The sequence below is a fragment of the Tiliqua scincoides genome, chromosome 1 (genome assembly GCF_035046505.1).
Source record: "Tiliqua scincoides isolate rTilSci1 chromosome 1, rTilSci1.hap2, whole genome shotgun sequence".
Taxonomy (NCBI): domain Eukaryota; kingdom Metazoa; phylum Chordata; class Lepidosauria; order Squamata; family Scincidae; genus Tiliqua; species Tiliqua scincoides.
The window spans coordinates 37987509-38131687 of NC_089821.1; the positions used below are offsets into that span (position 1 = coordinate 37987509).

A 144179-nucleotide genomic window follows, 5' to 3' on the forward strand; every position below is an offset into this window, starting at 1 on the left:
GCTCTGGCTTTTCTTGCCCACTGGCGCCTGAATAGTATTGTTAAGACGTTCTGCTTGATGAATCTTCAGTTGCTAATGAGACATGGTAGGAGGAAGGTAACTGGTTTCTCAGGCACTCTGAGTCCATGTGATTTGAGCTTTTATTCAAGAGCAGTGCTTTGAAGTCAGTGGCGCCCACCACAGCCTGGTGGTGATTTGGTTCACACAAGATAATTATGACTCATGTTCTCCAGTCCCTCCTTTCATGTTTTCAATTCTTCTATATTGTGGTGTGAATATAAATTTCCTGATTCACTTATATAACAGAGATATTTCTGTAGAAAGGCAATGCAAGCTCATACATTATTAATCTGCTTGGCAAAGGATTCCCCTGCCACAGAAAATGCTTTCACATTTTTTCTGCTGGAGTGACTTAAGTGTGGGTGAGCCACTAAATGGTAACATGGACCTACATGGAGAATAGAGAAAACTTTGCAAGGCTAGAAGTGATTCGTGATAGTCTTAGGGATGGTGTACACAATGAATATGTGTTACATTATTCTTTCAATAAAGTCACTGTCATATGTCAGCAAAGTTGCAAAGATGTCATTTCTTCTGGAGAGTTGCCTTGTTACTATCCCTTGTAGTTTATCACACTGAGGGCCCAATCCTATTGAGTGTGTGCAGGCTCACCACCGGCACACACTGTGGCAAATGTGCTGTGAGGCATGTTTGCGGGCATTACCACTGACAGAGCGCTGGAGATGGCCCAGTGCAAGCCCTCACTGGAACAGTGTCAGTCAGAGACTGGTGATCTGCCACCAGGTGCTCTGTATGAAGCGCGTGGTGGTGGAGAGGTAAGACAGGGTATGGGGGAGGTGGGGAAGAGGTGTTCCAGGCTGGGCAGAGAGCAGGGGAAGGAGTATCAGGGGAGTGAGTGGGGTGGGACCAGTGGAGCTTAGCTCTGCCAGATTCAGAGCCCTGGATCAGGCTGTGTGGCTCGACACGAGGCATCCTGATTCTGCTAAAGAGCTGCCACAGAGTCAAGTAGCCTTACTCAGGGGAAGAGGACAAACGTCCCCTTCTCCTGAGAAGCCACCACGGCTGCCCATTATGCACAGGATACAGTGGCAGCCATTTTTGGCACTGCAGCAGCCCCATGTGCCAGGCAGCTCAAGATTGGGCTGTTAGAGCCCAATCCTAAGCATCCCAGCACAAACAGCTCCAGCAGAGCCAAAATGGTGACTGCCGGATCTAATGGGTGCCAGGCTAGCACCAGGAGTCTTCTCAGGGCAAGGGAGTGTTTGCTCTCCTCCATCCTGCTTCACCCACTTCCAACCTCCTCCCACCCAGAAATATTCACCACTGGCTGGTGCTACAGGAGTGCTGTCTGTCAATCCTTGTGGCACTGAGAATCAGCGCCAACCGGCGCTGGCCCAGCACCAGCAGCCCCTCATCTCTGGGTGCTGTGAACGTGCTTTACGGCACATACGTGACACCCAGCACCAGTGCTGAGCAGCAGTGCTGGTGCTCTGAGCCCTCAGGATTGGGCTCTTAAGAAGAGGATAGAATGGACTTGCATGGCTGAAACTGTCTTTCACTGAATCAGACCACTTATCCATCTCCTTCCGTATTGTTGTTGTCACTTGTTATTGAGGGTTTCAGGTAAGGGTCTTTCTCTGTCCTGCCTGGGAATACTAGGGATTGAACCTGTGACCTTCTGAATACAAAGCATGTACTACAACACTGAGCTAGAGCCCTTCTTCTCAAAAAGCAGGCCTAACTCAGATGCTGCTGCTTGCTTCAGATACTCAAGATCCAGTGTCTCTTGTTTTTGAGACCCTTGATCTGGCTACTGTATCTTTTGGCTAAGCATCTGTCTTGCTAGCAAATTAAATCCACAAACACCAAATAGCCTGGCTATTGTAATAATGTGCACATTTGCTTGGCAATATGCATGAATAGGACGTACTTATACCTAATCATGGATAGGTTGGGCTGGACATCCCATGGTAGTGGCTTCAGTGGTGAGTCTGACGAGCTGCTTGCCCCATAGGAATTGTTGTTCATGCTAAGTGAATGGCTTGGTGCAAAACTTTGAAAAAAATTTTTTTCTTTTGCTTCAAAAATAAAAATCCATAACGTAATCCGTCAAAAGCAATAGATGCATAGATCTTATGGGAACAGAACATCAGCATTAATTATTTGGTGTATTAGCAGAACTCTGCAATTTATGTTTCCACTTTTTCCAGGCTGAGAAGAGTCTCATGTGGCTGAGTGGTGCTGCTTGCACCCTGTTGTCACTTGGCAATTGCACAGGCCATGCTGGTGCCTGCAAAGAAACCTAGAAAGGCAGGCAGTGTCATATCTTGCTGGCTCCGTGTGTAATGCCATCTGCGCAGGGCCATGTAACATGTTAGATTATTAGTGTCTGATCCTGATGCAAGCGGACAGATTATGCTGCTTTTGGACCCTGCGCATGGTCTGGGACAACATCCAGGTCCCTGTCTTGGCTGACTCTTTAAGATTAAGCAACATTCTCCTTTAATTTAGAGTGGCATGTGGTCTCTCACGCCCCCTCCATCCTCCACCAAGTACTCCAGGGAGAAGTTGGTTTGCTCATCTGCCATTTACTGGGAGATATACAAGCTCCTTCTGTGATCCTGATTTTAGAATTAGGAGAATACTTGTGGGGTAGACAGTGAAGGCACATCTCTTTATCCCTATAGCAGCAAGGAAGCAGATAAAACTTTCTGTTGTTTACAGTTGTTACGTGCCTGGATTGCTACTCCTGTTTTTTCTGATTCTCTTGAGAAGTTGGACACAAGGCTTTTATCCTCCCTCTTAGCCCTGGGTTCCACATCTGATCCCTTGGCCCACGATCATATCTAGTTCACATTGACTAGCTCACTGAGCCCAGAAGTATTCTAATGCTTCCCCCCATTCCTTTCTCTTCTCCCCCACTCTCGAAGGATGTAGTGCATGATGGTGCATAATGTTGCTAACCATGCAGCTTCCTCCACTTGGTGGCTGAAGTGGCTGGGTCATTGTCACTGAGAGTGTGGCTGAAGGGGGGAGAGAGAGAGAGAGAGAGAGATGGCAAGTAGCCCCATAGCTGCAAATATTGCAGGTATTTTGCAAATAGTTTTCTCTGATTAGAAACATTCTTAGAGTTGTGTACAGAATATATATTGTATATATTGTATGTATGTATTGTTTTCTGTCATTAACCTGCTTTGGGTCACTATAAGAACACGGGCACAATCCTACCCTGTGCTGGAGCAGGCAAGCCAAGAGGCTTACGCTGTATCCAGCGCAGGATAGGGGCCCAAGGGGAAACTTTCCCCCTTATCTCCGGGTAAAGCACCTTTGCCCCAATGGGTCTCCTTGGACATGCGCCACCTCCTGAGGTGGCGCAAGTCTGAGGAAAGCAGACAGACTTCACGCCGCTCCAGACTCCCTGGGAACGAGGGTTAAGATCCAGCATAAGTGCCGTGCCTGCCCGGGCAAATAAATAAATAAATCACCACTGTCCAGAACATGATAGAAATGATAAGGTTCCTTCTCAAACTAAAGCAAAGTAGCAACCGTGGTTTGCCTGTTGTACATCTGGAAATTCTAACCATGGTTTGGGAGTGTAACTATGTCTAGGAAAAACCAAGGTTTCTCATGATGTCTGAACCCAGTCAATGGTCTAGGCCAGCCATTTTCAACCACTGTGCCATGGCACACTGGTGTACAGCAGATGGTCTGCAGGTGTGCTGCAAGAGTTTCGGGAAGGGTCATTTGTTAGAAGGGCCACCTGGGGATGTGAGCCCCTACTGTCAATGGGTGTGACTTGTCAGTTGTCAAAAAACCGATGGTGTGCGCTAATACGTTTAGCGCCTTGTCCATGTGCCGTGAGATGAAAAAGGTTGAAAATCACTGATCTAGGCTGTTATGGTGCATCCGCCTTGGGCCCACCTCAGACGGCCGACCCTTGAAACCGCAGTACTGGTGGCAGCGGTGGCACCTGATGTACAATCAAGGGGGGCACCACGAGGGGCTGAATACAGAGCTTTGCCCCAAGGACCCCAGCAACCTGGCCCTAGCAGTGTGGGTTCACTCAGTAACAGCTCAGTCCTAACTAAATCCCCCCCCCGTGGGTGTAGCCCTGCCAATGGAGTTCATATGTATCTTGTGAGGGGAGAGAGATCTGGAGGTCTCCTTGAGAACAAACCTCTGTGGCCCTAATAGGTCTCCTTGGATTTGCACTAGCTATTTTGTAAGCAAAAGTCCAAAGAGAATAAGGGAGAGGAAAGGGGATAGGGAACAGAGTTAGGATCTGGCACACACTGGTGCCACCAAGATCCACCCCCTCTCTCCAGTTCCTCCTCCTGTCCATCTTCTGCCCTGCCCAGAAACTCCCCTGTTCTTCCCCTGCCCTCTTCTACCCACCCCTTGCCACTTCCCATTACCAGCTTACCTTTGCTGCCTGAGGTGGCTGGTAGCAGCAGTGGTCCTCTGGCATTGCTTGTCATTGGTGGTGGCAAACCCAAAATGACTGCCATCAGTACACTGTGCATGCCACCATATAGCCATTTACAACAGCAGAACTGTTCCACTGTTGTAGAGGGCAGCCCAGTCCTACTTGGATTGGGTGCATGTTTTTATGGTTCACTTTCTCTAATGGTTGGCAACCTTCAGTCTCGAAAGACTGTGGTATAAGCCTACAGCACCTGGTATTCCCAGGCGGTCTCCCATCCAAGTACTGACCAGGCCTGACCCTGCTTAGCTTCCAAGATCAGACAAGATCAGGGATGTGCAGGCTATAGTATGTATATATGTGTCAGATACCCCCACCTGAAGCTGTTGCCTGCCAGTTTCCTTATACAACATTGGCTCCAGACAAAAAAGGGCAGTTCTGTCAGGGTCTTACTGTTGCTACTGGTTGCTAAGAGTTCATTAAGGCCTGATTGCAGGTTGCTATGTAGAAAATTGGTCACTTTTGCAGGACGGTCCCGCCAGAATGTTCCATAAAGTACTGGGAATAGAGCAGGGGCGGACCAAGCGGATCAAAATATCTTTATGCAGTTCAGTTTACCTCTTTGTCTAATCACCTTTTTAATTTGAATTTCTAATCCCTGCTTGCAGAAATGTTTGACAACATGTGTGCAAGGGTGAGTACAAACACATTCATGTACTGTGTGTCCCTAAATCTCATCAGCAAAACACTCCATTTTACAAATAAACACGTGGTTGTCATCATGTATGTTGTTTTTACGGAGTTGATCTCTGTCTGGCATTTTAAAAATACCCTTCAATCATATTAAATCTGAATCAGCATCAGCTAAAACTAATAAGAATGCAAACCTTTGTGCAAACTGCTAAGTTTACTTTTCTTTTACTTCACAAAACAGGTAGCACCAGTGGTTAAAGCATGTGCACCGCCCTGAGCCCAAAGGCCCGAGGCCCTGGGCTCTCTGACATGCACCAGTATAGCCAGTGGCTGGCCAGCAGACATGAGGCAAATTTGTTACCAATGAAAGAGGATTTGGCTCTTTGGCTGACAAACCTGCTGGGTAAGTATTTTTCAACACTCAAATTATTGGTGGATCTGTGTCCAAAAATTAAAAAAAATAAATCTGGTTTTGGTTCTTGAAACGTAAGAGGAAAGTTCTGCTCCAATTATATTGTTAATCATTTTGATTCCTTCTTCTCCCCTCCTATTCAATATGGCCACTTCCTGAGCTCATTGTGGAACATAACAAAAGCCCTGCTGGACCATGCCAACGGCCCATCTAGTCCAGCATTCTTGTTTCCTCCAATAGCCCACTAGCTGATTCTAGGAAACCCAAAACCTGGGAAAAGCAGACTTCTCTCCTACTACTGCTCCCCCTGTAACTGATACTTAGAGGCATACTACTGTTGCACCCAGAGATCGCGTATAGCCATCATGACTAGTATTCATTGGTAGGTCTGCCGTCTGTGAATTTTGACCAGACCTTTGTGAGCTGTGGAACTGCTTGGTAAAATCAGTTTCCCAGTCTGCATACTTACAGAAAAATATACTCCTGCTATACTTCAGGAATGATAGCAAATATGTTTGGTTTTTTTTGCTTTCTGGACCTCATGGAGATAATGCACTTGTGTGGTGGTGACTGTGGAGAGTGCAGTTTGCTGCTCAGCTGTCTTCACAATGCAGCTTCCCATGTACTGCATTGCAGTATTTGCTCTGGGCATACTCAGTTATCATCTTCTGCTGCTGCTGCCACCTGCGGCATACTTACTTTGTAACCTATAGTACTAGAGTTTAAAACCTTATTATACAACCAGCAAGTATAATGCTCCCCTTTTGCTTACACAGATAAAAGTATCTGAATGGATGCTGTGATATAGCCTTCATCGTCCAGACATCTGTAAGATCTTGAAATTGAAGACATTTTAAAACTCAGTGCACTTTATTGAAACTGAAATCTCTTTGATAGGCAGAATTATAAGCAGAGCATGCAAATCCAATCTCTTTCTGTCAGTGTCAAGGTGTAGCTGTGTGTTCTACTGTTTTACAGCCCAGTCCCGAGCTGCCCAGCACCCAGAAGAGCAGCAGCACCAAAATGGTGACTGCTGTATCCTGAGCGCTCCAGGCAGCCACCGGCAGCTCCTCAAAGGAAGGGAACATTCATCCCCCTCCCCTGGGTAAGGGAGCAGGCCTCTCAATGGGGCCGGTACGCAAGTCTGTGCCGGCTGTTCAACTGGTGCAGAGTTGAGAGGCCCTGAGTTGGGCCAGGAGGCCTGATGCAGGGTTCTGGATCTGGCGGAGCAGAGTGTGCCTTATGGTATGTTTGTGACACTCAGCACCGGCAGAGGGTTGGCTCTATTCAGGATCAGGCCCTTAAAATGGCATACAATGTGAAAGTCTATGAAGTGTCCAGCTTGCTAAATATTTTTTCTGCCTTATGGCCAGATGGAACCTGAATGATATGATGACAGAAATGTAGCAAGGCCCTTCCCATGAACTCCTGCTTGTCTGCCACCTGTGGGGAGAATAGAAGATTATCAGGTTTTCATCTGGTCTTTCCTGACACTGGTTCCTTCCCTGGTCAAACCCATTCCCTTTGAGATACCTACTCCCTACATTCTATTCAAGATGCAGTTGTTCTCTGAAGTGGAAAGGATGTGCTTAGACCCTGATACTTCCCACCTTCCCTGGTATCTATTCCACAAGTCACCTTCTACAGATGTCTGCATTTCTCAGAAGCTATAATAACCTGAGAAAAAACATGACATCTGAGACCTCATAAGTCAAAATGCAAGATGAAATCTTGACAGTTATCTTAGTGCAGTGTTTTTCAAATTTTCACCTGCTGCACAGTGACTTATTTGATGAGGAATCTCTGCATGTCTGCTATGGAAACCCTATATGGTGCAGGGCATCTCAGGGCTTTTTTGAGGGTACACTCTGCAAACTAAACTAAATGTGATATGAGAACTATGACTTTAGTGCTCCTGATGTCTTTTTCTTTCTTAAAAAGCAGGTGTAAGCTAATTTTGATCTGGACTGTAATGCCAGCTGATGGGATCTTCCCTGGTATCTATCCCACGACAATCGTTCCCAAACTGTGTGCCATGGTGCCATAGGGCTCCTAAATCTCTCATGTTCCAAGATGGCAGCACTGTGATATACTTCGTCACACTCCCAGGGTTTTGGGGTGCTCAGAGGTGTTGGTTCTGAACCCTAGAGCCCTCAAAGATCCCTGTTCGGTAGTACTGCCACCACCCTGTAAGAGCCAGTGTCTCTGTCCAGGGATACTGAGACCCTCTAGGCTTAACTATATCCCTTGTAGGCACTGAGCACTTTCTTTACTTAAAGTCTCAGTTCTCAAGTTACTAGTCCACAATGAGGATTTTTGGTAGCTTGCTGAACGGCTAGGCAGGATTCTGAACCTTTGTCCCCAACAGACAATGAACCAACATGGTAAAAAGATTTTTTTACTTTATTAAGTACATAGGGTTACAAAAAGTTACAAAAGGCAGCAAATGCTAGAGGTATAAAAACTTCTAGGAAACATATCAGCATAAAGCTAACTGGCTATCTCTATTATTTCCTAACTCACACCTGGGTCAGCGTCTTTTGTCAGCTCCAGTTACCTATGGGCCACATGGTCCTGGCGGGGCAGGATGTGCACCCACCACCTATCTCACCCAGAGACAAAGACCAAAGACGAAGACAAAGACACCCCTTTGGGCTTTGTTCTTATACCTCTCATGCCAAGAGGATGGTGTGACTCTCTACTCATTTCAAACTACCCAATCAGAACTCTTGGGGACAGAATCTTCTCGAAGTGGGGCTGGATGCTAGTCCTCCTAGTTCTCCCCCTCCCCACTGGAGACTCATGGCGCCTCTCTGTCTGCTGAGGTGCTACACCATCACCTTCCATGGAGTTGTAAATTCCTTTCAGCTAGGATTCAAGCCACTTCTATGTTACTGGGTTACTTTGGTTCAGGCTTTGCAATGCTACTAGGCCCAAACTGCACATATTCATGACGAGCACCCAGAAAGTGCTTGCAAGTTTTGGGTGCTGCCATCTTGGTTCTTGCAAGATTTTGCACAATCCAAGATGGCAGCACCCAGCTGTGCCATTACCCTGGGAAGTTTGGGGACCACTGGTATAGGGGTAAATTTTGAAATGTAGGAAATCATCATTATACTCCCATTGCGATGCTCCACCATGAGTATACATACAAACAAAAAAATCAACTTTCTTTATTAGACTATTTTCTTCTCCTGCTTCTCATTTCTACTTTGGAACATATTTAGCAATATTTTAAAATGAAGTATATTTTATCCTAAATCCTTGGAGAATTGAGTTTAAAACAAATGAATAAAAAATGAAAAGTGGGATACAAATATCCCAAAAAACAAAGTAAATTTGAGTGTAATCCTATGCATGTTTTCAGAAATAAGTTTTGCTTATTTACAGTATCTACGACTCTTAGGTCTCTCAACCAATAAAATAAGTAAACAAGCCAAACTTCCCTTTCCTGGGATGCATAACCTTCTCCCCTCCCTCCCTCACCCACTTCTCTCCTTTCTATCCAATCATCTGCCACCTATCATGACCTCCTATCATGACCATCAGCTATCAATATATAGGGAGAAGTAAACTGGTATTTATGTCCTGAGGCAAATTTCTCATTTTGCTTCCTATTATGTCCAATGCTTCTTCTCAACTCAGGTCCTTTTGAAAATCTTTCAAAGGTAGGACCTAAGCACTCTTGCTGATGACTGTCATTGCCACTCCCATACGAAAAGTCCCAGAACTTTGCTTCTTGCTTTTGACTATACCCCCAGTGCAGGGGGAGAGTTTTTCATCATTTCCTGCTGAACTGTTACCCCAATTCAAATTGCCCCTGTGATGCTGGTGTTAGCTGCAGTTAACTGTATTCATAGGTTTTCACCTCCATGACTGAAAGAAGCTTTGGGGAAGGTGATTTAAGCGGAGAATTGGCATGAGGTGGAAAATTTACATCCATATTACAGCCACAATCCAAATTGGGCCCACCTGCAGTTGTTTTTTCATAAAGAAAAAGAGCCCAGGAGGTCCAACCTCAGAGCTCCTACACGGTGATTAGTTTGGCTGTTAGCTCCTTGCTGGATTTCTTCCCCTTGCATCATGCAAAAATGAAACCATGCCCTAGACTAGAGCGCACCCAACACTTCCTGTAGGTGCATTGAAGAAAGATGGCTTGTCCACCATTACTGGTCTGTTGCTGAAGCTCCTTATGGATTTCTGTGAAAGTAGTTTGAGCAAGGTTGGTGGTTTCTGAAACTTCTCCCCAGGGGTGTGTGCCCAACAGCCTCCCTGTATAACCTCTGCTGGGCAATGAAGTCAATTTATATGGAAGATCTTTTGCAGGCATTGTCTGACTCATTCATTAAATGTTGATCATGCTTATGAGAAATTCAAGATTCCCAAGAATACAGCCAAAGACAACCATTATGGGAAATAGAGAGATATTTGTGAGTGACTGTACTCCTATGCAGTAATGACCCATTAAATGTGCATGGTACATTTCCTGCAAGTATTTTTATAAACATCATCTTATTTAATACTTCTCAAACACTCCTTCGTCACACATTCTACAAGGTATTAAAGTACTGCATTATGTGCTGGAAAATGAGACTAAAAGTTAAGCCATTTGATTTATCAAAGCCCCCAAATGATAACCTAATGCAACTGGAACTCCCCTTAAAATTTGGGAGTAGTAGCTTGAGCTTTAATGGTAAGTGCAGATGACGAGATGAGAAGCCAAATATTTTCTCACAGAGAGTTCTCTTCCATGTTATGATTTAAAGACAGAGGATGACTCCCATGAATGACTGTTGTGGGTTGACGAGTGTGCAAACACTTTATTAGAATGTGTTGGCATGGGAAAATTCTAGGAAGAGTTTGGTAAGATTCTGTGGGGTGAAGACTTACTGAAACCCTTGCTTGGCCTTTAGCTTTATGTTCTTTGGTCCCACAATTTGTTTTTGGTTCACATTCATACCCTGCCTTGCTGAGAGTAGATTATTAATCTGCTGGTGCTTCATGATGAATGATTGGCAACCTTCAGTTTCGAAAGACTATGGTATAAGCCTACAGCACCTGGTATTCCCAGGCGGTCTCCTATCCAAGTACTAACCAGGCCTGACCCTGCTTAGCTTCCAAGATCAAACCATTCTGCAATGGTTTGCTCATTCTGCAATGAGCCAAGCAACATCATCCCTATTCCAGCCTCCATTTCAGAACCACTATACCAGCCAGCACCCCGGACACTAACACCCCACAATCCTCTTTCTTTCCTGGTTTTTGTCCCTGAGCAGTACTGATTTGCTGAAGCTGGTGTGGGCTGGTCAACCAACCTTCTCAGGCAACTTCTTTATCACATTTCTCTCTTCTGGGAAGAAAGGTAGCATGATTCCCTTGCCCTGCTCCCTTCAAGGCCACTGCCTCTCATCCATGTTAAGGGCTTGCTTCATAGCCCTTTCAGTCTTTGAAACTCCCTTTTGTCCAGGGAGATTCATGTCCTGGACCTCTTGCCACTACAAGCCCAGCAGTGCATTGCTGTCAAGCTTTGCAGAACAGGAGTGGTAACCTTGGTCTGTAGTGCAACCTTCTCAAGGGCTCACCAAATCCCCACTATCCTTTCTTATTTTCATGTGCAAAGTCAAATTGACTGCATGCTTTGTGATTGTGCCCAGGCCATAATGGCGGGGAAGGGGGGTGTCAGTGGGGCCAGATGGCATGGACCTACGATTTTGAGGAGGCTTACAAGAAAGTTAAGCACTAAATATTAAAATTTGAAAGAAGATTAATACCGATAAATTTCAAACTTGATGTTGTGTCACTGAAATTTCAGATATTGTGTCACTGAAAGTTCAGATATTGAACTTGAGATTGAGCAGTGTTTTTCCAAATATTGTAATTGCATTACTGGTTTTTCTGTCATTACCAGAAACTATGGCCTCTAATGAGAGGAGTGTTCTAGCCGAATCCTGAGCTGCTGAGCTGAGGCACTGTTGGCGGATCCTCGGGAGAAGAGGACTTTCGTCCCCTTCCCCTGGATAAGCCGAGTAGCCCTGCAAAAGCTACTCCCAAAGAAAAGCATGTAAACCATTTCTAAATGTGAAGAAGTGATTTCCGTTTCTGATCTGATATTTTCAATACAGAATGTATTTGGTTCCTCCCGTTACAGTACTGTACTTTTAGTAGCTGGAATCTGCAAACTGATCCCAGGGTTTAAGAGGGTGATATTTAAGCATTTTGGGGCTGGCATTTTGGCAAAATAATTTACTTCCAAGTTAGTCTTTAAATTTTTGACATTGTGTTTGTATTTGGGTTTCTTGGATCATATATTGTAAGAATAAATTGTTTAATTTCTTGTAAGTGGTCATGATTTTGTGCCAAACGAGCAGCTCCTTAGCCATTACAGTTCTATTTTGTTTATTCTGTACTATTACTTGTAAGTATATCATACACCACATGTACATGTATATACCCATACATAAATCCTATGTATATTGCATTTATTACAAAAGTACTTTAAGTACAGTTTGAAATGGGGCCTACATTTGCCATCTGGCCCAGGCCTATGTCTAACTCTGCTTGATTGTGCCTGTCTTTTCTGTGTTTGTGTTGTAGTGACCATGTAAGGACTTTTTGCCTTTTATCAGCCTCCATCCACACATCCCCTTAGCTGATCCCTCAGGTTCTTCAGGAGTAGAGGTTTTGGATCTCTCCCAGAGGACGGTCCATTGGAGCTCTCCCACTGCAAGTGGGTGAAGTGCTTTCATGGCCTGCTCTTAGGTTCACCCCTTGCCTGTACCCTCAATACGGACCACAGAGAGCCTTTCCCATCCCCAGTCTTTGCTGCAGTCTGAACATCTTCACTCACCTCCTCCCTGTTAATCTCTCTTTTTCCCCACTTCTCTCCTGACACCCCAAAACCTTCCCTTTCTTCTCTCAGTGGGAGGTATGAGGGGATGGAGGGAGGGGCAGGACACGATGGACCTGGCTGCGATGGTGCTTGCCAGATCCAATCCCCCATTTTCACTGCTTCTGTCACCCTTTCTCTCCTCAGACTTGCTCTAGCAAAATTGCTAGTGCAGGTCCAAGGAGACCCATTGCTTGTTAGGAGGCTTACACAGGGGTAAGGGGATTTAAATCCCCTTTCCCTGCTGAAGCCTCCCAGCCTGCCTCCCTGGATACAGCACACCACTTTTTGGTGTGTCTGCATCAGCGAGGGGAAAGGATAGGATTGGGCTCTAGGTCTGTGTTTATAGGAACCGATCATGATGATATTCTATTTCTGTACATTTTGCGTCAATAAATGGTGACAAACTACAGGCTAACAGGTGCAAGGCATTCAAATGCATGGCTCCTCAGCAGGACGGTCCAACTTTGGGCAGCTGGAAGACCACAAGACCCTTGTGTGGCCCCTGGTTGTCCTGACCGGGAAGTAAATGCCAGTGACATGATAATATCACTGTCAAGTACTTCCACATTCTGAACCACTGAAGTCATTCAGCAGCCTCAGGAGGCAAGCAGTGGAGGTGGTGGCAGGTGAGGCAGGGCTTTTCAATCTCCCTACTACACCGTTCTCCTTCTCTAGAACAGAGCTGGAATGGTGCAGCAGGGAGACAAAGAAGCCACTGATGCAGAAAGTGGGGAGCTGTTGCTAGGCTTTGCGGGCTGCAAAAAAGGACCTCGTGGGCCACATATGGCTTGCAGACTGCTTGTTGGACCACCATGTTCTACAGGAATCACTGCAAATTGCTCTCAAGTGAATGTGTTTAGTGAATGTGTGTATAACCTGATATATTTCAAGGTGTTTGTTTTTTGGGGGGAAGGGTGTGAAATTAATGCTGCCTTTTGGAGCCACAGCCTAATGAAGGATGACGTCTGCAACATATTTTTCATTAAATACAGATGTCGAATGCAAAACTCATTCATTTTGGATTTAAGTAGTTCATCTTGATCTACAAAATGCAATAATCAAACCATTATTGTGTGTCAGCCTTCAAAATAATATACACAGTCCTTAGATGGTGATATAGATGTATATCTCCCTGCATCAGATTAGCTTGTTTTTTTAAACAGATTGCTCTCTCTAGGTTCATAAAATCAGCCAATAAGGTAAGACAGAAGTATAAATCATGAGACTGGATATTAATTTAGAATTATGACCATTTCACTCATGCTTGAAATTTCTACTAAATGAAATGTCATTTGTGACTATTAGACCATGTTATACCATTGATCTGTTGTAAATGTATTAATGCGAACAGATCTAGATTCTATTGAAATGTTCAATATGGTTGAAAAAAAATGAAACAATTTTTTTAGCAATTATTAGCAATTTTACCCTTGCTAATTGGGTAAGAGGCACTTTTTCAAGTGGGTGCTCCTCTTTTACTTAGCAGGGGGAGAGTAACTGGCCCTCCTCACCCCAGCAGTGTCTTTTCTAGTGGCTGTCTGCTGGTGTTGCATCTTTTTAGACTGTGAGCCCTTTTGGGACAGGGAGCCGTTAGTTGTTTGTTTGATTTTCTCTGTAAACCGCTTTGTGAACTTTTGTTGAAAAGAGGTATATAAATACTGTTAATAATGATAATTACAATAATTATAATAATAATTATAAAACAGACAATTTTTGTAAAGTAAGGAGTGTCATGAAAGTAACTTTTCATGCTTGTGCCGCGTGCATGCTTAACTGGCATGTCTGAGGATTTGGCAAAGTGTTGACCTTCAGAATGCAGTCTTGTAGCTTTTCTTACACAACTCCTCCTATGAAGATTGCCTTCACTTGGGTCCCATGCCCACTATCAAATATGGCTCATATCATATACTCTCTATGCAGGGAATCTGTATGCTTACTGTAGCATCAAGTTTTCATATATCCACTATGTATACATTTATCCTATGTTAGGGGACAGCAGTTCTTAAACTGTGGGTCTTGGACCCACCAGTGGGTCGTGACCCAGTTTTTGGTGGTTCGCAAAACTTACACGGCATATTAGGCTATCTGCATCAAGGGTTAAACAAGCTGCTACTTGGGGGAGAGCGCTGCTACCCAATCACCATTATAGCCATACCCTGTGGCAGCAGCCTCTAGGGCAGTGATTTTCAATCTTTTTCATCTCATGGCACTCTGACAAGGCACTAAAATGGTCAAGGCACACCATCAGGTTTTTGACAATTGACAAGGCACACCATGCTGTCAGTGGGGGGCTCACATCCCCCATTGGCCCTACTAATAAATGACCTTCACCCAAATTCCTGTGTCATACCTGTGGACCGCTCACAGCACACCAGTTTGCCACAGCCATGATTGAAAATGGCTGTTCTAGAGCCTCTAAAACGTTTGAGAACCACTGTATATAGGGTATATGTGTGGACTTCGGAGTGTGCATGCACTTGATCTCTATGATCTTCTCAACTTAAAAAAAGAGGGTAGAAGGATTGCAAGGAATCAGACAAACAATGTGCACACATAAATTGCAACAAACATCTGTTTGTGTATACCCTGTGTATATCGAATATCTCACAAATGCAGCACATTCAACCCTGTAGCAATCATAGTTGGTGACCAGTGCATGATGGCATTGCCAACATTTGCCATGGATACTGTATAGATTCACTTTCAAAACAGCCAGCTGAACCTGAGAATAGGACTTAACTTTCACCACAGACTGTTGTTTTGATCCATTATAAACATATGAAGCTGCCTTATAGCAAGATAGACCCCTGGTCTGTCCAGCTCAGTACTGTGCTGGAGCAGTTGCTCTTCAGAGTTCCAAATGAATATTTTTCAGCCTTTCCCAGCAATGCCTGGGATTGAACCTGGGACTATCTGCACACAGGTCAGGTGCTCTGCCACTGAGCCATGCGTGGCCCAATGCACACCATAACAGAATGAGGTTCAAGGCAGTTTGTGACTGCTTGGTGGAAGAGGGCTGTTGCCATTTCCTGCAATGTTTGGGTAACATCTGCTCACACTGACATTAGATCTGATGTAGAGTATGCTCTCGAAGGTGTACCTGTGATTTGAGAGACAACTTTTCCAGGAAGTAGTTTAGGAGGAAAAAAAGAGAGGAACAATCTGAAAGTGAAACAGTCTCAAACAGTGTTGAAAAATCCATTAGGGAGGATATCTGCAAAAACTTTGGAGAGCCTACTTTTTAAAAAATGATGAATGATTTGTATTCTGTATCAATCCAAATGGTTATTACTATGCAAGAAAGTGTGCATTTCTTCTGTCATGTTTCTTTGCTTATTTGTGATGTCCACCTTTCAACTGGCAAAAAACAAGAAATTGTCGAGCCTAATAAAGAAAAGCTTGGTAAATCTTTTCTTTTTCTAAAAAATTTGTTACATAAACTCACAACTGGGGCAGGAGGAACAGATTAAGAGAACCTGTTTGCATAGTTATGGGATGCATTTTCTTGTTGGGGTTAGGCTTGGGGGAAGTTCCAGTATGAAACCACAAAATTACATCACAATCTATCAATGAGAGAATGAAACCCAAGAAAACAGACAGCGGCGTTTCATCGAAAGCAGTATGGAAAGCTGAAGTGTGGCCACCAACACCGAGCCAGAACAAAATGCTCTTAAAAGCATCCCAAAGAGACTTGTGCTGAGGTTTTGGCGCATGTCCAGAGAAAGGGCATTCCATCGCTGTCAGGCACCTGGTAAAGATTCCTGATTAAGGGCCAAATTACATGTGAAGTTAAAGTTTGGTGACTGGAATTTCCAGTGTAATTTTGCTATAGTAGAAGGAGCCATGGGACAGACCGCTATTTAGTTTGGGGCCCTGGCTAGTGGGGAGGGGAGTCCATCTCTTTCTTCTTATTCCATATATGATATACCCCCCCCCCAACCTGCTCTTAGATGGAGTGGGAAAAGGTTATGGACCCAGCTTGGTACACAGAAAGCACAATCCTGTCTCCTCTGCTTATGAACAGGAGAGTGGTGTGGACACACTGCAGAATGTTCTGTAATCCTCTCACCCTTATACAAGGGGCACTGCTGACCCCTGGCTTTTGCTGGCAAATCGAGGTCCTCTTCACCCAGCAGGTTGCTGAGAGTTAGCCTCATAGTTTACTTCCTATGAGGAAGCATTTGCCTCTGTTTTGCTCTCACCTCCTGGAATGGCTCCAAGAGGGAGGGGCTGCTTGCACCCTGCAGTGAGGCTCTTAGTGCTTTGCACCCCCTCTAGCTATGCCACTGATGGTGTGGATGGAAGAGGCATTTTCACACCATCTACCATTGAAACATACTGTGAGAAATTGGGGCATTCTGTGTTGTGTTGCCACAATCAGTTCAGACAAAGTTCATCCTGGCCCATGTCCTGCCCTTCCTATTTCTGGAGAGGTTTTTTGTTTTTTTTACATTTGTATTTTTTACATGTTTTGTGCTTATCCACTCATTTACTGTATCAATGTTAAAACTAAACAAAACATCACCACTATAGACATATTCTTCATTTCTACTGCAACTGGTTTGTGGGAAAGAGAAAAGGGGACTTATTTCTGACTGCTACAACTTTTATTCCATTCCAGGCAAGGAAATAACAGCTGAAACCTTCATGGAGAAGTTGGATAATGGTGCTTTGCTCTGTCGGCTTGCGGAGACTTTACAGGAGAAATTTAAAGAAAACTGCATTGAGACCAACAAGCTCGGAAAGGTATGTGCTGGACAATTCACAAGGCTGCAGTAATGAATGGTTACCAATCTGTTTTTTTTTGAAGGGTGACCTTCAGTTATTTCAGTTTCCATGATTCACTTTTATATTAACTCTCTTTTTCTCTGCTTCTCATTCTCTTTGCCTGCTGCCCCAAATGTACGATCTACCTTAAATCAGGTCTCTGACATTTTCAGGAGTGTTAATTAAAAGCAAAAACAAAAGCCTTTTCCCTTTTGGCAATTGGGTGGCACTTCTGAAAATTTTCATAAAATTCAATAGGTTACATCGCAATATTGCATCATGAATGCATGTGAAGGGACCTTAATAGCAAGTCAAGCTGTTGGCACAATTTACTCAGCGTTGCCTGCCCTGATTGGCAACAGATCTTCAGGGTTTTTTGACCCAATTCTAATGAGGACCAGTGCCAGCAGAACATGCATTCTGTTGGCATGTACTGTTGGAAAAGTGCCAGAGTGCTTTGCGACAGCTCAAGGCCCAGGAGTGCCAACGGGAATGTTGGAGCATTCGCACGAGCACCAGCAGTTGTCAGGATGCCAACCAGAGCAAATAAGTCCAGCGCGGGGGGGGGGGAGAGGAGGAAGGTGGGGAGGAAGTTGACTGGAGTGGGGGGGGCTTGAATGGGGCAGTGATGGGGGCCAGGAGTGAGTGAATTGGGTCTGGGAGGGAGCAGGATTACTGGCAGCAGTGCACACCATATTCAAATCCCCTTCCTGGGCCTGATCTGCCTGCATGGTTCAGTGCGGATTTGCACCAGTGATATTGTTGATGAAGGTCCAAGTTGACCCATTGTGGCTTCTGGGGCTTACCCAGCGGCAAGGGGGCAAATGTTCCCTTACCCTGAGGAGACCTCCAGCAGCCAAAAATCCTCTGTGGGGTGCAGCGTAGCCCACACTGGTGCTGCTGTATTGCTGTGCAAGGATTTACACTGGATTGGACAGAGATCTTTTCAGCTGCACTAACCTAACCCCCATTTAAGAGGAGAAGTTGGGCAATGAACCTATGGAGCATCTCATGAAAAACTCTGATATGGAGTGGTAACACAGGTCTGCCAAAAAAAATTTTTGGACAGCTGTTTTGGTTTTGTTGACTGATTCTTATGTTTTTTGGTGTGCTGAATCCAAAAACGATAGCAGTTTTGTCCTGGGACGTCAGGTTTTCGAACAAACGGGTGGTCATCGTTTTAAAAAACCTCTTAACGCAAATATTTTATTTACATGAAAATATTAACTCATTTGCACAGGTGACACCAAAATGAACACCACACTCAAGTAGATTGCTTGTGAAATCGTCTTTTTTTAAACTCTAAACTTCTTTTTGAGCTTTTCCTTTTGTAGGTGGCTTCCGGAAGATCCCTATACAACATCCAGCAGTAGTCAGCCATCATCGTTACACTCCATTTCCCTTGATACCTTCTTTCCATTTCTTTTATATCTTGATGGAAACGTTCTCCCTACTCTTCACTCACTGCTCCCAGATTTTCAGGAAAATAGTCAAGGTGTGAGTTGAGAAAATGGACTTTTAAGCTCATGGAGCAACCAAGCTTGTGGAACGCTTTCAACATTGTTTCCACCATTTCCTTGTAATTTGGGTCCTTTTGGTTTCCCAAGAAGTTATTTATGACCACAGTAAAGGCAACCCACGCTTCTTTTTGAGTTGGAGTCATTGAACTGATGAAGTCTTTGTCAGATATGAGTTTTCTAATATCTGGGCCAACAAAAACCCCCTCTTTCAGTTTTGCCTCCGTTAAACCTGGAAACTTGGATCCCAAGTACTTGAAGCAGTTGCTGTCTTTGGGAAGTGCCTTAACAAATTGCTTCATTAATCCTAATTTTATATGGAGTGGTGGTAATAAAACCTTCTCAGGGGGTACCAATGTATCTCTGAGAACATTCTTTTCACCAACAACTAGACTTCTTGGTGGCCAATTTTTTTGCTTCCAGTGATTTTGTCGGTCTCTACTGTCCCATAAACATAGAAAACAAGGGTATTTGGTGTACCCAGCCTGTACCCAGTAGCATACACAATACTTTTAAATCCCCACATACCAACCAGTTTTGGTTTTGGTAACCCACTTTCTTGAGTACCAACTCCAAGTTCTCATAAGTCTCCTTCAGGTACACCGAATGAGCAACATTCGGACGCATAACGGACGCATAACGGCTACCATTGTGAAGTAAAACTGCTTTTAAGCTTCTTTTGGAAGAGTCAATGAAAAGCCTCCATTCAGAAGAATCATACTGAATGTGGAACTGAACCATCAACCCCTCTAAATCAGGGCAAAACACCAAATTGCCCTCATGAAAAAAGTAAGACAGAAAGTCTTTTTCCCGATGTCTGTACCATGGAAAAGATGTACCTTCCATCAACAAATTTTTGCTTTTAAGTCTAGAACATGTATTTTCATGTTTTTGGGAGCACTGGCAGTGAAAATAAATTTGTTTTTCCATGTTCAGCTTTTTCCCCCCAAGTATGATGAATTTGAAATTTAGCAATTTCCAGCTACCTGTTTGACCAAGGCACATTTCGATTGTGAAAAAACCTGACGTCCCAGGAAAAAACAGTGATCATTTTCAAATTCAGCGCACCAAAAAACATAAGAATCAGATAAAATTATGAAAACAGCTTTTTGGTTGCAGACCTGTGTAATCATCTCAGTCATGACTAGTTGGCAACCTTCAGTCTCGAAAGACTATGGTATCGCGCTCTGAAAGGTGGTTCTGGAACAGCGTCTAGTGTGGCTGAAAAGGCCGATTCGGGAGTGACAATCCCTGTTCTCAGTCATGAACAGTCCTGAATTTGGTACAATACAGCTAGACCAGGGTGAAGAAGCCTGGTGCTGAGAAAGTGGTGCAGAGGCAGCAGCAATCTGATTAAACCAGGGTTGTAAATGGGCTCAAAACAGCATATATTCATGTAACTGAAATGGGGTAAAATGTCTGCCTTACTGAAGTTGTTGGCTTCAAAACTGAAACTGGACAATATTTGATGCAGCTATAACAATGATAGCATAGCCAGCTTGTTGTGTTAATTCTGATAAACCCTGAGGTCATAGAATATAAATCAGCAAATGGAGTGAGTTGTTGGGTTGTACAGGCAAGCCCTCTGTGGTTAAATGACTTCATCGTGCCCTCTTGGGTCTGGCTATTACGACATGATAATATGACATGTAACGATGATAGGTTTGCATTCTCCCCTTTCCTTTTCTCTCTTTTTACTGGAATTATATGGGTTTCAAGAGGCCATTTCTCTTTCGGAGTTCTGCGTAGGAGTCATGTGAATGAGATTAGGAAAACCTCACTTGAAAGCTATGCAGTGTGTGTGTATATTATTTCACATGCTGCAGCGCAAGAATGCATAGAAATGGCAGCGTGAAGACTTTGTGCCACTGCCAATGGTAAGGGAGGCATTTTTCCTTTCACGTTGTAATTCCCTGTATAGCAGTCTCCGGGAGTGGAGTCCAGAACTGGAAAATGTGAGCCTGGATGCCAAGGAAAGTTAGATGAGAATGCTGGTGCATGAAATCTAGCATAGTAAGGATTCCATAACACTCCTCTGAACCATTACCCTCTGTAGTATTCCGAATGCATACACCACCCTGGAGCGATGAGGCCCTGGAATCAAGGCACAGAGTGTGCCTTTCCCCACCAGCTGCTGCCTTGAAGATGGCTATTGTGGCAGGCACCTGGGCCTCTTCAACACCTCTGCTATTATATGAAGAGAGATAAAGTACTCTGGATTCATATACGTGTGTGTAGGTGCTGGCTGATAAAAAGGCGAAGCAGCTGCCAGAGGAGAACTGCTGGAGACAACAGCCAGGCTGCAGCTGAATGAGGGGGAGGCAGACAGTGTAGGAGGAGGTCAGAGAGAAAGGAGAGAGAGAATGGAAAAACTGGCCAGCCAGGTACTGTCAGAAACCGAAGGCGTATGGATCACTTTTGCATACTTCCACAGGGCAGATTTCTCTCTTGGAATACACATGGTTAGTCACTGGCTGTATTTCATGTCCACAATCAAATTAAAGCATTACCATCATACCGCCTAAATGCATTTCTGAAAGTAATTGGAGCTTTCAGGGTTTGGGTTGGTGCCAAAGTGCACAACTTGGGATGCATATTCAGAATTTATCATGTGCCCAGTGAACCTCTGATGGGAATCCACTCTTTATTGATGACCGAGCGAAGGAACTGACTCCTATGGAGGTAGCTCTTAATTATTTGGGGGCAGGAAATATAGAACAAGTTTTGTTTGAACAACTAGGGTGAATCAAGGTGGCAGCTTGCTGTACTGCTAGTGATGTGACTTTATAATGAACCCAAGGAAGGCTCACATTGGCCCAACAGAGAGAGTGATCAAGCCCCTTCCTAATGGTCCACTGTGAACCATTGGAGTTGGCCATCACTGGAGTTGATCTCAGGTTCCTGGTGTGCTGTTCTTTCAAAAGCAGAAAGGGCAGAGGAGGGGGGGAAGAAGTGGGGAGAGGAGCTGAGACTATTGGCCTAGAGTAGCTTTCCTTCCCACTTGCCCCCCTTCTCTCTTTGCATTTTGAAGGGGTGGTAGATTGGAGAGGAGGCAGAAGGGGAGATATGATTTATGTTATCCTTGCTTTCTCCCTTAGCTCTCAGCCCATGAGGGGAAGGGAGTGGGAAGAGGAGCTGCTTAGACTACTACCCTAGGTTCCACTCCCCACTTCCTCTCTAATCCCCTTCTCTTTCTGCCTTTTGAATGTCACTGAGAACCTTGAGTGTGGTGGTGGCCTCAAGAGAAGGTGGTAGAAAAGGAAGAAGGAGACCAGCAGGTGTGAGGGAGGGGGACTTGGGTGGGCATACACTGAAAGTATGAGAAGCTGAATTTGAAATTTGCAAAAGGAGACACAAGAGAACACTTGGTTGCTGTCTCTCTGATTTGGACTCTGCTCTTCAGTTTGTCGCTTCAACTGCTGGAGATCAGCACAGTCCCCTTGTGGCCAGAGGTATCTGTTACACCAAATCAAGGCACCTGAGGGCAACAGAACAATTCAAATGTGATTTTAGCAGTACAACATGTTCCTCATGTGGATAGTGGCTATCAAATATGATGGCCCATCACTGCACCTGACATCTGAAAAATCCTCCATTTGGAAGCGAGGCAAGGATGATTCAAAGCTTACATCAGTTGTGGAGCTGCTGCCAAGGACAACTTCTGAATGCCTGAGGCTCCATACAGCTGCAGGAATGTTTGCACTGCCCTCTGAGGTAGGTAGGTTGTATCATATGGTAAGTACCTCTGCCAGTGCTATGCTTCCCTGGAGGGTGGCATTGCTGGCAGGGTACTTACTATAGCTGCTTACTTTTTTAAATATTAGAAGCAAGCTACAGAAACCTCTGAAGGGGCAAAGCAGAGAAGAAAATGGGACTATACCTATGGAAGGGAATTATATTACCTTGAAAATGAACAAAAATAATAATTTTTAGCAAAACTTTAGTTGGCACTTTTTAAAAAGAGTGTTAACCTTGCCAGCAAAATAAATTGTGGCAGCCCAAGCAACATCGACAATTAGCTTTATAAGAGTGCGCATTGAGATTTATTTGGTTATTTATTTATAAAACTTTCAGATGGCCTTTCATCTTGGGCAGTGGTTTTCAAACTCTCAGGGAGAGTTTGAGCCGCTCTAAGTTCTTGCGGGGGCGGGGGGAAGGCAGCGGCACGATCCTCAGGATCACACCGCTCAGGGGGGCTGCAGGGGCTTGATTCCACTTACCCGAGCCTCCTGCAGCCTCCCGGGGGTGCAGGGAGCCTTGCATGACCTTCTGCAGGGCTCCCCGCAGCTTTGAAAGCAAAAGCGGAGCGATCGCACCCTGCCTCCGCTAAAGCGGAAGTGGAGCGCAGTTGCTCCACTTTCACTTCTGAAGCTGCAGGGAGCCCTGCAGAAGGTTGCGCAGGGCTTTCCGCACCCCCGGGAGGCTGCAGGAGGCTCGGGTAAGTGGGCTCAAGCCCCCCTGAGCAGTGCGATCCTGGGGATTGCGCCACTGCCTCCTCCCTGCCTCCTGGCTGCCCCCGCCACTTAAGAGGAAACAGCCAGGGCCCACAGGCTGGGGTGTTGCAACGCCCCAGTTTGAAAAGTCCTGATCTTGAGGATCCCCAAGCTGATTTGCCACATAAAAAATGTAATCAAAATTTAACTTTGGAAACAGTGAATAGTGAACAAAAACAGAATGATAAAATACAACCTTCAGCCAATAAGAGGAGGACCACCACTGTGCCCTTCACCCTCCAAAGACCTGCAGAAGAAGGGTGGACTTAAGTAGCCTTTAAAAACCCAGGAGGCTGGGGGCAGAATGGACCTCCCTTGGGAGAGACTTCCACAGTCTGGGTCTACCACCAAAAAGACCCTAATCTGTGTGCATAACAACTGGTGCTTCCTCCGGTGGTGGCAAGGGGAGCAGAGTCTCCCCAGGTGATCTTGTTTGATAGATAAACTTGCATAGATGCAGGAAGTCCTTCAGATACCTCCAACCCAAGCCACTTAGGGCTCTGAAGGTATTGCCCAGGACCTTGAATTGCACTTGGAAGCAAATTGGGAGCCAATGCAGCTCTTTCTAGACCAGGGGGATAAGGTCACTCCAGGCTGCTCCCCATAGCAGTCTGGCACCAGCATTCAGCACCAACTGCAGCATCTGATAATGTTTCAAAGGCAGCTCCGCACAGGGTGCATTGCAGTAGTCCAAATGCAGTGTATCCAAGGCTTGGGTAACAGCAGCTTGCTTGAGAAGGCTTCATGAGGCTTCCTCTTGAAGGTATTGCTTAGGAGGTCAGTGGGCTTGAACAACATGTTCTGTCTCTCAATTTGTAGAGAGGTTTGATGATACTTGTATTCATTTGTGGTCAGCTCATTCAGAATGGCTATGTGGTGTCAGCATCCATAAGATGAGCACCACTTATTGTGATCATGTATAGTTTGTATCTGATCGTATGGGAAAGAAAGAGGTCGGAGCATTAGTCTTCCTTCGAATCTTCCCTCTCTTGCTGACAAACTTCTGGAGGCTGTAGCAGCAGAAGCGTACATCATTAGCCCCTTTTCAAACTGTTGAAATGCAAGCATGTATACTGACCCTGTCAAAATCAATCTGAACACTGCTGTCTCTGTATTATAAAGCACGGTAAGGGTTCCCAAAGAAGCTGGGAAATGCACAGTTCCTGAAAACAAGACTGTATTGTGAACAATCTGAGATAGCAACTGGGGAGTTTGTAAGAGGGGTGTGTGAAATTAGCACAGGTCAGGTGGCGTACATTTCGTTTTGCCTGCAGAACTGCCTGGAGCTGCTTCTCTCGATGACCTTTCTGGAACCCTTTGTGCGGAGAACAAAAGACGAATGCAGGGCAATCCTATGCCTGCTCCTCAGAAGTAAGCTGTATGGAGTTCAGTGGGACTTACTCCCACATAAGTGTGTATAGGATTGCAGCCTTAGAAAGAATCTGAACTGTGCATAGACCTGCCATTAATGGTTTGTCAAGTTTTATACAAGACACATTGATAACTTTTTTTGTCTTAATTGGCAGTTTGCTTCTTGTTTCCATCTCCTCGGTAACTACTTAAATAATGGCTTTACTACTTTAAGTAATGGCTACTTAAAACATTTTCATCACACAGATTTAACATGGTTCTCAGGCTTTGGAAATGCTGGTATGTCCCATTGTTTTATCACAGCCTTATGCCTATGCTGCTGTCTATATAGTTGGTCCAGTTTGCAGATTACAATTGCCATAGACCATCTTGATGATGATGAAGCTGTTTGGGTGCAACTGTTCATTCTGTTAGGGCGTAATCCTTACCAGCTTTCCAGCACTGGCATAGCTGTGCCAGTGGGGCATGTGCTGCATCCTGCAGTTGGGGGGCAATCATTGAGGCCTCCTCAAGGTAAAGCAATGTTTTTTCCCTTACCTTGGAGTTGCATTGCCATTACCTTGGTGTTGGAAAATTGGTTAGGACTGCACATTTACTTACTTAAGGTGCAATCCTGAGCCACCCTTGGGCTGGCACAAGTCCCTTGTGCCGGCCCAGGAGGGTCACAAACTTGCCATAAGGCATGTTTACACCTCCTTGTGAGTCGGCTAGGCCAGGGCGCCTCTGCGGCTTACATGGCGGCTTACAAAAAACCAATGTAAAAATATGAGCATACTGCACTGTATGTTATGTGTTGATAATGGCAGAGCCAACCTTAGGACAATGTGGCCTCTGTCGTGACTTTAGGCCCAGCTCTCTGGGAGGACAGCTCTGGGGCAGCAGGCAAATCTCCCACTGCTGCAGCCAAGATCCGGCAGCCGGGGGGGAGGGCAGCATGGTGAACTGAGTGTGGGTTTGCTTGCCCTCCTTTCAGACCGTTTGGCCTGAAATGGGCTTCCCAGAAGTACCAGAAGTTGAAACCTTAGAGAGATTTCCTACATGCCACCCTTTCTTTTTGAGTAATTTTGCAGTGGCTTTGAAAATTGCTAAACAATGTGGAGAGTTAATCCCTCCCCAAAATGTGAGAACAGTCACCAAATTCGGTGGACAACAGCCATGTCCACAGAGTGGTTGTAATGTGCAGACTGAGCTGTAGGCCCTTGGTGGTTCACTATTTCAAAAAACTATAATACTTAAGGGAGAAATAGATGTTAAAAGACTGCCACAAAAAACGGCAGTGTTATGTCAAGTTTCTCCCTTTCCCGCTGTCTTAATGAACTTACCCCATGCCCTAATATCATTATGCGGTACCTTTCCCTGCCCCCATTCTGCATTGTTGGTTGCTGCTGGTGGGGCAGGAAATTCATAATGTGAAGACATTAAGACATGGGGCAATTTATACTAGTAATTTCAGAGAGGGGAACCAGACAAGGGGCTCTTCTCCTAGCAGGAGCTATGTGTGTTTAGGTGTGCCCTAAGCCCATTCTTTTTGGTAAGCAAGTTCCACTGAAAACAAGGAGACAGTCTTAACTAAAGTGGATTCAGGACTGCAGATGTGTGAATGTGGGCTGTCATATTGGCTTGCTGTTGAAGGTCTGGCTGAGTTAAGGACTGAAGAAAAAGGTGCGAAGTTATCTTTCACTTTCTTTGTTCATTTAATTAAATTTTGATTCACCTGTTCAACCCTTAAAGGGTTCTCAAAACAGCTCATGCAAGTAACTTCAGTACAGCCCACGGAAGCAGTGCATTCTGAGTAGTGCTGAGCCAGGCTGCAATCCTATGCACACTTTCCTGGGAGTAGGCCCCATTGAACACAGTGGGATTTACTTCTGAGTTGACCTGCATAGGATTGGGCTGCTAGTCAGCACCAGTTTTCCTGCCTCATAGGGTACAATCCCTCTGATAGTGCTCTTTTGTGCAGCACTTGACGTTGGGGGGAATGTATCCTCCACGCTATTGGAGGCCAGTATTGTATTGGCAACCTTCAGTCTCGAAAGACTATGGTATCGTGCTCTGAAAGGTGGTTCTGGCACAGCGTCTAGTGTGGCTGAAGAGGCCAATCCGGGAGTGACAAGACTGTACGACTAAGGAGCATCCTCTATCCTGTGACCAGCGCTGCTGCTGCTTATGGATTTGCAGCCATAAATAGCCTCGAGAAAATGCAATGATTAAAACCTGGAGGAGGATTGAACTACCAAATGGATACAGTGATCATTCCTGTAGGGCGTGATTCCATTTCTCTGCCGGAGAACCTACCTGTGGGACACCGTGTGGTATTTGCATTATGAGTAAATTTATATTCCAGCAGATTTAAGAGACAGGGAGAGTCAGTGACAGTTATGTTAATAAATGCTGGGGATTTGTATAGTAGTAAATGGCTGGAACTATCCATGTTACAGCTAATGACCTACTGGCCCCCAAACTGCAGGTTTATTATTATAGCAAGTGTGACTCTGTAAAAAAAAGTGATTCATATTGCAGGAGTCCATTCTGTAATTTTCTCCCAGCGGTTTGGATTTCATCTCCTTGCTCTCCAGGCCATATTTTACTTCTTCTGACAGATAGTTAATTTGAGAATTTCGCAGCTGTACAAACAAATTTAAGGCTCTGAGGCATGTGTGGTATGCGCAGAGCCCACGTTCACTTGGAATTATTAAAGGGACTTTTTTCAGTTGAAAGTAAACTCAAAGAACATGTGTGTTAATAGTTATCAGGATAATATTTAGGGCGTTAGTCCAACTCTACCTGAAGATGGATTCCCTTGGTGCCGTTATTAGGAATGCATTCTACTAAGGCTTGAATAGTAGGCTCCCAAGTGAAGAGGCATACAAAACAGAGGGTGGAATGACTCTCAGAATGGGTGCCTATGACTGGGGCCCTGTGCATATTTTCCTTGGGAGCAAGTCTCTTGAATGCTGTGCAGCAGGTACCATTGCCTTCTGACAGCACAACTTCACAACCTCAAAACCTGGCCAAATAGCTGCATCTGAAACGTCTTCTTAAGAGCTTCTTAAGTACTCTCCAAGGCAGGACATTTTACATCCCAGGGATGGGAGGGGGGTTACCATGAAGAAGGCTCCGTTCATTAGAGAGCAGCTACTGATAGTGTCCCTTTAAAGGCTTTCTCAGAGGCGCAACACACTGTCTGGTGCCCAGGAGAGTGACTTCACAACATCAAGCGACATCATGTGACATAGTGTCACAGTGTGTCACATGATGTCACTCTCGGGTTCCCCTCAGAGGAGGGACCGCTGCAGTTGCTTTGCTGGGCTGTCCCTTGTAGAGGTGCCTCCACAGGAGAAGGAAAAGGGGGCACAAACCCACCAGTGCCTCCTTTGCAACTAGGGCAGAGCCTGAGGGGCAGTCATGTTCCACCCTTGGTGTAGTGCCCAGGGCAGGTGCCCCTCAGACTCTGCCCTAGTTATGGCTCTGGCCCTCCCCAGCCTTCCCGCTGGTGCACCTGGGCCTTGTGCCATCACCAAGCACTTTTATGACAGCATGTGCCAGCAGAACAAGCATTTTGCTGGCACAGGCCCTCAATGGGTAGAATTGGGCTGTTAGCCTTGTTAGATGGTGGTCACAATGGGCAAAACATCTCTTGGCTGCAATCTGTACCTTTTACCAGTTCTCTGTGTTTTCCAGTGTTAATTATTTCCAGGCTCTCGTGACTCTCCTAGAAATGCCTAAGCAATATCACTCTATGAAATACTAGAATGGCTTAGATTTCTCCTTGATTTATCACTGCTTCATCCCAAACCCTTACGGAGTGGAATGACCTGGTCTATATTAAGATGGAAAGGAAGATATATTGTTTTAATTGTTGATAGAAGCAGTTTGTGTTCCCATTTGTGCCGGAGACATGATAATACATCACTGTCATATTATTTCTTAAGTACTTTAAAATCACTCAGATAGCTTTATAACTGCTCAGTGCATTGTAATGTGAAACCACATGTGAGAAGGGTGTCTACATTATTGGATGATGCCTCAGCTTCTGGGCATAAGTGAATGAACATGGTGTGGTGTGTGGAAATTCCTGGGAAATTAAGTTTAAAACTCAACAGTGGATTCATAGGTCTTTGAAATGCATGGAGCCTAAAGACATCTGCTTTAATGAGTTAGTAGGTTTTTGTGCTGTACGTATTTTAATTAGAGCACCAGAGACTGGAGAAGATGGAACTGTATCTCAGTGAAAGATGGAATTTCTGCTTCCCTGTCAAGGGATGAGGCTGTGTAGGTCAATGTAGAATCACATGTTTTGCATACAGAAGGTCTCAGGTTCAATCCCTGGCATCTCTAGGAAGGACTGAGAATGACTCTTGTCTAGAATCTTGGAAACTTCAGCAAGTCAGAGCAGACAATACTGAGCTAGATTTTCAACAGCTTATAATGCAGTTTTCTGAGTTTCTAGAAGTTCTTCACATTTCTTCCTGATGAGTCTCACTGTCCAGTCTTTGGTTGTACTCCCAGAGGTATAGTAAAAGAGGGTGTTACATTGTTGTTTAGATCAGATTGTATGTTGGCTTTGCGATTTCATAATCTTCCTCACTTGCCTGAGTTGATCAGTTAGTCCTTTCCTATAGTACATCACATGCTTTACAAACTGAGCTTTAGTTTACCTTCTCATCAATCCTATGGGGCAGTATTACTTGGCTACTGAACCTGAGGGAACCAGAACCTGAGAGACAGCAAATTGCCCAGGGTCACGCATCAAATTCATAGTGACAGCCATACAAACCCTCTTCTCCCTGATCTAAGCTAACATGTTACCACTGGTCCATATCTTCACTGATTTGGTTTGGCATATTCTCAAACTGGCAGGTTTGTGTATTTTATTCAGTGTTGCTGTTGGCTTATTATAATCTGAAAAAAAAAAGTGTTAGTCTGTTAGTTATTCAGAGGAATTGTAGAGGTGGTCCAAACTAACAGGATATCAGGAGTTATGTGATCAGATTTCTTGTGGTTTTTAATAATAGCGCTCTCTCTCTCTGTGTGTGTGTGTGTGTGTAGGTGAATGGGTAGAAGGGATGATTGAATCTGATCAGGACCACAGTATTTGGGGTGGGGGTGGGGACAGATTCACCCTTCCCTTTTGTGCTATTTGCATTCTTGACCTGAGAGGAGAGCCGTTTTCATTGAAAAACAGAAGAAAAGATACATTCCTCCCCCAGAACCATGGTTCTCCGCTGTCGGTTTCAGGTCTTCCCCTCCCTTATGCCACTGCTGCCTAGACCACAGGTGTACACATGTGGTCCCTGCTGCGTATATGCAACATTGGGAAGAAATGGCTTAAAGTGATGACAAGGGAAATTCAGTTACAGACTTCCCAATGTCATATATAGTTGTGCCATATTCCTCTGTATAGAGAACTGACTAGATGACTACAGGGGTAAATATTTTTTTAATAATTTTTAATATTTTTAAAAATATCTTTAATAATTTTGTGCATGAAAACAAGGTTTATTTAGGCAAAAAAGTAAAAGAGTCATGTTGGTGTTCAAAAATGTTCTGTGTTTTGGCATATTACGTATTTCAGAATTACAGATAAGGGGTGCTCAACCTATGCTTACAAAATAGCAGAAGAGAGGCATTTGTCATGCGAATGAACATTTTGAACAGCACAGATTTTGCATTCTCATTAACAGGGATGGGCACTCGACTCAGGGTGGCTCAGCTTGAGTTGCGCTTTTTCTGATGACTTGAGTTGTGGCTGTCACTGACTCCGATTTGACTTGCAGCTCAAGTGCAATGACTCAAAAAGTGACTATGGACTTGAAATGGCTCTGAGTCCCAATATTTTTAGTGTGTGCGTGTGTGTATTTTCTTGCTTATTTTTTTTCCACTCCATCTAAATATAGACCCAGTAGGTGAATCAGCCAGTATTCAGAAGGATGGTAGAAACAGATGTGGTGGGTGTTGGAGGATTCTTAAAAAATTGGTTTCCTCTTTAGGGGGGAAGCAGAGTAGCTTCAGCAGCAGACCCCCCCTCTTGCTGGGAATCAACCCCAGGGAGCCTCCCACACCCGGCTGACTGCTAATCAAGAAAGACAAACTACAATGGCTGGTTGAAGTTGCAAAAGAAAGTCATTTACTCACGGTTCCATAGAAGCATATGTTACAGCATCTGATTATGATCAGAGGTTATACTAAACTTAAGATAACAAGGCCCTGGAGCTGCCTCGTCCTACATGCCATGTGGTCAAGATGGTGTCACCAGCAGAGCCCTGCTGTGACCCGTCTTGTCAGGTCAGTGTTCAGTGAGGAAGAGAGGAAGAGAGGGCGTGCACGGAGCAGAAGGGAAGGTTATAATGTCTGGGCCATACCCCCACATAGGTCATCCAAAGGGGACAGGTAAAGTGTAGGGTCACTGGGCCATGGCTTAACCCTTTCAGGACAGTATCCTGCCACCTCTGGACAGCAGATGGAGTTGCACCAAACTCCAACAGTGGGTGGGTAGGTTTGGTTCTAGGAGATGGTGGCTGGTGAGGGGTTGAGGGGAGGAAGAAGGCATAAGGTTTTTCGTTTTTTGGCTGCATGAGGCTAGGGGAAAAACCAGAAGGTCCGGGCAGCCAGGACACAGGGGAAGGGGGCTCTTTTACATATAGGAACCAAGGGCTTAATTTTTTTCTGGACGAAGGAGGGAGGAGATGGAAGCATCCAAAGGATGCGGAAAGGGGTTTTTTGCAATAGGAACAAATTGCTTCATTTTTTTCCTGCACAAGCCATGGAGGGGCGAAAGGAGATGGGCAAATGGGGACCAAGGTGGTTCTTTGCACATAGCTGACTGGAAAACAGGTGGGATGAGAACATCAGGGGATGTGCCCACACACCCCACCACCACCTTTTTTCCTATGCATTTTTGCTCAGGGACTTGTGATTTGATACTTACTTGTGACTTGAAGGGCTTGAAACTCTTTCAAGTCAAGTTGCAACTGGAGCATTCTATGACTTGTGAGTCAAGTCGATTCGTGGGGTCAGCAACTCGCAACTCAGCTCACAGCTTAAGCTTAGTGACTTGGGGACATCCCTTCTCATTACAACCTGATTGAAGCAAACAAACACACACATACACTCACTCTCTCGAGTGACTAAGATGATTACTGGGCTGGGGCACTTTCCTTATGAGGAAAGGCTACGGCGTTTGGGCCTCTTCAGCCTAGAAAAGAGACGCCTGAGGGGGACATAATTGAGACATACAAAATTATGCATGGGAAGGATAAAGTGGATAGAGAGATGCTCTTTACACTCTCACATAACACTAGAACCAGGGGACATCCACTAAAATTTAGTGTTGGGAGGGTTAGAACAGACAAAAGAAAATATTTCTTTACTCAGCATGTGGTCGGTCTGTGGAACTCCTTGCTGCAGGATGTGGTGACGGCATCTGGCCTGGATGCCTTTAAAAGGGGATTGGACAAGTTTCTGGAGGAAAAATCCATTATGGGTTACAAGCCATGATGTGCATGTGCAACCTCCTGATTTTAGAAATGGGCTATGTCAGAATGCCAGTGCAAGGGAGGGCATCAGGATGAGGTCTCTTGTTATCTGGTGTGCTCCCTGGGGCATTTGGTGGGCCGCTGTGAGACACAGGAAGCTGGACTAGATGGGCCTATGGCCTGATCCAGTGGGGCTGTTCTTATGTTCTCAGGCTTCATGTGTGAAACTGACCTTAGTTGTGATCAATTTTTGCTGGGCTGTGTCTTCAGACTGCAGATGTAAATGTTTCTCACTGCCATGCGTGGAAGTGAAAAACAAAAACTATGTGGTGCCCTCACTCTAGCACTTTCCTCTAGTTCAGTTTGGACTCAGTGTGTTCCTTTTTTGTTACAAACATATGGAAACCCATACATACAGTCCTCCAGGATTGTGGTTATAGGAATTTGTATCAGAATGGATGTGAACTGCAGGCAAAGGCAGTGATGCCCAAATTGTGTGCCATTGTGCCTCAGGGTGCCATGGTGCACTGACAAGGGTGCCATGCGGCCTCTTCTTCCCGGTTTGCTGGCCAAGATCACATGAGATGTTTTGTGATTCTCACACAATTGCACAAAATTCCACACAACGGCACAACCATGTTGTGGATGTGCAGCAGCGGTAAGTTTCAGATCTGCTGGGCAAGGGGGAGGTGGATAAAGACTGTGTTTGCATCTGTGTGCATGTATTTGTGTCTGTAAGATCACAGTCTGCTAGGCAAATGAGTATAGAAAACCTGAGCTTTAGAATTTCAGGCACTGAGTTAAGGCTGATTTGGAAATTTGGCTCTGTCCATTGACATTCCAACATGTTTTTCAAATCATGGAGTCATTAAACACACGCACACGTGCACACACACACACACACACACACACACACACACACTATCCAGCTCTGAATTCCCCAAATCTCAGCAGCTTCTTTGTGGTTTCTTATTGGAAGAGTCATAGAAAATTAGAAGCTTTATCATGGAAGCAAAAATGAAACATTTTTAGAGGAGCGTCAAACTCAACTTCGGAAAAGTCATGAATGAAATCCCCTGTGAATATTTTGGGTGACAGCATCAACATCTCTGAGCATCTGTCAGTCTGAAAAATGACAGCAAAGGCAACAAGAAGAAGAAAAAAAAGGAAATTCTCCCTTTATATTATCTTAATTGCTGTCCTGGGGTATTTCCTTGACACTTGGCTCATAAAAGGTAAAGCACCATTTGGAATTAATTTTGCAGAAGAGTTGGGGGAAAGTGGTATATTTTGGAGAATTGCATAGCATGAGAGTGTCCATTAAGAAACAGGGAGAAGCAAAAGGAGAGAAGATAAGTTGAAATTGACAATCCACATTCCACGTGGTCCTGGCTGCTCCTTGGAATGTGCACGGATTTTTACCTTTATTACTCATATTGCCAGATGGGGCTGTCTGCAGTTTCAAAAATGAGGGCCAAATGTTGACTCTTCATCATGTCCATCTGAAGTTGCCTTATATTGTCTGTCCATTGGTTTATCTAGGTCAGTATTACCTACACTGTCTGGCATTATAGGGTTTCAGACATGGGTCTTTGCCAACCCTTCTAGGTGATGCCCAGAATTAAATATATGACCTTCTTCATGCAAAACATGCACTTTACTACTGCATTAACATCCCCTTCTCATATGTAGCATCACTGCCAGCTGTCTTCCACCATCAGCATTAGAATAGTCCTTTTCAAGTTAATAAGATCAATCTGTAATGGTTGTCCATCCTTTTGGGGACTTAAGACCCATTAACCCTAGCCTGCAACTTGAGCTCCACTTCTAATTTCTTTTTTATCATTGATCTTTTCTATCTTTCTGATACTCTTTGTTCTTTTCCCTACACTCAAACATTTTAAAACAAAAACAATAAAAAGAAAGTAGTGGTGCTATCTCTGATGCGATCCTCAGTCAAGTAGGAAGTGACCCACTTGTGAGTGACGAGCTACCAGTTGAAGGCCAGTGGACCCCACTAACTGTTTTCAGGATCCTTGAATTTTCAGGATCATAGGCCCTTGAATTTTCAGGATCATTGGCCCTTGTACAGTTTACGTACAAAGGCTGCCCTGATTGATAGAGAGCATGTTGCCTCTGTCTCAATGTGATGAACCTTTTGTGGTAGAAAACCATTTAGTTCTCTTTAAAGGAGCTTGCTCTTTGCCTTGCTGAAGAACTCCAGTGAGGAGGCAGTACTTACCAAATAGTTATTTTGAGTGAGTATCCACTGTGCAGTAGCAACAACTGCTTGCAGTTGCAGACCCTTCTGTGCTAGGGGTTTCCAAGCAGGGGCATCAGCAGCAAGATCAAGCACCTTATCCTGTGTGCCACCATGGCCTGCTTGTTGCTGGATGCCATGCCACCTACTGCAGGGATTCAGTGGATGAGGTTGTAGTTATGTAGGGTGCCCCATTTAGACAAGAGACGGAGTGAGGTGGTAAAGTCCTGGACTCTACTACTTGCAGTCTGAGGTGCTCCAATTAATGATTTCACGACTATAGCTTCCCAGCTATATAATAAGACAGCTTCAATGTCAGTACGTGTAAAGTCATGCACATTGGGGCAAAAAAATCAAAACTTTAGATATAGGCTGATGGGTTCTGAGCTGTCTGTGACAGATCAGGAGAGAGATCTTGGGATGGTGGTGGACAGGTCGATGAAAGTGTCGACCCAATGTGCGGCGGCAGTGAAGAAGGCCAATTCTATGCTTGGGATCATTAGGAAAGGTATTGAGAACAAAACAGCTAATATTATAATGCTGTTGTACAAATCGATGGCAAGGCCACACCTGGAGTATTGTGTCCAGTTCTGGTCGTCGCATCTCAAAAAAGACATAGTGGAAATGGAAAAGGTGCAAAAGAGAGTGACTAAGATGATTACTGGGCTGGGGCACCTTCCTTAGGAGGAAAGGCTACGGCGTTTGGGCCTCTTCAGCCTAGAAAAGAGACGCCTGAGGGGGGACATGATTGAGACATACAAAATTATGCAGGGGATGGACAGAGTGGATAGGGAGATGCTCTTTACACTCTCACATAACACCAGAACCAGGGGACATCCACTAAAATTGAGTGTTGGGAGAGTTAGAATAGACAAAAGAAAATATTTCTTTACTCAGCGTGTGGTTGGTCTGTGGAACTCCTTGCTACAGGATGTGGTGATGGCAACTGGCCAGGGCGCTTTTAAAAGGGGATTGGACAAGTTTCTGGAGGAAAAATCCATTACGGGGTACAAGCCATGATGTGTATGCGCAACCTCCTGATTTTAGAAATGGGTTATGTCAGAATGCCAGATGCAAGGGAGGGCACCAGGATGAGGTCTCTTGTTATCTGGTGTGCTCCCTGGGGCATTTGGTGGGCCGCTGTGAGATACAAGAAGCTGGACTAGATGGGCCTATGGCCTGATCCAGTGGGGCTGTTCTTATGTTCTTACAGGCAGAGCCATCTGATGCAAGGGGCCAATAAGGTTCCCTGTCTTATGAAGATAATGTCCCTGGCTTGATTCCTCAGACTGAGTAGTTTGTAACTTAAGCTGCTGTACTGCTCATCCCTGGTCCATCAGCCCTGGTCCCTTCTGGTTTTGTCTGCATGTGTTCTTTTAATTATCCTGAGACCACCTGTTCCTTCTTTCCTGTACACAAGCATATACCTCTCACTGGATTTAAAAATTGATTTAAAAATCAATTGATAAATAAGCAGCAACTTGCAAATATGGTATAAGCATGAATTATATGAGTTGGTACTGTTATTCTTGTAGTATTATGATTATAGGAATAATTGGATTTGTTTATAGTTGTGATTTTTACTTGTGTTTGTTTTTTTTTACACACTTTCCAGGGTGTTGTAATAACAAAATTAATAAGTAGAATAGGTATGCTGCACCAACACTATTGCTTTTCCTATTTGTGATACAAAGATAGGACATTATTTACCTTATCATCCTTGAAAAGGAACATAATCACTGAAGGTGAATGCAGTTGGGATGTGTCTTGGCAGTTACAAGAAGAATGGCGGGTTCATGAAGAAGATTTAAGCATTTTACAGATAAAGCAGAATTTCAAGAAAAGTCCCAGGAGAAGAGGTACACCATAACTAAGGGCCCAATCCTATCCGACTTTCCAGCTCTGAAGCAGCTGTGCCAATGGGATGTGTGCTGCATTCTGTGGTGGAGGGGAAATCACAGAGGCCTTCTTGGGGGAAGGGAACATTTGTTCCCTGACCTTGGGGCTGCATTGCATCCGCACTGGAAAGAGAATTAGTCCTAAGAAATTGAGCTCTAAGAGAATACAAGAAGATTCCTGCTGGATCAGGCCCAGGGGTCCATCTTGTCACTGCTGGGCCAACTGTGAAGCCACCTGATGTAGCTTGCATCAGGGCAGGTGACTGCAGGAGCAGCAGATTGGAGTGCCTTCCACCTTGAGTCTATTGCTGCCTCCTTCCAGCTTGCCGCAGTCACAAGCCACATTTATTCTTTCCCTGAAGCAGTTCATCCACCTCCTTCCTGTGCTCTGTTGAGTAGATTTTTCAAACTCAGAAATGTGCAATTTCCAGTTTTATTTACAGGGGCTGCAAGAAAGAAGGCGCTTTTAAGGGGCTTCTCTCTCCTGTATCTCCCTCCAGAGTGTTGTGGCAAAAGCAGCAATGGTGGTGGGTGGTGTGGAACATTGTATCACCCCTGCATCTAGTGCAGCATCCTTTTAGCTATTGCAACCTATCAGATGCCTCTGGGAAATACACGAGTGGGAGATGGAGGAAGTATAGAGCCATCTTGATGACTAGTAGCCATTGATAGCCTTGTCTGGTGAATTTGAATAGAAATTAAACTTTTCTGGAATCTTAGAAATAGATTTCCCAGGAAAAAAGCACTGGTAAAAAAAAGGCCGAGATACTGAAGCTGATGTAAATGCTTACTGCAACACCAAAAAGAGATTAACTACCATATTTTAATAACTTAGGTGATTCAGTTCAGAAGAGTACTCTTCCTAAGAGCTCCCACAGTTCTGAGGCTTACTTATTCACAGGAATTTGCAGAGAAATAACGAAAGGATAATTTCACTCTGAAAGATATTTTAAAATATGCTTTGAGTCTCCCCAAAGCAAACATTTTAAAACAAAATAATGGAACGTCTTTTGGAAAAAATTATATCAAGATATTTCTTTTTCCATGTGATTTCATAGGACCAGAGTCCCTGTTGGGGTGCAGAAACGAACCTGACCACATTTTTCCAGGCTGACATCATCTGTTTCACTCACACTTTCACATCCTGCATTAAACCTCCTGCATGCACATCAACAAGACAGGATTGTAAAAGGAGTGTAACTGGGGACCTGTTTTTTTTGTGATATTTGATAGGCGCAATTGTATGCACTGCTGCTTTAGAGTAACTGTAGCTATACTCGACTATGTCAACAAAAGTCACTTTGGCCATATGGAAACCTAATTATGTCAGGATGATCTGTTCCAAAACACTTTGGAGAAATTTGAGTCAATTAAAGAAATCAGGGTTTTTTCTGTGAGTGGGCTTTTTTTTAAAGGCATTTGAGAATCAAACCTTTCTTAAGTAACAGTGTTCATATTTCAGAGTTAGAACTCACAGTTAACAGATTTGAGAATAATAAAACTGACTTTTTCGTTATTTTTAGGTGGTTGGGAATTTATTAGGTGTGAAGAAAATATAGATATTTCCCTGCAGAACTTCAGTATAAGTTTAATCTTACTTTCATTTCAGGGACTGAGTAAAATTCTGGCTCAGCCGAAATGAAGGACAAAATGTCATTTTTTCCTTTCAGTGCAAAGAGATGTTTTTTTGGGGGAAAATTGTATTGCTGTAGTGTTTGGGTCTTGAGCACATTTGGCACCATTAATGGGAACTGTTCTTCTGCAGGCACCACTTTTCCCTTTAGAGAACACTTTCGCATTGAGTTGTGTACCGAGGGACCCTTGCCATCTGTCACAGAAGCTATGAGAACATTCCAGAGAATGCTGGGCCATGTTTTAGTCAGCACTCAGTTTTCTTACAGCACTGGCTGTATCTCAGAGAAGCATGTCCTCCATTGCTCATTGTGGCTGCAATGCTATCTAACTTTTCAGTGCCGATGCAGCTGTGCCAGTGGGGTGTGCACTACACCCTGCAGTGGGAAGTACCCACAGAGGCCTCCTCAGATAAGACAGTGGCTCCCAAACTCTCTGAGAGAGTTTGGGCTGCTGTAAGGTCTTGCAGGTGAGGGGGAGGGTTGGCACTGAAAACCAGAGGTGGGTCACAATTGCATTTTGGACCTGTTCTGAGGCTTAAAAAGAGGCTTACAGTGGGGGTTGCAGGCTCCCCACACCCTCCAGAGGGCCAAAGCAACTGTTTTTCCCCTGGTGGTGGCACAATTGCGGGAGCGCTGTTGCCACCATCACCCTGTTCCTTAAGGGGGCAGCGACAGGGCTTCCCTGGCTGGGGCATTGCAATGCCTTAGTATGGTAACCTCTAAGGTAAGGGAACATTTGTTCCCTTACTTGGGACTGCATAGCAGCTGCATCAGAGCTGGAAAGTTGAACAGAATTGGGCCCAGAGTCAAGTAACGATAAACTAATGAACTTCCAAAGAACTCCAGGGTTCCTTGGACATGGTTTGAAACCCATGTTGCATGTGCTTGGCATACATTGAAAAACACTGGTTCCTATATTAGACCTAAGTCAAAAACACAAGACAAAAAGGAAATGAGAGCTCCCAGCCCCTTCCAGACTACTTCTCACTATATAGTTGTCATGTGGTAGTTAACGTACAACTTCTATAGCACCGTGGCTGCTCCAAGCACTGGGTAATTTATGGTGCTTGGCCCTCACTATGTGGTTTGTCTACAGTCCATTATCTGGAGTGTTTGGTGGTGGTGGAATAAAAACAGAATTTGCGGAGAGAGGGGGCCTGAGTCACTGCAATCTGGCACACACATACACACAATGGCACACTATGTGGTTTGTTAGTAAGGTGGCACGGCAGCAATTTGCTTAGCTTACCTCTTAGCATCCTTCAGTCTCGGAAGACTATGGTATCATGCTCTGAATGGTGGTTCTGGAACAGAGTGTCCTCTCCAGTGCGCAAAGCCTGGGTAAAGTAGATTGATAGCTACATAGAGTCACTTCTAGTCTGCTTCCCAAACAGTTGCATAGCTACAAACTGGATGGTACGTCAGCTGTAATTAGTTTGCCAGTATCTGGGGGTCAGGTGAAACCTGTTCGATTCCATGTTGTTTTGTTCTCTTTTACTCTCTTCAGTGTTTTGTGATGCTTCCAAGAATTATTTGGAGCAGGTTTTTATTTTTTTTATTTTTCACAAGCAGTCTATGTCTGGACATAAAGCTGGAAGCATTTGCAGACATCATTTGTGCTTCCCCAAGTGCTTGGCTTACAAAATCTTGAATTTAATAACCAGCTCCAGAACAGAAGCAGGTACTCCATAAATCACTTTAATGGCCAAACTGCACATTATAGCCATTTATTTTTAGTCTGACTTGCTCAGGGATGAGAAAACTTTGAATCTCTACAGCATCCTTACCCTGATCTGCATATGAATCTGTGCAAGTTCTAGAGGAGTCTATTTCCTGCACCTTAAAAGTTGATGCTGTACAAAATCTGCTGATGTTGGTCATTCATCAAGGAAGGCTAATGATGCATTTTAATATGTATTCCTTTTAAAAACCTTCATTCCTTTCAGGCTAGATTGGGGAAAGGGTAGTTTAAACTCTCAGCTCCCAGCATATATACTTGAAAATTTGAACTGTATTTCGCCATTTTAAGTTGCTTATTTTTTGAGTATATTGTTTGCTTGTTTCCCTGTTACCTTTCCTCTTCATTTTTAAAAAGAATTTTAAACTGTCCTGTTTTAGAAAGTGACCTTTCTCTTTATCTGTAAAGTGCTTCCTGTACTGAACAAATAATCATATCTGTGGCAATCATAGTTCAGTGGAAGAGTGCATATTTTGCTTTTTTGTATAAGGTCCCAGGTATGGTCCTTGTTGTCTTCTGCTGAAGGAACCCCAAGTAAGCAGGGTCAAGACAAACCATGCTAGTGATCTTTGTCACTTTGGGTATGTCGTACAGGGCTCACTAGACCAATGGTAAAAGGCATACGTTCGCTCAATCACAGGCAATGGTATTAATGTCTAATAAATTACTGTGCACTATCCAATTTGCATTTACAATGACAGGGGCTTTTTGTTTGCCTTTTATAGATCATGCCAGTGAGGAAGATTCCATGCAAAGCCAATGCACCATCTGGATCTTTTTTTGCACGGGACAATACAGCAAATTTCTTATCCTGGTGCAGAGATGTGGGAGTGGACGATACTTGTCTATTTGAGTCTGAAGGCTTGGGTATGTATCAGTTCTTACACATTGCAGTTTTCAGTATATTATACTGAAGTCATTTGTTCTTCTAGTAATTTTAATGGATGAAGAATCAAATCGAGAGCAAACCCTCTTTTTTCTAAAAAAGAGCCTGAACATAATTGGTTATGGGATGATTCTTTCACTTTTTGCAGATTGCACTCATTCACAACTGGTTTCCTTTTAGAACAATGTGCACCTGTAAAATGCAGTGTTGTTACTTTTGAGTTTGGAAGAACACAACAGGAAAGGATGTTTCAACAGACATTCATATGAAAAGACTTGACTGCATGGATTTACGTTTGATTTCATTGAGGACCAAACTGATACATGCACAGAAAAAATGCATAACGCAGGGCGCAATCCTAACCAACTTTCTGGCCCTGACATAGCTGTGCCACTGGGGCATGTGCTTCATCCTGCAGTTGGAGGGCAGTCATGGAGGCCTCCTCAAGGTAAGGCAATGTTTATTTCCTTACCTCAAGAGTTGCATTGCTCTTAAGTCAGTGCTGGAAAGTTGGTTAGGATTGCGGCCACAGTTTTCTTCAAAATGCAGGGGTTGAATTGCAGGACTGAATACCTTTTCATTTTATTAAAACCTCTTCCTATGGAAAAGTAATGTGCCAGGGAAAAATGTTCTAACAGGGCCTTGTCATTCACCTGCTAGTTATCTACAAACAGTAGACCTTTTATTAACATGGAAAAGCATACAAACATGTGAGTCGTCTGAGTCGGTGTAACATAGGACTAAATAGTAGGTATATTAGTTAAGAAAATTGAAAAGATCACATAGTTACAGTAGTTAAGAAATTCGAAAAAGATCACAATGATTTTCCCTGACCTACAGTGACCTTTTCCCAACTGATTGATCCACATAAGGAGGCAGAGCAGAGCATGAGAGTGACATTTGCAAAGAACTCAGCACCAAGTAGCAGCTATTTCAGCCAAGTAATGGTTTCCATAATATTATATTTTCCCCTTCATAACTTATAACAGATCGCTTTTGATACAAAATTTAGGACAACTTTTTGCCTCAAGGTTGCATTTCAGCTGAAGATGAAGAGAATCAATTGTTTATTTGGGATTGAATTCAGATAAAAGTGAAAAGCTGTTGTGATGGAAGACAAGACTGTTTGTATAGAGCAATAAATGGAACCACTGTACTGTCATCAAGAGACTTCTGTTTTCCACTGCTCAAAGGGTTTTTGAATGTGTGTAGTTCTTATCTTGGTTGCAATGGATCTGTTCGTCTTCTATTTCAGCATTCTTTTTTGTCTCCCTGCATTTTTTCTTCTGAGAAGACCCTTGAGTCCTTGTTCTAGCCTTTGCTTCTGCCATTACTGATCATTTTCTTTAATAATGATAATGATAATAAATGAATCGCTATAGTTATAGACACAGGAACACTTATCAATGAATGTGTTGAATTGACTTATGCTATGCTCACATGAACTTGTAAAGAAGTTTTTCCATAAATATATTAACTGTACCATAGCATGACTAAGGGCCTGATCCAGAGCAGTGCATGCTGGCTCCCTGCCGGCACACATGTTTACAGGCATTACTGCCGGCCAAGCTCCAGAGCTGGCCCAGTGTGAGTGGACGCCAGCGATCCACCACTGGGCGCTTTGTGCTAAGTGCCTGGTGGTGGAGAGGTAAGTCGGGGTGTGGGGGAAGGCGAGGACGAGGCATTCCTGGGGCAGGCATAGGGCGGGGGAAGGTGTGGCAGGGGTGGTAGGGGGGCAGGACCAGTGGAGCTTAGTTCTACTAGATCCAGAGCTCCATGTTGGGCTGTGTGAACACAAGCCTTCTTGATTCTACACTGGCCAAAGAGCCACAGCAGAGTAGCCCCGTTGTGGGGCTATTTTTCTAACTCGGGGGAAGGGGATGAATCTCTCCTTCTTCCAAGGAGCTGCCAGAGGCTGCCTGGGGCACACAGGATACCGCGTCAGCCATTTTTGGTGCAACCCCACATGCCAGCAGCCTCATGCGCCAGGCAGCTCAGGATTGGGCTGTAAAAGGTTCTTTATGATTCCCCTCTGAGGAAGCAGGAAATAATTTTGTAGAAAGACAGAAAACTTGCAAGCTGCAAAATCCTGAGCATCTTCTAAAAACTAGAGAAATCAATACAAATGGCGGAGATGGCTGAAATAGATATCTATCACTATGAGTGCCATGCAGTGAGACGATGCCATTGAATCACGCATACCATCTGTGATGTTGTCTCTTGATTTGTGTGTGATTGTACTGCCCTTATCTAAGCACTGTATGGAATGCATAAGCAACACAGTCTCAATTCTTAGTTGGCTTGCAAACATAATTAGAAATAAGAAAACTGGTCATTTTCCTTTCTTCTGCTTTTCCCACCACAAAAGGGGCAAGTGCAGAAGCAACACTGATGATTACTGAATTTTGGAACTGTGGTTAAGCAATGAAGAGTGGGCTGGGAGGAATTTGCTTTTAATCTTCCCCTTTTTGACAGGATGCCTAGATTTTCAAAACCAAAAACTGGGACACAGAAAATCATGAGCATGGATGGTCTACTCGGACGCATGCCTCTTTGAGTTCAATAAAAGTTACTGCCAGATAACTGCTTATATTATTGCAGCCTCTATTCAAGATACAACTTGTTAAGTATTGAGTTATTGGTCAGGGGCAGGGAGAAGAGGTAGTCCAAGGGGGAACTCAGGACACTGAGAGAACTCCATAGTAGAGCCAGATGACCAATGCTGCCCAGTCCTTTCCCTTTCCCAGTTTCTGCCAGCTCACTCACTCAGAACAGCTCAAGGTGGAGGATGGAGATGGCACTCTTAGATCTTTTTTTGTACGTTACAGGAAGTGGTGAAAGTGAAAGTACAGTGACTCACAATTCTTTTTCCTGCTCTTCTGCTGTAAATTTCCAGGAGTGAAGTCATAATCTCTCCCCTTGGGTTATTCTTCATGAACTATTTCTACACCTGAAACTCATGTCCAGCACCAAGTCTTATATCCAGCTACCTTTTTTCCCCTGTCCTGCAGTACTTCTTAGTCAGGGAAGAAAAACAGCAATGACTGCTTGGTCCACTACAAAAGGTATCAAAGACTGTTTTCCCTGTGGGAATTTTGTAGCAGAAGCTCAGTTGAATTCCAGTGCAACAATCTGTCTGCAAAAAGTAAATGGCCAGATGGAATTTAGCATTAATATCTTCCATAATTGTCCTGGGTCTTCAGCACCACAAAGATAGGTGAGAACATATCTTAACCTCTAGTACTATAGAAGCATGTACTTGTATTGCAAGTCAGAAAAGCATGGGGCGAGAAACTATTTGACATTGATTTCCTGAAAATAAATGGGAAATCCAATCCTAACCTGCACTGGAGCAGGCAGGCCGGCTGGTCTGTGCTGTATCCAGTGCAGGATTGGAGGTGACTGTGGCACAACTTGGGACAAGGGGATATTTTTCCCTTTACCCCAAGCACTGCTCCAGCCAGTGCAATGGGGCTGCGTAGATCGTGCCAACTAAATTGCTGGTACAGATCTGAGCAGCCCAGAATTCGTCTGGGCTGCTTGGGAGGGGGGTTAGAATCTGGCATAAGTGCCATAGACACTTCCTGGCCTGCCCACCGGTCCGCCTAACACCTACTCCGAAATTTCCACCACCCATCCTCCCAAAACCCCTGTGCCAGCAGCCCATGAGTGGCATGAACTCAATTTCTCCAGTTTGCTCAGGCTGGAGAGGCCGGTATGTGTTCTTGTGCCAGCCTCCCTGACTCAAAAGGAGGCACAGACGTGCCTTACAACATGATTGTGGCACTCCTAGGCCAGTGTAAGGGACTTATGTCAGCCCTGCGCAATCTCAGGGTTGTTCTCTTATTCCCTGACTATATATCTTCAGAAAAGAAGTTTCAAGAGCCTGCAGTTTCCTTCCATTTTTTCCATCCTTGTCTTCAAACAGTTGTCAAAATGAGACCTCTCCCTTTTAGGTGCTAATGCTATTTAAACTAAGATAAACACCAGTAATTGTCATTTGAAAACTTTACATCTCCCTCAGTTTGAAGAAGACGTGTGCTTCCCAACTAAATAACAAATAAAAGCCTGTGAAGGTCAAAAAACATGAAAAGTTTCATTCAGTTGTGCCATGAAATAAAGCTGTGGGCAACATACTGTACTTGAAATACTCATGTTTGCAATGCTTTAAGAAGGACCTCTGTATCTTCGTGACTGCATAGTTCTGACAATATGGCGGTTGCCAAGACAACTTGCCTTTTTCATGAATAGTAAGACAAATAGGTATGAAAAACCTGTGTAAATTGTCGGGAGTACTGTAAATGTTTGTTGTCTTTCCCCCTTCAGCCTCCTGTTTTAGCTCAGCACCTTGACCTACCTGATTTTCAATGCTTGTTTTCTCTAAGTTCTATTTTTCTTACTGTTTTCAACAATATCCTGCCCCTGATGTTTTGGAAACAACTCACTTCGAATATTCCTTTTTTCCCCCTCTCTTGATTTCTGAAAAGAACTTTTAGCCTCCTCCTCTGATCAGTTGTCTGAAGACATAGGCATGAGCTTATGCTTTTCACCACATGGTAGGACAATTTTCAGGACATGCGAGGCTGCTGTGGTGCCAAAATGGCTATCATGGCATCCAATGCATGCTGGGCAGCCCGTGGTGGCTCCACATTCGTCCCCTTCCCCCAGGTAAGGGAAGTAGTCCCACAATGGGGCTACTCAATTCTCAAGCAGCTCTTGAGCTGGCGCAGAATCAATGAGTACTGTTCTCAGTACTCTGATTCGGTGGAGCTGAGTTCCGCTGGTCCAGCCCCCTCCCGCTCCTCCTCTCCCCCACCGGGCCCTTATTAATTTATTTATTATTTATTTCACATTTTTATGCCACTCTTCCTCCAGGGAAGGGAGTGAGGCAGAGAGTTAGTGACTGGTCCAAGGTCACCCAGAAGCTTCATGGCCGAGTGAGGATTTCAACCTGGATCTTCCAGGTCTAAGTCCAACTCCTGAAACAATACACCCTCCTGGCTCTCCGGATGACAGTGACTGTCACTGCAATAGCAGTAACTGGCCTTGCACAAAAAAGCACTCTTGGCATCCATGGGGCTGGTGAGGAAATTTGAACTGAGGGTACATCCAATCTAGTACCGTAAAGTCCTTTCTTACTTAGTGCTTGACATTAGCAATAACAGGCCTATGTGCCAAGCCTCGGACGTCATGAACATGTGAACATAAGAACAGCCCCACTGGATCAGGCCATAGGCCCATCTAGTCCAGCTTCCTGTATCTCACAGTGGCCCACCAAATGCCTCAGGGAGCACACAAGACAACAAGAGACCCGTATCCCAGTGCTAGCCCTTGCATCTGGTATTCTGAGGTAGCTGTGATGAAACAAGCCACAGTTTCTACTACTCTGGTGACACCGAATCCAGTTGCTTGAAGGTTTTATGAATAACTTTTTAAAAAATGATTGTTTGAAATACCTGTTTCTTAAGAAAGAGTAAGCAATTATGTATGAAGATTGGGTCATAATAAAAGTGTTCAAATGATTGGGTCAAAATAAAAGTATGTTTTTTCATTTGCACAGAAAGCAGTCACTATTAATTACTTGATGGTTTTTTCTTTATTAATGTGGATTATCCAAATCCAGCCTATTGCTTTCAGGAAATGCATTCTGCTCTTGTTTAGCAACGTAGCTCCCCATAGCTATTTTTCCTTGAGATCAGCTGTACCAGGAGGTGTAACTGGGGTTCTAGGCTTGTTTACATGATCAGGGATATCAAAATTGCTTTCCACATAGTTCCTTTGGAGATTGTTACTATGTATTTATTTTCACTGGCAGGTGGTATTTTAGATATACTCCTTTGCTCCGTAAATGGGGTTATTGTCAGGTCACACGAGGAAGTCTGGCTATTGTGTGATGAATCAGAGATGAAGCAGGAGTTCCTTTTTTATCCAGGGTGCGTTTTAATTTGACTTGTACCTTGATTTCTTTTACACACTCAAGGTTGAAGCAAGTTCAGGAGGTATCTGGGGAGGAGTGATCATATAAACAAGAGCTGTGAACAGAGCCAATATTCTTGCAGGTGTCGTAAATGTGCTGTTTTCAGGGTTCTGACTTGACCAGGCCCCACTGCACTTGATTCTCATTAATCTAAAAATGCAATTTGGGTTCTTATTATTTTGAGACATTATGACAAACTCCAATGAGGTTTCTGATTGTTTTTCCTTTCAAAGAGCAGCCCTCTCTGCCTTTGAAATTCTACTCTGTTTTAAGGGAGGTTTGCCATTCTTTTTGGGCAGCTGTTTGCGAAATTCCAGTTCCAAGCCACTTTGGACACAGGGATTTTGTTGCACAGCTCTTTGGATCCTACCCCTCATTTTGCCAAAGCTACAGGAAAAACATAGGTTTCTCAGATGAAGGATAGTACTTCAGTTCTGAGTCTTGTGACAATTAGTTTATTGCATACATAAATTATAGCTTTTTATAGTTCTATACTGGGTGTAGGACACATTTGACTTGGCACATGGAATGCCTGTAGACATTTTGTGTAATTTGCCCAGTACAAATTTTAATGTATATTTAACTAGAAATAACCCAGAGTTTAACTAAATGCAATGCCTATTTGAGTTTTTGTCTATAGTGAAACCCACAAAAATGTAGGGGATAGCTAGACCCATGATAACGTGGGATTAAAACACAGCTGTTAAAAAAATCCAAAAAGGAAAGGAAACAGCTGTCTGGGTTGTTCTTTTCTCAGTCTGTTCGCTGCAGCTATGAAGAATTTCTAAGCAGTTTTTTTTCTAGGCAATAAATGCAAAAAAAAGTTTACCTTGAAAGATATTCTGAAACATATTGGGAATAAAGATCAATCTATAAAGCTGGTTTCTTTTTAGTTAGGCTTGCTAATCTCCCTCACCTGTTTGCATTCTCAAAATATATTGCAGGATGATTTTGCAGATTCAACAACAGCAGATTCAACACTAATAGTTGTTTGTACTACACCAAACTCAGTCACAAAATCTGCCCTGTATGTTGGGGCACTTGGTGCTCAAGTTCTTCTAGGCTCATGTTCTGTCAGTTGAGGTATGAGTGGAGTAGGTGGACAAAGTCCACCAAGATTGGTTATTGTCCACCAAAACCAAGCCAAAGGTTATTGTCCAAAGGACTGAGGTAAATGTTGTAACCAACAGCTGAGGCAGGTAAAGAAGGGAGCAGTAGTATGACTGGCAAATATGGCCGCAGAGAAATGGGTAGAGAAGCAGTCTAGTAAGCACAGAGAAGTTATCCAGTGGATTCCCTCAGTTGTCTAAACTGAGGACATGTCTCAGACCATGAAGCAACACCGGAGAAAGTAGAATCTAATTGGCTGGCATCCTTTGTTTCATGGTCTGAACTCCTGAAATTTCCTCTTATGAGTGGTCTTGATGGCACAGAAAATAGGAAAACAGTGCCAGGATTAACGGGCACCCAGCTGAAACAGTGTGATGCATGGTATCATCCCCGTGCAAAAGAGGGTCTGAAACCTTCCGTTATTCACAACCTTTACAATCCCTTATGGAAAACGTGGAAGCAGATTTGAGGAAAATTAGAGCCACATGGGCTACCTGAAGAAATGTATCACCTATTCGTGAAGAATATTTTGGTCTCTGAACCTGTCCTGGGTACCTGCCTAGATGGCAAATTCTATCTTGCATTGGAAAGGCTGGGTTGCAATGGGTGAAAGGCTTCCCACCCTTCGTAGGCCACAAACCAGACAGAGACCAGTTGGTAGGCCAGCTTGGGCATTGGCAGTCCATCTCTGTGTGAGAAACATTACCTCCATTTTCTGTCAGATGACAGAAGGCATACTATGTTGGAAGCCTGGTACATCCAAGCGGCAGAAGATGCGGTGGCTTTTTTGTCTATTCTGATCCAAAATTGGGCCATCTGAGGAGATCGAAAGGTCTTAATGGAGATTCATAATGCATATTTATTGTTAATACATGGATACTGATGCAGCCTATATTTTGAGACATATGCTCCCATCGCTTCTGTTCCCTCTCATTCATTCCCCTAAATGTGAGTGAAGCATTTGAACCAGAGGTTTTTTGTGCCTGTAAATATTAATGCAAAATGGTAATGGCAGTCTGTGTGCTGAAATGAGCCTTATCGTAATACTGTATAGTTCTCAGTGTGCCACTGCATTCAGTCCAAAACGTCAGGGGAAGTTTTGACAAAATAAATGGGTCTTTGGCTAGCTTGCTCTGTATATGTCTCTGAGTGCTTGGAGCTGTTCATTTGCAATGACTATGCTATATTATTGAATGGTTGTAGGATCTGGAGGGAAAGAACACACTTCATCTCTTTCTTCAGTGAATCTACTCAACAAGAAAAGGGTTTGCCATCAGTTATGCCAGCATGCTAAATATGTGTGATTTTAGTTTTTGGAGTGTTTGATAATATATTTTTTTCCCCTTTGGTGCTCGTGACACTGTTTTGCACCTGTGCATTTGTATGGCATATATGTGTGTGGTACAGACTTATTTTGATGCAACACATATAAATCCCTGCTCTGATCCTCCCCCTCTCTGCCCCAATACTTTCTCTTTCCATCTACAGCAAGGCATAAGGGGTATAGGATATCAGTGCTGCTGCTGCCAACAATACAAGCTTCCTGCCCACTCCCTGCATATATCTTGTTGGCCCCAATCCTTGGCTCAATCCTCCCCCCCCTTTGCCCCAATCCTTCCCCTTCCTGTCCATAGCCCACACCCATGCTGACTCACCTCCTTTGGTGGTGGCTGGGTGACCCAGTGGCATATGTGTACAGTCACGCTAGTGGCCCTACTGCATGCATTGTTGGATTGCCTTCCTCTGATGGAATGCTCATTCCATCAGCAAAAGGCACCCATAGAACTGGGTTGTAAATCTCATTATTTTTATGACTCAGTTGAAATGAGGCCAAAACTACATATGAAAGAAGTCAGGAATAGTAGTTTGACTGTGGCCCAAATCCTAACCCACTTTCTAGCACTGGCATAGCCATGCCAATGGGATGTTTGCTGCATCCTGCTGTTGAGGGGCACTCACGGAGGCATCCTCAAAGTAAGGGAATGTTTGTTTCCTTACCTAGGAGCTGCATTGCCCTTTTGTCAGTGCAGGAAAATGGTTTGGGATTGCTCCCTTTATTGCATTGTCACTTCTCTGTTGCATCAGGAAAAGTTTTTTTTAATTGTCTGTCTTTCTCACCGCTTGTTTAAATTACACGCATCTGTGTGTGTGACATGTCACTTTGAGGAACATAGAAGTATCTATATATGTCACTGCACAAATAATTAATTTTTGATAATATAGTTCAGATGACTGATAATTCACCCTATGCTTATTCCTACATCTAGAGAAAACCAAAGATTCCATGTTATTCAGACATCTGTCCTTGGTATATCTCACTAGATCAGCTTCCTCCAACTACAACTCATGTAAAATTTGCCAATGTTAAAGTTAAAAAGTAGTTAAATAGTGCTATAAGAGCCAAAATGATGTAAGATGACGGTTTGTAATTGAGTGGATGTTTGCTGCAGCAATGACAGCAATGAAGGCAGCTGTGAAATGTTACCAAGGATGGAAATTGGAATCCAATACATGGAACCCAGTGCATGGAACCCAGACAAAAGTGTTTACAGTAACTCCAGTAACATAATTTCCATATAAGTAATGTGGGCAATATAAGGGAGGTTCCCACCTATGTCAATGAGGATTTGAAAAATGGGTTTAGGGTAGAAAACTGCATCTCCTTGAAGTCAGATCCCTGTATTCCACTTCCATTTCCTTATATGATGCTTCTTAAACTTGGAACAACCTCTTTACTTCCCATGCTGCCCAATATGCCAGCTCCTTCTCCCATTCCTCCATCCAAACCTGAATCACTCCCATCCAACTTTACCTTCACCTGGACTGCCACCCTGCTGTCTCTGAATGCATCCCAGCCTCTCTTCTCCCATCCTGCTCAACCTCACTTAAAAGCTTTATGGTGTCTAATGAGGGCCAGAAGTGATGACATTAAACAGGAAGTGATGTCATTAAGCAGGTCATGACCAAAAATAAGCACTTTTTTCTCATTAGCTGCTAATGACAGAAGATGACACAAGTCTTGATCATATTTTCAAGATATGGGAGATCCCAATTGTCATGCGGTCTGTCCTTCAGCAGTGACACCTCAGCACGGCTCAGCAGCTGAGAGCAGCTGATGGTGGTGCTGGGAGATCCCAAGAGCCAGATAAAGAGCTTCCTTGGGCCTTATGTTTGGACATCCCTGACCTAGAATGTTGCAATAATACAGATCTAATGCAGTTTGGGCAAGAAATGAATCACATCCATTTTCCATGGTGTATAAATAAAAGGGCAGCAGAAGCAGTTGAAACAGCAGTAAGTAATCATCACCAATATATCTATAGAAAGTACACCTGGATCATATTTACGAGGGACCATATTTGTGATCACGATTGTCCCAGAGGTTCAGTATAAATGCATTTCACATAAGATGCCTAAGAGGTGATTTTAGGAGTAAAAAACCTACATGGATGGAGTTTGTAATGTGCATATGGAGTTCAACTATGTGTAATGTATATTCTGGTGCATGTACTGTATCTGATTGCCGTGCAATCACTGTAAGGAGTGTGATTTGTAGATAAAATACTCAAGCCTATTGATGGTAATGTGTGCTCTATATCTGGAGTGGTCAAACTGAATTGATCTGTGCTGCTGGATTGGGCCTGGGAAAGGGGTTAGGATGTGGCATGCACTGGTGCAGCTGATTCCCCCCCTCTCCTAGACCCAATCCACCCAACCCTAGCCCCCATCTCTTTCCCACCTCCCCCACCCCTGTGTTGGACTTACCTGGTTCAGCAGGTGTCCTGTTGGCCACTGACATGTGTGGGAAGGCTCTGTTCTTTGTGCTGGCTCTCTGCACTGTCAGAAAGCAAATTATGGTGCTTTTGTGACTGTGTGTGCCAGTGGAACACACGTTCCGGTGGTGCAGCACTTGATTAGGATAAGACCATCCGTTGCACCAGCCTGCGTGTCAGGGGACAAACAACCGTTTGTCTGATTCAGGGTGCAATCCTAACCCCTTATGTCAGTGCTTTCCAGCACTGACTTAAGGGCAATGCAGCTCTGAGGTAAGGGAATAAACATTCCCTTACTTTGAGGAGGCCTCCGTGAGTGACACCCAACTGCAGGATGCAGCACATGTCCCATTGGTAATGTATGCCAGTGTCTCATTGGCACCACTATGCTAGTGCTGGAAAGCACTGACATTTGGGGTTAGGATTCCGCCCTCAGACTCCAGGAGCCTTGCAAAGCTATGGCTAAGCATCCTTTATGCCAAGGAGCTAAGAACACTGTCATGCTTTTGTGATAGTTTTGGCAATTCTGTTTACAAAAAAAAATCTTATTATAATGTTCAGCACATCCTGCAGAAAGTTTTTATTTATTGTCTGATATTCACAAGAATGCATGCTAGTGCTGGTATAGTCCTCAGGAACACTGGCAGTTTTGCTTTCGTTGCATAGTCCTATCATATCACCAGATGCTCATTTTTTATGGTTGGCTGGTGCCTGTGCTTTCTGTCATGCTCTAACAAATATTTTTCTGGTTTTCATTGTTCTCTGTGAAATGCATGAAACTTATCTGGTGATGATGAACCAATGGAGAGAAGCATATTTGTTCATCTGAGAAGGAAAATTCTGACAGAAACTTTCTCTTGCTTGTTCAAATTGTCTTCTTATCACTTTATACTCTATCAGCCTTTAAAAGTGTGCATCCTCCTCAAAATTAATGCAGCATGCCTGAACATCCCACAAAAACTGATTTCTCTAGACTACTTTTTAAGAGCATTTCTGTATTTGTTAATTTATATTTTCTATGTAGGAGAATCTCCACCCACACCATTTTTTGATGCTGCGTAGGCCTGATTCTCTGGTGTTATTCCTACCGTAAATCATGTACTTGGGGAACCAAGTATGCAGATTGGCTTCTCCATGGGATCAAGTGACTTTCATCATGTGACTAGAACCACTAAGGAAATGATGTAATAATGGCATGAAAGAGTGTTGTCTGGTGCCACACTATGAGAGTTCTATCTGTAAAAGATAACATGGCTTGTGCAAATTGTGTGGGTCTTTCTCACACCAGTGCTGTCCTTCCCAGGGGCCCAGCAACCTATGAGACTTAACTATAAATTTACAGACAGTTGTATAACAGCCTAATCCTGTGCATATTTTCTCAAAGTAGTTGCTAAGCAGGGTCAGGCCTGGTTAGTACTTGAATGGGAGACCTCCTGGGAATACCGGGTGCTGTAGGCTTATATCATAGTCTTTCGAGACTGAAGGTTGCCAACTACTAAAGTTTGTACTGAATTTGGTTGGGCTTACTATCTGTATGTATACTTACTAAGTATACGAACAGTTGTACCCTAAAATAAAGAACTGGATCTTGCATTCAGGCCAGGTGAGATCACTCACTGACAGCCCAATCCTATGCAGTTTTCCAGCACTGATGCAACCATACCAACAGTTTGTGAACTGCATCCTGTGGTTGGGGGACAGACATGGAGGTCTCCTCAAGGCAAAGGGACATTTGTTCCCTTTCCGTGGGGCTGCATTCCGGCTGCATTGGCACTAGAATGTCGGATAGGATTGGATAGGATAGCCTGAATATTCTACAGCTGGCCCTCGGAATCCTTGGGGGATCAGTTTCAGGATCCCCGGCTGATACAGAATTCTACGGATAATGAAATCCTTGGGGGTGGGGATTTGCTAGCAAACCAGAAGTGCTTTTCAGAAGCATCCGAGAGCCCTTCTGAGGCAGGGGAGGGCTGCGGACCACCTCCCTGTTACTCAGAAGACCTCCCAGATGCGACTGGAAGGCACTCCTGGTCACATTCGGAAGGTCCTCTGAGGTCCTCCAGCCATGAGCTCAACTTCTACTGATATTCAGATCCGCAGATGCTGAGCTTGCGGATAAGAAGGTCCTAGCAGAAACACTGCACTGTAATGTATGGACTTGGCAATTCATGGATTTCATTGCATTGCATTATATTCATTACATCGCAGCCTTATTTAATCAGTCTAATTGATTCTCTATTAAACACAGCAGTCATACTTTGTTTGATAGTGTGTCCATGTCAGGAGTTCAGGGACAGCTTGTCCATGTCTTCAGGTTAAGGACTTGAACTGGGATTGCTACATCACTCAGATACTTCATATGCCATGGTTGTAAATACTTTCTGTCTCTGTTTTTGGTTTGCAGTCCTCCACAAGCAGCCCCGAGAAGTGTGCCTTTGCTTGCTTGAACTTGGAAGGATTGCTGCAAGGTAGGCAAAAATATTTAAGGAACTGAGATATATTTGCACTTCTGACAGCAGCAGCTTTTGAGAGAAGGGCTGGTTCAGTGCATCTTCATGCTAACATTTACACTAGCCAGGGTCAAGGCAAAAGCCCAACTGTGCCTAGACACGAGCATATTGTGGGCAGTTGTTTCAACAAAAACAATCAAGCTTCCCTTAATACAGTGGTGGAGTTTGTCTGCCACCTTCAAACTGAGGCAGAAAAGTCAAACTTAAAATCAGCTTAAAATCAAATGCTTTCTCAATCTGGTTAATGTTTCTCTGCAACTCAAAGACTTTGGGTTAATTACTGAGACCTCTTTTGCTCTTAAACTGTGCTAGACTTCTTTTCTCATTCTGATGGAATCAATGGACCATTGACCTAAGAAGCAAGAAGACCAGCATTTAGCTATCTCTGTGTAATCTACTCTAGTAATGATGATTCTTTCTTTCGTCTGGTCTGTAAAAATGGGAATCTTGATTGTGTTGACTTTTATGTTATTTAGGTCCACTCATGATACTGAAAGACAAAAAGGGAAGTCCGCCACTTCTTGGAGTACACATGTACAACCTAGCAGGAAGATCTACTGTACAACCCTTTTAATATACATGGGAAATGCTCAGCAACAGATCTGCAATTCCATTTCACTCCTAATGACGTTTCCAGTGGCGCATAGACTGGGAATGGTCATACTTGAAGGCCAAACTGTTCATGACATTAAAGCCATCATTTGAAGACTGACTGAGGGTGCAATCCTAACCCCTTATGTCAGTGCTTTCTAGCACTGGCATAGCGGTGCCAATGGGACATGTGCTGCATCCTGCAGTTGGGTGTCACTCGCAGAGGCCTCCTCAAAGTAAGGGAAAGCACTGACATAAGGGGTTAGGATTGCGCCCTGAGTTTGTAAAACATAGCAGTTGGGGGAGGAACCTGGCCTAGAATGGTGGTATGTAGTGAGAGGGAAGTTAACACTTTTCTCTCTGTGCTGTTTTTCATTCTGAAAATCCTGCCTTGAAGTAATGTTCAATCCCAAGGTGGCTGCTTACCATAAGCAGCTGCTTCAGAGAGCAAACCACTGCTTGGGAAGAAGTGATTTTTGGTGCAAAAGCCGTGCAGAGGAAGGTGTTGAATCCTTCCTCACCACGTCACACTCCTGTGCCAGATTGGGGTCCACCATGGCTATTTTTTATAGATTAAAAGGACAACTTTCAGCCAAATTTCACAGTGAGCACATTTTCTTATGATGGCTTTAATGTCATGTATAGTTTAGCCCTAAGTGGCAGAACACAAGCTTTCATGTAGAGGGTCTCAGGTTGAATCCCTGACATCTCTAGGTGGTGCTGGGAAAGCTCTATCTCTGAAACACTGGGAAACTGCTGCCATTGATCTTAGGGCATTGATCTACATCAGTGGTTCTCAACCAGTGGTACATATACCACCAGTGGTACTCTGGGTAGTGTTGGGTGGTACACATAGCGCCTTCTGCCTAGCAGTGAAATGGCATTTCAATGCTGATAGGAAGCTAGAACTGGTGAACAGAGCTCTAGCACGCAGTTTTTGAGCACAAGAAAAAGCATTCTTGCCTGTTTGCCCTGAGCCTCTTACTGACCTTGGAAGCTCCCATCATGCTCTCTGAAACTGGAAGTAACTGACCATCTTAGTGCCTTGTCAGTGTGCCATGGGATGCACACTTTCAAAAGGTTGAAAATCACTTGTAGAGTTTGCATGAGGCACAAAATTCAGTAGTTATAGACTGGGTTTCCTCTGAAACTCTGAGGAGTGGAGGCAGTGGCATAGCCACAGGGGAGGCAGTAAGGGTGAGTACTGCGGGTGCTGCAGCAAGCTGTGTAAGTAGCCCCTCCCACTCACCATCAGAGCCATTCCAGGCAGCGATGGTTACGCGCAGGAGATACTGATGGGTTTGGCAAACCCCTGTGTGTTGCTGTTGCCACCCAGAATGGCTCCGATGACAAGCGAGAGGGGTTATTTACAATGCATGTTATGGCTCCTGCAGTACTTACCACACCCCCTCCTGTAGTTACACCACTGAGGGGAGGGGCTAGCCATGTGTATAAAGCCCAGTGTAAAGTGAAAGACTGATCCCCTGCTTTCCCCAAGTTCTCTGCAGATGTCTGAGAACTTGGGGAAGGAGAACAAAAAAAGAAGCATCTCCATCTTCTGAGTTCTCTGTGATGAACAAGCATTCTTGGCAACATGTGTCCTGGCAATCGATTAGGAGAACTTTACCATACATCAGGCAGATTTGTGGTTGCTGGTCCCTTGGATCTGAATTTACCAACTTGACTGTAGACATATGGACAATTTCAGTATTCTTCTCTGGATATGGGAAGCAATTCTACTCATGACTATATAGTCTAAATATGTATTGTGGAAGAATTACAGAATAGGTTGAAATATATTTTATATTGTACCAATTTACTTATTTTTGTTGGAATATGCATGTGTTTCTGAAAAGCTAGCACAGTGAAAGAGACACCTCACAGCATTCTTATACCAGGGGTTCTGTGACTACCCTGTGGGAAATGAGTAGAAGGATTTTGTGTGCCAACTTCACCTTCTGTCTTACATTTCATTTTAGTTCTGTATCAAGAGGCAGTCATACATGGATTTACTTTCCACTGAATGGCAAGCAGCTAGAAAAGTTTGGCTTTGTTTGTTTGAACCAGGAAGGATTACAGCTAGACAGGAGAAAATAACTAAATCAATTTATCTTGAAGTTAGAGAAATGTGGTAGGTTGGATTATGAAAGGCTGCAGAAAAAAGGAAGCTGCATTCCCGGGAAGATCAAGACAGCTACATCTGATGAGTAAAGTTGCCTGCAGGTGTAGAACCAGAGCCCAGTGGGAACAGAATGATTTAGAGCCTGTCGGCATCTGCAAGACAGACAGGAAGTCAATGGATTATATATGGGTTTGCTCCAGCCTTGGCTAAATTTCATTAAACAGAAGGGACCTGCTAGCAGCTACTACAACCACTGACTTCACTCTTAGATTTTCTACATGTTTATTTCAAGGGTCAAAAAACATATTTAGAGCATTTGATCTGTGGTGATGACACTCCTCTCTGCGCATCTTACACTCCTTATGTGCTCCTTATAGTCTGCATGGTGTGTCTATTTTCACTATCTGAAGAGCTTTTAAAAATCTAAGGGCTTGGAATGCAAAAGAAGATCTATGTTGTGATAGATAGATACAGTGCTAGACTTGGACCAGCGTACAGTGGGGACACTAGGAGGGTGCAGGGGTTGCAGACTGTACCCAGGGACACAATCAGGAAGGTAAAACCAAAAACTCCGGAACTCAGGTCTACCCACCTGATTGGTCTGTTAGTCTTTCAGACTACAGCGATAGTCCTGTGTTTCGAGGTTAAGTTCTCCGTTGACTGTGCAAATGTTCTTATTGGTGTCTTATTGCCCATTCCTATACCCCACGACGTTATAGCAGCTGTGCCAGTGGGGGCAATCGGACAGCCTGTAGGAGGTAAGTAAAAACAAAAATTATTGACATCCTGGTAGATGCTTATGGCTCTCCTCAGGCATACACTAACTGGCATACTGGCATACTGGCATATGCCTGAGGAGACAAAAAGGGTGGGGCAGCTTGGGAAAGGGGATAAGATCTGGCACATGCTGGAGCAACTCAGATCCATCCCCCTTCCTGCTTCTGCCCTCCCTAATCTCCCCCCCCCCAGGCTCTGCCCATGACATACCTCAGCCACCAGCTAAGCAGTGCTGATAGTGGCCTCCGGAACTGGAACTGCACATCACATTGCTGTCTATTTATGGCAGTGGCCTAGCCATAAAGTGCGATAAGCTGCTGGAACACAAGTTGCAGCAGTTCATGTGACCATAGGATTAGGCCCCTATTATCTCATCTTTCTCATTCCAGTCCTATTCATCTTCTTCTCTTATTTCATCATTCTGAGCATGTATCACCTGACTATTTTTCTCTTCACTGTGTACCCTTTTTCAGTCCATGTTCATTATAAATTTCTTTACCTTTTTCAGAGGTTCATTATCTTGCGTCTTCGTATCTCTTCACCTTGATTTCTTGTCATCTTCATAGTCTCTTTCCTTTATGTTCTGTTCAATCTGATCTTCAGGTTGGGTGTCCTCTTAGCTTGGCCCTGCCTCATTTTCACTCATTTGTTCTGACCTCTCCTTGTGTTTGGCTCTTAATAGCCATCTCCTTCTTCTTTTTAAAACAAGTTTGAAGAACCTGTTTGTTCTGTACAATGTTTCTTCCTTTAAACTCAATGTCCATTATCCTATACTTCATTCTGGATATATTTCCCCTTCCCCCATGCTTCCTATTTTATCATTCAGCTATGATCCTGCAGGCCTGTTAAAAATGCCTATTCTTTAAATCTATTAAAAATTATTGTACAACACTTATTAATTTTGGGTGTGATGATGATGAAGTCATAGGTAGAGGTGGGTTTTTCGGTTACAACAAAATAAAAACACATAACATTGCTTTCTTCAATTCTCATTTTTGTAAAAAACACAAAAATTTGAAATCTGTGGAAAAATAAAACTGTTCTCTAATGCCTCTACATGCATGTGGCTGCATCTGCTGACACTATACCACCTACCTAGTGCACTTTTAAAGTGATTATAATTTATCATTATAATTTATAAAAATGCACTCTTGGAATAAAAACACACAACACTGCTTTCTGCACTTCTAACTTTGGAAAACACTGAAAAATAAAACTATTTTCACCTACCTCTAGTCATAGAGAATAATGTTGGCACATACTGCAAGAACCATATTAGATCTGAATACCTGTAGCGTACATGATGTTGGGATCTATACTTAGTTCCAGTACTGGAGGAGGAATACCATGCAGTAAATTGTGATCATTTTTTTTTTCTTTTACCTTCTTTGTTTGGAAATAACTATTATTATTAACTTGTTGTCATGTCTGTATATGAATAAACAAACTGCTTTGTAAGCCTATGTGCCTCCAATAGGTTTGGTGTGGAACCTCCTGGATTAATAAAGTTGGAGAAAGAGATTGAACAAGAAGAAACACTTTCTACCCCTCTTCCATCCCCCTCACCTTCTCCATCCAAGTCACCTGGCAAAAAGAGCACAGGAAAACTCCTGGACGATGCGGTAAGTGTGTCTTGGCAGGCTCAAGTGGTCTCTACTTGATATGTCAACAGACCTCTATTGGGATTAAACTATATGTGTCTGAAAATATGTTTCCACTTCCAGTATCCATGATAAAGAAGTAACCATAATAGAGAAGTATCTACTTCCAAGTGGAAGTGCTTCTTCTTTCACCCATAACAGCTATGGGGAGCACCAGTCTTAACTTGGACTTTAGTGAAAACTGCGCATGAAGGCGATGGCTGTGTAGCTGACACAGATTTCCCAGTGGCCACTAATCTGTGCCAGGGGCCTCCAAACTTTGGCCTGTTGCAGTGCACGGAAGAAATCATCTCGAGCACAGCACAGCAGTAGTGAAGCCTTACCATTTTGCCCTTCCGCCTCCTGTCTTCGCATCAAATCTGTGCAAAAACATGCTTTCGCCAGGAAATCAGGGTACAGATCCTTCTGGGGCAATTGGCAGCAGAAGTGGTTGCCCAGCATGAGTTTCAGCACAGATTGGGTGTGAAGATGGGAGGCAGTGTGGCAGAACAGTAAGGGTTTGCCACCATTGCGCTGCGCCTGAGATGATTTTTTCGGCTCACTGAAGCTGTAGTTTGGTGGCCCTTGATCTAGGCAAGGGCAAAAGAGCACCAAATCCACTTAGCTTCAGTTGCTTCCTCAGGTGCCTCGCTTAAAACATTGGATCTGCCTCCATGTTTTTAACTACAGCTCTCAAACACAGTTTTCACTTTTTATAATAAAAAAAAGAAACCTGGTTTTCAAGCATCTTAAGTCTACATTCACATTTATGCAAATGCAAAATATCAGTAGCCCTGATGATATGAAACGTATATATTTACATTTTTAATGACCCAATCCTATTAGCTACTTATGGCAGCAGAACTCCTGGTCTTCTGCCATAAGTGCAGCTGTAGTGTTTTAAAAGGTGCACCACCGCCATGCACTTGGAGCTACTTGTGCAAATGGCTGGAGGTCCCATGCACATGGCAGCAGCCGGTGGAGGCTGTACTGGTGCAGGTAAGATGGTGGCAAGGGTGGTTAGAAGGTGGGAGGGGGAAGCACGGGGTGGGGAGCAGGGTGTCCAGGGCTGGTTTGAGGGCAGGAGATGCTGGATCCTGGCAGCGTCAGTTCATGCCAGGATGTTCTCCCTGTTTTCCCAACCCAACATGGCTCTTGCCTCTCCTCAAACTTGTAGAGTAGCTGGTGTAGTTCCAAGGAGAGCAATTGGTAACCAGATGGCCTACAGAGAGGTGAAAAATACTTTATCCCCACTACAGTATGCCGTGTTCGTTCCATTGGCAGCATAACATGCTGAGAACTGGTGGGGGATAGGCTTGGGCTGTGAGTATGTGAAACTAATTTATATTTCGATAGCCAAGAACTAGATTTTCAACTGCCTAGACTGGTGCCAGTGTTTAGTGTGGCTTGGCAGTATTGGGGCCCACCACTGAAGAAGCTCCTGAGCAATAGTAGCAGCTTGAACCTCTGAACCCTTCTGTGGAAGCAGAGGAAGAGCCCAGGCAGGCAAGCAACCTCTTGGCCTGAGGCAGGGGCACATGCAGTGTTTGTGTTGGGAGAGGGGCCATGAGCACTACCTTAACTCCAAAGCCCAGGTTCAACAGGCAGGTAGACCTGGGCTCCCAGTTCTACTTTGGCCTTTGTGGTTGAGGTTTGCTGGGCAGGTAGACCTACACTGTCATCCAGACTTGGAGCCCAAATCTACCTGGGCCAGATATACCTGGGCTCCCACTTTGACTGCCCTCTGGAACTGCCAGTTCCAGGTTGGTAGTCCTGGGCTCTGGTCTGGGCATGAACTTACTGCTGGCACCCTACTCAGTGAGCATTCCCCTGGCACCCAACTTCAGTCCTCATCCCAGAGGGCACCCTTACCCTCACCACTGGTGCAACGGTTTGGGAGTGCCATGCACCCATGGCCCCCCCTTGGATACACCCCTGGCCTGAGACCGCTCCCATCAGTCCTGCTCCTTTGCCACCCTGTCCATGCTCTCCCTTTAGCTAAGATACCTTAACTCTTAAAACATGACAGTTTCCTCACCCTGGAAATACTTTGCTTGCATTTTGAATGATGAAACTAAGGCTCCCATTGCGAGACTCAATGCTACAACTTACAGTCAAGTTCATTGGTGCCAACACTGGCAATTAAAAAATGCCTAGACTGGCAAGAAAGCACAAGAATGTCTGCCAAAGAATGATCTACTCTCTTTTTAATTAGGAAGATCAGTGAAAGTACCCTAAGGGTCTGACTGAGGAAATAAATGGATGCCATTTCTATATAAATAAGCAACTGCTGTCAGGTGAACTATTTGTTCTTGTCAGTTGAGTCGGTGCCAGTTCCAAGATGTTATCAGCTTTGGTCATGGTATTATCAATGCTCACCCAAGCAGCATAGACAACAGATTCTCTTCTCCTCACTACCAGAGGGAGAGAACAGGCAACAAAGAAGGAGGAGGTGTAGTTGCTGCCAGCTAACCACCGACTTGCTTGCCTGCCCCCTCTTGCTGGTCTTGTGGCTTGCAGCAAGCAGACTAATAACCCACCAGTTTTTCTTTGTGAACCCTTAAGTGGTGGGAATAATGGCAGGAATTGGCTGGCGGGGCCATGTTCCAAATGGAATCATTTGAATACAGCAGGACCTTGGTATCAATTCCTGGACACCCCCCCCCCCCCCGCAGATACCAAAACCATGGATGGTTTTTGAATCCATGGGTGAGGTCCATCTTCTTTTTCCAGGAGACTTTCTGAGGCCTGGAGAGGCTGTGTACAAAAACTGGAAATGCCTTTCTAAGGCCTCAGAAAGCCTCTCAGATGCAACTGGAAGGCACCGGGAGATCTGTGAGGTCCTCCAGCATGGGTTCAGAACCCACACTGGGTTCAGAACCCATAATACTTGAGTTCCAAACCCTCAGATAAGGAGGGCCCACCTGCATATCTTGTACTACTGGTTCTTAAACTGTGAGAGTGTGGCCCACCAGTGGGTCACAACCCAGTTTTTGGTAGTTCATGAAACTGGCAGGGTAAATTAGGCTATGTGCATCAAGGGTTAAACAACCTGCTGCTTTGGGAGAACAGTGCTGCCCAATCACTGTTATAGGATAAAATGAAACTTTTTTTTTTAGGTGGGTCCTGAGGCCGAAAAGGTTGTACTACAGAAAGTACTGCCTTGTTCTTAGTCCACCCAGCTCTTTCAACCAACTCTTCAAGATCTCGCAAGGCTTTGCTTACTCTTTCTTCTTGTTAATTGCTTTTATACTGAGTCCATGTTGCCTGATATTTTGAACTCTGACTGGCAGTGGCTTTCCAAAGGCCAAAGTGGAAGTCTTCCTACTGCAAGATGCTTTTACTTGTCTGCTCCAAGGATTGAACCTGAGAGCTTCTGTATTAATTCTTTAATCTATCTAGTAATGTTCCCTTTTCAGTTCATATAGAAAAATACAACTAGCCTGAATAACCTGGACAACTAAAGGGTTAAACAGGAAAGTAAAAAATGTATTCTAAAAAAAGACCCTGTTACTATGGCAACTCCTATATGGTAGATGTGCCACCTGGGAGTTACAAAGCACTCCTTGAAAGCCCCTGTAGCCACTCCTGAGCTACAGTGAACAGATGGAATTTGGTGTCTTTCACAGGGCTTGGGAAATATAATTTGCTGAAATGCAAACTTGGTAAGGTTTAGCATTTCTTTTTTCCCTTTCTGTGTCTTTAACTTCTCAAACTCTCTTGCTGAGGCTGTCAGAGGAGGATGGACGAAAAGTATGTGCATTGCAGAGAAAGAAAGAGTGACTGTACTTCCTGGGGGTGTGAAGAGAAGGCAAGAAAAAGAGACTGCAAAGGGATGGCTTTTGTGACCTCCTTTAATTTCTAGAACAACAGACAAAAAACGAAGATTATATTCACTCTGAGAGGTCCCTGACCTTCCCCACTGTAAATTAGCAGTGGTCCAGACACCATCTTACACCAGAGTTTAATCCTGAACTAGAAAACTCTGGTGTGTTTTTTCCAGATTTCAGCCCACTGATATTGTTGTTGCTTGGGAGAAGGAAGAAGGAGAAGATCTTTGTGGAAGGCTCAGATTCTTAAGGGTTTTTATACAAGTGCGATCATTTGCCCCAGTTTGTCAAAGACAAAAGAGAATTGCAGGAGCTGAGGAACAGCCCAATCCTGAAGCCGGTGTCACAAAAGGGGTTGGCCGACACAGCCTCCTTGACTCTGCGCTTGTTAAAGCAGGGGTACAGAGCCAAGGAGACCCATTACCGTAGGCTGCCACAAATGCTCCCTTCCCCTGAGGAGACCATGGTGGTAGTTATGGCTGTGCCAGCTCAGTTACTGGTGCAAGTCCACGTTGCTCTGTTGCGTTGTAGGAGGATCAGGCTCGGGAAGGGGCTTGGGATTTGGCATGCACCACCACTGCCTGGGCCTGATCCCCCTCCTACAGGCAGCTGTGGCCTCCCCACTGGCAGGCCCATGGTGCCTATCAGTGGAGGCTACTTTGTGACAGCCATAAAGCATCCTCCACCAGCAGGGGAGTGGGATAGGATTTTTGCCAGCAGGGGAGTGGGATAGGATTGGGTCATAAGATAATGTAAAAGTTGACCTTCCATCAACAGTTATTCTAACATACTAAGCCGGCTTTCACTCCCTTTCCACGTCTTTAGTTTGTGAACCAGATCTTGAAAGGTCTCTGGAGAATTAACTGAAGTGGATGAAATCTTTAAGAAGTACTTCTTGCATTTTGTTTCTTTTGACATCAGCGCATTAGGTCAACTTCCTTCCTAGAGAACTACATTGTGTGCAAATTATTGTCTTTGTGCTCTTGTCAGTGTTGGTTTTTTGTTTTTTTTAAAACATCAGTAGTACCTGAATGTCAAATTAGAGTTTGCTCAACCAGATCTGCTCTTTGGCAGTGATGCCTGTGCTCCTTTCAGTTCACCGACAAGTTCAAGATAACACTAAATATTAATGCATCTCAACACATAGCAGTGTTCACATAACAATGACTTCCAAAACTGTGTGGCCTCAGCTGGACACTGCATTACAAGGGATGTATGAATGTTACAAGGCTACTGTTAGCAATAAAAATAGAACCAAAAAAAGAACACAATTGGCAGTGTTTGCTGTATCCATAAATTAACATGGATTTTTTGTGTTGATTATCAGATTATTACTGGGAGAGTTATATTTGGGATTATATCAAAAGATTTTTGAGTTATTCCATAGTCAGGCCCAACTTGCCATGCTTTCAATGTAAGCATCACACATGAAATGAAACATGTCTAATGAAAGCATGAATCTGATGGTATGAAAAGAACTTTCTCATTTTGCATCCAACACATCTAACTATCCCATTTAAACAATTGCTGACCCCTACCTGCGTAGCTTTACCATACCAACATCCAGAGATGGGGACGAGTCAGGTGACTTGAGTTTCAAAAATGCACATTTTTTTTCTGACTTGTGTACACTTGAGTCGCACGTGTGGAAGACTCAGCAAAACACTCAAGTCAAGGGCCCCTTGACTAGCACTCATCCCCACGCATGCAAACTTGAGTCTATCTGTGTCTGGGTTTGCTTGCTTACTGTTTTCATGGTGTGAAAATCCTCATGGGGCCATCATTCAGACCAGTTGAGCAGCAGGGAGGTTCTAGCCAGGAGGCAGAGAAGGGTTAGTGTTTGCTTTTGTAACAAAATGGAGGCAGGAGCTGGCTCCCTTGCCCATCTCTGAAAGAACTGATGATCATTGATTAAGGATGGGAAGTCTGATATTTTCTTTGGCTGAGATAGAGCAAACGGAGAAGCCCAAGGGGGTTCTTGCCTTACGATTATCTGGAGAAGCCCATGGGGGAGGGGGAGGGGGCGGTTCATAGCGATCACACTTCCCTACTCATGACTCCATTATTACTTCGGAAGAGGGAGCTTCATTGAACAACTAGTGCAAAGAGCTTCAAAGGATTAGATCATCCTGGTAAACCTTGCAGCTGCAGTCTCCGCTCTCACGCAGTCCCTCTCACCCCTCCTGCCTTGTTTGCAGATGGGCAGGGACAGTAGGGGAGTGTTTAAAGAAAACTCTGACATACACACACACACACACACACACACACCTCGGTAGCAACCCCATTTTTTTTCCACTGCACATTTTTTAAAGGGGACAACTCATGACTCAAGTCTTTTTGAGTCACAAAAAGGTAACTCAACAACTTGGAAAGTGCCCCTGTTATGACTTGTTTTCATGTTGAGTTGTGGGGGGCGGAGACTTGTGACTTGACTCAAGTCAAACTGTACCTGACTTGCCTATCCTTGCCAACATCATGCAGATTAACTTCTTGGCTATTATTATTATTATTATTATTATTAAGAATATTTATATACCACTTTTCAACAGAAGTAGTTCACATAGTGGTTTACATAGTAAAATAAATCAATAAATGGTTTCCTATCCCCCAAAAGCTTAAAATATAAAAAAAAAAGGGGGGGGGAAGAAGAGACACCAGCAACAGCCAGTGGAAAAGATACCCTGCTGGATGAAGAGAGACAGTTACTCTTTCCTTGCTAAATATGAGAGGACACCATTTTGAAAGGTGCCTCTTCGACCTGTTAGGAAAGGTTGCTAATATTGCTAATATTAGCTGTTACTTCACATATAATGACCTGCAACACAATTTAGAGAGGAAGTTAGGTAAATTGCATGAACATGCTGTGGGTGGAAGGCAGGTGAGGCAGAGCCTCCCTACTGGAGTTCTTCAAAAAGCACCTCACGTGACAGCTGCGCTTTTCAAAGGACTCTGGCGAGGAGGCTCTGCCTCACCTGCCTCCCCACCCACCACAAGTCCCAGGTACATAGAATACAACATAAGCAGTTAGTTTCCCATTAAACTTGTGCCCTGGTGAACAAATTAGGAGTGAGTAAAACATAATTAGATGTTGAGGACTTTGTTCATTAACAGCATTAGTAATGCAGAGTACAGTGGCACTAAGGGGGAGTAACTCCCACAGAGTTGTGTGAAATGTAAGTTGGGAGGACACACGCACAAAAAAAATTTTATACAAGTATAGTTAGGTGAACAAATTTGCAGCACAATCCTATACTCACTCTACGCCAGCAGAGCGGATTCTCTGCTGGTGCATGCTGTCACAAATGTGCTGTAAAGCACACTGTGACAGTACAGAAGATAGTTGATCTAGCAGGAAGGCCTGCACCATTCCACCACTGGCATGATTGGCCCCTCTGGCCCCCAGAGCCATGATTTCCAATGTCAACCCCCCTCCTGGGAAGAGCCTGACCTGGAAGTAATTGCAGTAACAATAATGACGTCACCACCAGTTACTTCTGAATTATAGTACCCTGGAGCTCTTTTTCCCTTTTTTTTTTCTTTTTGAGCAAAAAAAGATGAAAAAAGCAGTCGGCCAATCAGAACAGCACACAACTACTGCAAGTGTCCACGAGGGGCCCTGGCTTGACACCCTTTAGGGTGTGGTACCTAGGGCCCAGTGCCCTCCAGCCCTGCCTTAGCTATGCCACTGCATCTCACCAGTGCCAGTTCAGACCTCAATGCCTGACAGCAGATGACTCCACGCCACACAGCAGAGGACTGCAGGAGGGTGGAGAGGTGGCAAGGTGGGCAGATTGAGCCCAGGAGGGCGTGGGGGATGGTGGCACTGGTCCACACTGTATTCTATCCCCTTCCTGGACAAGATTCACACACTGATCTACCTGGATTTTCACCAGTGATTAAGCAGGTGCAAATCTACATAGAACTGTTGCTATAGCCAAGGCTTTTCCTGGGGAAGGGGACAAAGAGCTCCAGCCTGCAAGATTGCCCTACAGGATGCGCAAGCTGGTGCAGGATACCCCAAAGAATAAAGAAGATGGGGTGAAAAAGAAAATAAGCGGTGTAGGGGATAGACTATGGATGGCACACCCAAAGAGGTTCTACATGGGTAATGGGTCAAAGAAGTTTGGATAGGTTTAGAAGGCAGAACTATTTAAGAACATAAGAACAGCCCCACTGTTTCAGGCCATAGGCCCATCTAGTCCAGCTTCCTGTATCTCACAGCGGCCCACCAAATGCCCCAGGGAGCACACCAGATAACAAGAGACCTCATCCTGGTGCCCTCCCTTGCATCTGGCATTCTGATATAACCCATTTCCAAAATCAGGAGGTTGCACATACACATCATGACTTATAACCCGTAATGGATTTTTCCTCTAGAAACTTGTCCAATCCCCTTTTAAAGGCATCCAGGCCAGATGCCGTCACCACATCCTGTGGCAAGGAGTTCCACAGACCAACCACACGCTGAGTAAAGAAATATTTTCTTTTGTCTGTTCTAACTCTCCCAACACTCAATTTGAGTGGATTTCCCCTGGTTCTGGTGTTATGTGAGAGTGTAAAGAGCATCTCCCTATCCACTCTGTCCATCCCCTGCATAATTTTGTATGTCTCAATCATGTCCCCCCTCAGGCGTCTCTTTTCTAGGCTGAAGAGGCCCAAACGCCATAGCCTTTCCTCTTAAGGAAGGTGCCCCAGCCCCGTAATCATCTTAGTCGCTCTCTTTTGCACCTTTTCCATTTCCACTATGTCTTTTTTGAGATGCAGCGACCAGAACTGGACACAATACTCCAGGTGTGGCCTTACCATAGATTTGTACAACGGCATTATAATATTAGCCGTTTTGTTCTCAATACCTTTCCTAATGATCCCAAGCATAGAATTGGGCTTCTTCACTGCTGCCGCTCATTGGGTCAACACTTTCATGTAATCTGTCATAATGGCCTTGTATAAATCAAACATGCTCATACTTCTGATGAAACCCACTATTAATTAAAATGATAATTGAAGGTGGGTTTCTTTTTTGTGTGTGTTTTTTTTTTAGGTGAAACATATTTCTGAAGATCCTCCTTGTAAATGCCCTAGTAAATTTTGTGTGGAGCGTCTTTCACAAGGACGATACAGAGTTGGGGAGAAGATCCTTTTCATCAGGGTAAGAAAGATTTACTATTCATTTTGTAGAGTGTCAGCTGGTAAGCATATTAATACGAGAAAAGCAAAAGAATGAAACTTGCCGTGAGCATCTCACTACGACTGGACAGAGTAATAAGGGGCAGGTTTCACACGTCTGTTTCATAGCAACATCAGGCTGGTAGATAGTTCCTGGAACATACATATGCATTAAATTATAGGTGATTGATAATCACTCTTAATCTATGCGTTTTTGATAGTTGTTTTCTTGCATAATCAGCATGCAGTCATTTGTTGTGGGAGATTCTGATTGATTTTTTTTTTCTAAATTCAGGTACCATTTCTGTTATGGGTACAGTATTATATTTTCACTGCATTCAAACTGCAAAAGATTATCTTCTTTTATCAAATGTATCTGAATAAAACTGAGTGCCGTGCAGAATGTGATTGTGTGATTCTGAGAGGTGCCACTTGAATCATGCCTATGATGTGAATGATGAAGAGTGGCACTGTCCTTCTCATTTTCCCGTTCCATGGTTGGAGATTCTTCCCAGTTTTATATTCTTTATTTTTTCTTTAAACTGATAGTTCCCTGCTGGATTGCACACAACCTAATTTTATGCAAGCTGATTTGGAATTAAGACCCAGTGAGTTCAGTTGGGCACATTCCCAACTCACTGTACATAGAATTGTGCATTAAGTGCAGAAGGGCATTTTGCTCCAAAGGTTGAATTGCATTTTTTGTTTGTTTAAAAAAAAGAAAAACAGAACAGTGAGCCGCTATCTCAGCTTCAGTACAAAACTGCTCACTTCCATATTAGGGGACAGCCCTGGATTTGGACTTTTTGAGATTATCCCACAAAGACTAGAATGTGATTAGAGGGCCATCGATGACTGAGCAGCTGGATAAATCCTTTCTTGAAATCCTTATTAATTAATTATTAATTTACAAAGAGGTGAAATATGAAAGTTTAAAATTGCTGGGAAGCCATACCCTGTGATTTTTGACATGCCGTTCTTCAGCACATGTATTTGAGGACTAACCAGTTACTCATTGGAGAGAAAAGTAATAAAAAATCATTTCCTGAAGCATTCCTTCCTTATTCTCACAAACATGTTCCAGGTTGAGATTTGGTACTGAAATCATGTTCTGGGGGATAAGACCTGGTGAACGCAAGATAAATTGTATCCTATATGCATTTTGGCTGTGTTTGGTATTGATGATGAACCCACTGATTTTACCATGATTAGATGTAATGAATTTGTAAAGTTCACTTGACAGCGCATGACTTGAGATGTCATTTTGGATAAGATGAATTATGGTTTACAAGCGAGTACAGCTAAATAGTGAGGGTAAGCCTAAGCCTTTGATGTATGATGTATCACCTATACACAGATTAGTCTACCTTGAAAAAGTGATTGCGTATAAGTTTGGTCTTGAATAGCTTAAGGGTTTTGTGATATTTCTTTGTTAAGGTTTCTTTGTTAAGTTATGAAGCAAAATCCTATGCAAGTTTGTTCTTGGAAGTACAGTATAGTCAATTGTTTTCTGCACAATCCACTCCCACGGATTAATTTATCTGCAATAACAAAAGTGTAAGAGTCCAATCCTAAACACAGCTACTCAGAATTAGGTCCCATTATAGTCTGTGGCTTATCCTAGGTATGTGGATAGTGTTGTGGCCTAACTCATCTTGCGCCATCCACTGCCTGTCCTCGGCTGTCCGTGGCCATTCTAAATGCATGTGTGGCCATTCTAAAGCTCTCCACAGCCATCTTGAAACTATTGTGACAGCCATTTTGGAGCTATCTGCAACCATTTTAAACACCCACAGCCATTTTCAAGCTATCCTCAGCCATTCTGAAGATGTCTGCATCATTCTGAAACTCTCCGTACCATTCTGAAACTATTTCCTGCTGGTATTCCTGATCAGATTACCTCCCCCTCCCCCTAACCCCATTGTTCCCATAGAATAAATTATTCAGTATTCACGGACTCAGTAGCTACTGGGTTTTCCAAGAACCTAATCCCAGCAAATAATGAGAATTGACTGTATTTCTGAGTTCCATGTAACTGTACATAGGATTGCAGCTTTAACCATTTAACAGCAGTGCTAAAAGTGTAAAATGTATATTTAGTAACTGGATTTTGTTGTTGTTGTTCAGTCGTTAAGTCATGTCCGACTCTTCATGACCCCATGAACCACAGCACGCCAGGCCCCCCTGTCTACCACTAACTTCTAGAGTTTGTCCAAATTCATGTTCATTGCCTCCGTGACACTATCTAACTATCTTGTTCTCTGCCGTCCCCTTCTCCATTCGCCTTTAATTTTTCCCAGCATCAGGGTCTTTTTAAAGAGTCCTCCCATCTCATGAGATGACCAAAGTACTTAAGCTTCAGCTTCAACATTTGTCCTTCCAATGAACAGTCAGGGTTGATTTCCTGAATTTTGGGGGGATTTAACTGGATTTTAGGGGAAAATTTAATAACATTTATCTCTTCTTATTTCTTTTTATTATCCCGAAAGGTAACTTTTGCTTTCTTTGTTGTTGCCTGCACCAATTCACAGTTCCACATGCTCAAATACATGTGTGTATGCATCTGTGTAATTAATTTCATTGTGTCAATGGATATGTGCACAGAACACAATATATGCCTATGAATATGTTTCTACCATTGAAATGAATGAAAAATCACTTCTTGACCACATGTGTGTCAGATCTCCCAACAGGGAAATTGCCTTCCAGTGTCAGGTAGACTATTTAAAAACTTGTTGATAGATCTAATCCCTGTGAGTGATGTAACATAATTTTATCAAGAAGATTAGTTAATTTGCAAAAGGCCTTCTCTAGACACAAATATCAATAGCTTTGGTTTTCTCATAACATCTATTTTAGTAATGAACACCTTTAGTATTTTTCTCCACCAGCAAGGTTACAGCACAAATCCTATGCATGCCTACTCAGAAATAAGTCTCACTATGTTCAATGGGGCTTATTCCTAAGAAAGTATGTATAGCAGTGGTTCTCAGATTGGTGGGTTGTGACTCACCAGCTGGAGAACCACTAGCCCTTTCCCTTTAAATGGCGATCCTGAGGATCGCACCACTGAGGAGAAGAGGGGGCTTTTAAAAAATGTAATCACATCGCTGCCATTCTCCCTGCACCCTCAAAGACTTACTTTCGGGCTCAAACTCCTAGAGAGTTTGAGAAACAGTGGTGTATAGGACTGCAGCCTTAAAGAAGCTATGCTAGATATCAATTCACAGTATAAAGAAAAGTAATGTTGTTGCTACGGTAACACATCCAGGACATTTCTTTTGGAATTTTACAATATGATCAGGGTTGTCAGTCTACTTTTTCTCTGTCTCCACTGAAGGATTTGTACAGTATCATGAAGAGTGACTGCATCAGAATTCAATAAACAAAAATTAAAGTTTCTGCATAAAAAGGCAGTATAGTTGAAGTGTTTCATAACATATGTACACTAAGAATGAAATGTAATAAAAATGCAATGTATTTATCATTAATATTGATATGTTGCATTCAAAGGTTCCCTTCCTCTGCTAGAAGGCATTTTCCTCCAGAGGCTGGCGTCTTTGTTCTGGAGGAAGTTTTTTCTATCAGTGGAAGGAAACTTTTAGATATAATTCTTGTGTGTGTGTGTGTGTGTGTGTGTGTGTGTGTGTGTGTGTGTGTGTGTGTGTGTGTGTGTGTGTGTGTGTGTGAGAGAGAGAGAGAGAGAGAGAGAGAGAGATCAGAGCATATGGCATTTCATAGATGAAATAAAAGAAACAGGTCCCAACCTGAAATTTGAAATTCAGTCTTTGATGGAGAGGGTGACTGTGGGAGAGGAAAAGACTGGGAAGAAAAGGAGATGCAAAGGGAACAGCAGATGAATGTGAATAAGTGCTGTCACCAATGTTTTGTTTCAGAATATTTTGGAAATGGAGGTGAGAAAGATAATAACTTGGAAATTGATTGCTGTTTACAGAGCTGAATGCTCAGTAAAAATTTCCAGTTTTGAAAAATATGCCAGTTTAAATAGTAAAAAGTTTAAAAAACTCTGCTTGTTATTTTGAAGTATAACATTTAGGGTAACATCTTCAATGCCTTCCATTTCATTGGAAATAAAAACTTATACTGAACTTGAATTATAAGATGCTCTGAATATACTGAAACATTGTTTTTAGAGACAGGCAGCCCAATTCTGAGCTCTCCTGTGCATCCAGCGCACTCCAGGCAGCTGCTTACCTCCTCATCCCCGCAATGGGGCTACTTGATTCTATGATGACCTGAAGGTTGGCATAGAGCCTCCCCTTCCCTTAGGGTAGGGGTGCCCAAACCCCTGCCCGGGGGCCACTTGCGGCCCTTGGGGACTCCCAATGCGGCTCGCGGGGAGCCCCCAGATTCAATTGAGACTCTGGCCCTCCAGAGACTTGCTGGAGCCCATGCTTGCCCGACACAAGTGCTCTCAGCATAAGGTGACTGTTCAATCTCTCACATGAGCTGTAGGGTGAGGGCTCCCTCCACCACTTGCTGTTTCACATTTGTGATGCAGCAGTGGCAGGGAAGGAAAGACCGGCCTTGCTTTGTGCAAGGCCTTTTATAGGCCTTGAGCTATTGCAAGACCTTCATTGATTCATAGAAGTTCCATTTCTAATATATTAACTTATGTAAATTTATTCAAATTTGAAATGTAAATTAATTCTTTTTCCCCCAGCCCCTGACACAGTGTCAGAGAGATGATGTGGTCCTCCTGCCAAAGAGTTTGGACACCCCTGCCCTAGGGAAAATGAATAGCTCTGCAGTGGGGCTACTCAATTCTGCAATGACCTGAAGGTCAGCGTAGAATGAAGAGCCTCCGTGTCAGGTGGCCAGCCTGACACAGAGTCTCTGGGTCCAGTGGAGCTAATGTCCACTGTCCCACCTCGCTCCCACCCAGCTCCCTCCCCCAGGCATGCCTTTTCCCCTGCCCTCTCCCTGCCTCCCCCCACCCAGTAACGCCTCCACCTCGCCTCCCCATGCCCTCACCTACCTCTCCGCTGCCCAGCTGTCGCGCAACTGCCTGCTCCACCAGCACTAACCCAGCAGCGGATAGTGCTGGGCTAGCACCGGTGGAGCACTGGCACTAGGGCCCGCAAACGTGCCTTACAGCATGTTTGCAGCAGTGTGCGTCAGTGGTAGGCTGGCGCGCACTGAACAGTATTGGACCCTTAGGGCCCAATCCTAAAGACGCTTAGAGCTGGCGCTGAGCTCCAAGGACTGTAATGGTGGCAGTAAGGGAGATAGACTGGGTTACAATATCAGCACATGCGAGTACTGCCAATTCCCCATGTCTTTCCCCACCCCCATTCCCCACCCCCATTCCCCACCCCCATTCCACCTTAGAGCTGGCGCTGAGCAGGAGAGATGGCGTTTTTGGTGCTGCGCTAGCACCCGTTGGCACTGAGCCTCAGCACTGCATGGAGGGCTGACTGATGCCTCAGTAGCACTGGCCAGGGGTAAGTATGTTCGGGAGGTGGTGGGGAGTGGGCAGAATGGGGTGGGGGAGAAACTGGGGTGGGAGGGGGTGGGACCAGCGGAGCTCTGCTCTGCCAGATCCTGAACTCCATGTGCCAAAAGGCCCAACATGGACTCTCTCAAGTCTACACTGGTAAAATAGCCGGATTGAGGCCCTTTTTTCTGGACAGGGTGGAACAGGGGAGTGGAGGAGGTGGAATAGGGGTAGGAAGGGGAGGCAGACCAGGGGGAACTGCCAGTACTCACATGTGCTGATATTGTAACCCCGTCTATCTCCCTTACTGCCACCATTACACACATTGGATTTAAGCCTGCTGAAGAGTAGGTGTAGATTTGTAGAGGTTTGTGGTGGTATTGGAAGTTTTCCCCAGGGTAAGTGATCAAACTTTCACTGACTCCGAGAAGACCTTTCCAACCCCTCCCTCCAGGAATTCAACAGGTACTCCATTGGCTGCGGGAAGAGTTTTGGATAGGATTGGCCTGTCAGTCACATTGAAAGGAATGAGACTGTAGTTAGTCACCACTGACTTCCCTTCTGTTTGTTGTCAGTGAAATTTTCATGGCAAACATTAGTTGGATTGAGGCCCTTTTTCTGGTTTGATTTATTTCCTTTTATTAATTGGTCACAATATCTCTTCTCTGCCCAATGAATGGAATCTATATTACAACTTATTTTATCAAGGGATGCTTAACACTTCCATTTTAGTAGTCATAATTTAAGTTATGAATGAGGATTAACTGGAAAGAACTTAAAAGGAGAGGACCAAAGTGTTGAATGAAAGTCATTCAAGAATAAAATAGCATGCTGAGTATTTTGCTACGCTGAAACTTCTTATACAAGACTTCCCCAAAGAACAGAGAGTACTGTTCTTCAATACCTTCAAGCAGAGACTGGAAGGAATCAGTCAGAACTTGATAATCCAGTCCTTCTGTTCAAGTTCTGGAATATTACATCATCTGGTACTGGGGTCTTCAGTGTGCTGCTGTTGGCACTCTGAATCCCTTTAATACTCTTCTCTGATTGTAACTCTTCACAGACTATCAACATCCAAAAACTTTTTTCGCAAAAGAGACATCAGCCGTTATGAATTTACAGTGCTGCGCATGAACACATGACCAGAGAATCCATGCAACAACCCAAATGTAGCTCCTGAGTTTGAAACAGCAGTGCACATCAGCACAGTACTGTTATTTGTTTATTCTTATTTTTTTAGCTATTTTTATCCCACCTTGCCATCTTCAAGGAGGCACTCAAGGCAGCTGTCAACATGTAAAGTACACATTCAATTATAAATCATATCAAACCCAAACAAACCAAACTGAGGATGCAATTAAAGAGTAGGGGACCAGCCACTCTCACCAGTGGCCATATTCTTAAACTCTAGTAAACAGAATCTACTTTCCTTTCATCTTTCATAACAGATCTGGTTGTAACAACAGTATGGGGAAACTGCAAGGGGAAACTGGGTGACTAAATCTCAAACTGAGTTCAGAAGATCAAGATTTACTGCCGAATTCGATCAGGGCCTGAAGCTAAAGGATCTTGTGATCTGGTCACCACATTATCTTAAGTCACAGAAAAAAGCTGAGAAATGTGTGTGGGGGGGGGGGGATGACCCCTTATAAGGCATTAAAAATGTCATTTCCAGTTTCTGTGCGAAAATGGAAGTCATGTGTTTTGATCTATACAGCTCAATCTGAGCCTGACAGAGCTCCCCTTGCTTCCAGAAAGGGGGGCAGCGGCCCCTAGACTGCCAGGATGGATGTTCGCCTGTATCTGCAGTTTCAGGTATCCATGGGATGTTCCAGAACGGAAGCCCATGGATAAGGGGGAATGCCTGTATTAGTTCATTGTGTTGATTTAAAGCACCCATACAACAGACTCCTCAGAGCAGCAGCTAGTGCAGTGTCAGTGTGGGCATTTTCATCTGCCTGCCCTGAAAATAATGACTGGCTAGGTCTTTGTAACCCAGGCTGCAACCTACCTTTCTTTTGTGCCCTTCAAGCATGTCGATCTGTTATTCCTTACAGCTGTGACAGCAAGGCAGCAGCTCATTTCTATTCTCTCTAGCTGATCTGAATGCAGTCCAGAGCAGCAACCACCATAAGGAATAACAGAATTATATGCTTGGGGAACACTGTCTAAATGGGTTCCCCTGGGTGCAGCAAGTGCCAGCTCAGCACAAATTGACATGGCTTGAGAAGCGTATCTGAGTTCCCCCAAAGAAGGTGGTGAAGCAGTCTAGGTCTTGGTTGGTCTCTCTTTGTCCTACAGCAAAACTTAAATGGACAGCAGTAAACAGCTGCACTGCAATAACAATACTTTTAGTGCATTTTTAGCTTTCAGGAAGGGTTCACCTGGCATCTATCTTCAATTTCAGAGCAGCCACACGTCGCAGATCAGTCACTTAACTCGGCTTCTGTTACTCCTTTTGATGCTAGTTTTATTACTATATGTAATGGGACTCAGTTCAGAGAATTTTAATAACCTTGAGTGGAAGTGGCAGTAGAAAAGTAAGGACCCAATCCTATCCAATTTTTCAGTGCCGGTGCAGCCATACAAATGGGACATGTACTGCATCTTGTGGTGGGGAGGCATTCCCAGAGGCTTCCTCAAGGTATAGGAACATTTGTTCCCTTATCTTGGGGCCGCATTGCAGTTGCACCAGTGCTGGAAAGTTGGATGGATTGGGCTCTAGAGCAGTGATCATAAAGATCGTTGTTGAAAATGACTCATATTAAGAAAACGGCACATGACAATTTCTTCCCTGATTTTTTTAGTGCATTGTGTGCCTATGCTTCATCTAGCTAAGGTCCATAGGAGCTATGGATGTATATGCTGAGCTACCATTTTATCAATTTATTTATTTATTAGATTGATAACCTGCCTTTCTCCTCAAAGGGCACCCAAGGCAGCTCCATCTCTTCTCCTTACCTCAGTGGAATTAGATTTTCTTAAATATAGGCATGCCCTGGCATCCGTGGAGTTCCATTCCAGAACCTTCCAGGGTTACATGAAACAGCAGATACTGGGGATGCCCCACCCTGGCCCACCAGAGAGCAAGGGGATCTCTCTCTTGCCCTCTGGGGGGTATTCTGAGTCCCGCAGAGGCTGTTTGTGTCTGCCTGCAGCCTCTGCGGGCCTCAGAATTACAGTTTAAAGGGGAAAAATGTGACTTCTGGTTTTTCATCAAAACTGGAAGTTACATTTTTATGCTTTTAAAAGGCATTAGGAGGCCCTCTGAAGGGCTCAGAAGACCCTCTGGAGGCAACGGGAGCTCAGGCAAGGGGCGCAGAGGGGCACGCGAGGGGTTTGCACAGCGGCCACTGATCCGATCCGTGATTACAACTGAAACAGCGGATATGGTATCCACGGATATGGGGGCCCCCTGTACTTCTTATTCACATGGCTGCAAATCAGGTTGCCCATCCCTTCTTTCCATAGCCTTATGCATTTAATTTGGTGGCCGCATCTGAGAAACAACTGTTATGGATTTAAGAAAAGTCCACAATGTGCTGCTATCCTGAACTTTTGTGAGGTTCAGGGCCCAATGCTACCCAACTTTCCAGTGCTGCTGCCGCTGTGCCAACCTAGTGTGTGTGGCATCCTGTGGATGGGTGGGTGGGAGTCACAGAATCCTCCACAAGGTAAGGGAATGTTCGTTCCCTTACCTCAGGACTGCATTGCTGCTACATCAGTACTGGAAAGTTGGGTAGGATTGGGCCCTGTGTGATGCAAATGTTGCCATATTTGAGTGGGCAAAAGTACTCATTACAAAACTTTCCTTGCCAGTCTGGCACACAGGTTTTCATATCTATTTGTAGCCATGGTTCTCTGTTTGCTGCAACTTGGATAACTTTTGATTTATTTATTTTAAAAGTCTTCTTCACTGTGTGATCTCAGCCAGTCAGGGATCCCATACTGAATGTAATGAGATGTTGGCACTATCTCATTGATTGGATTTGGCTAGGTGGCACCACCACTGATAAAAGCCTTCCATTTCCTTCACTCTGAATTGAGAGAAGGAATATGTAATCCATTGCCCAGGTTAATGCTCCTTGTCTTTCTTCACTGTACTGGTCATTTCATTGGAAATGGAAGTACAGGAAGTCCCTCAAACCAATCTAGTCAAACCATTCTATAGATAATTATGCATGAGTAGCTGGAGCAAATTGTGGATGAAGGATGTGCACTTGACTACTTATCTGACTATACGTTCCATTGACAGTAAGGTAGTGTGGAGGAACATTTTGGACTGGTTGTCTTGGCAGTTGAGTCATGTGAACTCTTTTCCCAACACCTTGTGAACAGTTTTGTACCTTGTCACAAAAGGAGTGAAACATTGCTGAGAAGGGAGAGATGTGTTGCAAGAGGCCAGAAATGTTTGTAAACACACCACCTACATATTTTGGCTAAGCATTAGTAAGGAGGAGATAGTTGGCTTTCCACTTGCAGATAAGAATCAGATAAGCAGTAATTATTGCTCTCTCACCTTCTGTCAGACTTAGTCATGAATCATGTCAATGTTAAAATGTTGTTTTGCATTCTGAAAGATCAAAGCTCCAGCTGGTGCAAACTGACAACTGTCTACCAGCAGGTCAAGAATGTTAATTTGCATTCTGTGTGTGCATATTCTGTGTAATCCTGTTCGAAACTAGGGCATCAGTCAAATCCCAGTGATATTATAGAAATGATTCTATAATAGGGGTATCCAATGTTTTTGGCAGAAGTGCCACATAATCTCCCTGACACTGTTTTGGGGGACCGGGGGAAAAAAGAATTCCTTTAAATTTAAAATTTGAATAAATTTACATAAGTTTACATAAATAAATATATTAAAGATGAACTTATATGAATGAATGAAGGTCTTGCAATAGCTCAAGGCCTATAAAAGGCCTTGCACAAAGCAAGGCTGGCCTTTCCTTTGCTGCTGGTGCTGCATCACAGATGTGAAACAGCACGCAGTGGAGGGAGCCCTCATCCCACATGAGAGGTTGAACAGTCACCCTCACACTGAGAGCAGTTTCATTGGGCCAGCACGGGCTCCAGCAAGTCTCCAGAGGGCCAGAGAGTCATTGGAGACTGGGGGCTCCCTGAGGGCCGCATTGGGAGTCCTCAAGGGCCACAAGTGATCCCAGGGCCGGGGTTTGGGCACCCCTGTTCTATAATAATGAGAGTGGTGTGCAGGGTTGCCAATAATTTTATGGGCCCTGATTCTGTGTCCTCAATAGCAGCCTCAGCCAGTCTGCAGTCTTATTCACACTTCCATGGGAATATGTCCCATGGTAATCAGTGGGACTTCCTTCTGAGTAGACATGTATAGCAGTGTTTCTCAAACTGTGGGTTGGGACCCACTAGGTGGGTCGCGAGCCAATTTCAGGAGGGTCCCCATTCATTACAATATTTTATTTTTGCTATATTAGAGTTGATGCTACCATGGTATGTGACGGCAAATGCTCCAGATCTGTACTTTTAACAGGCTACTATATATATCCTTTTAATAATGATAGTAAATGGGACTTATTGCAGCCTAGGATTGTTAAAAATTTTCCTGCTTGATGATGTCACTTCCAGTCATGACATCACTTCTGGTGGGTCCTGACAGATTCACATTCTAAACAGTGGGTCCTGATGCTAAAAGTTTGAGAACCACTGATATATAGGATTGCACACTGATGCAGAAATTAATCATGGGCAGCTTTTTGAAGATGGGAGCCCTTTACACAGTTTCTGCATGCCATAGTTTTGTTAAATGTGCAAGAACATTAAAAAAAAGTCAACCCTAATGTTAATGAAAACTAAATTATGTAAGTGTTCATATATGCTATGTCAGTGTTACATTATGAAGTGACACAACAGACATTTAATATTTTATCCTTGAACAGCAGCCCAATCCTATGGTTTTCCCCACCATAGCATGCAGCCGCTCCAACACGGACTGCGCTGTGTACTATGATGGGAGAGGCTAATCAGGAGGCTTGGAAGGGAAAAGAGAAAATATTTCAGATGCTCTAGCATCACATTATGACGTTTAGCATCCCAAGCTTTAGTTGCAAACTGTGAGCAACTCTTTCATGTGTCACCTGTTTTTCCACTTTTCCCATATGTTTTTTCATCATCTTCTTCTGTTTGTCCACAGTCTCTGGATCCTATGCCAAAAATCTTGGTATGGATAAAGAGGGATGACCTTAATATGGCACTATGAATATGTGAAAATCTGTATAGTGAATGTATGGACAAAGAGAGAAGACTGTATTGTCCTCATTATGTCTGTCACTCTACCTGCAGTCCTATAACACTTTCCTGAGAATAAGCACATTACTTCTGAGCAGACATTCATGGGCTTACGCTGTAGGAGGCTTTTCAAGACTGCTTTTAATTTACAAAATTGGTTGGAAAACACAACCAATACTTTAAAACAGCAATTCTGGTGGCATGTGAATTAACGCAACCACTGGCGTTTGCCCTGCCCCCACACAAGGCACAGGCGGGACCAGCCCCTACAGCCTATTGGCTGGGGGCCAAGTGGATTGGGGTCATGTGCTGCTGCACAGGGAAGCCCGCCCAGTCGGGACCAGGCAGCAATCCCCCACCTGCCCACCCTTTGGCAATCTGAGATTAGCTGGTCACCAACTGGGGCCGGGTAGGAATTTTTTGCCATCAGCCTGATTGGCATAATGGTTGGTGGTTTTTTCACCTACTCCAGACTGTGGAGTTAGGGGCGGAGTGGATGTTAATAGGTCTCACTGGTCGCTTTAGGCAGGTATCATGCGGGTTTTGGGTAGATAAGGGTCATCTTGGTGTACACCACAGGGTGGCAAGGGCCAGGTGGACTCCACACTTGCTCATGCTGACATTCCTGGCTGGGTGAGGCAGGCTGGATGACCCTCGGCCTGGTGGGAAAGGTGCATCACAGGTTTGCTCGGGTGGAATGAGCTAACCTGCCGCCCTGACCCTACGGGGTGACAATGAAGGGGGCGGCAGGCTTGCACTGATACAGCCCAGAGTCGGGTGTGGTCACCCAAATTGCTGTAGGGGGAGGTAGACGCGCAGCTCCATTTCCCCAATATAGAACCAGCATGACCTAGTTTTTAGGCCCTGTTGCAATTTATGGTGTTATTAAATAGTTAATAAAGTGGCCCTTTGTACCATGTGCCCTTGCCTGTGTCTTTATTGGGGGGGGGGGGTGCTGGGTAAATAGAGAAACAGGTAAAACAGTAAAAAAAAAAGCTTGAATAAAATAGCAGATGACAGCAAAGAAAAAAGATCTAAAATACCATTGAAAAGTACTGAAGACATGGGAGAACAGACATCTAATTGAGAATTGGTAGTTGAAATGGGATAAGTGAGTGCTAGAAGAAATACAGAACTATGTGGTCCTGCTTGAGATTTTGCATGGCAAACTTTCAGAACAGACTTGCAGCCCTGAAGCTCTGCTATAGTGCAAGTCAAACCTGTAATGTACTTCTTGCCACTGAATGAATGGAAAAAGTGGCTCAAAAATTTAACAATGTGTGCATTCTGGTATTACTTATGCAAGTGCAGTAGTGTTTTCCTTTCTTCCTTTTTAATGCTTAGAGGTCTCAAAGCAATAATAAAACAGCTCTACATTGCAAGGTGGTGCATTCTCCCATAAATCAAGAATGGATGCCTATCTAAACCACATGTTATAAACTAGCTATGCATTAAGGAAGCAATGAAACCATAGGCAGGGTTATGCAGGTTCTGAAAGGGGGTGATAAACTGTCTAAAATGATGTCATTTCTGGGAGCTCTCTGGTTATACAATTAAATATCAGCTGGACAATGTGACATTTGTCCCATGCCCTTAATGTTTTCACAGCATCAGCTAAACTAGTGAGTGGGAAGTTTCAAGGTCTGAGCACTGTTTTTTTGGGGGCGAGAGGAGGGAAAGCCAGAACTCCTAGAATTTGTACAGATCACTATAAAGTTTTAAACTTACAATACAAGATTGTATGTTCAGAGTCTCTTTAAAGTTTGTCTGGGCACAGTCCAATGAACATTCGAGACAGCACATGTGGGAGAAAAGGCCACTTTATTAGCATTTTAATACAGAAAAGGAGGCTGAGACCTGCAGTTGCAGGGGCAGCAAAACCCCTGTGTGGTGCGGAGGCGGGTCCACTGGGCGGCCCCAGAACCAACTCTGTCCCCCAGGCAGGATGTGCACCTGACTCCAAGCTGCACCCTGTTCTTGAGCGATGCAGCTCATCCAGGTCTGTCCCATAAGGGGAAGGCAGCCGGACCGCAGGCTGTGCCACCTCGAGCCGCTGAGCCTCTGAGGAGGACCCCCGCGGTCCCGGCCAGGGCCCCAGTCAATGTCCTCATGCCACTGAGCCCCTGAGGACTGCTATTGGGTTCTGCCCTGCCTATGCTGTCTGAAGGTGCACTCCACGGTCCCAAGCATGCCTCTACCGCACCACCTGCCAGCATAAAGTGACCGATTATATAATAGGGGTGTAGCCCCGTACCCCCGGCAGTCTGGGTAGGCAAAAAAAACTGCCTGTCACCATCCAATCTTGGCAGGCAGCAAAAAATTCCTACCCGGCCCAAATGGCGACCAGTACAACTCAGAATGCGTAATGGGTGGGTGGATGGGTGGGTGGGTGTCCACTCGGTGCCCATGAGCAAAGAAGGACAGGGGGGCTGTTGCTGTGTCCTTAAATTACCTCTGCTCCCCCCAGCCACAGCCCTCCACCAATCCCCTCAGGGGAAGGGGTTCGTGTGTTCCGGCCAGGCCATACAAACTCCGATCTCCCTGCTGTAATTGGGCGATCGGGATAATGCCAAATTAAGGTCCAATCCTAATGAGCGTGTGCCGCTTACCGCCGGCGTGCACAGTTGCAGACATGCCTTACAGCACGTTTGCAGGCCCTAGCACCAGTGGAGCACCAGAGCAGATTGCTCACGCGGATCGCTGGGCAGCAGAGAGGTAGGTGGGGCCGTGAGGGAAGGCGGGAAAGAGGCAAGGAGGAGGCGTTCTGAGATGGAGGGAAGGCAGGGAGACAGCGGGGAGAAGGCATGCCGGAGGGAGGGAGGGTGGTGGGAGGGACGTGGGACCGGATCCTGAGCTTCCATGTCAGGCCAATTGCCTGATACAGAGGCTCTAAATTCTACGCTCACCCTTGGGTTACCATAGAATTGAGTAGCCCCACTGTGGGGCTATTTGCCCCTCAGGATGAAAGTCCCCTTCTCCCGAGGAGGCATTGGCACTGGATGCAGCTGTAGCAGCCATTTTCACTGAAGCCCCGTGCACCGGGGAGCTCAGGATTGGGCTGTTTTGCTTAAGAATGTAAGAAGTGGTAATGTTGGATCACAACAAGTATTATTTTTCAGGATTCCAGCAACTAGCAGGTGGTTGACTGTTGGCCAGGGGTTCACTAATGGACCAAGAGCTCCCTTTATCCCACCCTGACCTAAGCATTTAAAATGATGCTATCTTAATAGAAGGGCATTCTTAGAATAGTAGCATTGTGTAATATTTTTTGTATTATATTATACAATTAGGGCACAATCCTAACCCCTTATCTCCGTGCTTTCCAGCCCTGACATAAGGGCAATGCAGCTCTGAGGTAAGGGAACAAACATTTCCTTACTTTGAGGAGGCCTCCGTGAGTGACACCCAACTGCAAGATGCAGCACACGTCCCATTGGCACCGCTATGCCAGTGCTGGAAAGCACTGACATAAGGATTGCGCCCTTAGTGTGTTATTAGGTGAAATATTTAAGTCCTTCCTTGGTTTTTGCTCACTCAAACCTTGGGCAAAAGTAGTGGTAAAATAAAGTTTTGTTTGGAAAATACCTTTAGGATTTACGGACAGGTCAATATCTGAATTGTGTAATCATTATAGCCATTGCATAGGTGGTAGAATTATGTGTTACAAATATGAAACATGTAATTAGAGCTTGGGTGGTGAATGTTGAAAGAGGAAGACTTCAAAGAGCCTCGCACAATGTTTTTAACTCACTAGAACGTCTTCCTTTAAACCAATTGCTGCAGAACATTTGCAAAAAAAGCAGAACAAATTCTTGAGTCATGCTGACATCATAAAGCCCTTGGCAATTTGGATTTTCTTAAGTCTTTTTCAGCAGAGATGTCCTAACTTATAATTATATACATCAGAGGCTTAAAACAGTGGAGCATTCATAAGGAGATGGACGTGCTCTTTCCAAAGGCGCTGGGTTTCTTGATTTATAGGACTATTCCTAACAGAAATATTTGAACATATATAAACATGAAGACATTGCACAGAGACTTTGAAAATATATAATTACATGACCATTTTCTGAAATTATTTCCACTGAATCTGACATCCCAAAATGATATACAACTTTTCCTGGAATTCATCAGTAACTTCATTCCTCCAGGTCGTAACCATTTTGTCATTTTATCAGATATGCTGTTCTATCTTCCTCCTAATGACCATTCTATAAAATATTTGCTCAGAGCAAAACTCTAATTTTCAAAGTGATAGCCATGGAACCCAAGCTTCCAATGTCTCAGTACTTTAACAGTGCAATCCTACATGTCTATTCAAAAGTGCATCCCACTGTATTCAGTGGGGCTTACTCCCATGAACATGTACAGGATTGCAGCCTCTGTCTCTTTACTACCTAGTATGAGTTAATTTTTTTTTACTTTCACAACATTTCTCCCTGATTCATTTCATGTGAATGTAGTATGCTTCAAATAAAATGCTGAAACCAATAGGGCTCTAGGGTGCATTTGAGACCTAAAGGAACCTTAGAAAAAGCAGAGAACTTGTTTTGCTGATGCTAAACAACTCTGTATATTCAGGGGAAAAAATATGCATAGAGGACTATCTTGTTCATGGATGGTCACAACAGCCAGTGACAATCAGATAAGAAAACTTTAGGGGCTCAATTTAAGCTTTCCCCATGCAATACAGAGCACCTATAGCTGTCATCTTCCACAATTACTCCAGTGTGCTGGCAGACTAGAAAGTAAAACAGGAAGAAAAGGTGTGGAGGCTTAAAGCTACTAGCTCTGGTTTTGCAGGCCACATTCATCATTGTAGGCCCCATTCACCATTATTGTCACTTGCCTTTTGAGACCAGGCTTCACTTGCATCTATGCCTTTGGAATTATAAGAGATTGATACATGTCAAAGCTCTTTGCATATTAGCTTTTAAACTGTACAGCTGAGGTATTCAATCTCCCTAGGGAGGCATCTGGGGGAGAGAGGTGCCTGTAGCTGCTCAGCTCAGCTGCGGGTGCTACCTCCCTACTTGCTGCTTTTCCTCCCGAGGTGACCGAGGTGGGTGGGGCAGTATGGGAGGACCTGTGAAACATGGTGGGGGAGGTGATGGAGCCTCCCCACCAAACCGAGGGAAGGCTGGCTGTGAGGCTGACTGGGAGGTGCAGAGAAAAGGCTGACTGGGAGAAGCTGGGAGGTGTGCAACGCTTTCTTCCGCTTGGGAAGGAGGGAGTCTAGCCTGCTGTTAGTGGGGGGAGGGTGTCCAAATGCCACAGCATGCATTCCTCTGTCTTGCCTGGGGGAATAGGGGTGGCATCTGCATGTTGGGTGTATGTGTGTGAGCATGTCCCCATCTACTTCAGGGGTGAGTTGTAATCTCGCTCTGTGTGGCTGCAATCCTACCCACACTTTCCTGGGAGTAAGCCCCATTGACTCAAATGGGACTTACTTCTGAGTAGACCTACATAGGCTTGGGGGTCTGTGTCAGCTTAACCAAGGATCCTCACCTTTCTCTTTTTCCTCCCCCTTCAAAAAAGAAAAAAAAGCCACTCTTGATGGCTTTGTCTCCAAAAATTGATTACAAAATAAAAATACCCATTCCTTTTCAGCCATCCCCCTTTTTCCTCCTGCCTCCTTTTTTTGGGGGGGGGAGGGTACTTCCCATGTTGGCTGCGATTGTAAGACAAAAAGCACAATCCTAGCTAGGTCTACTCAGAAGTAAGTCCTATTGTATTCAATGGGACTTACTCCCAGGAAAGTGAAGTTAGGATTGCAGCCAAACAGTCTCTGGGTCTCAGTTTACAATTAGCAGATACACACAAAAATCTTCCCCTCCTGCAGCAAATTCATCACTTCCCCCCTCCCTTTCTACAACCCTCCAGGTGTGCTGCTAACAAACTCAGGGCACAATACTAACCAGGTCTACTCAGAAGTAAGTCCTGTTTTTTCAATGGGCTTACTCTCAGGTAAGTGTGTTTAGGATTACAGCCTCAGAGTGCTGGCAGCTGTTTTTTGTTGTTTTTTTGTTTTTAGTGTATAACACCTTCATCCCCGTTTTGGGTGTAACTGAGGTGAGGTGATGTAATGGGGAGCTGTGGCCAATGGCCACAGGGATCAGGGGAGCCTTGGGCCGGAAAAGTTCGGGAACCACTGCTGTGCAGGCTAATTTGGGAAATGTGAAATGAGTTGATGTTCCATAGGAGCTAAAATGCAGTTTGGAATCAGAACACTGTCTTAGTTAACAGGAGAGTGGAAAATGTCATACAATTTAGCAAGCTTATTTAGGAGTCTTTTGATATATACTACTTCAACATGAGATGGGCAGCCCAGTCTATGGTGCCTTGGAGCCCAGAGGAACAGCAGTGCTTAAATAGTTGCATATGTTCTATGGGCACTGAGGCAGCCGCAGGAGTCTCCTCAGGGTAAGAGAGCATTTGCCACGCGTACCGCTGGTGCTCCGGCCCACAGGATTAGGCCCTCAGTCAGCAGGTCAAAGGTTTCAGGAAGATTCCTAGGAAATATAATTACATGGATAAAAACTGTTTTGAAACCTATATATTCTCCACTATTGTGGAAGGTACAAAAGCTCTCCATGTTACTTTTTGAAACTGTTCAACTGTCCTGGTGCTTGAAGAACCCATCCAAAGTGTGGTTCCAATATGCAGGTTTCATGCTCACGTGTCTTTGCCTGTTGCGTGTCCCATTGTGCTGCAGTCTCCCATTACACATTCTTGCAACCACCATGCATGTTCTGCAGCCCATCACCAGCTGAAGTCCTACTTACTGCTTTGGCCTTCATATCTGAAAAGCTAAAATCAGCATCTGGCTCCAGTTTGACTTGCCAAGGTTGCATTATCAGCCCACTCACTTATCCAACCACTCACTATGGAGATGGGCAGCCCAATCCTGAGCTACCTGGTGCGTGGGGCTGCAGCAGTGCAAAAAAATGGCTGCTGCTGCATCCAGCACGTCCCAGGCAGCAGCTGCTGCCTCCTCGGGAGAAAGGGACTTTTGTCCCCTTCTCTTGGGTAAAGCAAGTAGCCCCGCAATGGGGCTACTCGATTCTACAAAGGCCCAAGGGCCAGCATCGAATTTAGAGTCTCCACGTTGGGTGGATGACCTGACACAGAGGCTCAGGATCTCGCCACTTTACAGGCCCATTCCAATTCCCCCCGGCACCTCTCCTCCCTGCCCTTTCCCAACCCTCCCTCCACTCCCCCACCTCACGTCCCTTCATGCCACCACCTGCCTCTCAGGTGCCCAGCGTTATCTGCGCGACTGCCAAGCAGTGGAGCTCCAGTGCTCCACTGGCACTAGCCCAGTGCCAGCCAGCTATGGTATACGCCTGCAGCACCCGGTATTCCCAAGCGGTCTCCCATCCAAGTACTAACCAGGCCTGACCCTGCTTAGCTTCTGAGATCAGATGAGATTGGGCATGTGCAGGGTAACAGGCCTGCAAACATGCCTTATGGCAAGTTTACAACACTGCATGCCTGCAGTAAGCCAGTGCACACTGTTTAGGATTGGCCTCTCAGGCAGTTCCACAGTCTGCTCTTTTCCCCAGTTTTCCAACCCATTCATCTGATATGCCTGTTTTCAGATTCCCAGGTTGCTCTAGTAGTAGGTTCTTCCTGCCTTTCAACAGACCTGCAAATCCTAAGACTGCTAAAGTTTTAATGATTTATTTCTTTATTTATGATTTCTTTATTAATATCCCAGATTTGTCCTCCATCAACAAGTGCTTAAATTACAAAACTGTGTGGTCATAAATATGACATGCTTCATATGTACTCTGAATCATGAATAACTCACACTTTGCCAGCCTTTCGCTGGCATTGCTGTATTCATAAACCTCTCTTCCAGTCTTATAACCTGATGCTTTTGGGCTCTTCTGCTGGTGGAACAAGTGTTTTGCCAGCAGCGACTGCCTTAAGCAGTTGAAAAGGACCTCCAGGGCAACAGCAGCCTCCCTCATGACATTTGCTTCTGACTGGTAGGTTGGTGTGGGAGGTGAGACGTGGTGGGGAGGAGGACAGTTTGGATCTGAGAAGCAGGCAGGTTTGGTAGCAGCAGTAGTCACCAAACCTGCCTGCTTCTCAGATCCAAACTGTCCTCCTTCCACCCCAAGGAATTCAACTCCCCTTCCTTGCCCTGACTCTGCAACTTGTGTCCACAGGGACCTGCACTGGCAATTTCTCTGTATTGTAGACTGTACTGTAGACTGTACTGCACGATGAATGCTTACCCCTGGGTAAGGGAACAAATGTTCCTTTACCCAGGGATGAGCATTCATTGCGCAGTACCACTGTAAGTTGGTACAAATGTTCCCTTACTCAGTGGGGACCTCCAGGACAGTACAGGATGCAGTGCAAGTCATTTTGGCATGGTTACATCAGCCAGGGGAGAGAAAGCATAGGATTGGGCTATTAGGAACATTAAAAAAACTGCCTTATCAAACCATTGGTCCCCCTCGTTCAGTATTACTTCTAGTAAAGTAGGTCTTTTCCTGCCCTATCTGGAGATGGAACCTGGGACCAGCTGCATGCAAAGCTTGTGCTGGATTATTGAGCTATGACCCCTCCATGTGCATTACACCAAATTGTTACTCTGTAGTCCTTTCAGTATGAAAAACTGTTGCTTTTACAAACCTTCCTATCCTGCTTAAAATATCCCCTCTGAGTAAATGAAGGCTTTTTATCATCTTTGCAAATGGGAAGCTGACTGCAGAATTAATGATGACAGTAAAAGGCTAGTGATGCTTGTGGCCAGGATGAGAAATTAACTGATAAAAATGAATTCAGGAAAACAGGGAAGTCTTCTGGGTCTAAGCACTCTATCACATTTCTTGCATTGGCTCTCATTCAAACGAGCCCACAAACTCTTCTTTATGAACAAATAAGTTCACCGACAAGTGTGTGTGCAATAACATATATGTGCCAATCCACCATGGTAGTAAATACACACTTGTTTAAATTCATTGTTTTGTCAGGATATGGGGATGCTATCGTGAAATCACAAAAATCACTGCAAAGTTGCTACAGCACTATGCCATGCCAGTTCTCTTATTGCCAGCAGCAAGCTTCTAGCAGGCCAGCATTTTTAACATGTTCATTGTTTGGTCTGTCTTTGAGTATCTAATTTGGATCTGCTGTTTCGAATAGAAGAAGAATAAAAAATTTTAAAGGTTGGTAATATTAATGGTTCACATATAATATTAATGGTTCACATAGTATGTCATAGTTTCCAATTGTAAGTAGGTTCATTTTTTTGTTTCCTTACAGTGGTATGTCTTGATTGGTGGGGAATTTTAAGCACAATTAAATGTGCTCTTCCAAGTTGTCACTCATTGAATCAAAGACTTTAGTGGGTGGGGTGTGGAACTGACAAGCAGAGATGTATTCAGATACACAATCAATGTGTGTTTAAAGGTAAAACTTGTGGGGCTTGTGAGCTATTGTTCTATGTGCAGCTTAGGTTTCATCCAAAATCCTTTGCCTTACCTTGGTTGATTTTTAAACCTGTTTTTCAGAAATAACTAGGCTATTTGGAGCTAATTTCATGGTCCATATTTACTGAGTTGCTTGTCATGTCCTGTTGCTCACTGTGGCTTGCTAAGAGAGAGAGAGTCGTATAACATTTTGAGACATGTACAAAGAGCCTTGTTTTTCACTTTCCCCCTCCTCTCTGCCTCCTGCTTCCCCAAGGTATATGACTGTAGCAAGCCAAAAAGTGATGTCATGCCCTTTGCATGCTGAAAGTGTACATTGTTCCCTGATCCCTTTTCTCTCTGGAGCATACTTTGTCATCTTTTAATATTTGCAATGGTTGTTTGGCAAATTTAGAATAAATGAAAAGCGTTCACATACTGAACAATGAAGTCTTCCAAAAGCAGTTATGGACAACCAATTTACAGCCCAATCCTACCTGAATCCCCCTGCGATGCTGGCATCGCTGCTGCTGCATCCTGCGGGTGGATTTTCAGCTGCAGGAGGTCTCCTCCAAGTAAGGGGACATTTGTCCCCTTGTCTCAGGGTAAGCCCTAGCAGCCACTATGGGGCCACTTGAGCCTTTGCCAGCTTAGGGCCCAATCGTATCCAACTTTCCAGTACCGGTGCAGCCACAATGCAACCCCAAAGTAAGGGAACAAATGTTTCCAGATCTTGAGGAAGCCTCCGTGACTGCCTCCTCAACACAGGATGCAGTGCACGCCCCATTGGCACAGCTGCACCGGCTTTGGAAAATTGGATAGAATTGGGCTCTCAAATGCTGTGCATGTCGCTCCATGCAGGTGAATCAGACCCAGTAGGCTTGGAATTCACTATGCACCCCCGCTGCTGATCCCACTTTCTTCCCAGGCCTGATCTGTCCTCTTCTTCCCCACCACCTCCGCCACCCCATTCTGCCCCCCTTCCCCCCACTTGCTGCTCCATTTCAACCCCCTCTCTCCAACCCCTGGCATAGACTTACCTGCTCCAGTGCATGTCCATGGACCTGCCAGAGTGCAGGAGGCTGCTTCGACCTACCCACCAGCAGGCCCACTGTGCTCATTGGCACAGGCTGCTTTATGACAACTGTAGAGCAACCTCTGCCAGCACAGTGCTAATTATGCTGTTGGGAAGGGAGTTAGGATTGGGCCAGTAGTCTCTGAGACGGCAATTCTGTACATACCCACAACAGTGTAAGTCCCACTGAACTCAGTGGACTCTATTGTAGAGTCAGCCTGCATAGAATTGCACTGTCTGTTGCTTAAAAATGTGATCTAAGGCATATTTACATATCTCCAGTGGTTATTCAGTTATGGTGCATGAATATGCATTGGATTCTTATCAGATAAACTCGTTCAGTGGATTCAAATCCTACACACTCTCTTCATCTTCAAGGCTGATGGTTTAGAGTTCGGAAAAATGTAAATTGCCTACTTATACCTACTGCGAAAAGCATTTAAATTGTAGAGGTGATCATAAAATTGAAAATTACGCTGCCAAAATTTTTAGACTCAGGTATACCTGTGGTTGTGCTCTGATGCTGGGAAATGTTTTTTTATGAATTTTGATTGGGAAAGAACACAGAAGACACTGAAGTTTGATGAAAATTGAGTCTTACAGCTCAGTTCTAACAGGGTCTTACGCTGCCGGAACCAGCATAAGCTCCTTTATGGTTGTCGCATAGCACAACATGCCATTCAAGGCGGCCTGGCCACCCCTACAAGTGGTGAGCAATTGGGTCTGTGTGCCAGCGGACAGGGAAGGAGTCCTGGCACTGGAGGGTGAGCATGGGGGGGGGAAGGAAGGAGGAGGGCAAGGAGGGAGAAGGATGGAGAATAGATTGGGGAGGAGGGCAGAGCAAAGTTGGGACGGGGGCTATATCAGTTGTAGTGATGCGGCCAATATCTTATCCCCTGTCCTTACCTCAGTCTGCCTTCCTGGGTCCACTTGGACATGCGCCAGCTATACAGCTGGTGCAGGTTTGAGTAGACCAAAAAGGGCAACAAGTGCTTTCCCCAGGGCAAGGGAACAAATATTCCTTTAAGGAGGCCTGTGCAGCCTGAAACTCCTCTGTGGAATGCATGCAAACATCCCATTAGCGTGGCTACATTGTCGTTCGGGGAATTAGGTAGGATTGGGCTGTTGGGTGGCTAATCTTCCAGGTGGCTGGAAGATTAGCAAGTGCATACATCTTAGCCAGAATTCATTCTGTTGTAACAAACTAACAAGGAATAGTTTTCTGATTTTATATTGAGTCAAACTATTGCTCGTCTACCTTAGTATTGTCTATAGTGGAGCTGCTCTTCTCCTGCCCTACCTGGAGATGCCAGGTATTGCTTGTGCTGTACCATTAGTACTACTGAGCTATTGTACAAGTTGGAAGGTACAAATTTTGTAATTGTTTTGCAAGTATTCATTGAATATGTTTCATTTTGCTTTATTGTACACAATTGAAGATATCTGTGTATAATCTAAGTTAGGTGACAGTCTACAAGTGTAACTTCCACATAGGACATGCAGGGTTCTATGCAAAGTCAGCCATTTACTACCTGTTTAGGGAAAGAAAGAACTTCATGGGTTGCTTCCATGGGTCATGACCCTACCCAGACCCTTATGTCATTGTTATTGTCCCTGATGTCTGGTCACTATTGATGCGAAATGGGTTGGCAGATACCAAAGACAGAGCACTTCTGAAATGATGTGTTCAAGGGGTTCCTTTAGGTTCACATACTGTCTGCCTTTAAGTATTCTCTAAAAATGCAACTGTTCATTCTGACTTTTAATGTATTTTAGTCTGATGTTTTTATTGTGAACATATTAGTCTGGTGTTTTAGACTAGGCTTTTAACAGATGCATTCATTTTAACTGTCATGATGGGTTTATATTGTTTATACATGATGATAGTTTTATACCATTTTTCTATATTTGTTGTGTGCTGATATATTGCTTTGTACTTTTGTTGTATAATCTGAACTATAATCTGTTGCAAAATCTGAACTATTGTTAATTAATAATAGTAAACTAGGTAGTTTACTATTATTAATTAACAATAGTTCAGATTTTAATTTGGAAATGTGGTATATGCATATATTGAATAAATAAATTTAGTCCTTTAACTGAGTCATACTCGGCACCCTAAACTGCCTTTTAAATAGGTACAATGAAATATTTGGATACTATAGCATCTGAGACTACAGCTCAGATGAGCAGACATGCTGCTTGGGGCTGTACCTCTCTGGTTTCTCAAACTTTGGTGATGGAACTATGGTGAAAGGGCACTTGGCGCACAGAGAGAGCACTTTGCACAAACAACCTCTTGTCTCTCACATAGCAGACAGATATTTTGTTAACTGTTATCTTCTCAGAATTCTTGCAGGTATTCATCAAAAGCAGGAAACCTCCCAGGGAGGCAATTGGACACTTTAATAAGGAAATAAAAAGAAAGCATAAAGACGTGGAGACTGCAGAGAAGCAGAATGAATTCTTTGCCTGCCTCTGTTTTCATGGCAGAAGACGTAGGGCAGATATTGTGCTTGAACTGAACATCTCACAGAAGGAGTCAAATATAAGTGACAAGGTCCAAGGTTCTAAAATGTATTAAGAAATTAAGAGTTAACAAGTCACTGGATTGAAATGGCAACCAAAACTCAAATGTGAAATAATAATAATAATAATAATAATAATAATAATAATAATAATAATAAAACTTTATTTTTATCCCGCCCTTCTCCCTAACGGGACCCAGGGCGGCTAACAACATATTAAAAAACAATAGAATTTAAAAAACATTAATACAAACAGATAAAAACATTTAAAAACACACTACAGGGCCATAAAAACAGTAGTCAGATTAAAAGAATAAAAGAGCAGATCACCGAGGAATCAAGCCTGTAAAACTAAAAGATGTATAAAAAGTTAAGAAGGCCAGAAATCAGAAGGCTTGTTTAAACAACAGTGTTTTCAGGCCTCGCCGAAAGCTCTCAAGAGAGGGAGCCATTCTCAAGTCAAGGGGAAGGGAGTTCCATAATGTTGGTGCCACTACCGAGAAGGCCCTATTTCTTGCAGCCACCCCCCGGACCTCCTTGGGTGGCGGCACTTGCAAAAAGGCCTTCTCTGATGACCTGAGATGGCGAGCCGGATTGTACGGGAGTAGGTGGTCTCTAAGATATCCTGGCCCAGAGCAGTATAGGGCTTTAAAGGTCAAAACCAGCACCTTGAATTGGGCCCGGAAACGAATGGGCAGCCAATGCAGCCCCCGGAGAAGTGGGCTGACAGAGTCAAACCGCCTGGCTCCGGTGACCACACGGGCCACCACATTCTGTACTAATTGTAGTTTCCGAACCGTCTTCAGGGGCAGCCCCACATAGAGCGCGTTACAGTAATCTAACCTCGATGTCACCGTGGCATGGATCACCGTGGCCAGGTCTGCACGATCCAAGTACGGTCGCAGCTGGCGCACCAGCCGAAGCTGAGCAAAGGCCCCCCTAGCCACAGCCGCCACCTGGGAATCCAGGAGCAGCTGCGAATCCAGGAGGACCCCCAAGCTGCGAACCTGCTCCTTCAGAGGGAGTGCAACCCCATTCAGAGCAAGTCGATAATCCAGCACCTGCATCGAGGATTTCCGAACCAGGAGAGCCTCTGTCTTATCCAGATTTAATTTCAGCTTGTTAGCCCCCATCCAGATCCTCACTGCTTCCAGACAGCGTTCCAGGCCCTCAACCGCCACCTTGGAGTCTGGAGGAAAGGAGAGATAGAGCTGGGTGTCATCAGCATATTGATGACACCTCACTCCAAACCCCCGGATGACCTCTCCCAGCGGTTTCATGTAGATATTAAATAGCATGGGGGACAGAATTGAACCCTGCGGCACCCCGCACCTCAAGGGCCAGGGTGTCGAACAGGCATCCCCCAGCACCACCATCTGGGACCGACCCTCCAAGTAGGAGCGGAACCACCGCAAAACAGTGCCTCCAACTCCCAACTCGGCCAATCGGCCCAGAAGGATACCATGGTCGATGGTATCGAAAGCCGCCGAGAGGTCCAGCAGGACCAACAGGGACGCACTCCCCCTGTCCAGTCCCCGGCGTAGGTCATCCACCAAGGCGACCAAGGCAGTTTCCGTCCCAAAGCCCGGTCTGAAACCAGATTGAAAAGGATCCAGATAATCCGCTTCATCCAAGACCCTCTGGAGTTGGGCCGCCACCACCCGCTCAATTACCTTGCCCAGAAACGGGATGTTGGAGACTGGCCGATAGTTATTCAACACAGTGGAATCCAGGGAGGGCTTCTTCAGGAGGGGGCGAACCACTGCCTGCTTCAAGGCGAGCGGCAATGTCCCGTCCATCAAAGAAGAGTTGACCACCCTCCCCGTCCACTCAGCCAGTCCCCCCTGGGCCGCTCTAATCAGCCAAGCTCTTGATGACTGATCTTCTTGCAAAAATGTGTAACTTGTACTTTACATCAGACTCCAATTCAGAACACTGGAAGGTAGCCATGCAATACTGATATTTAAGAAGGTTCCTATTTAAGAAGGAAATTACAGGTTGGTTAGCTGAATGTTTTTTTTCTGGGTAAGTTAGTGGAAAGCATAGTTAAAGATAAAAGTGTTAAGCCTATAGAGAACAATGCGCCTTGCTGAAGGAGAATCAGCATTGTTTCTACATAGGTCAGGCCTACTGCACTAAACTTACTGAGTTCTTTGAGAGTGTCAACAGGCATGTGGGTAGAGGCAATCCAGATAACTGGCACACTTGAACTTTTTTGAGAGTCCCTCACCAAGGGGTTTTGTGTACATGTAGCAGTCCATGGAATAAGAATATCAGTCCTTTTATGGGTTGATCATCAGTTCTTTAACAGGCAACAGAGAGTAGGAGTAAATGGGCAATTTTCACAGTGGAGAGAAGTGGGGTTCCCCAAGGTTCTGTCTTGGGACTGGTGCTTTCAACTTCATAAATGATCTTGAGTTAAGGGTAAACAGTGAGATTCAGTATGGTGAAAACCAAAGCTGATTGAAAAGTACTCCAGAAGGACCACTCTAAACTAGGTGAATGGGCAGCCAAGAAGTGGCAGATGTTGTTCATTTATGTAAATAAATGTAAAGGTTCATATAAATAAGTGTAAGGTGATGCACATTGGGGGGTGTTCCCAATTACAGTGGGCCCTCAGTGTCTGTGGGGGGATTCATACAAGACACCCCTTCCATAGATACTGAAAGCCACGGATAATTAAGAGCCCAGTTCTATAGGTTCTGAGCGCTGGTGCTGAGTTAGTGCCAGCGCTAGGTGTCACAAATGTGCCGTAAGGCACGTCCGTGACACCTGGAGAGAAGGGAGGAACTGCAGGGAGAGGCATGGGATCGGTGGAGCCTGCTTAATTTCATCCTACGCTCCATTTCAGGCTGCAAAGCCCAACATGGAGGTTCTCAAGTCTGCACTGGTAAAATAGCCAGCGCAGACTTGAGAAGCCCCATTGTGGGGCTTGGGGCTTTCCTTTGATTGTGGGGCTTTGGGGCTTTGGTGGAAAATTTGGGATGGAGAAGAGGAAGTACTTCTTCACAAAATGCACATTTCGTCTATAGAAGTTGCTGCCACAAGGCACGGTGTTGGCTTGGATGACTATAAAAGGGAATTGGACACATTCATGGAGGTCAGGTCTATCAGTGGCTACTTGTCTTGATGGCTCTGTGCTATGTCCAATTTCAATGGTGGTGTATGCCTCTGAATACCAGTTGCAGAGTGGCAATGGCAGGAGAAAAGTATGCAGTTAGTGGGCTGCTGATGGACACTGGATACTAGACTTGCGCTGTATCCAGCACAAGATAGGGCGCCAAACTGGCTCAACCTGAGGTAAGGGGAACCCCTTACCTCTGGGTAAGCCACCACAGCCCCTATGGGTCTCCTTGGACTTGCGCCATCTCAGGAAGTGGCACAAGTCCGAAGAGAGTACAATGGCTTGAATCCACTCCATGCTGCTCGGGGAACAAGGTTGGGATCCGGCATAACTGCCAGGTCCCAGCCCCGCCTCCTGCTCCCCACCTGCCTGCCCCCGGGACTGCCCTCCCCCACTCTCCCCCCACCCCAGAACACCTCTCTCCTGCCTCCTCCCTGCCTCCTCCCCGCCTACTCCAGAGCCTTGCGTTGGCCTAGCTCAGCTGATGCAACGCTCCTCAGAAGAGTCAGCGTGGAGGCTGCATCCAGCCTCCATGGGCCGGTGCACCTCTACATGCCAGCCCAGCCGACTCAAGGAGGTGCAAGGGACTTGCACCATCCAAAGAGCAAGCTAGTATTGTGCCCTTAGATGGGCTCTTGGCCTGATCTAGCAGGGCTTTTCTTAAGATATTACTGGGGATGAACTGAGTTAACTTCTTGCTGCAACATGCCTTTCCCCCCTGTCATTTTGCTCAACATCTGTCTGATGAAGAGTTCTGTAGAACTCGTAAGCTTAATATTCGATATGTTTGGTTGGTCCTCAATAAAACATCCTCCTACTTTGGATTGTGGACTAAGAGCCTGATCCTATCCAAATTTCCAGCACTGATGCAGTCATGCCAATGGTGCATGCACTGAATCCTGCGGTGCGGTGGAGGGCAGTCATGGAGGCCTCCTTGAAGTAAGGAAATGTTTGTTCCTTTACCTCAGGACTGCAGTGCTATTGCATCAGCACTGGAAAGTTGGATAGGATTGGGCCCTGAACTGGCAGTGACTGCTTCTGTGCCACAGTGCCATTTTTCTAAAATTTTGCTACTGTTATGCTTGCTGTCTAATATAGGGCACAATCCTAACCAGGTCTACTGAGAAGTAAGTCCTATTTTGTTCAGTGGGGCTTACTCTCAGGAAAGTGTGGTTAGGATTGCAGCCATAGCCACTAAATTTTTCTCCTCAATACCAGAGAGCTGGGGGAGGGAGGAGAAGAGAGAATACCAGCTGTAGCTCTCAAGAGCAGATACACTTGCCTTTATACAATACAATACACTCTCCTTCAGAAGTGTCCCTGCCTCCATAGTTCTAAGGCACAGCTCCTTCAAAATTCTAGGACTTACATGCATTTGAACTGATTTTCGGTGAATGCTAGTCCACAGGGACCAGTGAGGCATTTGTATACAGAGACTAGAAGGCTGGCCAGTAAGAAAGCAACTCACACAAGTTATTTGCGAGGAAACACCTTCCTGTCACAAGGCCAAGTTCTACACCAAAATCCAGTTGTTCCTGCTGAAAGGAAATAGGAAGATAAAAGCTCCCGGATACTCTGTTACAGTAATCAGGACTTTCTTGGCATTTCAAGTATATCCCTAGTCCAAGACCTTTGCCAGAGTCTGTAAGGGTTTTTATTTTTTATTTTTTTATTTTTATAATTTTTTGGTCTTCTATTAAATAGGGAAAGATATAAAACTGATGAATGCAAAGACATCCAACATTCTCAAATTTCTCTCATGAGGGGATTTCAGTGGGGCTCTGCCTGAATGTTTCCATGTTGCATTTGGCAGTGAACGTCACTTTGGATGGCTAACGCTAAACTCAGATCATTTATCTTCATAACAGAAAAAAAATATCAGAGTTACAAGGCTATCAAGTACCTCCATAGTTAGGAAATGCGGCGTTTAGGGAATACAATGGATCTCCCTTGGAACCCAGGGATTCAATACATTTTAAAATTCTGTTCATGAAAAGCGACCTCTCTGTAGCTATCTCATTAATTGGATGGATTTCAGGACTAAGTGCCTTGCTGCTTGCTCATCAAATGCCACTAGGATGAAACAGAATAAGGCCCTTTCTCCTAATTGCCATTGCACCATTATCCTGAGGCAAAAATCAAAATTCCAGATTAAAAAAGGGAAATGATTATATCTGTGATTTTTTTTTTCCTCCTCCCTGGGCTGTGCTTACCACAGGGAGCAGGTTAGTCACACAGTTCTATCTTCCATATAGAAAAACCAGACAGATTTTTGGCAAGCTGTACACTACTTTCTTCTCCTTTTGTCATCTCTGGTATAATGTTTTGCTCAGTTGCTTCATTCCACCTGGATTTGCATTCTCAGCTCTCCTTTCAGTTTCTTTTCAGCTTAATCTTAGGGTTTGAAATCAGACACACATTTGCACGGCAGGGCAGCTCACTGCTTGTTCTGCCTTGGGTGTTACCGTCACATACTTGGCCTTTTAAACGCTGTCTATCTTGCCCCTTTGTCTTCTGCTTTTCCTCAACCTTCTGTTCAAGTTAAGGGCCAGGACTCCATACGTTACACTTCAAACTGAAACACAATAAGCATGTGCTTCTCCTTGATTCTGAAAGGGTATAGTGGAAATTTGTCATCTCGCTCTTTAAAATGCACAGGGCGTAAGAATCTGCTTCTGACTTATTCAAGGAAGCCTGCTCAAGAATTTTATGTGAGTTGACCTGCAGTGCAAATATATGTTCAATTTTGAATCTTAAAATTAAGCTAAGAGAAGTCTTTGGGTGTAGTATAAACCGTGATCTGTGGAATCCAGAGAAGGTGGAGGTGTTTGTTTCAAATAGATTATGAGGGCAAAACTTGGAAGTCCAATTTCCCTCACATATATTTGCGCGTGCATTGAGATCACCATCAGAGTGATCACCTTTCTTGGGTGTTCTTACCTTCTGAGGTGAAGCAGGTGGAGTGCATATTCTATGAGACTGCCCTGTTTTTGGAGCACTCTTCTCAGGGAGGATCACTATGCAGTGGACCTTCCTTATCCACAGACTTGGCATGCCTGGATTTGAGCATCCACTGATGCTGAGCTTAAGCCTCAAAGGCCCCTCAGAAACCACTTCTGGTTTGTGTCATCAACTTCCAGTTGCACGTGACCTCCCCACATCTCAGAACACCTTATGGGTGTGACCAGAACTCACCAATGTGAACTAGAAGTGACTTCCAGTCATGTACGGGAGGCCTTCTAAGGAGGCTGGCATGACTTCCAGAGGGCCCTGCATGGCCTCCAGGTAAGTTTTTGCTACTGCTGCACTCTACCCCCCCTGTGGATTTCAGCATCTGTGGGGGGGGGGGAGGATGGAGCCAGTCCCCCATGATACTGAGGGCCCACTGTATAAACCAGTGATTTTCAACCTTTTTCATCTCATGGCAGAGTGACAAGGCACTAAAATTGTCAAGGCACACCACCTTTTTGACAATTGACAAGGCATACCATGCTGCCAGTGGGGGCTCACATCCCCCCATTGGACCTTCTCCCAAATTCCTGTGGCACACTTGTGGCGCACCAATGTGCCACAGCACAGTGGTTGAAAATGACTGGTATAGACTATCTTCAAAAGACCATTTGATTGTTCCATGCCTTTCCAAAAGGGGGGAAAAAACCATTTTCATTGTGGACAGGTCTTCTTTCAACAAGGGCTTTTATATCTATTCTTTTAGAAAAGTTGTTTTTTATAATCATTTTTTAAATTATTAAGGCACCCTGATAGCATTTTACTGACTACAGAATAAAGCTTTGGGCAGGATATAATTTTTTAAAAATTAAATATGCACGCATTTAGCATTAATTCACACATTCAATTAGTCAATGCCCCCACTTTTTGAGAATGGTGGGAACCTTGTTTTCTACTGAAGGTAGACAAGTGTGAGACTGGAGTGAAATGCTGCAGTGTATAATTCTCTACAGTGTGTGTGTTTTGAACAGTTGCCTTCTGGACAGACCTGATGTGTTATCAAGTGCTCCCTCCTTTATTTCTCTGTCTCTTTTCCCCAGCACTTTATTGTTCTTAACAGTTTAACTTCCCTCACCCCCTCCTATCTCTCTGTTCTGCCCTTTATCTTTTTTCCCCTCTTGGGGTGCCTTCACCTTTTCTTCCCATTTTTACCTGAAAGGTGAGAGCAGGAAAGGCGAAAGCAACTGAAAGGCAGAGACACCACGAGGCAGAGGCCGTCTCCATCAGAGCTTCCTTCCTTCCAGAGGAAGGTCAGCGACTGCAGTAGCATCCTGGTACCTGGTCAAAGGAAGGGGTTCTTTTCCATCTGTGCTTGTCTTTAGGGAAGGGGAGCAAACAACATCACGAAAGTCCACCAGATAAGTAACTTGTAGGCAGAGCATCCTTTGAAGGAATTCCTCCCCTTTTTGTATAAAAGTGGTGGGGGGAGGAGTCACCTTCTAAACAGAGACACTTCAGTTTAATTTGTCTGTGGCCCTGTTTTGGCTATGTTTGTCCCAGTGTACAAGCCCTGAGGTCTCCTAAGACAAATAGATTCTAAACTGGATGGATACGGAACAAAGAAAATGAGGGAATGACCTTTAATATTTGCCTGTACTGTATTACTTTTCATTGAGGCCATTGGCATCCCTGCACATAACCTAGATTATGTTATTTTGCTGATTTCATAGAACCATAGAGTTGGCATAGACCTACAAGGGCATCTATTTCAACCCTCTACCTGTAGCAGGAAATCGTCCTAGAGCATCTCCAGCAGGTGTTTGTCGAACCTTTGCTTGTATATCTCCAGTGAGGTAGAAAACGCCCCTTGCTGTCATTTCATGTCACTTATCACAGAAAGTTGTGTCCAGTAGCTAATAGGTAGTGTCTTGCAATTTGGTTCAATTGCATTTATGATTAAGTGCAATTAGATTGCATTGAGTAGTCTATGGATCTGCATAAGGCATAATCTCCTTCTAGGTAATGTTTCCTTATGTGATTGGAAGGGAATCCAAAGACAATATTATGAAAAAAAAAATGCTACAGGCAACCTAACAAAAAGTCCTCTCTTTTTCCTGAAAGAATGGGAAGAGCAACACTGTTTTTCTCATTAACGATTTACGCTTTCAGGGATTTTTATATGGGGAGCTTTAGTGATTTACCAAAACACTAAAGACAAGCACAGCATAACCTTCAGCAAGAGAAGGGAGCACAAAGGCCCAATGGGCTCCTTCTTTCATTATTCTAACATTGCTAAGCAACCAAGGACATATTGGTTTGCATTCTATGCAGTATATTATGCTTTTTTTTTTTTTTTTTAAGCCACTCTCCTCTTCCTCCACCACCACCACCCCATTTTGAAAGCAATGTGATTATTTGGGACAAAATGAATGGATTGCAAGGATATTGTGACTTACTCCAATCATTTCTGTTTTCTGGCATGTCTCCTCTACTGGGTCAGAGCAGCCCCACAGCTGAGACTCGGCTAGCTTCAGACTTCGCACTTACAGGTTTAATTAAAATTTCTAGCCAGTTCAATCTGTCATTCCTGTTTTCAAAGCTGCTGTTGCTGCAGAGAGGGAGTTTCAGCCCACATTTGCAATTCTGAATTTCATCTCCTTCATTGTCACATATGCACAAGCTTCAGTGACAGCAAACATGTCTGTCTGTGCACTGTTCAAGCCAATGTTAATTGGCAATATCTGATGAAAAGGAAGAATTGCTTTCTTACTGGCCTTTTTCATTTTGCAACCCAGCTTTGAACACTGCACTGGAGCCCTTCACATCTCATAATCATTTGTGAACATGGGCCATAGATGCATTTTCCTGCCCACAAGGCATTCCATTTCCCTTAAACAGAAAGCCACAGTTTTGTGGGTGGAGCTGTCCCTTCCCTTGAATTGAGTGGACAATTTTCACTGCACATGTAATGCTCAATCAAACTTGTGTATATTGGTTGCATAACCTCATCAGCACAGATAATGGCTTTTTGAAGTTTAGTTTTCTATATAGAAAGCTGGCAAGAGACCTGATTAAAGTCTTCCCTATCCATAGTCTCTTGGATGTAGTGGCTGAACTGTAGATTTTGGTAGTTCAAGTCCCTATTCAGCTGTGAAGTGCACTGAGTGGTCTTGGGCATATCACTGTCTCTCAGCCAAAGGGTTCTGAGCTCCTTGGAAGAAGAACAGGATATAAATGTGACATTGACATTGTCTGTAGTTTTCCCCCTTCTTTCCTAAACTTCCTGTTGCATTTGTGACATCAAGGGCATGTATGTACAAATAACTTAGGAACCATCACAGTTAATCAAAGGAATCTGGCCTATCCATTGACAGAGGCTGAAGCTCTTGTATCCCAATTAGATCTGGGTGGCCTGTACTGCTGGCTTGAATGCATCACCCTGTACAAAGTCAGTGATGGTGACACTGCTGAGGCATCAACAGAAAAGTTTTCATTAAAACCCGACCCAAGTCTCCCTCATGCACAAAGCTGCACAACCTATTTCTACTGAATTTGTCTGCTACATGCAGAGAACCTGGAGAAGAAAAGGCTTCTATGTACCACTGTGAGGGTATCTGTGAGATAGAGCGGGGCCGCACTTACTCAGTAATTGCCACACGTGGTAATAGCTGGGTACATTACTATACATAACTCAACTGTAATTCATACTTATGCCAGAAAATACACTCCAGCACTAGATGCTCATCTTCATAGAAAACCAGTCAGAAGTGTAAACAGTTGTTCTTGGGCTGCAGATTCCACAGGCTCAGGGTGGCCATAGAAACAAATATTTTGATGCCTATGCTTCCAAGATCTCTGGGAAGTTCTAATAAAGCTCTACAGACTTCTATCTTATCAGCAAGCTCTCCCCATAGTATGCGGTAAACATATGCTTTATTGGTGCCAAACGGACTGGAATACCATCATGCTTCTAATAGTACCTGCTGCTAGGAAATTGTCATGCATCTCCCCCAATTTATACACAGAGCATATCTGCCATCCAGTGGTAGGTTTCATACTTTCAACTCTTTTGACAGTTTTTCTTAACTCTCCCTTTGAAGCTTGTCCACCGCAAGAAAAAGTAGTCATATTTGGTGGGTTTCCCCCCCCTTTTTCAGGCATGTGAAGGGCTAAATCACTTGACAAGCTCCATCTTGTAAATTTTGTAAAAGTACTGTTGGATTTGCATTGCACCATCACCATACCATCATTTATCTAATCTGCGGAAAGGTGTTGACCGAAAACAGAACAGCTTATGATCCTATTGTTGAATAGCCTTATTATGCTGCAAGTTGCAGGCCCCTCGTAAAACCTAGCAGTGGAATGATCCTTCCCTTCATACTTTGTTCCTGCAAAGATCAATTGCCTGTTTCTAATTGACGTGAATAAGCTTTTTTTTTTATATTGTCCAAGTTATCACAGTGAAGCAATATCTGTTCATGTCTGCACTCAGTGACAACTCTTTTTCTCATCGTGCAGTAGCCAAACACAGGCACACACACAAATGCTTGAGTTTAATTTTTTGCTTTCTGTTAGCTCTAGAAACCTATATGAAGTCATGTTCTCAAAGCACCCACACATGCGCATTTACCATTTGCATGGCTCGTAGTGAGTAAAAAATAAGGACAAAGCAAAACCACTAAATTTACCTAGTAATTATCACTGTTTTAACTGATTGTATGGTGCAATCTCAGGGGTGCCATCACTTCCCCCATAAAGATTTACGAGGTTCCAAACTCTCCCAGAGTCTGGAATAAGGGATAATCTGTTTCCATCAAGAACATGACCACCGTCAGGATCAAGAATAAGAATATAAGGAGAACCATGCAGAATCAGATGACTGAATCAATCAGTCCAGCGTTCTGTTTCCACAGTAGCCATCCAGATATCTCTGGGAAACTGACAAGCAGTATGTGAAAACCACAGCCATCCCCTGCTGTAGGATCCTAGCAACTTGTAGTTGATAGTGTTTCCTCCATTAATTTCTTGGGCACTCCAGTCCACTACAACTCCCTCTGAAGCCTCTCATGAGGCTTAAGGGGGAAAAAAAGCTATACACGTGGGTCGTTGGTATCCACTGATTTGTTATGCACTGATTTGACTTACCACTGATACCAAAATCTACCTTTAAATGCCTTGTAACAAGGAAAAAAAGCACCAAAATCCCATTTCTTGTCTTTGCACTGTTAAATAATTATAATTTCATTCTAGTAGATTCCATTATTCACCCCATCTAGTGACTGAATGCAGTATAATCTATACCAATGCATTCTGGGGTGACAACAGAGGAGCAAGAAACCTGGAAGTGGGTCTTCCCACTAAGCTATAAAAAAAGCTATTTTTCCACTGATTTGGTATCCACTGCTTTTTTTTAATCCATTGGGGGTTCTGGAGCAGAACCCCAGTGGAGAATAAGGCATGACCTGTATTCTTATGAGATGTGCTGGTATTCAGGATTAAAGTAGAACCATTTCTCCATTTACCAATGTTGCTAAACCAGACTATGTCATCAGACACCTGCCATCATTATGCAGCTTCTATATACTGTTTCTAATATTTTGCTTTCCAGTTGACCTATTGAACACCTGTTGTTATATTCATTCAGCAAGAAGAAATTTCAGTTGTTGGTAGCCTTATTTTGTTTGAGGTGTATCTCAGAACAACACTGTATATAAAACAGAACAGATAGAAAGTATGTTAACTCACAAGGGAGGCAGTCTCTGTGTAACCGTTGTCAGAAGATTCAGGGCAAAAGAGCAGAAAGTGTCGCATTTAATGGATAAGTTGCCTGCAAAGAGAACTTGCAAATGGAAAGTATAAGTAGGTGTTTGAAAACACACTGTAGTGTTCCCCCAGGAGACAAAGGTGTTTGAGATCCAAGATCCAAATGCCTTTAAGTTTCTCTTGTTGGAATCTGACTCATTCCTAAATGAAGCTTCATTTGCTAAAACAGTCATTTACTGTTTGCACAATGGCCAGGAATTTGAATCTGGAGGGGAAGAATGAAATAGAGAATATATTAAAAATAAAATCTTGTATTCGATATACCCACTCTTAACTTCCAAGCCTTTGTGTTCTGTTTATAATGCTAGGCACATTTCTGAGTAAAGAGGCCAGAGAATGTATAGCACTTCATCAACATGTTCTATATTATGTTCATTGTACGATGGTTTGTTCTCAAATATAAAATGAGCACGAGAGTGAAATGTATGTCCTGTACTTCACATGCGCTATTTCTTGATGTGTCCCAGCTCATAATTGTAAACTTTTGGCAAAACACAAAGTGATGCTATTCAAACCAAGGGACTTTTGTTGCTGTTGTCTTCCTGTCTCACACATTTCTGCTCGTGATTGTAAGGAACAAGGAAGAGAGACTCCATTTTTCATTATTTGAATCTGGGTAATTTCTTATTTTTGTGGTATTTGATCAGATTCAGTTGAAACAGGTAACTGAGTGTTTCATGCCAAGTTCAGGGAAAGTAAGCTCAGGGCACACAAAAGGAAATTGTTTATATTGTTTCCGTAATTAACATATGATAATCATTGCTCAGGGTGTGGTGGTGCAGCTGAAAACTTGGATGACTTTAAAAAATGTTATACATATTCATAACCATGAAGAAAAGTTCCATAATTGCTTTCGTTTTTATTTATTGTTTTTATTATTGTTGCATATTATAAATTTGCTTATGGAACTTTGTGAGTTCCCTTGGGCATGCGCTTTGGCATGGGAAAAGTAGGATATAAATTTTTTTAAATAAATAAATAAGGTATATTGAAAACAAAATCAACACATCTAATCAAAGATTCTGAAGGGTGGCTTCTCTCTTGCTAGAGGTCTAGCAGAGACTTGACAAGCATCTTTTAGAGATGTCCTTTTTATTGCTTCAAGGGGGAAGATGGACTAGATGGCCTTAAAGGCCTCCATCAACTCTGTGATTCTGTGTATTAGAATACAGTAGTCTGCTCCATCATACCTTGCATGTGAATTTTCTAGGGTCAGCTTGCTGGCCACTGTTGGAGAAAGGATACTGGGTCTGATCCATCATCAGAATCAGCATTGCTGGGCAGCTGCCTAGGCCCCCAGAGTTCACAAGTGGCCATTGCTGATCTCCGAGACCACTTCTCATAGCCTTGCTCATAAGAACATAAGAACAGCCCCACTGGATCAGGCCATAGGCCCATCTAGTCCAGCTTCCTGTATCTCACAGTGGCCCACCAAATGCCCCAGGGAGCACACCAGATAATAAGAGACCTCATCCTGGTGCCCTCCCTTGCATCTGGTTGCTCCTGTTGTGGTGGACCAACTTTCTTGGGGCTCACCCAGGTAGAAGGAACACTGGAGGCCATTTTGTCAAACACCCTGTGAAATTTGAGCTGGGTCTGCTAGTAAGGAAATCCTTGTGGGATCTTGACCTTCTCATGATTTTTATTTCAGTCCTTTTTTTGTTTGGAAGAAGGGGGCCAGGTAATAGTGGAGACATCTGGCAAACGAACATTACTTTCTGTTTGAAAGTAAGGGGGAACCTCATTACTGACTTATAAATGCATCAAACAGAACAACTTTGTTAATTAAGGTTTTTCTGCCTGAGACTAGTAGGGTTGGCTTTCTTATTTCCAGTTTGTGCATAGGTGTAGCATAGGTATTGTGCAGTGGAGGAGGAGAGGCTTCTGATGCAAGATTTCTTTTTCCTCTTCATCAGAAAATCTGTTAAAGGGCTTTCATAGCTATAATAACAACAGCTTGCTTCAGGTAAAGAATTTTTGCATATCCAAACTTAAGCTGCTGATGCTTGACAAATAACCCTAAGACTCTCAATATTATTCAAATCTGCTTGTGCAGCTAAAGTGAGTGACATGATTGGGGGGGGGGGGAATGCCTTCAATACATAGCTATATCACATTTCAAAAGTCCAAGCATTTGTTCCCTGGATAGAAGGGTGACCTCTAAAGGTTTGCATTGATTGATCTACCCCAGAGCTTATGAATCTTTCATTGTCCTAACTTGGCAGGAGAGAAATGGCATTTCCTCCAGGCTATGAGTCTTCTTTGAAGTCAAGGCATCTTCTGCTGTTATGCTTGCAGACAAACCTGATTATTTTTTTTTCTGATTCTGTTTTATTTTATGGTTCTGTTATTTCACAGATTGAAGATGAAAGGCCAAGCAGAAACTAGCAAAGCAAGCTTTAATTCAGCTTCTGAATGATACATGCGTGGTTTCAGTTCTGTACACAGATCGATTAAATTCCATTGACTTTGACTGGATTTTTGCAGGAGGCTCAGTATTGTAGCCTTTGATTATTTGGCTTCATGTTTGCTTTCTTTTCATAAACACAATCATTTAGTAAGGAACAACAGAAGGGTTTCTTAGACCTAGGCCTTTTAATGCATTATAGGCTGAGGAATGATACAACATGCCGTACAGCATGAGATGCACTGGTGTACCAATGGGGAGGGTCAAGGGGGGCAAATGCTTTGGGGCGCCATGCCTGTGGTGGCAGTGGCACCTTACTTGCCCCCTGTCACCTTCCTCTGCCCCATATGGAGCCCTGCCTGGCCCTCTGAAGGCCTTCTAAGGCCTCTGGAGGGCTTTTAAACCCCACTAACAATTTTTGGATGAAAACTGGAAGTGATGTTTTAGGCCTTCTGGAGCCCTCAGAATGCCTTCTAAGGACCAGAGAGAGGGGCCATATGCGGCCTTCTCTGTCCCTCAGAAGAACCCTGGACCAGACATGACAGTGGGAGGCAGCATTCTCTTTGGGTGGTGGCGTTCTGCAGTCCTGGTCCCAGGTAGCACAAGGTCCAGGATCTGCAGTTATGGGATATCTATCTCAGGGCTGGTCCACAGATGATGCCATCTGAAACACTCATGTTGAGTTTGAGAGGGTGACAAAATTAGGAGAGAAGAAGAGCCCCCCCCCCCCACTTCTTGTTAAAGTAAATGGGAAGAGGATGTGAGCCGCAGCAACACCCTTGTTCCTCTAGAAAGGTGGGGAGGGGGGAACATAGCTGCAGCCACCTCTCCATTTTAGCCAAGTGGGATGGAAAATGGAGAGGTTGAAGCTTCCCACCCTTATCTCTTACCTGTAGCTTTGGCTATCCTGGATGTAGCTTCCTTGCAGAAACTTTGCTCTTTTGCATCATTTTAAAGCGGATAGGGACTGAGCAAGGAGGCTGGTTCCAGAGCAGCTTAAATTATAGAGATGAGAAAGGGGTAGGAGGTGGATGAGCTTTCACTCCCCCCCCCCATCTGTGTATGTGTGTGCAAGATTTCTTTAAGAAATAAAAGGAGGGGAGGAGAGGTGGTGGCAGCAGAGATGAGAATTCCTTCAAGGTTCTGCCCTTTGGAGAGAAAAGTGGGATACAGAATGAGTAAATAATTATTTGGGAATTGATAGCAGTGACGGGGGGGTTCATGTGTGGCATTCATGGATGGCATTCTGTGTGGCTGAATCAGGCAGCATTGGAGCTCTGTCTAGGCCTGGTCTGCTAAAATGAGCAGCCACAAAAAATGAGGACCACAAAAATGAATGAGTTCAACATTTTATTCTGTAAGATAGATTTCTTTTTTAATGATATGTTTCATTGCCATTAGGATGATCAAGGGAGGCTTGTGCCAGCATATTAATTAGATAAAGGTTGCAATCCTGTATACATACTTGCCTGAGAGTAAGTTCCACTGAAATAGCGGGGCTTACTTCTGAGTAGATAAGCATAAGATTGTGCTATAAGTGGCCCTGCCAAAAAAATAAAAATAAAATAAAAGCTAGGAAAATTCAGAAAACATCTGTACATTTGTAGTAGTGCAAACAGAAATTCCTCTACGCTGGTCAGCACTTTTTGCATTCTCTTGGTGCTTAATTGATATGGGAGAGTGTTAATATGGAAAAATTGTCCTTTAGTTTTTGAAAAGCAGAAATAGTGCAGTGCATTTAAGGATGGCAATGTTTTCTCAGGGATAGATTTGATTTCCTGTTTCTTTTCCATATAGATGATTTTTTTTTAAGGGATGTGTAGTACAAATCATGACGCACTGGATGATAGGTCTCTGCTTAACATTTTTTAATGATTGGTGCCACTGATATTTTTCTAATTGCCCTTCTACCAGGTTGCAGATGAAAGGAATAGTTTTGCAGTCTCAGATTTGCAAGGGGGAAAAAGACAAAGCCATTTTGAGCTCAGGAGCTGGAGAAAGTTTCTAAGAGGTTTCTGGCTGGCAGAAACAGCTTCCAGCATGTTGGAGAGCTGGGCTGATGTCACCTTTGGGAATAAGTGATGCCTGTACATGTGCTTGCCTCTAATCGCCTCGGTTTTTGTATTTGTAAATATAGTGATTAGAAAAAGACACCATAAGTGTTCAGTTCTTCCTCCATGTAGAGAAATGGATCTTGGAAAGCTGCCCCATGGAACGTCCAACTGCTTAGGAAAGTGGGAATAGTGAAGCAATATTAGGTAGGCTGCTCAAGCTAAAACAAGAAGAAATGGTTACAAAGATGTACTATGCTTCCTCTCCCTTCCCCCAAAACTGAGAAATATCATAGGAAAGGGTTAAAAAGGGAGTGAGATTCTCAGCCAACTACTGAAATGTCACCCATCTAGCTAAGAAAACTTTAGCTGCAGTTCTCTGCTTTTTTGTGTACTTGTTCCTGCCCCTCCACCCCTGTATAGGTTTGAAAGAAATTGGTTACTTTGCAATAATGCAACATCCTGTTTCCTTTGTGTGAATCATTTTCTTTGTTTCTGCATGTCCCCTTGTTAATCCCTTATAAAGAAGTGTATTCCCTAAGGATACAATGATGTATGACAATACATGTTTACTAAGGATGTGTTCCGCTGCACAAACTGCCAGTATATTTATGAAAAAGGTGATTTATATGTTTAATTTCTAACCTTGGGATAACTGAAGGAGATTCTCAATGAACAATGAATAGATAGATGATTATACACCTATTTATTATTATATTATTATTAACAGTATTTACACACCGCTATATACCACAGGCACCCGCCTATAAGTCGATCCCACAGATAAGTCGAGGGCAGGTTTTGAGCCAACAGTCATGGGATTTTCTATGACCCTTGGATAAGTCGGGGGTTAAACTTAGGGTGGGTGTCTGACTATAGTTTTGTCTGATTTTACTCGAGGCCAGATCCTGAAAAATAACACACCACTAATTGTTACCTAAGAACTGTAGTCTCTAATTTATTAAAAACGTAGTAAAAGATCATAAGATACATTTTTATTCTTTTTAAATTCTGGTCTTCACCACCTTTTTGTAAACACTATCAGAGTAAGTGCACTATAAACTACATGCCAATAAAACAGTGATTCCCAACCTGGTATTCATGTACTCCTAGGGACTCAACAGGACCTTTAGGGGTACTTGAAAAAGAATGGCATAATGCAGGTCAAGCTCCAGAATGCCTTGCAAGGCAGGAAGGGAGGTAGCTAGTTGGCTGTGGAAGCCCCACCAATAGCTAGTTTTTGGTCCTCAATTCATCTATGAACCAATGATTGAAAACCAGCACAGTAAAAAAGCTGAAACATAATATGGAAAGTGATCAATCACCCAGAATTTCTCAGCACACTTCTGGGGCAAAACAGTGCAAAGGCAGAGTCTTCTGTTCTTCAAACAGATGAAAAGAGAAAATATGTGATGAATACATGAAGTCTGGGCTTTCATAGAGAGGAGATGAGGGCTTGTATTATTAATTACAAACATTTTGCCAATATGAAGGGTACAATTTATGGAAATAGGCTGCCGAGGGATATGCAGGTGAAAAGGGTTGGGAACCACTGCAGGAGAACCATGAATCAAATCCACCTATAAGGTGTCCAGTGTGTTAAGCCAGAAGCTCTATGTACAACATACAACCATAACACATAACTGGGAGTGTGCAATTCAATTCACAGCAGAGAGATGCAGCTGCATATATTTGCAATCCTTTTTACTCAGAAGTAGACCCACTGCTTTCCATGGGTGTTATTCTTAAGTAATGGCGCACTGAATTGTAGCCTGGGACTTTGCTTCAAATGGAAAGGAGGGTCCCATCCTGGTGTTTCAAAAAACAGACCTGCTTTGAAAGTATTTGCAAAGCAGAACCAGGTTGCAGCAGAAGGAAGGAGAATAAAAGGTTAACTTTGGCTGGAAGGTCCCAGTTGCTGTAGAAACAAATTGCTTCTAAGCCTGTCTGCTGCTTGAGAAAGGAAACTTTTCAGAGTTGAAAGGCTTTGCCCTCTGATTAACCTGGAGATAAGGCAAAGTTTATATGCCAATAAAGGTTGTGATGATGATGATAAGGCGAAGTGATAATTTGAGCTTGATTACTTGGCAAAAATTTCACATACTATAGGCGAGTATCTACAGTATATTTATATACCTATTTACAGCCCAATCCTGAACTCCAGCTTTGGCGGCACTGAAAACAGCTGTGCCAGATTCTGCACGCCATGGGGTACCGCAGGTGGCACCTTAGGAGAAGGGGACTTTTGCCCCGTTCTCCTGGGTAAGGGAAGTAGTTCCACAACGGGGCTACTCAAGTTAGGGTAAAGGCATTTGGGTAGGACACCGAGCCCCACATGAATGTACAGGATCCAGTGGAAGAGAGCTCCACTGGACCCGCCTCCCTTCTTCCCCGCTCCCTCCCCCAGCACACCTCCCACCCACCCTCTCCCCGCCTCCTGCCTTCCCATCATGCCTCCTCCCCGCCCTCTCTCCTCCCTGCTCCCTCCCCCTGGCACACCTCCCACCCACCCTCCGCCTGCCTCGCCCCTCCCTGGAACACCTCCTCCCCACCCCATTCTCCGCCCCTACTTAATGTGGCATGGCTTGGCAGTCCATGTGACCGCCGAGTGGTGGAGGCCGAGCGTCTGGGCTAGCCTGGGTGCTGGCCTGGCGGTAAGGCTCACAAACATGCCTTACGGCACATTTGCAACAGTTTATGACAGCTTACTGCTGGTGCGCACCATTCAGGATTGGGCTCTTAGTTATTTTAGGGCCCAATCCTATCTAATTTTCCAGTGCCAATGCAGCTACAATGCAGCCCAGAGGTAAGGCAACAAATGTTCTCTTACTTTGAGGAGGCCTCTGTGACTGCCATTGAAATAGTTGCATCAGCGGTACAAAATTGGATAGGATTGGTCCCTTAATCTGATAAGAAATAATTATATACACAAACACACATGAGCCGGTTCCATCTCAGAGGTGTGGAGTAAGTGGCACCAACTAATCTACACGAAAGCAAAATAAATGCTATCAGATTGAAATAGATTTTAAAATGCTGATATCTTAAATCTCTCTCTCTCTCTCACACACACACACACACACATACACACCCCAAAAGTGTTGGACTTCTCTAGTTAGAGCAATGGTGCACTTAGCAATCTGTAAGGTGAGAAGGTCTATATCTGTGTCACATCCACTGCAAACCCTTCTCTGAGCATTTTTTCTCATCTGATTTGTGTTGATTTATCAAACAGCACCAAACAGGAACCGAAACAAGATGATATTGGGAGCCATGTCTCACTGGCCAATCTTAAACTTGGGAGACTCTCATGAAGGAACAAGTGATCTCTGTTGCACCAGCCCCCAAACCATTAGGGCTGTAAAGTTCAAAATCAGCAGCTCTCCAGTGGGCTTGGAAACAAAACTGCTTCAATACAGTGATAATATGACAACATTGACTTACATCTGTTGTCATCTGCGAATGGCACTCTGTACTAGCCAAATTTTGCAAGTACTGTATCTTCATGGGCAACTGCACATAGATCACATTACGATATCCACTAAAATTGAGTGTTGGGCGGGTTAGGACAGACAAAAGAAAATATTTCTTTACTCAGCATGTGGTCGGTCTGTGGAACTCCTTGCCACAGGATGTGGTGCTGGCGTCTAGCCTAGACGCCTTTAAAAGGGGATTGGACAAGTTTCTGCAGGAAAAATCCATTACGGGGTACAAGCCATGATGCGTATGCGCAACCTCCTGATTTTAGAAATGGGTTATGTTAGAATGCCAGATGCAAGGGAGGGCACCAGGATGAGGTCTCTTGTTATCTGGTGTGCTCCCTGGGGCATTTGGTGGGCCGCTGTGAGATGCAGGAAGCTGGACTAGATGGGCCTATGGCCTGATCCAGTGGGGCTGTTCTTATGTTCTTATGATAGTCTTTGGTGAGAATTCATCAAAGCATGAAACAATGGCTAACCAGTCTGTCTCTTCCAGCAAAGGGTTGCAATTGTTGCAGTTGTTGGAACTGGTGAAAGGTGCATGCTGCTGGTGTCCAAAATTTTGAATATTTTGCATTGTGTTCTTGCCATTTTTCATAAGGGTATTATTACTTGCAAATGTACAAACACGTACTGCATATGTGGTCATTTGGACAAAATTTATTGACAGGGTCATTAAAGTAAGTCTTCCACAGTGATGGACTCTTGTTAATGCTTTCACTGTTTTTATAGCAAGCCCATAATTTCAAATGTAGTTTGCCAAGCCTACAGTTGTTGCAAGTCTCACCTGCTCCTCAAGTACTCTGATGTTACCTCCCCCAAAATCTGAGGGTAATGGTGGAGTGCCTGGTGTGCCCCAATGGGAGGTACAGAAACTGCTGTTTATTTCAGGTTAACCAAGCAAGGCACAAGGAGAATGTTCTCAGATCATGTGCAAAGTGCAGCTGGATGCAGCCAGCCTTTTATACTTAGTTCAAAGCAATACAATTCAACAGCCAAAAGCTCGGTAAATTTCCACTCCTGCCTCTCCCAAGCTCCCCTCCTTTTGGTAGTGGCATTCTTCCTGTGGACACATTTGTTGCTCTTACAAGATGACCGGCTCTGTCTGGTCCTCAAGGACCAAAGTGCTGGGAAACTGGGCTAAAAGCACTGGGTAACAGCATGAAGCCATCTCACTACTTAGCAGACAAATGGTTTGTAAGCCTCCCCTGCAGGCTGGGGATAAGAATAGGCCCTCAGTTTGGCTGTACTTGTCGTAAGAGGCGACTAAACAGCCACCGGGTAGATGGGGCTCATTAGCCTAGGAAGGCAGCTCATCTGAGAGAAGGAAAACTCTGATCCCAAACCTCCACTGCCTTGTGGCTACATCCAGTTAAGGAAAAGGCTTCAGGAGTCAACCTCGAGGCAAAATCAGGAGCCGGAGTCCCTGAGCCAGTTCATGGCTGAACACAGTCACGTTCTGGCAACTCCTGCGACGCCGCTGGAACCAACCGTATTGGCTTCCGCCTTTCCATTGGACCATTTCAGTGACGTGGAGAGGGGGGATTTGCTGCATGGGTAACAGCCTATCCTCCATACCTACTTTACCCAGGCTTCGCGTACTGGAGAGGACACTGTTCCAGAGCCACCATTCAGAGCACGATACCATAGTCTTCTGAGACAAAAGGATGCCAACATGGTTTGTAAGCGTTTAGCTTTACTCTTGTCTCCAAGCATGAAGTCACTGTTGTTAAAGCATACAGTCCCCCTCCCCCACACTCAGTACATTTCATGTCTTGACCTGGACTGCCAGGGGAGCTTATGGCATCACTGAGGATAAGGTAAGGGCATGCTTACATGAGCTATCTATTCTCCCACTTCATTGTGTGAGCAGTGTGGGGAGATACAAAACTGTTCATGCATCAGAAGTAACATAAGAAAAGCTGTGCTGAATCAGGTCAAAGGCCCATCCAGTTCAGCTTCATGAATCTCCCCTGTGTGTTGAATGTTCAGGTTTCTATCACAAGACTCCAGAAGTACAACCCAGTTGTAAATCTCTTTGCATACCTTTGTGTCAAATGCAAAGCTACCCAGTACGTCCACGCTGGACAGACATCCCACCCTATAACCTCATGTGCTGTCCTGTCCCTGATGTAAATACAGAAAATTAGTGTTGCAGCATTTCTGTTTTCCTCAGCAATTGCTGTCCATTTGGGCTCCATTTTAATCACCCCACAGATTCCCCATACAAATTCAAAGGCAGGCCTTGAAGGATAAAAGCCCTCTTGTGGCAGCCTTCCCTCAGAGTAAAACAGCCAATAAGAAAAGATTTATATGTTTCATAAACATTGCCTGGAATTATTACACAGTTAGACATTTTCTTTTGGTTCTAATGCGCTCAGCAGCAATATCAGATTTGTGCATGTCTGGAATTTCCTTCATAAAGAAACACAACTGCTAAGCTGTAAATTCTCTAGATTTTTCTTCCACCCTTGCTGGCTTTTAAATGTCGCCTTAAGGACCATCAGGGAAGCCAGTCAACAACAGTATTGCAAAAAGCATGTTAATCAGCTCTGATGTAGGAGTGTTTTAAGGAAAATGTGCAGTGTTTTCAGGTTAGATGAGTACAGCAGGCAATTTCTTTTCATATTGTTTTACAAAGGTACCCACCTCTGGACCCACATAAAACGTGTTCAAAGAACCGCAGTGGAACCGGCAATTAATGGATAGAAATAAGAACAATAGAGTGAGATTACCTGAGTAATATCCCATTGCATAGCCATTACAACACAACAGAACTTCTTTTTGTAGAATTTAGTTAAGATTGGACTGCCTGATAGTTAAGAAAAAAGGTTGAGAATTATTTATCAAAATCTTTGTTATTGTTACCAGTGATTTCTATAATATGAAGCAAACCTTTCTGGAGAGTTCCAGACTAGTGCAGGACAGGCTGTGCTTGATGACCTCTCTCCATATGTGTCATCCCCCTCACACTTCAAAAGTGAACTGCTCATCTTTTCTTCCCAGCCCCGGTTTGAGCACTTGCATTCTCTCCGTATCCCTTGACCATGTCACTGTCCATCCTGTTGAAGAGACAATGTTGGCACCAGGGTGGCTCTGGGGCCTGAATATTTTCTGGAGGGCCCCTGAGAGAATCACTTTCCATGTTCATCTAGGAAAAGGTAGAGTCACAGCACAAGTTCACATTTTTATAAGGGAACTTACGTCTGCCATGAGTCTGCCATGCCCCTTTGGTGTGGAATAAAAATCCTATAAAAATAATTAAATAAACTTGGAGGCTGCTACATCTCCTGTTTCTGATGATGGTGCTGTGTGAGCTAAGGCTGAATTTTATCGAGGAGTCACATGAACACTCCTGTCATCTCCACCTGTGCTGAAATATTTTTGGGGGCAGTTGTGAAAGGGCGTACAACATTCAACTGGAGGAAGATGGAATGATGCTACTGTGTTGTGAACTCTAAGTTGGTCTGGCCCTGGTTGGTACCTGGAGGGGAGACTACCTGTGAACCTTAAGCATGCTCCCTTGAGTTTCCCTTGATGGGATTTAATTGAAATACATCATTGTATTGTTTGAGTACAGGATTGCATATTGGTTGCAGTTCCCTGCTTTGAGTGTGCAGTGGCAAATTCCAGGTTGTCTGCCAGGTCATTTGTGAAGTGGCTATTATTTGCTAGCACTGGAAGTTTTAGCATTGGGCCTTAGCCCCAGTGATTTTAATGAGAGTCACTGGGATTAAATCCAAGCACAAGTTGGCATCCCTAATCCAAACTGCTTGGAACCAGAAGCATTTTGGATATCTAATTTTTCTGTATTTTGGAATACTTGCATATATCTAAAGAGATATCTTGGGAACGGGGCCCATGTCTAAACACAAAATTCATTTTTCTTATATATCTTATACATAGAGCCTGAAAGTAATTGTGTATCATATTTTTAGTAATTTTGTGCAACCTGTCATGTGAAGTCAGGTGTGGAATTTTCCACTTGTGGTGTCATGTCAGCGCTAAAAAAAGTTATGGTTTTTGGAATTCTTTGGATTTCAGAATTCCAGATAAGAGATGCCCAGGCTGTATCAGGTATACATTTTAGTTTGCAAACAGGAATGCTGTCCCTTCAGGTCTTTCAGCTTTCCTCCACACCCTCTTTTTCTTTTGCCAATCTAGATGCTCCACAACAAGCATGTGATGGTTCGTGTCGGAGGAGGATGGGAGACATTTGCAGGGTACTTGCTGAAACACGACCCATGCCGAATGCTGCAAATCTCTCGGGTGGATGGAAAAACATCCCCAATCCAGAACAAGTCACCGACCATCAAGGACATGAATCCGGACAGCTACTTGGTTGTCTCTGCCCATTACAAGACCAAAAAGGAGATTAAGTGAAAAGACCTTCCCATATCACTGGGGACTCTGTATATGTAGACCCACACTATCTTCTCGAGTGTAGTCAAATTAGTTGGCGCTTTATCAGGACTTCTGAAAATTACACACAGACTGGAAATGACAACCCATTCGGTGGATTGTTGAACTGTAGAACTATTTATTTCTAGTACTGTACCTTTTAATAGTAAGTTACCCTTGATAGTTTAATTACTACAATCTGATAAAAGACATATTTTTAGCCAAATTATTACTCTATGAATGTATTCTTAGAATGACTTAAACCATATGAATCACATTAAAGTAATAAAGTGTGATATATTTGTATGAAAAACAATGATTATCAATCACTGCCCCTGTCCAGAGTTCTGGATGCCTTCTGATACACCGTAAGCTCCTGTCCTTGCAGGTTGTATCATTCACAGGAGTGATCTGATCTGTATTTTTTTTGGTGCCTGTGTGTTCATTAAGTCCTTACATTGAAATGAATGGGCCTTCTCTTACAGATGGGAGAATTTCATGCCTACAGCCAAAGAGGTTCATGCCTGTAAGTAATTGCTGGATCAGAGTGACAGTGTGTTTGCCAGAAAAAAAGGAAATAGATGAAGATTATGTGCAGACAGGTGGAGAATATCTGCTTTTCTGAACATCTGTATCTTAATGCAAGGATTCTTGATTTATAGGCTGCAACCATTTCTAATCAGAATAAGAAACAAGTCAGCTGGCTTTTAAAATGGCCACCAGAGAATGAATGCTGGCATGACATTGAAATCTACATTAAGTCATTTTAACTACTGGAATCTGTCTTATTTTCAGTAATGGGAGAGCTTAATAGTTTTAAGGAATCATTTATGGTCTCTTTGCACTCATGTGATATGTTTCAACACTACTAGCATAATATCCCTTAGTGGCCAAGTATATGTTATGCCAGGTGATCTGTCATTGCCCTCCTGACTTAACAAAAACAAACAAACAAAACCTAAATGAAACCATAGGGAAGGCAATTAGGAAAGTGGTGTAGGGGATGAGCGCACCCAGCTCTTTCTCTTTGTGCTATTTTCAGATCTAAATCACCCCCTTCAAACTAAGAGGTGGGGAGGTATTTAGACACCAGTATTTCTGGTCTCATAGAAAAAAATAGAGAGGGAGAGATTAGCTTGGCAAAAATGGTTAAAAAAAATGACATTGCTCTGCCCACCACTATCCCCACCCCTAGCCTAGTTACAGTTAGTTACAAAAAGTCCATCATATCACAGACCTCCCAGCATTAACCTTGCTGAGGTTGGCCCTTAGCTCAGCACACAACACATGGGTGCAATTTTTGCCATTGTAGTCACAGGGAATAATTGTTATGAATATAGAAATACAGTATGTATTTGTTAGATAATCAGCTACCTTGGGAAGCCACATTCCTGGGTAACCTCACTATCAAAAACCTGTCTTCGGCTAGCCCCACAATGAATAAATGTGAAACCACAGCTGTGGATAGCAGATTCTGATGCAGTTTGCAAAGGGAAATTTTTTCCTGTCAGGAAAGGACAAGCATCAGTCATAGCATTGAAACTGGTGGCTCAAGATGGCACTGAGTTGCTCTAGGATGGTACCAACTTGGAACTGCCTTTAATTCTACACTTCTATAAGCAACTTTTTGGCAGTCCACATGCTATACCCTGATACCACCCTCACCAGTGACACTTTTGAAAAGCCACCAACATCTGTCAAGAGAAGGTAGATCTAAAAGCAGCATGTTTCAGCATTAGCCATGTTTCGGTATAGTGTCTAAAGTTGTCCTGGACATTGTGGTGAGAAGAATGCCTTAGAATTTATCAGGGGTGTCAACATGGGAGTGATATCTGACAGTCATTCTATGAACCCCCAAATTTGACATGAGAATGCAACCCATCTGTAGTTTCAATTACCCTGCCAAACTTCTTATAACTGAAATTGCAGTCTAGTTCAGGCAGTTCTAGTCATGTATAGAGTGCTTCTCATGCAATTTAAAAGACAGGGTTCTCTTATTACCTGGAGTCCTAGCTCTGACCTTTTTCACCATGTGATGGTGGGATATACTCTGCCTCTGGATTCAGCTACTTTTGAGCATATTGAGTATGAAAATTATGTGTGCATTCTCTGTAGATAAATGTCATGGAGGAGGGATTAGGTTATAGATCTCTCTCCATTATATATAGGAATGCTGGGTTTGGTTTATGAGTTTTGCTAACTTTCTTTGTCTATATTTGATAACTTTTGTGCCTTGCTAGGAAAATCATTGTTCGAGAATTATTTGAATAATGACTGTATAAATTTGAGCAGAAATCACATGATGTGCATTAGTAATAAACAAATACTTTTTAAAAATGCTCTCATTTGTTCTTTCCAACATTATGCTTTCATGAATGAGTAGACTGAGACATTTTCCTATAGGCCTACTCCATTTTTGCAGCCATCTTTATGACTGCAAAATTCTATTCAATGAATTCTAAACCAGTACCCATAGGAATGGTCACTTGCAAGGCATGCTGGTAGCACAAATCTTTAAGAACTATTACCCCAATCCAAAAAAGAGCTCTTTGTATACTTTGTAAGGCAGTGTTACTCTCGCAAATGTTTGAGCATTCTTTGGACACACAAAATGGAAAATCCCAAAATAATTCACTTTGCTCTGAGAAGACAATGGAATACTTACTATTCTAGCACACCGTCATGTACATATCAGAGCCCTATTTATGCTTTCAAGCTGCCGGATCAAGAATCCCCTGTAACTGGTATCCGTTTGTTACTAAATTCAAAATAGAACTTCAAATCCCAAACACGGTACTTGGAAATCCCACACATTTTGATATCATTTACTTCCATGAGCATATACATTTCCCAGAGTCCTTAATGGAAAGAATGTAACCTGTGCACAGCTGGCCCACTGCATTCTTTTTCTCTTTTTACTGGGCAGGATCTGTTTCTAGATCTCTGTGCAAAAGTCTACCTGGTTTGACAGTACTGATAATTTGTAGGGAAGAAGGGTTGAGGGGGAACAGAAATAACTTTTCCTCTTTCCCCATATCATCTGTTTTTTTGGGCTGCACACAGAACAGGAGGGCTATTTATCCCAATTCTGTTTTCGGGTGCAGGATTGCATCAATTACATTCAGAAGCCATTTTATGTATGCAAATATCCCCTTTTTAAAAAATATCAGAGCAGTTATGTTTAACATTAGGATCTAAAGCTATACTATTCTTACTCATGTGTCAATCTTATCAAGAGATACTTCCTTTTTTAAAAAAAAAAAGGTGTTCAAAGGTAACTTAAAGTGTTTTATATTAACTTTACATAAATAAAAACAAGTAACACAAATAGCAAAGATTTATTCTCAGGACTTCCCTACAACACTGTGTCCACAGCATCACGTAATCTGAATTTCATCCCCTGGTCCAGGACAGGATTTTCTCAACATTAAATGGGAATCCATTGATGGCATTGTGGCTAAATCACCACTAAGGAAAGCCTTTCACTTTTTCTCAAACGCATAGATGCTTGTATTACTTTCAGAACCTTTAATAATCAAGCCTTTGAAGTATGACAGCCACATTCTCATGAGAACTATAAAGCTGAGTCACTGAACGCTTGTAGACCACTTCCTGAAAGAACACAGCTAAGTGGTTATGGACCAGTGAACGTAAAAAGTGCTTACGCGTCATTCTCAAGCCAAACCCATTCCCTTTCTAAAAGGTTGACAAAAGAAATGAAAGCTCAGAAACACAAATTCCCAAAATGGCACTTTAATGACATTTCCTCTTAGCACCATCAAACTGAAGATACTGTGAAATTACTAAAAATCTAGATGTCCAGGTGTCGCTCCAGGTTACCAACTGTACAATGGTATTACATTAGCTAAAAGCAGTAAGACAGCATGGTATGAATGCAGCCAGCAACACCAATGCCCACAATCATAAGGTTTGAGGTATCAGTATTTTACAAGGCCACAAACTTTTTGCATTATATTTAACAGCACATGTTTATTACATTTAACAAAGGTTAAAGCAGGCACTGGGCTCTCTCACAAAAGATAGGACGTGTGTAGAAAAATAGTTGCGTTCTGAAGTTAATGTCACGGTGGACACTGACCATGGTCGTAGGGGGCTAGGGACATATTGGCAAGCTCCAAAAAGTCCCAAGACTTTCTCCGTGTGATATGCAATACAGGGTATCCAGCACACTAAATCATGAAGAGGATCTTTCCCTGGACACAGAATAGGCTTCTGCAGGAAAATGTATAAAGCCAGAGGGAATGGGGCTAGAGGACACATCTGTGCCAAGGGCAGGGCTTACTGGCTTATTCTCATCCTCCTGTAACTGTACACTTTTGTAACTGCAGTTACAAAAGCTTCTGAACAGAGCTAGTGTATGAAGGACAGACTTTCATATCTCAGTAACTTTGGAGTAACTTGCAATAAAGGTAAATTCCTACTCCCCCCCCCAATGTGCCTAAACCACTTGGACAGTTTTAATTTGCATACTGTAGCATAGTTCATGAAATTCAAAGCACAGTTTGACCTTTATGGAAACGACTTTGCAGATGTTTCAACATAAAAATATCACTGTGCTTGGCAGTCTAGAAAGCAAGAAACGTGCTTCAGTCGGCAGGTTAACTCAGCAGAATTTTGGGAAGTTTTAAATGGTACTTCAGTTTCAAATGACGTATTTTAACACAATATTTTATCGATAGGATTTTTAATGTTTTTTAAAACTTGTCATTATCCACCACAATGGTCTGGAATGGAGCAGGTTATAACTTTAAGAAAGAGAACATTCATTGGGGCTATAGAGAGAATTTATTGACAAAAATAAAGCAACAATTTGTACACAATGTGGGTCTTTTAAAATATATTTTTCATTGAACTAGTTATTTTCAGAAGCAAAGCACTGCCATCTTGAGGACAAACGGGTATCTATCAATTTTATTATCTACCACCACAAAGTCTTTGGTTCAAATAAAGGCAAATTTTTAACTGTGCCTTCACTTCTTCCCCTAGGAGCCAATTTCATTCTATAGTCATCTTCAAAAGACTAGGTGTATGAAATAGATACTGACCAGGAAAGGACAAGTTAAAACAATGTTTCCCAAATGTTATGTCAGAATACAGATCAGGGACATCAAATATCCACCATGTTCAACACAAACGCACACATATATACACGGGGCTCAACTACAGTTCTTAATCCGAGCTTAAACTGTACTTTTCATGAATAACGATTGTGTATCCCTAATACCATAAATGGGAAAAATCTGAGAATAAACCATTTATCTCAGTGCAAATGCATACAAACCATGTGTCAAATAAATTTTAGAAAGAGAGAAACTCAGTTTTTTTTTTCTTACAAAATATATGCCAACATGTTCAAACGGAAGTATGGCTGTGGCATTTTTTTTTCTATTAAAAAATTTACAAGCCATTTTCTGCGATTCTCTTAGACATGTACATTTTCCACTAGGAGGAGGAGGCAATTGTTAGAATAAATAACCAAGGATAGAGATTTCCCATTTCATGGGCACATTTCTCTTAAGAATGTCAATTCACCCTTAAAGGCACAGAAGCTTCTATCCTGAAAAGACTTGCTCCTTAGTAAGCTGCCAAGTTCAAACACATTTAGCCCAGAGCAAGAGGTTTGAGGATTGTGGCCTGAATCATAAGCAACACAGAAGTACGACATGGTTAAGCATCTAGGGACGTTTTTAAAGCAGAATTGTTCCTCTAACAACCAAGGCCTGAAATTTTATTTACACGAGTTATCTCTTTCCCACAATCTGTCCCTCAAAATGTGTTAAGACATGCGAAGTCATATAATATGGCAGCATGACTAGTAAGTGACTGGCTCCAGCCATCTCTGCTGCAAGTTGTGAGGTGGTGGTTTCGAAAATATTCCTAGGGTGCATCTTTCGTCGGCTCTGCTACAATGGCAAAGTACTATTGCATCTTCAGAGGCAAACAGCAGCAAAAGCCAAACAATGAACAAGTACCACTCTGCTGCAAAAACTGGCAAGTTGTTGGCAGTAGGACATTCACCCTCTCCAGCCCTTCAAGAATTGCAGAAAAATCTTATCCAACTTGCCACTAGGAACAAAAAAAAAAAATTCAGTATGTGAAATATCAAAGAGTTTCATTCAATTCTGCCAAGAGTCTTCATACAAACATGAGCAGGTCCTAAAGGCCACTTTTAGATTAAGCAAGATCTCAAAGATTTCTGGACAAGTGATACTTAACACCAACACCTTGGACAGTATCCCAAGTGCATCTTCTGCAAGCAGAAAAAGCTCCGTTTGCACAAGTAGGCAAGGATGACTTTTGTCAATCTCTTCTCCCCTCTGTAGCCCCAGCAGAATTTGTATCTGAGGGTTGTGGGGCCTGTGTGCTCGCTTCCGGAGGGTCCTCTGAGCCCAGCAGTAAAAAACAAAAACACTACTTCTGGTTCCACAGAAAAACTGGAAGTGACATTTTTAATGCCTTATAAGGTATTAGGAGGCCTGGGGAAGCCCAGACAGATGTCCACAGTCTCCGCTGGGCTCAGAGGACCCTCTGGAGGTGAGGAGAGCAGAGTTCCCCTTGGCTCTGGAGGGTTGGGGAGAGGCATTTGCCTGTATCCTTCATTCCACTTAACCCCAAGAGGTTCTCAACTGGAACCCCCGTGGATACAGGGGCACGTCTGTACGCAAATCCATTTCCAATCCTGACAGCAGACTCTGAGCCTTCAGATTTTAAATGTACAGTAATTGCCAAGCATTAAATAAATTTCCAAAGAGATTCGGATCTTCGGTGGTGAAAGTCTACAACACAATCACTTTACAAGTGACACATTTAAAAAAAGAGAATATCACACAATATACACTCACCACAGGTACAAGAGACTAACAGCTCAATCCTATCCACACTTTCCTGGGAGTAAGCCCCATTTGACTCACCGGAGTCACTCACCTATAAGTCAATCCTACAGAAGTCGAGGGCAGGCTTTGAACAAACGATCATGGAATTTTCTATGACCCTAGGATAAGTCAAGGGTTAAACTTAGGGGGGGGGGTGTCTGACTATAGTTTTGTCTGATTTTACCTGAGGCCAGATCCTGAAAAATAACCTACTACTAACTGTTACCTAAGAACTGTAGTCTCGAATTTATTAAAAACATAGTAAAAGATCATAAGATACATTTTTATTCTTTTTAAATTCTGGTCTTCACCACTGTTTTGTTAACACTATCAGAGTAAGTGCACTGTAAACAACATACCAGCAAAATAGTGATTCCCAACCTGGTATTCATGTACTCCCAGGGACTCAACAGGACCTTTAGGGGTACTTGAAAAATAATGGAATAATGGCAGAAAAAGGCAGGTCATGCTCCAGAATGCCTTGCAAGGACCAGCAAGGCAGGAAAGGAGGTAGCTAGTTGGCTGTGGAAGCCCCACCAATAGCTAGCTAGTTTTTGGTCATCAATTCATGTATGAACCAGTGATTGAAAATCAGCACAGTAAAAAAGCTGAAACATAATATGGAAAGTGATCAATCACCCAGAATTTCTCAGCACACTTCTGGGGCAAAACAGTGCAAAAGCAGAGTCTTCTGTTCTTCAAACAGATGAAAAGAGAAAATATGTGATGAATACATGAAGTCTGGACTTTCATATGGAGGAGATGAGGGCTTGTCTTACTAACTACAAACATTTTGCTAATATGAAGGGTACAATTTATGGAAATGGGCTGCCAAGGGATATGCAAGTGAAAAAGGGTGGGAACCACTGCAGGAGAACCATGAATCAAATTCACCTTTAAGGTGTCCGATGTGTTAAGCCAGAAGCTCTACGTACAACATACAACCATAACACATAACTGGGAGTGTGCAATTCAATTCACAGCAGAGAGATGCAGCTGCATAAATTTGCAACCCTTTTTACTCAGAAGCAGACCCCCTGCTTTCCATGGGTGTTATTCTTAAGTAATGGCACATTGAATTGTAGCCTGGGACTTTGCTTCAAATGGAAAGGAGGATTCCCATCCTGGTGTTTCAAAAAACAGACCTGCTTTGCAAGCATTTGCAAAGCAGAACGAGGCTGCAGCAGAAGGAAGGAGAATAAAAGGTTAACTTTGGCTGGAAGTTCCCAGTTGCTGTAGAAACAAATGATCTCTGCCTGCCTGCTTGAGAAAGGAAACTTTTCAGAGTTGAAAGGCTCTGCCCTCTGATTAACCCGGAGATAAGGCGAAGTGATAATTTGAGCTTGATTACTTGGCAAAAATTTCAGGTACTATAGGCTAGTATCTATGGTGCTTCAGAGGAGACATGCATAGCATTGGGCTGTAAATTGATGCTTCCCAAACTAACTTTACTTGTGATTCCTACTCCCTATGCTGCAGAAGCAGTACACATCTCCCAGAAGTGATTGGCTACATTGCCATCGCCAGTTACTTCTGGGTTCAGTGCGTGGAATGCTATAAATGGTAGTAAGAGGCTCAGTGCAGTAAGGAGGGCCTTTCCAAGTGTGTGAAAACTACGCACAGGAGCTCCGCCCACTGATCTGAGCCTCCTACCACCATTTGCAGTGTCCCACGTGGTCTTGCTGAAGGCTGTTAAGAGGCCTGCGACAGCCCAGGGAGTGCCTTGCAACACCATTGCAATGCACCATTTGGGAACACCTGAGCTTTAAGATGGACAAAAGTTAAAAGTTCTGAATTTATGGTAAATATACATAATTACCCTTAGTCCACCTCCTTCTGTTCCTGGGCTAGCAGATTCAAGGCGCTTTTCAACTTCTTCCTGTTTTCTTTTCTTTTGTTCCACAGAAGCTAGATTCTTAATACCCCGAGAAGCGGCCTTTGGAAAATGGACACAAAAAGCAGATTATAATCCAGTTTTTTTCTCCAGTGACCCAGCCAATACCTTTCCCCAGGCTACTTCTTCTTTTAAATGAATATAGCTACACGCACATACACACAGTGCTATTCTTATTCATAAGTGTCATTTTGTGGTAAGGATGCTCTGATGCAGGTCTCCTCGCTGCTCATCTCCCGAGGCCTCAAGAACATGGTAACAAGATCAAGATCTGGGGAATCAACATACTGTACCATAATACAGATCAACAACATTTTCACCTTCATCTCCCAGAATGATGGAATAGCCCCTGTGGTCTCCCCAAACCTTTACCGCTTAATATTTTAACATGACATTTTGAATTTATGCCAACAAATTATCTTTAGGCTTAACACATTAGAATGTTTACAAAACTGCTCATTAATACACAGGATTGCTGTACCATTTTGTTGTGCATATTTTGTTGTGCAGCCTCTGTAGTCTTAGGAGAGCAGAATAAAACAAAGATTTGTTACACAGCAACTATATAGAGCAGTGTTTCTCAAACTTCGAGGGAGCTTTACTCCCTTAGTAAGTTCTTGCGGAGGAGTGGCTAAGGCAGTGACACAATCCCCAGGATCGCATCGGTAAGGGGGAAGGGGGGGTGCTTTAGGCTTACCTAGAAAGAGGTAGGGCTGCAGCAGGCTGCAGGAGGTGCGGGGAGCCCTGCGCAGCCCTCCGCAGTGCTCCCAACTCTTGGAATCTACAATAGAAGCCTAATACCAGACGGGAGAGCCATAAAGAACCTGGGAAAGAACCTTTCCCTTAAATGCCTCCAGAGCGGCTGGAACATAACCATTGCCGCAGGTAAAAAAGAAACGGGAAATAGCTGAGGACGCTAGTTTGGATGCGTTCTGCACTGCCTTGCGATGAAAAGCCCAAGTGAGCCTGTAATGGAAGTTGATTCCCAGGTACTTGAAATGCTTAACCTGCTCCATTTTATTGCCATTACAAGACCATTTAAAAGCCTTCCATCTGTTGGCAAATATCATTATCTTAGATTTAGCATAATTGATTTGCAATTTGTTGGACAAAAGATACTCTTCAGTGCGACTCAGCAGATGTTTTAGGCCAATCCTAGTACAGGATATCAGTACTGCATCATCCGCATACAGAAGTAGCGGCACTTGACTTGCGCCAAGCTTCGGACAATGGCTATCTACTTCCTTCAGGGATGGGGCAAGATCGTTTAGAAACAGATTGAAAAGCATGGGGGCCAAGACACAGCCCTGTTTGACCCCTTTGTTAGTAGCGATGGAATAAGTTAGATTCCCACTCCAGGAGCGTCTAACCCTGCATGAAGTATTTAGATGGAGGGACCTAATCAGCATCAACAATCTTTTATCAATCCCCATGTTTTCCAACTTGGACCAGAGAAGCTCCCTATCCACAGAATCGAAGGCACCTTTCAGATCAAGGAAGGCTACATAAAGGCGAGCCTTACATATCCTAACCTGCTTATGGGCCAAATGAGATAGGATCAAGCAATTGTCCAAAGTTGATTTGCCCCGACAGAAGCCAGATTGCTCGGGGCCTAAGATGCCTTGCGAAGTAACCCAGAGAGTAAGTTTATTGCACAGATATTTAGCATAAATCTTACCTATCACAGAAAGCAAACTAACGGGCCGAAAATTTCCTGGTGTGGTAGGGTCACCCTTTTTATGGATAGGAATAACTGTCGCTGTAAGCCAGACATTGGGCAATAGGACAGAACTGTCGATCACTGTAAAGACGTGGGCAAGTAACTGGGCCCACCATTCCGGATCGCCTTTTAAAAGCTCAGGTGGTATTTCATCTGGACCTGCAGCCTTCCCTGGCTTCAATTGCATAATTAGTTCTTTAATTTCCTCAGGGGTCACAGGAGGCCAGATAGGCAGATCCACAGAGGTGAAGTCAGGGTAAGTGTCTGGGGATTTGCTCTTATCGTAAAAAATGTCAGTGAAGTGTTGAACCCATGTAGATGATGCAATTATAGCAGGGTCGTATGTTTCTGATCTACACGAACCTGCTACAACTGACCAAAATTGTTTATTATTTTTTTGTTGAATTGTTTGATGCAGCTTGTTCCATTGAGTTAAAACAAACTTTTTCTTTTTCTCTGTCAATAAAACTCTTAGTTGTTTTTTAAGGATAGAGTATTTAACCAAACAATCGGGGTCATTGTACTTTCTAAAATCTAAATAAGAAGCCCTAATACACACCTTAAGATTCCTACATTCACTATCAAACCAATCCTTTTTGTCAAATGCACCACAGGATTTAACCAACTTGGGCTTGGTACTCAAAACTTAAAAACGTGACCAATAAAACCTTCAAAGGATTTGATTTGAACAAGGGGATCTGGATCCTGTAGAATGGCCGATAAAACATCTCTGCTTGCTGGTTCCGTACTTAGACGATGGAAATTTGGGGAAAGGGCGCTGTTAGCCACAATTTCATACCTACACTCTGGATTTGTATCTATCTCAGCTTGTGATGGACGTCAAGGACCAAGTGTTTTGCGCCCACTTCTATTGTAGATTCCAAGAGTCGGGGAGCGCTGTGGAGGGCTGCACAGGGCTCCCCACACCTCTGCAGCCTGCTGCAGCCCTACATCTTTCCAAGTAAGTCTAAAGCACCCCCCTCGCCCCCTTAGCAACGCGATCCTGGGGATTGCGTCGCTGCCTCCCTCCCCTTCCCCCGCCCCTTAAAGGGACGGGGGAAACGTCATAAGAACTGGTGGGTCACGACCCACCAGTTTGAGAACCACTGATATAGAGAACATTCAGAACCATCACTGGCCCAATGAGCAACATGACAGAAAGGTAGAGCACAAGCTACAACATCTTTTCCTGCAATAGGAACCTTTATGTTCCACCCTGGAGAAAAAGCAGCTTCAGGGAGGAGCTGAGAGTTAAAGAAAGAAAACTGTAGAGAGAAACTGCCCCCCACCCCATCCATGATCCTGATCCAAAGTCAGCCTGGTCCTGCACAGCTGCAGTTACCTTAGCAAAAAAAACCATAATTAGAGGCAGCTGTCATTGCATCCAGACAATGTCAGTTTCACCAGAGAGGGACTGGCCTTTGCAATCTTCAAATATATGAAACAGCCACAGCGAAAACTCCCTATTCTAAATCCAAGGCTGCTCAAGAAGTTACTGTGATGACAGGAATGGATGGCTTTTAAGCAGAGACTCTCCTCAACCTCTTGAGTGTCCATGTGGCGAGCAATTTTAAAAGTTAATCATCCCCCCGTGAAGCACTACCCCATATGTACACCGTCCCATCCTGTCTTCCCCACACAGCAGGTTGTTAACATCCGAATGACTCTCCAAGCTGTCTGGAACCTCGTAGACTTCGGGAGTTCTGTCCAATTTTAGCCACAGAAATCCGTGGCTCTCAAACACCAGCACTGCCTTCCCTTCCAGTATTGTTCACACTCACCAAAACAGTGATTTAGCAACACTCAATGAAGACCTTAAAGTAAGCATTCCTGAAGATCCTGCCCTTCCCTCCCCCTGCCATTATCACAGGCTTTTGTATCTTTTGCTCCTCAGCAGAAAAGCACAGTGAAGTTATGACAATACCTAGAAGCTCTTAGTGGACAGTGATGCAAATTGGGTGCCTCACTCCATAAACATTCACTGCAAAGCCCAGCCTTCAACTCAGGAGAAGCAAACTGTAATGGCATAATGAGGTCTACTTCCCAACATGCTTAAGTGATGCGATTTCCAGCAAAGATCCATCCATCTATTGTTCACATTCATTATGCAAGACAGTGTATCTGAGTAAATAGTATCTCCCCGTGCCAAACACCTGATTACCTCCATCTGCCTTTTTTCTGCAGCTTCCGCTAGTTGCCTTCTTTTCATTTCCTATGGAAATATGAAAGAAAACCATTTTAAGAAGTTGTTTTTACACCAAATTTACTGGGGAAAAAGTGATCCTTCACAACATGGTAAGTATTTAAAATGGATGGAAGTCTACTCCAATCTTTCAAATGCAAATTTGAGAAGACTTCAAATTCATAGTGGCCAACATTAGATTTCTAGTTACCCACATGCTTGGTAGTTTTCCACATATGTGGTAGCTCTCAGGATTTGTTGCCTGTGCAGCCAACTCACTTGCTATAAGAAAATGATGATGCTTCTAGGGCTACTAGTGAAATTAGTAAAAACAAAAAATGGATATAATGCTTCAGTCAGTTGTGGGCCTTTGTTCCACAGCTACAAACCTATAGGTAGAGGTGTTTGTTTCCGGTAAAATAGGATTACCGTCGGGCAGCACAATCCTATGCTGCCCGGACCACAGGGTTATCATAGCACCGAAAATGGCTACCGCAGCATCCTGAGCACTAACAGGGCAGAAGACTTTCATCCCTTTCCCCCAAGTAAGGTAAACTGCCCCACAATGGGGCTACTCAATTCTGTGGCAACCTTGGACCCAGGACAGTTCTTCCTATAAGACCATAGTACTGGCAATGTCACAAGCTGCCTACCTACTATCTGACCATATGAAGAATGCTAGCAAGGCAACCATTACTCAATGTAGGCTGTGAAGAAATAAACCAATGCAAGGGTATTTTTTGAAGCAGAAAATACATTTAAGCTGAACAGAAAAAAGCTGCGTTCCAGTAAGTGTTCATTTACAGTCACAAGAAAAACAATGCAAGCAGAGCTAAAGGGGAAGGCTAGTCTCCATTGAAATGTGATTTCTTCATCTCCATTGTTCAACTACACCAGCCATTTTCAACCACTGTGCCGTGGCACACTGGTGTGCCGCAGGAGTTTGGGGGAGGATCAATTGTTAGTAGGGCCACTGGGGGATGCAAGCCCCTGCCATCAGTGCGGTGTGCCTTGCCAATTGTCAAAAAACTGTTGGTGTGCCTTGACAGTTTTAACACCTCCTCAGTGTGCCATGAGATGAAAAAGGTTAAAAAATCACTGAACTAGACCAACAATATCACTGTTTATCATTTTGCTTACCAGAACAAGAATTTTCTAATTTTGCTATTGCTTATTTTAATGAGTAAAGTTACTCCAAAAGTTGACTGACTGTGGGCCCAACCCTATCCCATTTTCCAGTGCTGGTCCTGCTGAGCCTATGGGCTACGCATGGCTTCCTGTGTTGGGGAGGCAGTCACAGAGACCTCCTCAATGTATGGGAACATTTGTTCCCTTACTTCAGGGCTGCATTGAAGCGGCACTGGTGTTGGAGAGTTGGATAGGATTGGGCTCTAAGTGATCTTTTAAAAGGGGGAAAAATCAGTTTAAAACTCTGCTTAGCACAGCAACATTCCCTGGGGAACAAGGATTAAATGACCAAAACAATGGAACTACCACTTTTTTTTTTTTTTTTTTAAAGGAAGTTATCTTTTCTGGTGTTTCTGGGTGTTGCCCCAACATCAATTCTGGGTGTTGGAGTGGGTGAGGGAGGAAAACATTTCAATTCCATCTCATTTCTCCGCCTTTTAAGTTTAAATTACACACAGTTTAAAAATAGGACCTCAATTTGATATCCTTGGTGAAAGCTAGATGAAGCTGCTGCTGTCGTCAGAAGACCAAATAATCAATTGGGCTAGATGCGATCCCAGCAGAATCAGTTGTGCCAGCTAGAAAACTAAGCCTCTCGCCACCAGCTAAGTATAGTGTTAAAGTGTGCTACATGGTGCAAATGAGCATGCATGTGGAAATGCTTGGAATGAATAGACAAGGTAAAAAACAAAACATCTTATCTTAAAGCTCTGTTGTACTTAAACACAGCCCTGCAAGGGAGCTCTTTCTCTGCACCTGTTTGCAAGCAAGTGCCAGGCAGATGCCTTTTAGCTCTGCCTGGCCTGCAGGCCTTTAAAATGGAATTGGACAAATTTCTGGAGGAAAAGTCCATCACAGGTTACAAGCCCTGATGGGTATGTGCAATCTCCCAACTTTAGAAGTAGGCTACCTCAGAATGCCAGATGCAGGGGAGGGCACCAGGATGCAGCCCTCTTGTTGTCTTGTGTGCTCCCTAGGGCAACTGGAGGGCCACTGTGAGATACAGAAAACTGGACTAGATGGGCTTTTGGCCTGATCCAGCAGGGATCGTCTTATGTTCTTATGAATGGGCCTATAAGGATGCAATCCTAGGCACCCTTTCCCAAGAGTAAGCCCCACTGAACACAATGGAACTTACTTCTGAGTAGACATGCATAAGAGTGCATACTTAACCCAAGTTAAACTTAATCTAAGTTAGAACATAGCCTAACCAGTTCAGTAAATTGGGACACAGGATCTAGACAGCAATAAATAATTAAAAACTCAAATAAAAACTAGCTTGAGGTTACAAAACAGTCCAGCCTAAGAGAACAGAACTAGGAGGGAAAGAACCTAGTAAGGGGCAATTCCCATTCAGGAGCCTGCAAGTAGGTTACGCCCATCAGCAGCCTTTTGTCGTCCTGAGCTTTTGTAAACTCACCTGGGAAGACCAGCCCCCCTTTCAATCAGGAAGGAAGGAGGGAGGAGAAGCCAGCCAGGAGCATAAAGCTAGGCCTGCCATTGCGTGAGGCTCTCTCCAGATGCATGTGGCCTCTGGGAACCCTAAGTGCCAGGTAAACTGAGAGTTTAGCATCTGGGCGAGTTCAGCAGCAGGGCGAGGAGGCCAGGGCCCCATACACTGCCCTTCCTCTTCCCTTGAGAAGAGGGCTGCTAACCAGTGTAGGGTTTTTAAAAGTACCCCTAAATAAAACAACAACAACAACAAAAAAGCTATGCAGTCAGACAGCCAGCAGCAGGGTGGGAGCTTTCCAGTGTTCTGCATTGAGTGCCACATGTATGATTATATGCCTCTGGGGCATAAGTCATGGGTGTGTCCTCGGTGCAAGGAGCTCCAGGGTCTCAGGGAACGCGTCCGCTCCCTTGAAGCCTTGGTGGCCGACCTGGAGAAGCGCAGGCAGGCAGAGGAGGACCGTGGGGAGACTTCCGGGGATGATCAGGCTTCGTCCCAACCTCAGGCATGCAGCTCCTCAGCTGCCCGGGTGGGAAGTCTCGGGACTGGAGGATGTCATCCTGGAGAGGAGGGAAATCCCCTAGGGGGGACCCCTTCTCCAGGGGATGGGCCCGTATCCGAACGCACTCGGGATACTCCTCGGCGGGAGGGGGGTCGGTGGCTTCTTGTAGTGGGGGATTCGATTATTAGAAACATAGAGAGGGGGGTTTGCGACGGATGTGAGGACTGCATGGTGACTTGCCTGCCTGGTGCGAAGGTTGCGGACATCACTTCTCATCTAGACAGGCTAGCAGACAGTGCTGGGGGAGAGGTAGCGGCTGTGGTGCATGTCGGCACCAACGACGTGGGCAAGTGTAGCTGGGAGGTCCTGGAGGCCAAATTTAGGCTTTTAGGCAGGAAGCTGAAAGCCAGGACCTCAAAGGTAGCGTTCTCTGAAGTGCTACCTGTTCCACGCGCAGGGCCAGCTAGGCAGGCGGAGATCAGGGGTCTCAATGCGTGGATGAGACGGTGGTGTAGGGAGGAGGGGTTTAGATTCGTTAGGCACTGGGGAACGTTTTGGGACAAGCGGGGCCTGTACAAGAGGGACGGGCTCCACTTGAACCAGAATGGAACCAGACTGCTGGCGCATAACATTAAAAAGGTGGCAGAGCAGCTTTTAAACTGATCCCTGGGGGAAGGCCGACAGGAGCCCAGGGGCATCCGGTTCGGGACTCCTCATCCCTATGGGATGAGGATGGGGAGGTTAGAGAACAACAAGACAAAGGCAGGGTAGGAGAAGAAATTGGGAAAGGTAGGGTGATGGGATGTGATAGATGGTTTGGCACAATGAGAGGATGCGGGGACAAAGGAGCAAATAAGCAGCCCATCCTGGGGCATTCCGTGTATAAATGCTTTTATGCGAATGCCCGAAGTCTACGAGCAAAGGTGGGAGAACTGGAATGTCTGGTGACAAGGGAAAACATTTACATAGTGGGCATAACGGAAACCTGGTGGAATGCGGAGAATCAGTGGGATACCGCAATCCTGGGCTATAAACTCTACAGGAGGGACAGGCAGGGGTGTGTTGGAGGTGGGGTGGCCCTTTATGTTAAGGAAGGGATAGAATCCAGCAAAGTAGAGATTGAAGGTGGGTCCGACTCCACCGTAGAATCTCTGTGGGTTAAATTACCAGGCTTGTGCAGCGATGTAATACTGGGGGCATGCTATCGTCCTCCAGACCAGAAATCAGATGGGGACCTTGAAATGAGGAAACAGATCAGGGAGGTGACAAGGAGGGACAGGGTTGTAATCATGGGGGACTTCAATTATCCTCATATTGACTGGGTCAATTTGTGTTCTGGTCATGATAAGGAAACCGGATTTCTTGCTAAATGACTGTGCCTTAGAGCAGCTAGTCATGGAGCCCAGCAGAGGACAGGTGACTCTGGATTTAATATTGTGCGGTATGCAGGACCTGGTTAGAGATGTAAACGTTACTGAGCCATTGGGGAACAGTGATCATGCTATGATCCGTTTTGACATGCATGTTGGGGGAAAAATACCAGGCAAATCTCTAACAAAAACCCTTGACTTCCGACGGGCGGACTTCCCCCAAATGAGGAGGCTGGTTAGAAGGAGGTTGAAAGGGAGGGTAAAAAGAGTCCAATCTCTCCAGAGTGCATGGAGGCTGCTTAAAACAACAGTAATAGAGGCCCAGCAGAGGTGTATACCGCAAAGAAAGAAGGGTTCCACTAAATCCAGGAGAGTGCCCGCATGGCTAACCAGCCAAGTTAGAGAGGCTGTGAAGGGCAAGGAAGCTTCCTTCCGTAAATGGAAGTCTTGCCCTAATGAGGAGAATAAAAAGGTACATAAACTGTGCCAAAAGAAATGTAAGAAGGTGATACAGGAGGCCAAGCGAGACTATGAGGAATGCATGGCCAGCAACATTAAGGGGAATAATAAAAGCTTCTTCAAATATGTTAGAAGCAGGAAACCCGCCAGAGAAGCGGTTGGCCCTCTGGATGGTGAGGGAGGGAAAGGGGAGATAAAAGGAGACTTAGAGATGGCAGAGAAATTAAATGAGTTCTTTGCATCTGTCTTCACGGCAGAAGACCTCGGGCAGATACCGCTGCCCGAATGGCCCCTCCTGACCGAGTTAAGTCAGATAGAGGTTAAAAGAGAAGATGTTTCAGACCTCACTGATAAATTAAAGATCAGTAAGTCACCGGGCCCTGATGGCATCCACCCAAGAGTTATTAAGGAATTGAAGAATGAAGTTGCAGATCTCTTGACTAAGGTATGCAACTAGTCCCTCAAAACGGCCACGGTGCCAGAAGATTGGAGGATAGCAAATGTGACGCCGATCTTTAAAAAGGGAAAGAGGGGGGACCCGGGAAACTATAGGCCGGTCAGCCTAACATCCATACCGGGTAAGATGGTGGAATGCCTCATCAAAGATAGGATCTCAAAACACATAGATGAACAGGCCTTGCTGAGGGAGAGTCATCATGGCTTCTGTAAGGGTAAGTCTTGCCTCACGAACCTTATAGAATTCTTTGAAAAGGTCAATAGGCATGTGGATTTGGGAGAACAAGTGGACATTATATATCTGGACTTTCAGAAGGCGTTTGACACGGTCCCTCACCAAAGGCTACTGAAAAAACTCCACAGTCAGGGAATTAGAGAACAGGTCCTCTCATGGATTGAGAACTGGTTTGGAGGCCAGGAAGCAGAGAGTGGGTGTCAATGGGCAATTTTCACAATGGAGAGAGGTGAAAAGCGGTGTGCCCCAAGGATCTGTCCTGGGACCGGTGCTTTTCAACCTCTTCATAAATGACCTGGAGACAGGGTTGAGCAGTGAAGTGGCTAAGTTTGCAGACGACACCAAACTTTTCCAAGTGGTGAAGACCAGAAGTGATTGTGAGGAGCTCCAGAAGGATCTCTCCAGACTGGCAGAATGGGCAGCAAAATGGCAGATGCGCTTCAATGTCAGTAAGTGTAAAGTCATGCACATTGGGGCAAAAAATCAAAACTTTAGATACAGGCTGATGGGTTCTGAGCTGTCTGTGACAGATCAGGAGAAAGATCTTGGGGTGGTGGTGGACAGGTCGATGAAAGTGTCGACCCAATGTGCGGCGGCAGTGAAGAAGGCCAATTCTATGCTTGGGATCATTAGGAAGGGTATTGAGAACAAAACGGCTAGTATTATAATGCCGTTGTACAAATCTATGGTAAGGCCACACCTGGAGTATTGTGTCCAGTTCTGGTCGCCGCATCTCAAAAAAGACATAGTGGAAATGGAAAAGGTGCAAAAGAGAGTGACTAAGTTGATTACGGGGCTGGGGCACCTTCCTTATGAGGAAAGGCTAGGCGTTTGGGCCTCTTCAGCCTAGAAAAGAGACGCCTGAGGGGGGACATGATTGAGACATACAAAATTATGCAGGGGATGGACAGAGTGGATAGGGAGATGCTCTTTACACTCTCACATAATACCAGAACCAGGGGACATCCACTAAAATTGAGTGTTGGGCGGGTTAGGACAGACAAAAGAAAATATTTCTTTACTCAGCGTGTGGTCGGTCTGTGGAACTCCTTGCCACAGGATGTGGTGATGGTGTCTAGCCTGGACGCCTTTAAAAGGGGACTGGACAAGTTTCTGGAGGAAAAATCCATTATGGGGTACAAGCCATGATGTGTATGCGCAACCTCCTGATTTTAGAAATGGGTTATGTCAGAATGCCAGATGCAAGGGAGGGCACCAGGATGAGGTCTCTTGTTATCTGGTGTGCTCCCTGGGGCCTTTGGTGGGCCGCTGTGAGATACAGGAAACTGGACTAGATGGGCCTGTGGCCTGAGCCAGTGGGGCTGTTCTTATGTTCTTAGTGGGTTGTAAGGCAGCAACCCAAGGCACCCTTTCCTGAGAGTAAGCCCCACTGAACACAATGGAACTTACTTCTGAGTAGGCATGCATAAGAGTGGGCTGTAAGGCATTCAAGGCACCCTTTCCTGAGAGTAAGCCCCACTGAACACAATGGAACTTACATCTGAGTAGGCATGCCTAGGAATGGGCAGTCGGGCTGCAATCCAAGGCACCCTTTCCCAAGGGTAGGTCCCACTGCAGACGTGGCTGGGAGTGCGCTGTGGGCAGCTTGGAGGAAGGGGGCCAGCCACTTAACAGGAAGCTCTCAGGCCAGCGGAGGGGCTTTGCAGGGGGTGCGCAGAGGGGCGCGGGGTCTGCGCGCACTCACCGGGTCGGGCGTCTCCACCACGTCCTCGGCAGCGCCGCCCATGCAGGGCAGGCAGAGCCCCATGCTGGCCGCGCGCGCTCCGGGTGCCAGGCAGCCCCCCGCCTCCCGGCAGCGGCCCCACCGGCGGCCGTCAGCCCAAGCCGCGCCCCGCGTCCTTTGACTCCCGGCACCGCTCGGCGCCTCGCCCGGCTTCCGCCTGCACCGCGGGGCCGTCACTGCGCCACCTGCCGCTCCGGAGCCGGCCAAGGGCGGTGCGCGTCTTGCCCTGCGGCAGCCCCAGCCTGTGTCAAGCTGGGCTTACTCCCGGGAAAGTGTGGCTGGGATGGCAGCCTTTCAGCCCCAGTCCTGGGCATGTCTACTCAGAAGTAAGCCCCGTTGTGCGCCATGAGGTTTACTCCCAGGAAAGTGTGGCTAGGGTGGCAGCCTTTCAGCCCCAGTCCTAGGCATGTCTACTCAGAAGTATGTCACATTGTGTTCAGTGAGATTTACGCCCAGGAAAGGGAAGAGGAAATTTTGGCAGGTGCAGCTTTTTAATCCTTTCCATGTTGAGCTGCACCTGCCAAAATTCCCTCCTTTATACAATGGTTAAAGGTGTAGGCACTTTGTCCTCCATTGTATCTGGTCACCCAGTACATCGGCCAAATCCTATCCAACTTTCCAGTGCTGATGCAGCCACAATGCAGACCTAAGGTAAGGGAACAAACATTCCCTTTCCTTGAGTAGACCTCTGAGCCCCCCCCCCCCCACAGGATGCACCATGTGCCCCATTGGTATGGCTGCATCAGTACTAGAAGGTTGGATAGGATTGGATCCTTACTTCTGAGTAAACAGGATAGGATTGTATAGTGAGGATTTGTTTGATCTGAGATTGAGAAGAATGAGTTATGAAAAAGGGTACATGGAAGAGGTGGATTTTGAGGAGGGATCCATATCCCAAAACTAACCAACTTTCCAGCACTGATGCCGCTACAATGCAGCCTTGAGGTAAGGGAACAAACATTCCCTTACCTTGAGGAGATCTCCATGACTGCCACCCCCAAGGAAGGATGCAGCACTCTCCCTGTTGGCACAGTTGCATTGGCTCTGGAAAGTTAGTTAGGATGGAGCTGTTAATGATTACACACGTGTACCCCACCTTTTCAATTGAACAAAAACAGGATTGCATTCCAAGATAAGTTGACAGCAGATTTCCTATAAATAGCTTATAGCGTGAATTAGCCCAGATTCTCATCTGGTCTGGTTTACCATACTCTTTTTTCCCCTTTATGTTGAGCAGCATGAGGCTTGCTAGTCTTTCTAATTGTCTTTAGAATTCATAACTGTGTTTATTTGCTGCAGATGGAAACATGAAACTGCAGACCTTAGGTCCTAACTTAAAGTGCTAAGTCTGAGCAAGCAATGAACCAGAATGATGGATCAGGAACCGAGCCTTCTGAAGACAAACCAAAACAATGACTAGCCAAGATTCAGATAGAACCAGTCTGGTGTCTCAGGTGAGGCAGGATGTGATAATAAAACAGAATGAGTGGTAGGAGAGTTTGCTAGGATGCAAACCCACGTTAACTAGGGTTTGCCAGATGGTATACCAAAGCAGGAGCAAACCTCAGTGAGGAGAGTTTTGTGGCTAGAAGAAAGAAACACAGGGAACACAAAAGCAAAGCACAATAAATTAGGGAACAACCTGGAGAAGGCTGGTGATAGTCACCTTCAACCAGTTGGGAGTTCCTTGGTGTGGGGAAAATTGCATAGTGACAAAAAGGCTTGTGAACCTTGGCCATACTGTAGACAAACCTGCACCTTGTTTTTCAGAATACATTCTGAGATAGCCTTGACTCACTGCCTTTTTGTCTATGAAAACAGGATGAGAGACTGTACCTTGAAGATTCGCTTCTTATCAAGTAATGTGCCTTAGTCAGGCTAGAGCTGGCTAATGTTTATCTTTTAACTGAATGCGACTCAGCTTATTCTGTGCTGTTTGAAACCCAATAAAAGAGACTTGTTGGAGGCGGGGTGAGAGACTTCCTCTTGCATTTGTTCCCTTGGAAACCTGTCAGTTGTCTTATCCTTCTGCACCTGTACTATATCCAGCAGCTGGATCTTCTGAGTCCTGCTGCTCCCAGAGTCATACCAACACTTGGTGTGCACGTATAAATTTTATTTTTCAGATTTTTATACCACCCTTCCTCCATGGAGCTCAAGGTGGTGTACATAGTTCTCCTCCTCCTTTTATCCTCACAGCAACCTGTGAGGTAGGGTAGGCTGAGAGATAGTGACTGACGCAAGGTCACCCGGGAAACTTTGTGACTGAATGGGGATTTGAACCTGGATCTTCCAGGTTTAAGTCCAACTCTTGAACCACGACAAAAATGGTTCCAAAATTTTTTAGCTTTGAGACCCACCTAAAAAAGAGTTACACTTTACCTGCCGCTCAAGCCCCTATGGCTATAATGGAGAATGGGCAGCAGTGCTTCCCCTAAGTAGCAGATTGTTTAGGCCTTAATACACATAGCCTAAACTACCCTGTCAGTTTCACAACCCACCAAAAATTGGGTCATGACCCACTGGTAGGCCATGAATCCACAGTTGGGGATCGCTGTACTACACCATCTTGGGAGCTTTTATCATTAGCAAACTGGAGAGCAGTTATTCTCAGGAGTGGCTGTCGTGGTGGTAAGTTCAGCCTATGTTGCCTTCACTGGCTTTTCTGACCCCTGTACTGCCCAGGATTGCAGAATGCACTCCCCCCCACAGAGGAGAATACCACCCCCCCCATCTCATCTGGGGTCCTTCTGAGTCCTTCGGAAGGCTTTTAAACTTTACTTCTGGTTTTCATTCAGAAATCAGAACTGATGTTTTAAAACCCTTAGAAGGCTTTGGCCTCAGAAGACCTTCTAAGGCAGGGGTGCTCACACTTTTTTGGCTCGAGAGCTACTTTGAAACCCAGCAAGGCCCGGAGATCTACCAGAGTTTTTTTTACAATGTTCACGCCATCATAACATATAACATTTATGTGTACAATGCGTGTTGGTGTACCTTGAGCCCCACTGAGTATAACAGGACTTACTCCTGAGTAGACATGCCTAGGATTAGGCTGTGAGGCTGCAATCCTAGCCACACTTACCTGGGAGTAAGCCCCATTGAGTACAATGGGCCTTACTCCCAGCATTTCCTCCCAGAGGCACCTGAAGGGGGGTCGGCACTCCGCGATCTACTCATTTTGCCTCGCAATCTACCGGTAGATCGCGATCCACCTATTGAGCACCCTTGTTCTAAGGGCTTTAAAATATCACTTCTGGTTTTCACCTGCTCCCTTAGAAGGCCTCTGGGAGGCTGTGAATAGGGATGCCGTTGGGGCATTTGACATCTCCAGGTACACCAGCAGGTGTCATGAATACTATTCGGTCCATTGTATGAAAGGAATTTGACACCCCTGTGTTAGAAGAATCCACATCTTCTTGCAGTACATGAAGCAATCACTTGCTGAGTTATACCAATGCTCCTTGTGACACAGAGGAAAGTAAGGAAGCTGTAGTTCTGTCAATGCAGTGGACAGCTCCTATGCCCTTTCCCTGGTAGGCATCTCACTCAATGACCACTGCTGAAAATGCACTTTATCACATGAGACTTACAGCCAGTCCTGCAGTGCTGCTTCCTTTGTTGTGACGGAAACAGCAGCCTTTGGTTTTGGAGAGAGATTTACAGTCATCAAGGACCATGAAACTTCTGATCAACCATCATTTGCCTTCATTATTTGGTGGTAGAAGGCCCATTAATCATAATGAAGTCAATCAAAATTCATGATATCCTCATCATCATTTATTCTTTCTAGAGCACTTAACATGTACTAGACGCATTACAACACATTTCTAAAAACTCACAATTCCTGTGTACCCCGTTTAATGAAGACAGAGATAAAATGAATGGAGAGAGGATGGAATCAGGAGAATGTCAATAATTATCAGTCAGGTCATTATTATTACATTGGAAGTATCAGTTGTGGGCAGCCGGAAATTTTAAGATGATGTATATGAATTCTAAGACAGCTGCTTGGTGCAAAGGGCAGGTGTTATTCCATTTTAACATTCAGTTATTTGTGGAAATGTATTCACTTGGGGCATGTTCTGGGCTTATTTTCCTCTTGAAAAATGCAATGAAATGTTCAGAGACTGCATGAATCCAGCTGGTGGGAACTCTTGCAGTCCTTTCCCTGCACATCACAGATGAAACTATTCATGTGGAATTGTACTAACTGTAAAAATCCAGTGAAAGCATCAAAAGCTGAAATTCTATACACACCGGCTCAGGAATAAGTAATGGAACTTCTTTCCAGGTGTAGCTAAGGGGGTAAAGGGGGTAGCAACTGCACCGGGCAACAAGCTTTAGGGGGGCAACAAGCTGAGCTTGACACTAGTGGCCAAAATTGTGAAAACCCTGGTATGTACGAATAATACTATCATATCATTATAAAGGTAAATTAATGCAGAATGCAATGAAACAAACCACTTTGGAATATCTATATCAAAAGTTATGGTCAATTAACCAGAAAATGAAAACACAATTGCCTTATGGAACAAAAAGTGGATTTTTTTTACTGCAAACTGACCAATGAGACTGATTGTTCTGAGAGCCAATGAGATGTTGTTATGATACAGCATAGAACCAAGGTGTTAGTATGACTCAGCTCTCATTTCCACTAACTAACTAACTGGTATACAATTACACCTGCTAACTGGTAAAGAGACACTTTTTTCAAGGGGTGCTCTTATATTTAGCAGAGGGAGAATAACCACCCCTCTTCACCCCACAGTGTATCTTACCAATAAGGGACACACTTATTTATTTATTTACTTAATTAAATTTGATTTTGTCATGGAGAGGGAGCTACAAAATCGTCTTTGACACCAGGTAGCAGATAGATGCCTTAGCTATGCCACTGGTTGGGGGGAGGAGGCAGAGCAAGTGGGTGGCAAGCTGCTGGGGGGGAGAGGCAGGTTTTTTTCCTTGTTATTCCCTTCTCTAAAAGCCTGGGAATGTCATCATTTTCAGTTGTGACATCACTACTGGGGCATCATTTTGAGCTCAGCACAGGGTTCAAAATCATACGCTACACCACTGCTTCCTTGTAAATAGACATGTCTAGGATTGCAGTGTAAAAACACACAATAATTTTGGCTCTGACTATCCATTCTCTTGTAGCCTTGCCCAGGTAGAACATACTGGAGGATAAATTCTGTTTGAACCCAGTTAGATTTAATTCTGGATAAACATCCTTCTTACTGTTGTAGTAAATGTCTGTGGAATAGTTACTACTGCTGCAGTGATGGTGATGAATTTTCCTCTGTGTACTTCCCTTACTACAGCAATGAGCTTCTGCTGCCACAGAGCAGTACCAGGTAGTCCTTTGTATGTTGTTTTAGTGAAGCAGTTTTCAAGCTGTTAGGGTGATTTCTATTATGTATACAAGCAAAATGACAACAGCAGTAGATGACTGGAACAATACTTGTTGGTAGTGATGTCATAAGGCGAAGCCCATGGAATCCTCTGTACCCTAGTGGCACTGCCACTATATGGAGGGATCAAGAGTTGACCCAACCTGGTGGGCCCTCTGATGTGTGTTGGCTAATGGCCAGTGCCCAACCTGGCTGATTCCTAACACTTGCTGGTGTAAACAGCAAAATTTGATGTGGATTGAACCTTTGGATTACTAGAAAATCATATGGAACATTTCACCCTTTCACCTTTAGAGTTTCCCTGCTCATCAGTTGTTGTTTGTATGGCTATATCGCTGGTGTATTGTATCAATAACACTAATGAGAAAAAGCACCGATAACCCAAAAGCTGTCACAAATCGGTTTAGGGTGAGGGGGGCTCCCTCAGTAAAACGTGCTGTAAAAGAGATTAGTGTTCTGTCTGGAGATTATACCAAAAGGTTATCACCTTCACTGTTTCCAAGGAATTGCACTTGATGAACAGTGCAGCTTCTCTCAGTTCTAGCTTTTTGATTTGAGATAATAACAATTACTTAGAAAGAAAAATGACTGAGTGCCTTAATGTGTCATTCAATTACCGCCATGATGAGTGTAAAAAGATTGCTTTCCCCTTGATGCCATTTCCAAATGGCAATTGGAGTGGCCTGAGTGCAGGCTGGAGTAGAGAGAATGTCTCTGTATAAATAATAGCCAATCAAAGCCGACAGGCTTAAGGATTGATATATGCCTTTAGTATCCTCTTCAGAGTGGTGGTGAGAAGATTTCAATTTGAATTCAAAGTGCTCTTTAATGTATGGTGCTCCGTTTGTCATGCCAAACCAGCACCAGATATGTTGAATTTGGTGAACGTGGAAAATATGTTCAACTGGAGTGAAACATGAGTTTGAAAAACAAGGGAATTAGTTAAATGGGCAGAGGACAGCAAATTAATTCCAGTTCAGTTTGGAAAAGTCAACATCTATGTCTGAATTGCTCATGCAAATTGGTACATCTGTAATTAGCTGTTTGACATGCAGCTTTCCCCCATTTCTCTGGGGTAATGCTTGGAGTCTGCTGCCAAGAAGACAGAAGTGTCTGCATGACTCCCACATACCTTTAAATAGATAGTTGACTCCATTGATGCAAACATGCTCCTCCTTTGTAAGTAATTAGCTGTTAAAGGATCTTTGAGCAAAATAGAAATGTGTTAAGTCAATAAATAGATTGGCCATCTGATCTGAGATGCTGGAGGTAGGAGAGGATGATTTCTAACCTTTTCTTTTGGGAGTCCCACTGAAAAGACATACTTCTTCGTGTAGAACAAGGGTTTCCAAACTTGTTGACCAGAGGGCCACATGAAATATCTGGTGGAGTCCTGAGGGCCGGAAAAAAAAAATTTAAATATAAAATTTAAATAAATAAATTAGAGATGGAACTTAGATGAATGAATGAATGATTGGGCTCCTTCGCTCAGACTCTCCAGCTCTCAGAACACCCTCCAGATGCAATCAGAGCACAGCTCTGGTCACATTCAGTCGAGTGGGCCAGAGGCTTTCAGGGGACAAGAGGCTGGCTGTGGGCCGGATAGAGGCTCGCTGCGGGCCGCATCTGGCCCTTGGGCCAGGGTTTGGAGACCCCTGGTGTAGAAGATTACTTCATTCACACAATGTCTAGATCCAAGATGTAATACACCCCCTGTC

General features: G+C 44.2%; 2 protein-coding genes and 1 pseudogene across 3 annotated transcripts; 1 reads left to right on the forward strand and 2 right to left on the reverse strand.

The window, feature by feature from the left end:
- The first annotated feature begins 5398 nt into the window (after positions 1-5398).
- On the forward strand, positions 5399-116939 carry GAS2 (growth arrest specific 2). Of its 2 annotated transcripts, XM_066611314.1 has the most exons (10): positions 5399-5540; positions 17060-17184; positions 40317-40458; positions 53742-53805; positions 58815-58959; positions 67849-67956; position 69287; positions 77135-77165; positions 108148-108166; positions 116721-116939. In XM_066611314.1, the coding sequence occupies exons 1-10, from the start codon at positions 5399-5401 to the stop codon at positions 116937-116939; spliced, it is 996 nt and encodes a 331-aa protein (XP_066467411.1). The 2 variants fall into 2 exon arrangements, with proteins under 2 accessions (XP_066467411.1, XP_066467412.1); XM_066611315.1 differs by lacking the exons at position 69287; positions 77135-77165; positions 108148-108166.
- Positions 87036-87154, reverse strand: LOC136637255 (5S ribosomal RNA; annotated as a pseudogene).
- An 8663-nt stretch (positions 116940-125602) lies between the features above and the next one.
- On the reverse strand, positions 125603-137170 carry SVIP (small VCP interacting protein). The gene is made up of 3 exons (XM_066611276.1): positions 137012-137170; positions 129626-129676; positions 125603-125786 (listed from the first exon to the last, which is right to left on the reverse strand). Exons 1-3 carry the CDS (start codon positions 137072-137074, stop codon positions 125616-125618), a joined length of 285 nt encoding a protein of 94 aa, XP_066467373.1. The 5' UTR covers positions 137075-137170; the 3' UTR covers positions 125603-125615.
- Between the last annotated feature and the right edge of the window lie 7009 nt (positions 137171-144179).

Excerpts from the sequence above, each read along its gene's own strand:
- GAS2 (XM_066611314.1), top strand. The coding sequence starts at position 5,399 with ATGTGCACCGCCCTGAGCCCAAAGGCCCGAGGCCCTGGGCTCTCTGAC. Across the intron at positions 5,541-17,059 it reads TTGGCTGACAAACCTGCTGG|GCAAGGAAATAACAGCTGAA; the intron begins GTAAGTATTTTT and ends ATTCCATTCCAG. Across the intron at positions 17,185-40,316 it reads AGACCAACAAGCTCGGAAAG|ATCATGCCAGTGAGGAAGAT; the intron begins GTATGTGCTGGA and ends TGCCTTTTATAG.
- SVIP (XM_066611276.1), bottom strand. The coding sequence starts at position 137,074 with ATGGGGCTCTGCCTGCCCTGCATGGGCGGCGCTGCCGAGGACGTGGTG. Across the intron at positions 129,677-137,011 it reads TGGTGGAGACGCCCGACCCG|GAAATGAAAAGAAGGCAACT; the intron begins GTGAGTGCGCGC and ends ATATTTCCATAG. Across the intron at positions 125,787-129,625 it reads CAGAAAAAAGGCAGATGGAG|GCCGCTTCTCGGGGTATTAA; the intron begins GTAATCAGGTGT and ends CATTTTCCAAAG.